The sequence below is a fragment of the Nerophis lumbriciformis genome, linkage group LG27, assembly GCF_033978685.3.
Source record: "Nerophis lumbriciformis linkage group LG27, RoL_Nlum_v2.1, whole genome shotgun sequence".
NCBI lineage: Eukaryota > Metazoa > Chordata > Actinopteri > Syngnathiformes > Syngnathidae > Nerophis > Nerophis lumbriciformis.
The window spans coordinates 34,205,409-34,349,587 of NC_084574.2; the positions used below are offsets into that span (position 1 = coordinate 34,205,409).

At 40.5% G+C, this 144,179-nt stretch overlaps 3 protein-coding genes across 6 annotated transcripts in view; 2 read left to right on the forward strand and 1 right to left on the reverse strand.

Annotated features, from left to right (window-relative positions):
• Nucleotides 1-10,665: 10,665 nt before the first annotated feature.
• Nucleotides 10,666-51,669, forward strand: LOC133624476 (coiled-coil domain-containing protein 40-like). The gene is made up of 19 exons (XM_061988053.2): nucleotides 10,666-11,007; nucleotides 13,252-13,331; nucleotides 17,665-17,746; nucleotides 17,896-17,987; nucleotides 18,084-18,167; nucleotides 23,810-24,029; nucleotides 29,677-29,834; nucleotides 29,916-30,038; nucleotides 30,343-30,464; nucleotides 36,336-36,579; nucleotides 36,645-36,827; nucleotides 37,617-37,862; nucleotides 37,941-38,154; nucleotides 38,249-38,418; nucleotides 38,522-38,613; nucleotides 38,724-38,838; nucleotides 47,058-47,246; nucleotides 47,321-47,479; nucleotides 51,312-51,669. The coding sequence occupies exons 1-19, from the start codon at nucleotides 10,803-10,805 to the stop codon at nucleotides 51,570-51,572; spliced, it is 3,039 nt and encodes a 1,012-aa protein (XP_061844037.2). The 5' UTR covers nucleotides 10,666-10,802; the 3' UTR covers nucleotides 51,573-51,669.
• A 9,638-nt stretch (nucleotides 51,670-61,307) lies between these two features.
• LOC133624295 (RIB43A-like with coiled-coils protein 2) lies at nucleotides 61,308-78,793 on the reverse strand. 2 transcript variants are annotated; one of them, XM_061987769.2, is made up of 3 exons: nucleotides 78,545-78,793; nucleotides 72,514-72,584; nucleotides 61,308-62,832 (listed from the first exon to the last, which is right to left on the reverse strand). In XM_061987769.2, exon 3 carries the CDS (start codon nucleotides 62,824-62,826, stop codon nucleotides 61,816-61,818), a length of 1,011 nt encoding a protein of 336 aa, XP_061843753.2. In that variant the 5' UTR covers nucleotides 62,827-62,832; nucleotides 72,514-72,584; nucleotides 78,545-78,793; the 3' UTR covers nucleotides 61,308-61,815. The 2 variants fall into 2 exon arrangements, with proteins under 2 accessions (XP_061843753.2, XP_061843752.2); XM_061987768.2 differs by lacking the exon at nucleotides 72,514-72,584.
• Nucleotides 78,794-96,098: 17,305 nt separating this feature from the next.
• tmc6b (transmembrane channel-like 6b) overlaps nucleotides 96,099-144,179 on the forward strand; it is a 60,473-nt gene continuing 12,392 nt past the window's right edge. For all 3 annotated transcript variants that reach the window (XR_009818010.2, XM_061988056.2, XM_061988057.2), the window contains exons 1-16: nucleotides 96,099-96,220; nucleotides 101,202-101,357; nucleotides 111,662-111,795; nucleotides 115,373-115,534; nucleotides 115,720-115,875; nucleotides 116,827-116,935; nucleotides 117,014-117,098; nucleotides 119,189-119,446; nucleotides 124,817-125,037; nucleotides 127,292-127,436; nucleotides 127,511-127,666; nucleotides 135,588-135,757; nucleotides 135,836-135,926; nucleotides 135,994-136,091; nucleotides 137,622-137,717; nucleotides 137,814-137,889. Coding sequence is in view for 2 of the 3 variants with exons in the window: in XM_061988056.2 (XP_061844040.2) it covers nucleotides 101,302-101,357; nucleotides 111,662-111,795; nucleotides 115,373-115,534; nucleotides 115,720-115,875; nucleotides 116,827-116,935; nucleotides 117,014-117,098; nucleotides 119,189-119,446; nucleotides 124,817-125,037; nucleotides 127,292-127,436; nucleotides 127,511-127,666; nucleotides 135,588-135,757; nucleotides 135,836-135,926; nucleotides 135,994-136,091; nucleotides 137,622-137,717; nucleotides 137,814-137,889 (2,013 nt within the window). In the remaining variant the exon portion in view is untranslated. The remainder of the gene's footprint in view (nucleotides 96,221-101,201; nucleotides 101,358-111,661; nucleotides 111,796-115,372; nucleotides 115,535-115,719; nucleotides 115,876-116,826; nucleotides 116,936-117,013; nucleotides 117,099-119,188; nucleotides 119,447-124,816; nucleotides 125,038-127,291; nucleotides 127,437-127,510; nucleotides 127,667-135,587; nucleotides 135,758-135,835; nucleotides 135,927-135,993; nucleotides 136,092-137,621; nucleotides 137,718-137,813; nucleotides 137,890-144,179) is intronic.

Here is a 144,179-nt window from a genome sequence, read left to right on the forward strand (position 1 = left end):
GCAGCATTTACATGATGCTAATCTCTCATTACCAACAAAGGTTGCTGATATAAATGGCACTCAACAGGTCACAAAGACTCTTAACCTCAATGTGTTGGAACATTCTTTCATTTTTAAGATGAACAAACACTTTTGAGGCATAAAACATACACGGAGAATGTCTGGAACCTGTGGACAGCAGTGCAGACAGCGGCCAATAAGGAAGCCTTTGGTGGCGTTTCTGTCTGTATTTATAAATAATTATTACTATCAATAAATATAAATAATTAAAACAGTAATTTGACAACGAGCTCTGAGTATGTGCTTTTACTACCACATAGTGTCTACTTATAAGCTTGTGTAGTGTAAAACATCAATACAGTACCGTATTTAGTTTTCACATTTTTATTGAAATCCTTAAGTTTACAAGGAACACTTGAAACATTGATGACAAATTCATTCAATTGCAGGGTGATTCAATATTTCTGAAATTGAATAAGCCTGCATCACAACTTTTGTTTCTGAAAAAGCTGCTGAAAATGTAGCTATTTTAGACCGCAATAATCACAAAAGAAGCCAGACAAATCCTGGAGGGACTGACATTACAGTGCAGGCCAAAAGTTTGGACACACCTTCTCATTCAATGCGTGTTCTTTATTTTCATGACTATTTACATTGTAGATTGTCACTGAAGGCATCAAAACTATGAATGAACACGTGGAGTTATGTACTTTACAGAAAAATGTGAAATAACTATTTCTTCAAAATAGCCACCCTTTGCTCTGATTAATTTTTCGCACACTCTTGGCATTCTCTCGATGAGCTTCAAGAGGTAGTCACCTGAAATGGTTTTCTCGTCACAGGTGTCATAGTTTTGATGCCTTCAGTGACAATCTACAAGGTAAATAGTCTTGAAAATAGAGAAAACGCATTAAAATAAAAAGGCGTGTCCAAACTTTTGACCTGTTCTGTACGTAAACACACTAAGTGCAATGATAGAAGTGCTGCAATGACTAATGAATGAAATGTATAAAGCAATCATAAACAACTGTTGAGAACTGATGAATGGGATGTATGTTTGGATGGTTCAGGTTATTGAATGTATCGTATGAACAATTTCTGCCTATTTCCAGTTTAATATGGGTATGCAAATTGCTGCACAAAGTGATGAATGAGATTTTTCCTTTTAATATTCTTGCGGTAAACACATAAACAACATGCAACTGTAATTCTTCCCCCAAACATGCTTGCAATGAACAGTAATGGCCTTTACTTGATTTGAACAAAGATCGAACGCCAATACGATGATGAACCTTTAGATGTTGCTAATGTATACTTTTCCATATTTGTATGATGCCAAGGTACGTAAGGCAAAGCCTCGCTTACAAAGGATTATATTTTGGAACGGTCATACTTCTAATGGTAACAAGCCAAAGACTTCGAACTTGTCTGGGTATAAACAAACCAAAGTCCTGAATGGGCGATCCCAAGGGGCCACTCTTGTCTCCACGGTACACGTTCATGATAATGTGATGTGCTAATTACAATCTACTGCTACAATGTTCCATTGTTTACAGGAATAATACAACCTTTTGGGAAGGATTCTAATGTGCTGGAACACAATAGATCTTTTGATTTGATTGTGTTTCCCAATAAGCCTTAGCATATTGTTAAGTGTTTTTTACAGCTTGTATTTTTGTCTACTTTGGAATAGATCGAGGACTTTTTCGGGCAAATGAAGATCGCGTCATGATTCATATAAATTGTCTTATGTCAATTATTACTTGCGTCAAAAATGTGCAATTTTAAGGCCAAAGTAAGTGATTGTGTATCTGCCTTATTTGTGGTCAAAATAAAGCTAAAATCAATGAATGTGTTTCCTTGAAGCAAGTCTTCATTTACACAACTTGTTGTCCTCTTTTCAGAAATAAGATACAAGATTTTAAGAAAAAGGGGTACTTAGATCAGGCCTGGGCAATTATTTTGACTCGAGGGGGCAAATTTAGAGAAAAAAATGTGTCTGGGGGCCGGTATATCTATCTACCGGTATGTATATGCATTTGCATATGTATATGTATATGTACATGAAAAAGACGTTGCTCCAAAACCGGTATGTTCCTTTCAGCATTAATGGTGTTAGCTCAAGGGTTGCCATACAGGTGGTAATCTTCTTCCTTGAGCCATATTTGGATGGGGTGAGTATATTTAGTTTATTTATTTATTTAGAAAACATTGATGTAAATGTGCTAAAAAATTAAAATCAGTGTACTTTTTTTATTTTCATCAGTTGGACTTTTGATGTAGCATTTGTAGAGATTATTTTTCTTATTCATTGCCTTCATTATGCCCTTAGTGCGCCACGCATTTTGCACTTTTGTATCGTTTTTTATATTCTTTTCTCGTATCATTGTATTAACGCTAATAGTTATTTTATTGATAAAAGCATCATAGGCCTCTTCCAAAGTTATTCCACCTTTTGTGCCTGAGGTTTTCCGATAATTGATTTAAGTATCTTTATGATGATACTCTTACTTTCGTTTTGGAAGTAAGTTTACTATGTTGATCCGCAGACTTTATTTCAAGATCGATGAAGAGAATCATAGGAAAGTGATCAGAAATGTCTGACAGTATTACACCTGAATCATAGCCAGCATTTAGTACATTATTGTCAATGATGGATTTGGAGGTTTCTGTCTCTCTGGTACTGTTGGATTTAATATGTGTATTTGTTATGTGTATATGTATTTATGGCGGACTTACCTGGGACTTTAAGATGGGCGGGGCTACCACTGACAGGTGACCATGTCGGTAGCTTTAAAAATGGCGTCATTGTTTCGTTTGTAAAAACAGCGTGCTTCGTCACCAGCATACCCCACTGGTAAGATCATTTTGTTATGTCCGCTTTGCTTTGTTAGATCAGCTGAATTATTGTTTAAATTCCATGCTTGCCTGCTTCCTTGCTTTTCTGTTTGTTGTATGCCCGCTGCGTCCGCAGCGCTTGTTGTGCGGCGGACTTGCTGCGTCACAACCAGGGCAAACACTCACTGTTTAGTAGTGATGGGTTGATGAGGCGTCATGAAGCGTTTCAACACATTGCAAAACTGTATTGATACTGTGTCGATACTGTGTCACTAAATACTGACATCTGCTGGACATTAAAAATCCCTACAGGCAACCTATGGACCGACTCAACTGACACTGATTTTATGACCTAGTACAGTGGTTCTCAAATGGGGGTACGTGTACCCCTGGGGGTACTTGAAGGTATGCCAAGAGGTACGTGAGATTTTTTTTAAATATTCTAGAAATAGCAACAATTCAAAAATCCTTTTATAAATATATTTATTGAATAATACTTCAACAAAATATGAATGTAAGTTCATAAACTCAGTGAAGCACAAGCTCAGGTTTGTCACTAAAATGTCTGTCAAAAAGAACTGTGAAAAGAAATGCAACAATGCAATATTCAGTGTTGACAGCTAGATTGTTTGTGGACATGTTCCATAAATATTGATGTTAAAGATTTTTTTTTTTTGTGAAGAAATGTTTTAGAATTAAGTTCATGAATCCAGATGGAGCTCTAATACAATCCCCAAAGAGGGCACTTTAAGTTGATGATTACTTCTATGTGTAGAAATCTTTATTTATAATTGAATCACTTGTTTATTTTTCAACAAGTTTTTAGTTATTTTTATATCTTTTTTTCCAAATAGTTCAAGAAAGACCACTACAAATGAGCAATATTTTGCACTGTTATACAATTTAATAAATCAGAAACTGATGACATAGTGCTGTATTTTACTTCTTTATCTTTTTTTTTTTTCAACCAAAAATGCTTTGCTCTGATTAGGGGGTACTTGAATTAAAAAACTTCCTGGTTTGGCTGATGGGATTTGTAGTTCTTTTATGTAGTTCTGCTCATATGTGTAATGTGTGCCTCAAACAGAGCGCCGGTGTTTTATGTCTTTTTAATATGATTGTCCATGAACCATAGAGACATTTTAAATAATTCTAATCACATTTAAAACATTAAATGACATAAATTAATGGTGATAATACAATGTAATGCTAAAATTAATACATTAGGATAAAATCACAGTGATTGATAATATGTCATATCATGGTTGACAACATTATGGTTCAGTTGATGAATTCATGTCTATTATTTACATTATGATGATTCAAGATAGATACATTGTTTTATGTTCATGTTTACTTGTAGGTTATTACCTGCTGCTGCTGCATGCTGCTTCAACTAAATAAAACAAGCAAAGAGTGCTGTGCGAGTAATTCCTTTCATGCTGAGTGACGACCCCTATTCAGAGGGCCAATACGGAAAAAACTGAACAGGTACTGTCTATGTTATTATTGTAAGGGAAAACGACGAAGAATAACAACGATTCGGGAAAAAAGAAGTAATTTTTCATGTCATTATTTTTAGCTAAATTAATGTTTAAATCACCAAGAATAAAACAATTATGATTGAATATATCAACCAATTTGGCCAAAAAACAATTTGGGTCAGAATCTAGAGGTCGATATATTATAACTATGATTATATTTTTCTTATTTTCGACATATATTTCTATAAATAAAGCATCTGATAAACCATCAATATATAGGTCATCACAGATGATCACAGAGTATTTTGAGTCTACATACAGTACAGGCCAAAAGTTTGGACACACCTTCTCATTCAATGTGTTTTCTTTATTTTCATGACTTTTTACATTGTAGATTGTCACTGAAGGCATCAAAACTATGAATGAACACATGTGGAGTTATGTACTTAACAAAAAAAAGGTGAAATAACTGAAAACGGGTTATATTCTAGTTTCTTCAAAATAGCCACCCTTTGCTCTGATTACTGCTTTGCACACTCTTAGCTTGAAGCTCATGGAGAGAATGCCAAGAGTGTGCAAAGCAGTCATCAGAGTCCAAGTCCTGGACGTCGCTGCTGTTTGTGCAAGGGACGTCCATGAACTGGCCACTGCGGGAGCCGCGTGCGGGCGCCTGATGGCTGCCCGTGCATCAGGCCAGCTGGAAGACGCGGAGGCGACGATGATGGAGACAGACGCTGGCAATGCCGTGGGACGGCCCGCCAGAGGCGAGGAAACTGGCGACGCTGTGGGAAAGCCTGCCGGAGACGAAGAAGCTAGCGACGCCGTCTGTCGGCTTTAGAGGAGCCAGATCAGCAGGCGGCTGGGCCGTCGGCGTGGGAGGAGCCAGAGGAGCAGGCGGCTGGGCCGTCGGTGTGAGAGGAGCCACAGGAGCAGGCGGCTGGGCTGTTGGTGTGGGAGGAGCCACAGGAGCAGGCGGCTGGGCTGTCGGCGTGGGAGGGGCCACAGGAGCAGGCGGCTGGGCTGTCGGCGTGGGAGGAGTCAGAGGAGCAGGCGGCTGGGCTGTTGGCGTGGAAGGAGCCACAGGAGCAGGCGGCTGGGCTGTCTGTGTGGGAGGAGCCAGAGCACGTGTCTGCAGCCCCACCGGGGTTCCTGGTGGCGTCTGCAGGCCGACTACCAAACAGGATTGTTCCTCAATCTCCAGCTCCCTCAGCACCCTCTGGTACCAGTCATCCATCCAGGCTGCGCTGTACTTCTCTGGAGGGTCCGCTGTGCGTTGCGGCGCTAGAGCAGGAAGTGGAACCGAAACCAACAGCGCCCCTGTTGGTGGAGAGGCAGGCAGCAACCTTGGTGGAAGGAGCTCTGCTTTCCCCACTGCCACACCACCAGCAACAAGCAAACAGTGTACAGGGTTACAGAACAGGAACGCTGATGGGTCGCCACAAGGCGCCCTGTAAAAGATGGGAAAAAGGTATGCGCTGGGGGAGGATGAGTAATAAAAAAATACAATCTAGACTGGGCTCCTAAGGGGGCCCAGTCTGGAGTGGGGAAAAAACCTCCATAGCAAAGCACATATACATATTACAACATCTCGAGACTTGCAACAGAGGGGAGGGAGTGGGGGCTACGGTGGCAGGCTGCAGCTCTTCAGGCGCTGCCCAGCCATCCATCACCACTAAGGGATTCGCATCAAGGGCGTTGGATGGGGGTGGGGTATGTGTTTTTGGTATATTTTGGTGGATGCGTGTGTGTGTGTGTGTGTGTGTGTGTGTGTTAACCTGCCGCGTGTCTCTATTCCGCGTATGACAGAATTTCGGGAAAACCGGGAATTTTTCCAGTTCAAAAAACAACTTAATTTTTTGTCCTGATTAAGAGGAATGTTATGACGGTGGAACGGTTAAAGTGGGTTGGAAAATGTAGAAGGAGTCGGCAGCAAAAAGGATGGAAATAAGGCTTAGGAAAACCAGGAATTCTGGAAAATCCTGGAATTTTTTTGAAGTTGGAAAAAAGGTATTTTAAACTGTCAGAATGGTGGAATGTGTTGAAGGGGGACTGGTATGAATCGGTAGAAAAATGTGGAAATGGTGGAAGTTTGAAAAATGGCCAATTCATTTTGAATGGGAAAAATGTCCCGGAAAACCTGGAAATCTGGGAATTTTTGGAAATTGTCAAGGCAAAGCCCGCGATTCCTGAATAGGCTGAACAGTTAGAAGCTGGAACGGTTTGAATCGCGCCAAAATCTGGAAAAGAAGAAGAAAAAGAATAAATAGATGAATTTTAGTGTAGAAAACCATATGTGTGACTGCTTTGGAGCATTCACACTATTACAGGATGTTATTAATGTAATTTGCAGAAAATACCAGGCTGACAACCGCTCTGTATACAATAGAGCAGTGTTTTTCAACCACTGTGCCGCGGCACATTAGTGTACCGTGAGATATTGTTTGGTGTGTCGTGGTAAATTATGCAATTTCACCTAATTGGTTGGAATTTTTTATTTTTATTTTTTAATTATAATCCGCAAACAATGTGCCGTTGTAGAGTGTCTGTGCTGTCTGGAGATCAGCAGAGTAACCATGTAATACTCTTCCCTGCCAGTAGTTGGCAGCAGGTTTGTAATTTTCTTGTCTCAAAGTAGGTGCTTTGTAAGCTCCGGAGCCCCTAAATGGACATGGGGGGGAAAAAATTTATAACTTTTTATTTTATTTTATTTTATTTTTTAGACGTATCTTGTGTGCACGAGAAACTTTTTATAAAGTTATAAAAAAATGTTTTAAAAATGTATAATTTAAAAAAAAAATTTTTTAGACATGTATCTCATGCGCAAGAGAGTTTATTTTGCGCACAAGATACATGTCTAAAAAAATATATATTTTTTTTTAAGACGTATCTTGTGCGCACGAGAAACTTTTTATAAAGTTATAAAAAAAAAAATTTAAATGTATAATTTTTTATTTTTTTTTAGACATGTATCTCGTGCGCAAGAGAGTTTCTTTTGTGCACGAGATACATGTCTAAAAAAAATATACTGTATATAATTTTTTTTTTTTTTTCTTTTTAAGACATGTATCTCGAGAAAGTTTCTCGTGCGCACGAGATACATGTCTAAGAAAATTAATAAATAAAACAATTATAAACATTTAAAAAAAAAAAAAATTGTATAACTTTATAAAAGTTTCTCGTGCAGTTGAGAACGTTTCTCGTGTGCACGAGATACATGTCTAAAAAAGTGTAACCTATTTTTATGGGCTTTCCTCTTGGTGATGTTAAGTTCCTGTTATATACTGTATGACAGCGTATAACAGGAACTTAACATCACCAAGAGGAAAGCCCATATATAAACCCTCGGTTACAAAAGTAAAAATTTAAAAAAAAAATAGAAAAAATATTATTTCCCCTATGTCCCTTTAGGGGCTCCGTAGTAAGCCTACTTTGAGACAAGATAATTAATGATGGTTATGGTTTGCTGTCATATCGAACAATTGCGTCCGGTATTTGATGAGAACGACTTTTTATTGTCGCTATAGGCTTTTTTTCAACATTTTCTGCTGGTGGTGTCTGTCATGTATTGGTCACTCGGGTCACAGGATAATACCGGAACCATTGTAAGGGGAACTTAAGGGCGGGGGACACAGAATGTGATGACATGTGTTGTGTGTTGGACACCTGGAAGTGGACAAATTAAGCGCGGGAATAAAAGACAGAAAAAGACAATAGACTTTCTTTTGGTGTATATTAAGCTTAGATTGCTAATAAGTGAACTGATAATGGACAAGCTTGGCACACAACAATGGCGACGAGGATGGGACAGTGTCTCCCTGGATTTTTTCAATGAAAAAAATGTGCCTTGGCTCAAAAAAGGTTGAAAAACACTGCAATAGAGAAGCGTGTGAATACAAGTACAACACGTCATGTACGGATGCTCAAAAACATTTACTCGGGTAGGAATGTCGCATGTTGCACCAACAACATTTTTGACAATCAAAGCATGATCGTAATAATCCACATTTTTTTATCATTGACATCGCTAATAAAAAAAAAAGAAATACAATTTGAAAATGAATTTTACCTTTGCAACCTCATTATACTAATGGTTAAGGTTTATATTCATAAATGTAAGTTTCTCAATACCCGGCCTGTTTTTTGTGCTTTAAAAAAAGAATAAAGTTGATTTGATTTGATTTGATTTAGAACTCTACTTTAAAACACCCTCTACCTCTAACAACCAAAAAGCTGTGAAAACTATGATGCTGTGCTCTAAATTTGGATTATTTACGGAAATTGCGGCTTTACATTTTGTTACGTATGCACAGGACTGTCTCAGAAAATTAGAATATTGTGATAAAGTTCTTAATTTTCTGTAATGCAATTTAAAAAAAAGTCATACATTCTGGATTAATTACACATCAACTGAAATATTGCAAGCCTTTTATTATTTTAATATTGCTGATTATGGCATACAGCTTAAGAAAACTCAAAAATCCTATCTCAAAAAATTTGAATATTTGCTCAGACCAAGTAAAAAAAAAAAAGATGTATAACAGCAAAACAAAATCAAACATTTGAAAATGTCAATTAATGCACTCAGTACTTGGTTGGGCATCCTTTTGCACGGATGACTGCATCAATGCGGCGTGGCATGGAGGCAATCAGCCTGTGGCATTGCTGAGGTGTTATGGATGCCCAGGATGCTTCAATAGCGGCCTTTAGCTCATTTGCATTATTGGGTCTGGTGTCTTTCAGCTTCTTCTTCACAATACCCCACAAATTCTCTATGGGGTTCAGGTCAGGGGAGTTGGCAGGCCAATCGAGGACAGTTATGCCACGGTCAGAGGTTTTAGAACACTACATGCTTCCATCTGTTGAAAAGCTCTATGGAGATGATGATTTAATTTTCCAGCATGATCTGGCACCTGCCCACAGTGCCAAAACCACCAGTAACTGGTGTACTGACCGTGGCATTACTGCCCTCGATTGGCCTGCCAACTCCCCTGACCTGAACCCCATAGAGAATTTGTGGGGTATTGTGAAGAAGAAGCTGAAAGACACCAGACCCAATAATGCAAATGAGCTAAAGATCGCTATTGAAGCATCCTGGGCATCCATAACACGCCGCATTGATGCAGTAATCCGTGCAAAAGGATTCCCAACAAGTACTGAGTGCATTAGTTGACATTTTCAAATGTTTGATTTTGTTTTGCTGTTATAAATCTTTTTTTTTTTTTTTTACTTGGTCTGAGGAAATATTCAAATTTTTTGAGTTTTCTCAAGCTGTATGGCATAATCATCCATCCATCCATCCATCTTCTTCCGCTTCTCCGAGGTCGGGTCGCGGGGGCAGCAGCTTAAGCAGGGAAGCCCAGACTTCCCTCTCCCCAGCCACTTCGTCCAGCTCCTCCCGGGGGATCCCGAGGCATTCCCAGGCCAGCCGGGAGAGATAGTCTTCCCAGCGTGTCCTGGGTCTTCCCCGTGGCCTCCTACCGGTCGGACGTGCCCGAAACACCTTCCTAGGGAGGCGTTCGGGTGGCATCCTGACCAGATGCCCGAACCACCTCATCTGGCTCCTCTCGATGTGGAGGAGCAGCGGCTTTACTTTGAGCCCCCCCCCGAATGACAGAGCTTCTCACCCTATCTCTAAGGGAGAGCCCCGCCACTCGGCGGAGGAAACTCATTTCGGCCGCTTGTACCCGTGATCTTGTCCTTTCGGTCATGACCCAAAGCTCATGACCATAGGTGAGGATGGGAACGTAGATCGACCGGTAAATCGAGAGCTTTGCCTTCCGGCTCAGCTCCTTCTTCACCACAACGGATCGATACAGCGTCCGCATTACTGAAGACGCCGCACCGATCCGCCTGTCGATCTCACGATCCACTCTTCCCCCACTCGTGAACAAGACTCCGAGGTACTTGAACTCCTCCACTTGGGGCAAGATCTCCTCCCCAACCCGGAGATGGCACTCCACCCTTTTCCGGGAGAGAACCATGGACTCGGACTTGGAGGTGCTGATTCCCATATGCTGTATGGCATAATCAGCAATATTAAAATAATAAAAGGCTTGCAATATTTCAGTTGATGTGTAATGAATCCAGAATGTATGACTTTTTCTCTTTTTTTTTTAATTGCATTACAGAAAATAAAGAACTTTATCACAATATTCTAATTTTCTGAGACAGTCCTGTATATTTTGCATTCTATTTTATTTACTTTGAGTCTACAACCCACTGGCGCGGTTTTGTACTGTTTCTGTACATGTTTTGATTATTATTATTTCTTGATTGTATGTAAATATTGCATACTATAAATAAAGGTTTATAAAAAAACTAAAAAAACATCGCTAATGGGGCAGGGCCGACATCCGGGCAACTGAGCTACATACGGGTTCTTCGAGCCATAGCAACCTGACTGGCGTTGAAAACAAACCGTCGCCATTACTCTTTAACCTGTCGACCTGCGCTGATTAAACCCGTCATTCTGCCTCCAAAATGCCAAAAAACTGTGTTGTTTTTGGTTGTGCAAACCACAACTGGAAACAGGGAAAACAAAGGTCGTATTTTGTTCTGCCAAAGCGTGCTAAAAGCCCACAGAGACGAGACAAATGGCTCGCAGCTTTACACCGGGAAAACGAGGACGGTTCTCACTGGAGACCCCCAAAATCCCCGGTCGTGTGTTCGGATCACTTCGTTTCTGGTAAATATAAGGAACAAAAATCCACCTTCTTAACCACAACTTGGTCCATGCTAATGTTGAACCCATTGAATTTTTACTGAATAACGTTCGACAGCTGAAGTTGTTGTTGTTGCACAACAATAACATCCGGTATAAAGGCTATTTCCAGTAATTCAGCAAATAATAAATCATAATACTGAACTGAATTTGAATGAGCTCTCTACAGATATAATAAATATACAGATACTGGTAGCCACCTTGTCATCCTTATTATCATTTATCAACATAGCTTGGGTGATTTAACCATTTTTATGTGATTTATTCGTTATATAACAACCGAAGCTAACAACCGACCTGGTGCGCTTGTGAGGTAGACATAAAGATTTCCAAATTCCATGTCCGGTAGAGATGCGCGGATAAGCAAATATTTCATCCGCAACCGCATCAGAAAGTCGTCAACCATCCGCCATCCACCCGATGTAACGTTTGAATAGAACTGCATCCGCCCGCCATCCGCCCGCACCCGCCCGTTATATCTAATGTAGACGATGCAAGGCATTAGTGAGGCACCTGCCAACTACTCCGGTTTTCCCGTAATTCGTACGGTTTTCATCAACCTATTCCGGGTTACGGGTGCAGTGATAAAAAATACGGTTTTTCATTAATTAAAAAAAAAAAGGGTGAAAACTACGCGAATTGCACCTTGTGCAGACAAGATTTTTCGATCGGACACGGAGGAATTAGCGATGTAAAAGACCTCTTTGGGACAAAAAAACACAAGTCTAATGCCGTTGCTAGCGATACAAGTGGAAAACTTTCAACGTTTTTCGTCGCCCAAACAGATTCTTTGGATGTGATAAATGCCGAAGTTTTATTTACGGAGGCAATAATTGAGCATGGACTTCCAATCGCACTGGCTGATCACATGGGACAGTTAAATGTTTGTAATGCAACCTTTAAAAATCTTTACGCGGTGATCGCGGTCCCAAAAATAAACTTTTCTTGCATGATAATGTCCAGAAAAATTCGCTTTATATTACTATAGAGTCCTTTTAACGAATGAGTTTGATGGTTTATCACAAACCTTAAATGAAAGAAGTCCTTTGTTCGCACCATATGCACCATGTTCGATGTCCCGGTTTTATGACAGTCGTAGACGTACACAGCGTCGCGAGTCCACGCTGAACTTTTCTGGCCTTTTTTTCCCCTGGTCTTTAGTATTCCCTTTTTTAGTTTGTCGCGTACCACGTTTGCTGCCGGTGTTGCCATTTTTTTTTTTCTTCTTCTGATGTGGCTGCTGCAGGTGCCTGCTGATAAATAATTGCCTGTTTTTCGTATGTGGGTAACAACATTTAACTATGTATATATATTTCCGAATTGGTTTATCTGCCACCCGCAAAAAAAAAAAAAAAAAAAAAAAAATATCTCATTAATCCGCCCGACCCGACCCGCGGCGCGGATAAAATCTTATTTATTTAAATTTCATCCGCCCGATCCGCGGATAATCCGCCGAATCCGCGGTTGTGTCCGCAAACCGCGCATCTCTAATGTCCGGCCATTGTGTAGGATTATCAGTCCACGCATCTGCTGGAAGGCGGTAAGGGCAGTCGTTTAATCCAACTACAGAACATTTTAACTCGTATCTTAACCTAGCCTCACTGGAAAGACTATTTACATAATCATACGCCATTTAGAACAGTTTAAAATGCCGTGAAACCTCGTTAAATGCCTTTTCTGTCAATGCTGTGTTCGCTGTGAGCTGGTTTGTTTTCAACGAATTCAATATGGCGACTGCGTTGCTAGGGGATTGGAGGGCGGAAGTGACGTAGGTCCGCCCTCGCCCATAACACGGAAGTGCTGCGGCTGTCTGAACAAGGCACAGAGCTCCGCCCCCCATGCGCGCTCTCGCGTTAGGGGATACAAATTATTTCAGGGATACATAATCTCGCACGACGCCTGTACCTCCGACATATCTACTAGTAGTGTATTTAGTTACCAAAATGATTAACATTACATCGCGGAAATAAGGAAACCAGCACATAAGCGGAAGTTACGTCCGTCGGCGGTTTCTATTGTGGTTCCCTAGCAACCCTTGTGTTTCACGCCGTCATGACGCTGTGATGCAAATAAAGCCACACTCTCTCGGAAGTAATATGTCGCTTTGTTAAATGTTGACTGCTCGGTCTTAGCCGACGGCACTTACTAATTCCACACAACGGCCAATTCTCCATAGATGTGAACAATACTAACCTGTGTTGTTAACAGGTCGGCTCAGAATGGAGCAGCAGGACGGACACGAGCACGAAGCTTCGAAACACTGTGAAGAAAATGTTTCCCTTCCACAGGTAAATGTGTCAATTAACCGTTATTTTTACAAAACCCCAAACCAGTGAAGTTGGTAAATAAAAACAGAATATAATGATTTGCAAATCCCTTTTTCAATTTATATTCAATTGAATAGACTGCAAAGACAAGATTTTAATGTTCGAACTAAGAATTTTTTTTTCTTTTTTTTAAAATAATCATTAACTTAGAATTTAATGGCAGCAACCCAGGCCCGGCCCTAACCAATCTGGCGCCCTAGGCAAGATTTTAGGTGGCGTCCCCCCACATCGGCAGTGAAGTGTATATACTAGTGATGGGTTGATGAGGCGTCATGAAGCGCTTCGACACATTGCAAAACTGTATTGATACTGTGTCGATACTGTGTCACTAAATACTGACATCTGCTGGACATTAAAAATCCCTACAGGCAACCTGTGGACCGACTCGACTGACACTGATTTGATGCCCTAGTACAGGGGTCACCAACCTATTTGAAACCAAAAACTACTTCTTGGGTACTGATTAATGCGAAGGGCTACCAGTTTGATACACACTTAAATAAATAAATATATTGTCATTTGTAAGTTACACGTAAGTGTGATTTAAACAAGAATAGCTAGATAAATAAATTTATATATATAAAAAAAAAAATGGGTATTTCTGTCTGTCATTCCGTCGTACATTTTTTTTTTCCTTTTACGGAAGGTTTTTTGTAAAGAATAAATGATGAAAAAAAAACACTTAATTGAACGGTTTAAAAGAGGAGAAAACACGAAAAAAATTAAAATAAAATTTTGAAACATAGTTTATCTTCAATTTCGACTCTTTGAAATTCAAAATTTAACCGACAAAAAGAAGAGAAAAACTAGCTAATTTGAATCTTTTTGAAAAAATTAAAAAAATAATTTATGGAACATCCTTAGTAATTTTTTCCTGATTAAGATACATTTTAGAATTTTGATGACATGTTTTAAATTGGTTAAAATCCAATCTGCACTTTGTTAGAATATTTAACAAATTGGACCAAGCTATATTTCTAACAAAGACAAATCAGTATTTCTTCTAGATTTTCCAGAACAAAAATTTTAAAAGAAATTCAAAATACTTTGAAATAAGATTTTAATTTGATTCTACAGATTTTCTGGATTTGCCAGAATAATTTTTTTAAATTTTAATCATAGTAAGTTTGAAGAAATATTTCACAAATATTCTTCGTCGAAAAACCAGAAGCTAAAATATTTATTATTCTTTACAATAAAAAAATAAATAAATTTACTTGAACATTGATTTAAATTGTCAGGAAAGAAGAGGAAGACATTTAAAAGGTAAAAAGGTATATTTGTTTACAAATCCTAAAATCATTTTTAAGGTTGTATTTTTTCTCTAAAATTGTATTTCTAAAAGTAATAAGAAGCAAAGTAAAAAAAATAAATGAATTTATTTAAACAAGTGAAGACCCATCCATCCATCCATTTTCTACCGCTTTTTCCACGTGAAGACCAAGTCTTTAAAATATTTTCCTGGATTTTCAAATTCTATTTTTGTCTCTTTTAGAATTAAAAATGTCGAGCAAAGCGAGACCAGCTTGCTAGTAAATAAATAAAATTAAAAAAATAGAGGCAGCTCACTGGTAAGTGCTGCTCTTTGAGCTATTTTTAGAACAGGCCAGCGGGCGACTGATCTGGTCCTTATGGGCTACCTGGTGACCGCGGGCACCGCGTTGGTGACCCCTGCCCTAGTATATACAATAATATAAACCAAGTCATTGTATTTCATTTAGTATTATTTCATATCTTCATTTAAATAAAAATATATTTTTATCTTTTTTAGATACAGTCAATAAATAATGTGAACATGTATCATAACATGGAAATCTAAGAGAACGTGTTGTGGATGATTGTGGACTGGGAATTTATTTTATTTTATTTTTTTACACATTTTTATTAAAAAAAAAAAATTAAAAAAAAAGTTTGTCCAACGTATTACATTTTAGACGATTTCTCTTAGTTATTATTTCTCCGGCTGTACAAAAGAGCCGCTCACAGGGCACAGAGGAGGCGTCAGTGCGACACAGTTCGCGTATCGGTCACGTGACCAACACAGCTCATGATCGGTCACGTGACTTTCTAAAAGCGGTACGCGCACCGACACAGGGTTTCGCTCTATGAGCTCGACGCATGCGCCGATGCATCGGTGTTGCCGGACCCATCACTAGTATATACTCACAAGAACCCGAATAGCTTTGTCTTTGACCTTTTTTTTTTTTACTTACAACTAAACCTAATATATAAAGGGGTGGAAAAGTGACTATTACCTGCAGGGCAAACATTAGCTAACCAGAAGGCAATAACAATGTAAACAAAAAACACCTGCTTAAAAGATCTAATACAAATGTCCCTGAGGAATGTAAGGTGGGAGTACTGTAATTACCTAACGTTACATTATTATTTTCCATAACAATTTAGCCCCCTCCACAATATTAACCCGACGTTAAAACGGAACTATAGCAATTGCCGAATCATGTAACATTAGCTTAATGCTAAAACATTCTGTAACAGACAAATAATTTCATGTAGGCTAACATTACCTACCTGCTACCTCTGTCTTTTCTCATTTCTCCTCTTCTTTTCTCTTTTTTCTTCCCTGGGCACCTGACAGTTTTGGCCGTTTTGACATCTTGTGTTGATTTTTTGATGTGGTGACGTCCAAAAAGAGTCATGATACGGGAAGGGAGGGGGCGCACAGTACGGGGGGGGGGAGAGAATGTTGTAACAATTATTATCTATTAAATAGGCTTTACTTTGCATTTTAATTAACGTGGGATTATTTTTTGTATTTAGAAATAATAGTACCAACTTTTTTTGTCTTTTTTTTTTTTCTCCAACATTTGTGGCACTGGCGTGGCGCCCCCTGATGGACGGCGCCCTTAGCATTTGCCTATACGGCCTATGCCACGGGCCGGCCCTGCAGCAACACATTGCAAAAAAGTTGGCACAGGGGTATTTTTACCACTGTGTTACATGGCCTTTCCTTTTAACAACACTCTGTAAATGTTTGGGAACTGAGGAGACCAATTTCTGAAGCTTTTCAGGTGGAATTCTTTCCCATTCTTGCTTGATGTACAGCTTAAGTTGTTCAACAGTCCGGAGTCTCCGTTGTGGTATTTTAGGCTTCATAATGCGCCACACATTTTCAATGGAAGACAGGTCTGGACTACAGGCAGGCCAGTCTAGTACCCACACTCTTTTACTATGAAGCCACGCTGTTGTAACACGTGGCTTGGCATTGTCTTGCTGAAGTAAGTAGGGGCGTCCATGATAACGTTGCTTGAATGACAACATATGTTGCTCCAAAACCTGTATGTACCTTTCAGCATTAATGGTGCCTTCACAGATGTGTAAGTTATCCATGCCTTGGGCACTAATACACCCCCATACCATCACAGATGCTGGCTTTTCAACTTTGCAACTATAACAATCCGAATGGTGCTTTTCCTCTTTGTTTCGGAGGACACAACGTCCACAGTTTCGAAAAACTATTTGAAATTTTGACTCGTCAGACCACAAAACACTTTTCCACTTTGCATCAGTCCAATTTCGATGAGCTCAGGCCCAGCGAAGCCGGCGGCGTTTCTGGGTGTTGATAAATGGCTTCGCTTTGCACAGCAGAGTTTTAACTTGCACTTACAGATGTAGCGACAAACTGTAGTTACTGATAGTGGTTTTCTGAAGTGTTCCTGAGCCCATATGGTGAAATACTTTAAACACTGATGTCGCTTTTTCATGCAGTTACCGCCTGAGGGATCGAAGGTCCGTAATATAATTTTTGATGATATTACAGACCGTAGATGGTGAAATCCCTAAATTCCTTGCAATAGCTGGTTGAGAAATGTTGTACTTAAACTGTTGGACAATTTGCTCACGCATTTGTTGACAAAGTGGTGACCCTCGCCCCATCCTTTTTTGTGAATGACTGAGCATTTCATGGAAGCTGATTTTATACCCAATCATTGCACCCACATGTTCCCAATTAGCCTGTTCACCAGTGGGATGTTCAAATAAGTGTTTGATGAGCATTCCTCAACATTCTCAGTCTTTTTTGCCACTTGTGCCAGCTTTTTTGAAACATGTTGCAGGCATCAAATTCCAAATGAGCTAATATTTGCAAAAAAATAACAAAGCTTTCCAGTTTGAACGTTAAATATATTTTCTTTGCAGTCTATTCAATTGAATATAAGTTGTAAAGCATTTGCTAATCATTGGATTCTGTTTTTATTTACTGGTTTTGGGGTTTGTGTATATAATGGCATCAAACTAATAATCAGTACTCATCTGATCATTATTTTTAACACAGGATGTTACAACATCAGAACCTTGCCTCAGATCTCAGGCTGATGAAAACAGTGAGGAAGAGTCTGCATTAATGAGACATTCTGGTATGTTTACCATTGTTGGTACTCATTACAAAGCAAAACGATGTACTCTAAAACAGTACGTTAACATATACTGTCAGTGACAAAGGTTTTGTATTTAGAAATTTTTGGAGTTTTAGAGCAGCAAAATATTTCCCATGTTCTGCTACCAGCCCACTTTTTAGACCCGTCAGAAGACATGGATGAAGACAATCAACTGATGGAGGAGGATGAGATGGAACTCCTTATTCTTGATGCTGAACATGTGTGTTGTGGCTCCTTCACAATTAATAATATTTTTAATATTTGGTTTTCTTTCACACCAGCATTGTTCTGAATTCATGTGTTCATCTGTTGACAGCCTCTCGTCACAGAGAAGCAAGCTGCACTAAAGAATCAACTCATGAAGGAACTGGAGAGGCTCATACTGGATATAAAGGAAGAGGTTAGATTGGGGCTGCATGTTTATGGTCAATAATAATCAGAATAAGAAACACTTGATTAATCCCTGAGAGGAAATAAAAATGTTCAGCACCAATTTATCAATATTGAATGTGACATCATCATAAATTGATATTGAAATAGTCTCATTAAAAGTATTTTAAACAATACATTTAAAGTAGGGCTGTCTGATTTAAAGAGTTAACACATGTGATTAACCACCAACAAATACTGCTATAATAATTTATTTATGGAGCTTAATCGTGCAATTTACTTTGACCGCACATGCTCCTTTACCGGATAGTTACCGTATTTTCCGGACCATAGGGCGCACCGATTTATAAGGCGCATTACTGATGAATGGTCTATTTTTTATCTTTTGTCATAAATAAGGCGCACCGGATTATAGGGCGCATTAAATGTGTCATATTATTATTATTATTATTATTATTTTCTGAATGGAAAACACTTCCTTGTGGTCTACATAACATGTGATGGTGGTTCTTTGGTCAAAATGTTGCATAGATGATGTTTTACAGATCATCTTCAAGCCGCTTTCTGACAGTCGATTCATTATGCGCCGTTTTGTGGGTGGTCTTATTTACGTGGCTTACCTTCAGCAGCGTCTTCTCCCCGTCATCTTTGTTGTAGCGGTGTAGCGTGCAAGGACGGGAGTGGAAGAAGTGTCAAAAATATGGAGCTAACTGTTCTGCCTTTCAGACTTTACTTAAATCAATAACGGAGCAGCATCTCCTCATCCGGAAACAACAACACCAGAAATGTGTCCCGTGAAAAACCGTCCGACCGGAACTCTCAAAAACTAAAGTTCCTTGGGTGAATTATACAAACTCACTACACCGGTATGTTTTAGCGCTTGGCGAGTTTACTGACATATATAAGTAAGAACTTTACACTACTTTAAATTAGAAATGGCAACAGCGGAGGATGAATGTCCCAAAACAAGTTGATAGAGAAAAAGAAGAAGCTTATCGACTACGGTGTAGCCATGGACTACAAAGGCGGACGCGCTGAATTTTTCAGGATTTATGCAGATCCCAAATACAGATCAGCAGGTACCAGATGGTATGAAGACTTGCTTTTGCATAATATTGCAAAACATAACCCCAGAGAATATGTCTTACCTTATACACACACCATAATAATACTCCTATGTTGATGCACATCAAGCAATGCGGCTTCATAGCTTGCCAAAGTCGTACTAAAACATTTTGATAGATTTTTGAGCGCCGTGTTTAATGTTCTATATTTTCAATACAACATATAAAATGTTGGTGTTGTTTACTTGAGTCATATTGCCATCATAGTGCAGCCTACACTTATCTCTTACGTTTGACTGCCATCTACTGGTCACACTTATCATTTCACCATGTACCAAATAAAATAGCTTAGAAGTGGGTAAGGTCAACCAAACGTATTCCTTACATTAGGCGTATCGGGTTATAAGGTGCACTGTCGAGTTTTGAGGAGAAAAAAAAGGATTTTAAGTGCGCCTTATAGTCCGGAAAATACGGTACTTGAAAGGCGTTGCAGGTTGTTATACGGTCAGTAATCAAGTCATTTTGATGGATGGATTTTTAAAAAAAGGTAAACATGTTTACATATAATTAAAGACAGATCTGTTGCTAGTGTTGTTAAGTATTAGTGTTGAGGGTAATCTTTCTTAGGGCCATTTTTAATGACGCTATTTAGGATGCCCCAATGTTGCTCTTGTGTTGTTTTTGTTCCTGCCTAATTGACTGTAATATTCTTTCCTACATGTTCATTAGATGCTGGTTAGCCTGTTCTTGTATGTTTTGTGCTCATGTTCTGTCTCTAGAACATTGTTATAAATGTTCTATAAAATTATATATTTTTTTATAACAAGCATTGTTCAGTCCCTTTTCTAATCTGTGGTCTTCTTTTGCTTCTTAGTGAATTGTTTCCATGGACATTGTTTGTCATGAAGCAGTATTAAAAAAAAATAGCATATGCATCATCTACATAATTTTCACTGGAGACATTTTCCCAGCGTTGTTCTCTCAGATCATTCTTTAAAGCAATCATACTTTTCTCTGTGCATAGTCCTCAAAGTGTGTTTTTGTCATCCACATTCCTCTTCTTGTAGATGATCACTGATGTTGGTTGTTAGCAGACCAATTATGGTATTATTTTCAAAGTTTTTAGTAAAAATATTATCGAAAAGTGTAGCACAGTGTTCTGTGATTCTGCTTGGACTTGTGATTTTAGGATGTAAACTCATGCTAAGCATTGTATCTATGAAGTCATCAATTCTCTTTTGCTGATGAGGGTTCAAGAGGTCAATGTTAAAGTAACTAGATAAGAAAATTACTCGTTCAATAATTTCAGTGAAGGTTGCCTTAATCCAAGTTCCCTGAATTTTCCCTTGCTTCCTCTCTGGCACTCATCGAGGGTGGACGCTCCTCTTCCCTCTCCCTTATCTCTCCTGCTTGCTTCTTTGTCTTGTCTTGTCTTAACTTTCTTGTTGCCTCTTTTTGCACTGCTCTCCATATCTAAACAATGGAACTAATTAACTGGACTCTCAACAACATTGACAAGATCTTGGGTTTGGGGGAATCTGCCTGTCTTGACGGAGCGGTTGTTGCTGGACACACGACAGACTCTTGGGAGAAGAAGGAGTTCCCAATATCATCACGAAACTCCTTTCTCTCTCTGTTATTCTGTGCTTGTAGAATTTCTATAATTGATTGTAACCCTCTGATATCTAATTGTTGACCTTTTATATGTGATTGTTAGACCTTACTTGAAGATTTCTATTGCTTGCACCAACGTTCATATATTCGGGTTATCTGTTTCTTGAAATTCAATATGTGAGTCCAGGCGTTTCGTTCGGGCTTGGAGTTTTGTTCCGTAGCATGCATTTCATAGTTGCTAAGCAGCCAACTGAAAGCCGTTGTCGTTGTAAGCTTTGATGGCTAGCAACAAATTCTAACTTGTTTATTTCAACAAACATCGTCAGAGCTGTGTCAGCCTGCCTACTAATTTGAAGAAACTATCACAGCCTGATCGCCAGAGGTGGGACCAAGTCATTGTTTTGCAAGTCACAAGTAAGTCTCAAGTCTTTGCCCTCAAGTCCGAGTCAAGTCCCGAGTCAAGACAGGCAAGCCCCGAGTCAAGTCCAAAGTCAAGACTGGAAAGTCTCAAGTCAAGTCCTAAGTCCTGCATTTTGAGTTTCGAGTCCTTTCGAGTCCTTTTAACCACAGACTAATATATTAACACAGATTGTGTATGCTTTTCAAATGCTGTATTTATTTATTAAAACAAGTGCATTTTAAATTGCAGGAAAGAAAATTGTGCTGACATTGCACTTTATAATAGCACTATTAACCAGTCATTTTAAACATTAACTCATTCCTTTACAGAACAAACACATTGAAAAATAAAGTGCAAATGTATTATTTGTACAAAAGTGTTAACATTGAAAAAACATGACATATACGTGAACATAACAAAAAAGTTGTACTTTTTATATGTCAGGGCCCTATGCTGCATTGCATTTGCAAAAGACCAAATTAGCCAAGAGTCTGTCAGTCATTTGTGCACGATGGGGGCGTAGTATGATGCCACCATGGCTGAAAACTCGCTCCACTGGAGCACTGGAGGCAGGCACTGCCAAGACTCTCATGGCCACTCGGAACAGTGAAGGAAGAGTCTTCATGTTCAATGCCCAGAACAAAAGGGGGGAGAGAGTTGTTTTGGGTTGGTGCACTACTTGTAAGTGTATCTTGTGTTTTTTATGTTGATTTAATTAAAAAAAGAAAAAATTATTTTGCGGCCCGATACCAATCGATCCACGGACCAGTACCGGGCCGTGGCCCGGTGGTTGGGGACCACTGAGGTAAACAACCAACAGTATGTCAGAAAGCTAGCTAAAACGGTACACATATTCATAATATAGTATACATTTTAACTGACCTTTATTTTACTATTTTTGTCTTTTTTTAGGTGGCTAAAATACGCGGTGCTGCTGACCGCCGTCTAACGTTACGTGTCATATATTGACTAACGTAACCCTGCTTAAAAAAAATCACTGAACAAAAAGTATGAATAAGGTAGTGAACTGCAACAGATTCCCGTGTTTGCAATAACGTTATAACGTTAGCAGTGAGTTTACAGCCTCACTGATTTAACTACACAGCAAATAAAAGTCACGTTACTTAGCCAATAAACGTTATCTTTCATTCAAAACTTACCGTTCTTTGTGCAACTTCAAATGCCGGACGAAGTTGGAAGTTGTTTCCTCTCCATCAGTAGTTTTCGAACCGCATGTGTTGCATACTGCAAACCGTTTTGTGTTGACCACCTCGTAATTTTTATACCCAAACAAAATTTTAGGTATCATTTTTTGTTCACTGGCGTGTGGTTTGGACATGTCTTCTTCCTTGGTTGTCCTGCAATTTGATTGGATGAATGCTGTGTGATGAAAACAAAGTAGATCTAATTTGACTGGCTGTTGTACTGAGACCACACCAGCTGACACACGCAACGCTGATAGACAAGTACACAATGAAAAATACGGAGCGCTCCCGAATAACTTTTTCATCTTTGGGTTTTGGGGAAAGTAGCAAGTCATGTCAAGTCATGTCAATTCAAAAGGCTCAAGTCCAAGTGAAGTCACAAGTCATTGATGTTAAAGTCTAAGTCGAGTTGCAAGTCTTTTTACATTTTGTCAAGTCGAGTCTAAAGTCATCAAATTCATGACTCGAGTCTGACTCGAGTCCAAGTCATGTGACTCGAGTCCACACCTCTGCTGATCGCTGTATAGCTTCGGGTTGCCAGGCAACCACTTTGAGCTAGCGTTTTAGCTAGTTAGCCCCTGGCTTGCAGCTCCTTCACTTTACTTATTATTGCGAATCCTTGCCTCCCGCCGGGCAGAGTTCAAATTGAATATGTTTGCTAGCTGTCCTGTAGCTGTGATCACAGTCAGTGATCAGGAAAGCTCCAATTTTACTCAAAACTATGGTAGCGGGAGCAGAGCTTTTTTGTTTTGCATCCTGTCCCAGTAACAGGAAAAGACTAATAACAGCGGTGCATTTTTCAATTCACGCCAGGCTATAGCATCTCGAGAAAAGTTTAACAGAGTCTCTGACTGCATCGACGTTCTGTGGTGTCCTTGATGATTTCGGTCGTCCAGAGTGTGATTGTATGTTGGTATCTTTACGATTGAGGTTATTAACAGTCCCATGGGTTCGGAACTTGTTGACCCATCTGTAGATCATTGTGTGGGCAGGAAATTCACAACATCCAAACCGTTCTTTGAAATGCAATTGAGCCGCGTGGATAGAATTCAGACGAAAATAGGCCTCAACTATAAATGTCTTTTGTTCAGTAGTCCATGGCATCTCGAAGTTGAAATTTTCTAAACTTTTAGAACATTAATTCTTCTTGGTAAATCTGAAAAATAAAAATAATTGATTCATTATTTTAAAAGTTATTCAAGTTTAGGTGATGAACGCTTTTTTTGTGTCACCCTATACTTGCGATCGTCATTGTAAATAAAATTGTGCACGTTTTGTTTGCACTAAACCACATGGTGAGGCTCGGATACAATTCCAAATCTCATTCTGAAATTCTTATGTGTGTGTGCCCTTTCTACTACCTCTACAGGTGGCAATTGAGATGGCAGAATCGAACCAAATAGAGGAAATATACCTTGAGTTGTTCAGGGAACAGGAGACACTAAAACAACTCCATACAAGGCTAGAGGGCCAACAACAAACCAAGATCTTGGCGGAGAGCAAACATCAACAGGTTCAGGATCAACTGGAGGCAATGAGGGCTTGTCATACCAGCAATACAAACCAGTGTAACAAGACCAGGGCCAATGGTGAGACTCTCTTGTTGCTCTTGGGATTTGTTTTCAGGTTTTATTATTCATGGTGTATGGCAGGGGTGTCCAAACTATGGCCTGTTTAGCCCACTAAAGTCTTCAATTTGTACTGCGGGACGTCTGTAAATATTTTTTAAATTACGGTACCCTAAAGTTATGCTACTACATACAAATGTACACATTTTTGCAAACATAAGTAAAGGTAATCAACGACTATGGACCTGATCCACTGATGGTTTGTGGATATTAAAACATGTGCAAACTTGAACATCCTGACCAGATGCCCGAACCACCTCATCTGGCTCCTCTCGATGTGGAGGAAAAGCGGCTTTACTTTGAGCTCCTACCGGATGACAGAGCTTCTCACCCTATCTCTAAGAGAGAGCCCCGCCACCCGGCGGAGGAAACTCTTTTCGGCCGCTTGTACCCGTGATCTTGTCCTTTCGGTCATAACCCAAAGCTCATAACCATAGGTGAGGATGGGAATGTAGATCGACCGGTAAATTGAGAGCTTTGCCTTCCGGCTCAGCTCCTTCTTCACCACAACGGATCGATATAGTGTCCGCATTACTGAAGACGCCGCACCGATCCGCCTATTGATCTCACAATCCCCTCTTCCCTCACTCGTGAACAAGACTCTGAGGTACTTGAACTCCTCCACATGGGGAAAGATCTCTTCCCCAACCCGGAGATGGCACTCCACCCTTTTCTGGGCGAGAACCGAGGACTCGGACTTGGAGGTGCTAATTCTCATCCCAGTCGCTTCACACTCTGCTGCGAACCGATCCAGTGAGAGCTGAAGATCCTGGCCAGATGAAGCCATCAGGACCACATCAGCTGCAAAAAGCAGAGACCTAATCCTGCACCCACCAATCCGGATTCCCTCATTATTATAGTTTGATGATATCCACTTTAGTTCCTATTATACAAAACTCAAAACCAGTGAAGTTGGCACGTTGTGTAAATAGTAAATATCAATCAATCAATCAATCAATGTTTATTTATATAGCCCTAAATCACAAGTGTCTCAAAGGGCTGCACAAGCCACAACGACATCCTCGGTACAGAGCCCACATAAGGGCAAGGAAAAACTCACCCCAGTGGGACGTCGATGTGAATGACTATGAGAAACCTTGGAGAGGACCCCATATGTGGGTAACCCCCCCCCCCTCTAGGGGAGACCGAAAGCAATGGATGTCGAGTGTGTCTAACATAATATTGTGAGAGTACAGTCCATAGTGGATCCAGCATAACAGTAAGAGTCCAGTCCACAGTGGGGTCAGCAGGAAACCATCCCGAGTGGAGACGGGTCAGCAGCGCAGAGATGTTCCCAACCGATACACAGGCGAGTGGTCCACCCCGGGTCCCGACCCCGGACAGCCAACACCCCATCCACCGGACCTTAGTGTCTCCCCCTCCACAAGGGATAGGGGGGAGCAGAGGAGAAAAGAAAAGAAACGGCAGATCAACTGGTCTAAAAAAAAAATAAAATAAAAAAAAATAATAAAATAAAAACAGAATACAATGATTTGCAAATCCTTTTCAACCTATATTCAATTGAGTACACTGCAAAGACAAGATACTTAACGTTCTAACTGGAAAACTTTATTTTTTGCAAATATGAGCTCATTTGGAATGTGATGCCTGCAACAGGTTTCAAAAAAGCTGGCACAAGTGGCAAAAAAGATTGGGAAAGTTGAGGAATGCTCATCAAACACTTATTTGGAACATCCCACAGGTGAACAGGTGGGTGCCATGATTAAGTATCAAAGCAGCTTCCATGAAATGCTCAGTCATTCACAAACAAGGATGGGGTGAAGGTCACCACTTTGTGAACAATTGCCTGAGCAAATTGTCGAACAGTTTAAGAACAGCATTTCTCGACGAGCTATAGGGCTGGGCGATATGGCCTTATTTTAATATCTCGATATTAATATCACGATACACGATATATATTTCGATATTTTGCCTTAGCCTTGAATGAACACTTGATGCATATAATCACAGCAGTATGATGATTCTATGTGTCTACATTAAAACATTCTTCTTCATACTGCATTAATATATACTCATTTTAAACTTTCATGCAGAGAGGGAAATCACAACTAAGTCAATTTAGCAAAAGTGTATTTATTGAACAGTTATTAAGCAGTGCCACAAACATTCATGTCATTTCTAAACAGAAAGTGCAAGATTGTCAGAGACATTTTAAAACAAGCTATTAGTGCACTTTTGTGCATGATGTCACCAAGATGACATATCAAAACAACACTAAAGTGCACTTTTTGTACAGAACGCCACTACAATAGTTTAAAACAAATAAAGTGCACTTTTGTGCTTGATGTCACACAAGATATTTCAATAAGTGTCAAATAAAAATTAGCTGCATAATAGGAAATCAAATTGTGTATGTCCTTCACTATGTGGTAGGTTCCTGCGGACGTTATCTCCTTCTGTTGTTGACTATTTTTTTCATATGGTGTTGATCTGGAAATGTTTGCCTCTGCATTTTGATGGTTTAGGCGTGTGGCACCGAACAGAGATGTTGACATGCGGAGTAAGCACTCTTCAGATGCTACATATTAGCAGTAATGCTACTTTTTGTAGCAATGCTTTTTCCCCACACTTGACGTATACGGTTGTCTGTTCGACATATTCCCACTTGAAGCCAAACCACCGCCAGACGATGGACCCCCTGCTGTTTTTCTTGGGAATTAATTTTTCCTTCATTTGTTACCAGATTGGCACCTTCTTTCTCTCGTATTACCGCTCGCACCACTCCGCTAGCATCACAGCTAACGTTACCCATGCTGCTACCTCTCTGCTCCGCAAGGGCGTATACGTATGTGACGTATGTAAGAAGGTGCGCTTGCTGTCTGTGAGAAGGACAGACAAGAAAGAGTTAGAAGAGCCTGTAGTGTAATGCCCGCAGCTAAAAGCAACTGTGTGAGAACGTATACTCGAATATCACGATATAGTAATTTTCTATATCGCACAGAGACAAACCCGCGATATATCGAGTATATCGATATATCGCCCAGCCCTAACGAGCTACTGCAAGGAATTTGGGGATTTCACCATCTACGGTCTGTATATCATCAAAAGGTTCAGAGAATCTGGAGAAATCCCTGCACATAAGCGGCCATGCCCGTGACCTTCGATCCCTCAGGTGGTACTGCATCAAAAAACAACATCATTGTGTAAAGGATATCACCACGTGGGCTCAGGAACACTTCAGAAAACCACTGTCAGTAACTACAGTTGGCCGCTACATCCGTATGTGCAAGTTAAAACTCTACTATGCAAAGCAAAAGCCATTTATCAACAACACCCAGACTCGCCGCCGGCTTCGCTGGGCCCGAGCTCATCTAAGATGGACTAATGCAAACTGGAGTCCACATTTCAAATTGTTTTTGGAAACTGTGGACGTGGTGTCCTCCGGTAGGTTGTGAGTTAAAACCCCAGCCGAGTCATACCAAAGACTATAAAAATGGGACCCATTACCTCCCTGCTTGACACTCAGCATCAAAGGTTGGAATTGGGGGTTAAATCACCAAAAATGATTCCCGGGCGCGGCCACCGCTGCTGCTCATTGCTCCCCTCACCTCCCAGAGGGTGATCAAGGGTGATGGGTCAAATGCAGAGAATAATTTTGCCACATCTTGTGTGTGTGTGACAATCATTGGTACTTTAACTGTAACTTAAATGTATTAGTGCTCAAGGCATGGGTAACTTACACATCTGTGAAGGCACCATTAATGCTGAAAGGCACATACAGGTTTTGGAGCAACATATGTTGCCATCCAATCAATGTCTTTTTCATGGACGCCCCTGCTTATTTCAGCAAGACTATGCCAAGCCACATTCTGCACATGTTATAACAGCGTGGCTTCGTAGTAAAAGAGTGTGGGTACTAGACTGGCCTGCTTGTAGTCCAGACCTGTCTCTTTATTTACGATTTACACAACGTGCCAACTTCACTGGTTTTGGGTATTGTACAGGTAAAAGCCAGTAAATTAGAATATTTTGAAAAACTTGATTTATTTCAGTAATTGCATTCAAAAGGTGTAACTTGTACATTATATTTATTCATTGCACACAGACTGATGCATTCAAATGTTTATTTCATTTAATTTTGATGATTTGAAGTGGCAACAAATGAAAATCCAAAATTCCGTGTGTCACAAAATTAGAATATTACTTAAGGCTAATACAAAAAAGGGATTTTTAGAAATGTTGGCCAACTGAAAAGTATGAAAATGAAAAATATGAGCATGTACAATACTCAATACTTGGTTGGAGCTCCTTTTGCCTCAATTACTGCGTTAATGCGGCGTGGCATGGAGTCGATGAGTTTCTGGCACTGCTCAGGTGTTATGAGAGCCCAGGTTGCTCTGATAGTGGCCTTCAACTCTTCTGCGTTTTTGGGTCTGGCATTGTGCATCTTCCTTTTCACAATACCCCACAGATTTTCTATGGGGCTAAGGTCAGGGGAGTTGGCGGGCCAATTTAGAACAGAAATACCATGGTCCGTAAACCAGGCACGGCTAGATTTTGCGCTGTGTGCAGGCGCCAAGTCCTGTTGGAACTTGAAATCTCCATCTCCATAGAGCAGGTCAGCAGCAGGAAGCATGAAGTGCTCTAAAACTTGCTGGTAGACGGCTGCGTTGACCCTGGATCTCAGGAAACAGAGTGGACCGACACCAGCAGATGACATGGCACCCCAAACCATCACTGATGGTGGAAACTTTACACTAGACTTCAGGCAACGTGGATCCTGTGCCTCTCCTGTCTTCCTCCAGACTCTGGGACCTCGATTTCCAAAGGAAATGCAAAATGTGCATGGTTGGGTGATGGTTTGGGGTGCCATGTCATCTGCTGGTGTCGGTCCACTCTGTTTCCTGAGATCCAGGGTCAACGCAGCCGTCTACCAGCAAGTTTTAGAGCACTTCATGCTTCCTGCTGCTGACCTGCTCTATGGAGATGGAGATTTCAAGTTCCAACAGGACTTGGCGCCTGCACACAGCGCAAAATCTACCCGTGCCTGGTTTACGGACCATGGTATTTCTGTTCTAAATTGGCCCGCCAACTCCCCTGACCTTAGCCCCATAGAAAATCTGTGGGGTATTGTGAAAAGGAAGATGCAGAATGCCAGACCCAAAAACGCAGAAGAGTTGAAGGCCACTATCAGAGCAACCTGGGCTCTCATAACACCTGAGCAGTGCCAGAAACTCATCGACTCCATGCCACGCCGCATTAACGCAGTAATTGAGGCAAAAGGAGCTCCAACCAAGTATTGAGTATTGTACATGCTCATATTTTTCATTTTCATACTTTTCAGTTGGCCAACATTTCTAAAAATCCCTTTTTTGTATTAGCCTTACACAATATTCTAATTTTGTGACACACGGAATTTTGGATTTTCATTTGTTGCCACTTCAAATCATCAAAATTAAATGAAATAAACGTTTGAATGCATCAGTCTGTGTGCAATGAATAAATATAATGTACAAGTTACACCTTTTGAATGCAATTACTGAAATAAATCAAGTTTTTCAAAATATTCTAATTTACTGGCTTTTACCTGTATATTGACAAACATACAAATGTATGTTCCCAATAATTTTGTGTTTCTTATTCCTAGTATCCAACCTACAGAAAGAGCTGGAAAAACTGATGCCACACCTCAACTTCACACAAGAAGTCAGTGAAGATCTGCATTGCAATGTAAAAGCCATGAAGAATGTCACAAGCAAGGCAAGAGCTAAGAGATCTCAAGTGGAAGAGGAGAAATTTACACAGGTGAAAAACTTTAACAAACACAATATGCAATGTATCTGCTGCCCTAAACATGAATGTTGATTAACTGTCGTAAAAAACTAGGATATGTATGTGGAGCACCTCACCAAGGACTTGGAGCGACAAACACAACAGAGGGACATGTATGAAGTTCAGAGAAAAGCCCAGGCAGAGACAACACGTGCAACCAAAGAGGCTCTTTCTGAGGTATCATGTAGGACCTGTGAATTCTGTAAATTATATCAATCCAAGAGCAACATCCACAATGTGTAATCAAAATGTTTCTCTGTAAATGACTATTTATGTTATTATTGACTGCTGACTGTAAGAATTTTCCAAGTCTGTTCTCTATCAACCTCTGAGGAAAAATATTTGCCTGTGCTGTGGCATATACTTTAGTCAATTTTCTTACTTTGCTTTAAAATCATGAATATGGGAAATATCTCAGGCTAGTGTTTAAAGTTGTGAAAATATGTGGTAAAAATGTGTTTGTGTCCATGAACGTGTTTAGGCAGAAATTCAAATCGAGTCCCTGGCGATGTCACAGAGACAGCTACTGCAGCAGTGGAACAGGAGCCTGGTGGATTTGAAGAGGCGGGATGAAGACTTCCAAGCCATGCAGGAGGCTGTTAGGTGACAATTAGTTAAAAAAAAAAGAAGGGTGAATGTAATAATAACTATGACTATGCCTATAATACGTGAAATGAAAGGGTGAATGTATGGATGTACAGTGGTACCTCGGCTTACCTTATATCAAACATATTTTAAATCAATGTTCCCAATTGTAATAAATTGAAATGCCATTATTCCGTGGTGAACCCTCAAAAACACAATTTGAATAAAAAACATCCTTTTTAATAAGAAAAACAATCTTCTTAATAAATAACATTTTTACAATAATTTACAATATAATATTACAATACAATATACTTCAAACATCGTCGTAGTTTTATGATGTAATGTAATAAGAGTGTATAGCATTTACTTCGGAGAGTGAACTTTGACACTATGAGCTGCTTCTCTGTCAAACACACCATGAACTCTTTATTCTCATGAATAAATGTCTCCTGTTTAAAAAAATGTATTTACGCTTTTGGCGGACAACTCATTCTGCTTCGGAATGGTGCAGCTTGTAAGTGCCATCTTGTAGCCTTGTAGCCTTGTACTGCTTCACCAAGTAAATGCACACCTTGGTCATGGTTTTCCGTGATTTACTTATTTAATATACCGTATTTTTCGGACAATAAGGCGCACTCAAAATCCTATAATTTTCTCAAAAATCGACAGTTCGCCTTTTAACCCGGTGCGCCTAAAGTACGGGATAATTTTGGTTGTGCCTACTGACCTCGAAGCAATTTTATTTGGTACATGGTGTAATGATAAGTGTGACCAGTAGATGGTAGTCACACATAAGAGATATGTGTAGACTGCAATATGATGGCAGTAAACAACCCCAAAACTTTAAATGTTCCATTGAAAATAAAGAACATTGCACACAGCACTCAAACATCTGTCAAAATATTTTAGTATGACTTTGAAGCTGCACTGCTTGATAGATTGTCGGCCCATTACGGCTACCGTAGTCAAAGATACAAGTATTATTATGGTGTGTGTATAAGGACCGCAAAATGGCACCCATTAGCAGACATATATCTGGCGTTTTGGTTCACAATATTATGCAAAACCAACTTTTCTTACCTTCTGGTACCTGCTGATGTGTATTTGAGATCTGCATAAGTCCTGAAAATTTGCGCAAGTCCGCCACTGTAGTCCGTGCCGATTACGTAGTCGATAAGCTTCTTCTTTTTCACTACCTTCTTGTTATGAGACATTCACCCCCCGCGGTTGCCATTTTTAATATAAAGTAGCGTAAAATTCTAACTTGTATCTCGCTATGGAAGCGCTAAAAACTGCCAGTGTAGTGGGTTTACAAAATTCCCCCACGGAACTTTAGTTCCGGTCGGACGTTTTTTCCCGGGACAAATTTCCGGCGTTGTTGTACTATAGTGAGCCACGGATGAGGAGATGCTGCTCCGTTATTGATTGAAGTAAAGTCTGAATGTCATTAAAACGGTTAGCGCCATCTTTTGACACTTCTTCCACTCCCGTCCTTGCACGCTACACCGCTACAACAAAGATGACTGTCAGAAAGCGACTTGAAGATGATCTGTAAAACATCATCTATGCAACATTTTGACCAAAGAACCACCATCACATGTTATGTTGACCACAGGGAAATTTTTTAAATTTAGAAAAAAAATCATAATATGACCCCTTTTAATGCGCCTTATAATCCGGTGCACCTTTTGTATGAAAAAAGACCTGAATAGACCCCCTCATCGGCAGTGCGCCTTATAATCCGGTGCTCCCTATAGTCCAGAAAAATAATAAATAAATAAATATAATTTCCTTATTCTCCTCCACAGTGACAATCACTTTTTTTGTTCCCTTGGTTACAAAATCAAAGTCATGTTGATCTCTCGCTATAAGCTAGCGAGTAAGACACCAGATGTTTGGGTTGGATATTTTAGGGTTTACTGTGACGTTTGTTATGTATTCCAAATAAACAAATAGAAAAAAGTCTATTAAAATAATAATTCCTATAAAAACATCCTTTGAGTATTTAAAAGGGTCATATTAGTATTTTTGCCCCCTACATTTAAAACACTTCCTTGAGGTCTACATAACATGTAACAATGGTAATTTGGTCAAAATTTTGCACAGCTTTTGTTTTACAAATCATCGTCAAGATGCTTTCTGGCCGTCTCTTCAGAATGTATCATTTTGTAGACACCCTTATTTTAATGCTGAAGCTCTCCTCAAGGCCAAGACTGCAATTCTACTTTGTCAGCCATGTTGTGGTTTTTAGCACTTCCATACAAAATGTACTAACTCATATAAGTTAGAATATACAATATCTTTTTTAGAAATGGCAACAGCACAGGATGCATGTGCATGTGCGAGCCAGTCTGCCCCATAACAAGAGGACAGAGAAAAATAAGGAACTTAATGATTATAACTTCACTAAACCTTTACCATGTTTGGAGCTATCTGCTGATTTAACTATCCATCCATCCATCCATTTGCTACCACTTATTCCCTTCGGGGTCGGGGGGGGGCGCTGGAGCCTATCTCAGCTACAATCGGGCGGAAGGTGGGGTACACCCTGGACAAGTCGCCATCTCATCGCAGGGCCAACACAGATAGACAGACAACATTCACACTCACATTCACACACTAGGGACCATTTAGTGTTGCCAATCAACCTATCCCCAGGTGCATGTCTTTGGAGGTGGGAGGAAGCCGGAGTACCCGGAGGGAACCCACGCAGTCACGGGGAGAACATGCAAGCTCCACACAGAAAGATCCCGAGCCCGGGATTGAACTCACGACTACTCAGGACCTTCGTATTGTGAGGCAGACGCACTAACCCCTCTTCCACCGTGCTGCCTGATTTAACTAATCGCACTCAAATTCCAAACGACTCCTTTGGAGCAATTTTGGAAGAAGGCAAGACTTAATATTGCCGCCGTGCCTCCATGGTTTGATTTCAAATTTTTAGGACTTATGAGGATCCCAAACACAAAAAACACGTACGATTAATTTAAAAAAGTAGGTTTTGCATATTAGGACGCCTTTAAGCAAAATTTACTGATCGATGCTCTGTATTCCACATGTCATGTATGTATACAGTACAGGCCAAAAGTTTGGACACACCTCCTCATTCAATGTGTTTTCTTTATTTTCATGACTTTGTACATTGTAGATTGTCACTGAAGGCATCAAAACTAGGAATGAACGTGTCAGAATAATTGCATATAAGTTATCACACAACTTGTTTGCTTGCAGTTCAGGTTGTTATGCGTGAACACCGGTGGCCCTGGTTCATACTTGCCAACCCTCCCGGATTTTCCGGGAGACTCCCGAAATTCAGCGCCTCTACCGAAAACCTCCCGGGACAAATTTTCTCCCGAAAATCTCCCGAAATTCAGGCGGAGCTGGAGGCCACGCCCCCTCCAGCTCCATGCGGACCTGAGTGACGTGTCAGCCTATTTTCACGTCCGCTTTCCCACAATATAAACAGCGTGCCTGCCCAATCACGTTATAACTGTAGAATGATCGAGGGCGAGTTCTTGGTTTCTTATGTGGAATTATTGTTAGGCAGTTTCATTAACGTCCTCCCAGCGCGGTAACAACACACAACAGCAGTCACGTTTTCGTCTACCGTAAAGCAGTTCGTCTGCCGTAAACAGCAATGTTGTGACACTCTTAAACAGGACAATACTGCCATCTACTGTACATGCATATGTGACAATAACATCTACGGCTTTTAGAGAGTGCAGTGCACAACTGCGCACACAACAAGGAGACGAAGAAGCATAATGCATCAACAGAGAGGGTAGGGTGTTCAGCATGGTTAGAAAAATAGTGACAGACTTTAGAACAAGGATGGACAATTCAACCCTTAACTCAACAATGAGTAGATGCGTGTTATGTGTGTGTATATGTGTAAATAAATGGACACTGAAATTCAAGTATTTCTCTTATTTATTTATTTATATATATATATATATATATATATATATATATATATATATATATATATATACATATATATATATCAGTGACGTGCAGTCACTAGAGGCAGGTGAGGCAGGGCCTCACCTGCCATCATGGAAAGAAAAAAAATGTAAAAAGAAAAAATAATAATTAAATTTTTATATGTATCCAGTGATTATACTATGGAGTTATTTTCCATTTAACTTCACCGGTTTTAGATCATTTTTATTGAAAATCGCTGAATTTTCACATTTGCCGTTCAAATACTGAGAAGAGACGGTGCGGTGAACAGCAGCCAGTTGAGGCACGTCACTCAGTGCCTCACCATGGATTCCGGACTCGGCTAACTGTTGGCCTGCTGTGCAGTGAGACTGTATTGCTATATGAACTATATTATACATTTCCATAGTTTAGTTAGCTGAGGTATATAATGTACAGTGTATTTTGTCAACAACGGTATGTGTGTAACGTATTTCTTGTGCTGAGCGATCATAAAACGGCTGCAAAAGACGCACTGGCTGAGACTCCAGTTACCCCGCCTCCTGCACCCCCGCCGTAGAATTGTTGTATCAACTAAGGCCCACACTTAAACTTTACACGTGCAAGATTGAATCTATTTAAAAAAGTTATTTCATAAGAAGCCAAAAAGTGCAAAAACAATAATGTTCGTGTTGGAGGAGTTGTGAATGACTGCAGGGCCACAACATTGGGTACACCTGCAGATTGCAGGTGTATCTAATTCACAACTCCTCCAACACAAACATTATTGTTTTTGCACTTTTTGGCTTCTTATTAAATAACTTTTGTAACCTATTTTCATGTGCTTTCCTCTTTGTGATGTTAAGTTCCTGTTATGCGCTGTTATACAGTATATGCCTTGAGCTCTTATTTTGAAGGCGCTAAGAGCGGAAGTGATGTGACACGGAGTGGAGCGGAGGTTTTTGAAAGAAGATAAATAAAGTGGTCCTCGTGTAAACTGGAGCCTCCGTGTTTGTTATTTTGTAGTTTCATACAGTATAGGCGACATTTATAAACCCTCGGTTACACTTTTTTAAATAGATTCAATCTTGCACGTGGAAAGTTTAAGTGAGGGCTTTAGTTGTGGACTTCATTTATAAGTAAAGGTAAGACCATAATAAATTTTTTTTTTATTAAATGTGCTTTTTTGTGTGCTACAGTTTGTATGTGTAAAGTTAAAGTTAAGTTAAAGTAGCAATGATTGTCACACACACACTAGGTGTAATGAAATTTGTCGTCTGCATTTGACCCATCCCCTTGTTCACCCCCTGGGAAGTGAGGTGAGGGGAGCAGTGGGCAGCAGCGGCGCCGCGCCCGGGAATCATTTTTGGTGATTTAACCCCCAATTCCAACCCTTGATGCTGAGTGCCAAGCAGGGAAGAATGCTGGTATGAGCTTTTAAACATAACCCGTTAACTGCTGCCAATCAAATGGTGAATAAGATACTCTTTAGGGTTCATATGTTTGTAAATCTGACTGATGAAGTCAGTGCCTCACCAGCCATCAATCTCACCGCACGTCACTGATATATATATATATATATATATGTATATATATATATATATATATATATATATACATATATATATGAAATACTTGACTTGGTGAATTCTAGCTGTAAATATACTCCTACCCTCTTAACCACGCCCCCAACCACGCCCCTATTTTGAAGAAACTAGAATATAAAACATGTTTTCAGTTATTTCACCTTTTTTTGTTAAATACATAACTCCACATGTGTTTATCTATAGTTTTGATGCCTTCAGTGACAATCTACAATGTAAATAATCATGAAAATTAAGAAAACGCATTGAATGAGAAGGTGTTTCCAAACTTTTGGTCTGTACTATAAGTAAACCATCAAATACACACTAGATCTCACAAAACACAAAAGGTGAAGCTATACATCATTCCCTTTTCCCACAGCATGGCGGAGCACCAAGTAATCATGCTGGACAAAGCGATTGAAGGCAGCAAGAAATCCATTTCTGAGCTGCAGGAGAAGAGCGAGACTCTCACTATGCTGCTAAACTGTGCCCAGATGGACTGTGAGGTCTCCAAAAAGATGATGAGTCAGAATCAAAACCAATACGAAGCTGTGCAGGCCCAATATGGCATCTGCAGCCGTGCCCTGGGGGAGACAGAGCGCACCCTGGCAGAGTTCACTAAGGTAGACTGTAGACTTCTCAGAGGCCAGCAATGATTTTACTAACATTCTGCTCTCAATTCATTAAGGAGGACAATGGTCTTCAAGCTGAAGTGACTGACCAAAGGAGAAAGCTTGAGAAAAACAAAGAGAAGCACCTGAAGTTAGAGGACAAGATTATGACCCAAATGCTGCAGAAGCTCATGGATAGCAAGGCTGCTCAGTTCTATCAACGGCTTACCAACAAGACAGCATCTCTCAAGAAAGAGAAGGTAACGTTAGTTAGAAGCAACAATGAAATTGGGGGCAGATTTATTAGATCGCAAATAGGGCAGGACAATTTTTTTTTCAATTCAGTTACTTTAACTGTAGTTAATTTGTCAATGAAGACCATTTTATTTTAGTTGAGAAGCTACATCACATGATGACACCTGCAGGTTTTCCTGGGTCTGTACTCCCAGTGGCAATACCCATCCTTTAAGAAATTTGACCTCTTAAAGCTCATCGAGAGAATGCTAAGAGTGTGCAAAGCCGTAATCAGAGCAAAGGGTGGCTATTTTGAAGAAACTAGAATATAAAACGTTTTTAGTTATATCACCTTTTTTTGTTAAGAACATAACTCCACGTGTGTTAATTCATAGTTTTGATGCCTTCAGTGACAATCTACAATGTAAATAGTCATGAAAATAAAGAAGACGCATTGAATGAGAAGGTGTGTCCAAACTTTTGGCCTGTATTGTATATAATTCAATTCACTTCACAGTACATTATACTGTAACAATGTCTATTTCTCTCTATGGAAAAAAAAACAACGCCGCCAACACTGATTGTCGTTTATAGGCAAAATCTATCAAATGACATTTGAGTATGAAAATCCTAAGACATTCCTTGTTTATGGTATCTTGAATATATATTTATATGTATAATTCAATGTAATATACATGTATATATTATCATTAGTTTTGCTACTGATTTATTGCTCCTTAACAAAGTCATCACTCTCTGTGTCCTTTACATGAAAAATACAAAGATGACCTCTCATCATTTCCTGTCTTTATTAGGCTTATCAGCTGTGGCATTTGGAGAGTGAAGTAATGGCAACAACATTGGAGAGCAATGTGATCAATGAGAAACTGGAAAACTTATCCCGAAGTCTAAAGGAGCTTGATGAAGAGATCACAAAGTACAACAAGGTGGTTACATCTACCAAGGCTGACAGTTTTTCGATGGATTTACTCATCTCACAGAAACAGACCGCCATTGTAAACTACAACAATAAAATCTATCTCATTGGAACTAACACTGGGGTAAGAAATCTTGACTGTTTATCTGGAAAGTCATTAATCAATATGTATTGTAATACACACATGTGCATGTGTTCCCAGCATGGAGACCTCAGTCCTTTGCAAATAAATGTAGAGGGAATAAAGTCTCAGATTGAGAAATTATCTGAGAAAATCAAGAATGACCAGCAGCTCTGGCTGAAGCATCAAGGAACACTCGTGGGACTGATCCTTGACATACAGGCACATAGAAAGGAGTACAACAAATCGCAGGCAAAGTTCACTGTGATCCGTCAAAAGAAGATTTATCTGGAGCGTATGTCATATTTAAATGAAGCAACAATTCACTCAGATAAAGTATGTACTGCACTGCTAGCAAAATGTAATTGCTGATACATACTTACTTAAAGGTCAGTTTGAGACGATGCACCATGAGGAGAGTGACTTGGAGAAGAGCAGTGAGATGCTTCAAAGAGACCTGCTGAAGCTCAACACTCTTCTCAGCAAGAACACTCAGTTGTGTCACGCTTTGGAGCAGGAGAACTCTGCCATGCAGTCTGACTTTCTTCACAAACTCAAGGCAGGACCTTGCTGCTCACACTCATTTCAATTTTTTTAACTAGTTATTGCCAAATGTATTTACAAAATGTATATAAATAATCTTACATATACCACCTGTTTAGGATGCTGACCGGGAGTCCATAGAGATGGCACTAAAACTGGAAAAGACTCAGGAGGAAAAAGAGAAACTCTTCACCGGTCTGTTGGAGACCCAGTCAGTTTCTTGCTCAATTCATTTTTTTTCAATTAGCTTAAATTACATTACCTTGATAGATTTTTAGGTTTCAGCAACGGCTATGTTTGTGTTTTTGTTTTCCATAATAGGCATCATATCATGCTATGGGAAAAGAAGACCCATCTTATGAAAGAAACACGTTTAGTTGTGGAGGAGAGTCAGGAAGATATCCAGATAATTAAGAATGACATTCACTGCATGGAGGTAAGTACACTCCTCCTCCAGTCGAGATATGTCATGGACTATAATTTACTATATTGCCAAAAGTATTTGGCCACCCATCCAAATGATCAGAATCAGGTGTCCTAAACACTTGGCCCGGCCACAGGTGTATAAAATCAAGCACTTAGGCATGGAGACTGTTTCTACAAACATTTGTCAAAGAATGGGCCGCTCTCAGGAGCTCAGTGATTTCCAGCGTGGAACTGTCATAGGATGCCACCTGTGCAACAAATCCAGTCGTGAAAGTTCCTCGCTCCTAAATATTCCAAGTCAACTGTCTGCTTTATTATAAGATAACGGAAGAGTTTGGGAACAACAGCAACTCAGCCACCAAGTGGTAGGCCACGTAAACTGACCGAGAGGGGTCAGCGGATGCTGAAGCGCATAGTGCAAAAAGGTCGCTGACTTTCTGCACAGTCAATTGCTTCAGAGCTCCAAACTTCATGTGACCTTCTAATTAGCCCACGTACAGTACGCAGAGAGCTTCATGGAATGGGTTTCCATGGCCGGGCAGCTGCATCTAAGCCATACATCACTAAGTTCAATGCAAAGCGTCAGATGCAGTGGTGTAAAGCATGTCGCCACTGGAGTGATTAATCACAATTTTCCAACTGGCAATCTGATGGACGAGTCTGGGTTTGGATTTTGCCAGGAGAACGGAACATTTCGGACTGCATTGTGCCAAATGTGAAATTTGGTGGAGGAGGAATTATGTTGTGGGGTTGTTTTTCAGGAGTTGGGCTTGGCCCCTTAGTTCCAGTGAAAGGAACTTTGAATGCTCCAGGATACCAAAACATTTTGGACAATTTCATGCTCCCAACCTTGTGGGAACAGTTTGGAGCGGGCCCCTTCCTCTTCCACCATGACTGTGCACCAGTGCACAAAGCAAGGTCCATAAAGACATGGATGACGAAGTCTGGTGTGGATGAATGTGACTGGCCTGCACAGAGTCCTGACCTGAACCCGATAGAACAACTTTGGGATGAATTAGAACGGAGACTGAGAGCCAGGCCTTCTCGACCAACATCAGTGTGTGACCTCACCAATGTGCTTTTGGAACAATGGTCGTAAATTCCTATAAACACACTCGGCAACCTTGTGGACAGCCTTCCCAGAAGAGTTGAAGCTGTAATAGCTGCAAAAGGTGGACTGATATCATATTGAACCCTATGGGTTAGGAATGGGGTGGCACTTCAGTTCATATGTGAGTCAAGGCAGGTGGCCCAATACATTTGGCAATATAGTGTATGTCATTGACTATCATTTCTTTGGAATGTGTGCTGTGATATTGTCATTGTCAGGACCTGTTATGTCAGGCCTGATCCTATTTTGTATTGTTGTCCTGGATTTACTGTTATTTCCTGTTTTGCGCTCTTATTTTTCTTTCAATTACAGCTTTAATTGCTTTGCTAAGCTTGCACAGCTTTCCCTGTACTTCCTGTGCACTTACCTGCTGCACTCTCCTTGTGTTTTGAGAATTATACGTTGCCTAGCGCAGTGCTTGGATTTCCTGTTCCTGCCTACAGCACTAAGCCTTCTGGGTAATGTAGAATACAAACATTTAGAAACACATTTTTAGCAACCTCTCTACCTAGTTTCCATCCATCCATCCATCCATCCATCCATCCATCCATCCATCGATTTTGTACCGCTTGTCCTTTTCGAGGTTGCAGGGGGTGCTGGAGCCTACCCCCACTCATTTACAGGTAAAAGCCAGTAAATTAGAATATTTTGAAAAACTTGATTTATTTCAGTAATTGCATTCAAAAGGTGTAACTTGTACATTATATTTATTCATTGCACACAGACTGATGCATTCAAATGTTTATTTCATTTAATTTTGATGATTTGAAGTGGCAACAAATGAAAATCCAAAATTCCGTGTGTCACAAAATTAGAATATTACTTAAGGCTAATACAAAAAAGGGATTTTTAGAAATGTTGGCCAACTGAAAAGTATGAAAATGAAAAATATGAGCATGTACAATACTCAATACTTGGTTGGAGCTCCTTTTGCCTCAATTACTGCGTTAATGCGGCGTGGCATGGAGTGGATGAGTTTCTGGCACTGCTCAGGTGTTATGAGAGCCCAGGTTGCTCTGATAGTGGCCTTCAACTCTTCTGCGTTTTTGGGTCTGGCATTCTGCATCTTCCTTTTCACAATACCCCACAGATTTTCTATGGGGCTAAGGTCAGGGGAGTTGGCGGGCCAATTTAGAACAGAAATACCATGGTCCGTAAACCAGGCACGGGTAGATTTTGCGCTGTGTGCAGGCGCCAAGTCCTGTTGGAACTTGAAATCTCCATCTCCATAGAGCAGGTCAGCAGCAGGAAGCATGAAGTGCTCTAAAACTTGCTGGTAGACGGCTGCGTTGACCCTGGATCTCAGGAAACAGAGTGGACCGACACCAGCAGATGACATGGCACCCCAAACCATCACCCAACCATGCAAATTTTGCATTTCCTTTGGAAATCGAGGTCCCAGAGTCTGGAGGAAGACAGGAGAGGCACAGGATCCACGTTGCCTGAAGTCTAGTGTAAAGTTTCCACCATCAGTGATGGTTTGGGGTGCCATGTCATCTGCTGGTGTCGGTCCACTCTGTTTCCTGAGATCCAGGGTCAACGCAGCCGTCTACCAGCAAGTTTTAGAGCACTTCATGCTTCCTGCTGCTGACCTGCTCTATGGAGATGGAGATTTCAAGTTCCAACAGGACTTGGCGCCTGCACACAGCGCAAAATCTACCCGTGCCTGGTTTACGGACCATGGTATTTCTGTTCTAAATTGGCCCGCCAACTCCCCTGACCTTAGCCCCATAGAAAATCTGTGGGGTATTGTGAAAAGGAAGATGCAGAATGCCAGACCCAAAAACGCAGAAGAGTTGAAGGCCACTATCAGAGCAACCTGGGCTCTCATAACACCTGAGCAGTGCCAGAAACTCATCCACTCCATGCCACGCCGCATTAACGCAGTAATTGAGGCAAAAGGAGCTTCAACCAAGTATTGAGTATTGTACATGCTCATATTTTTCATTTTCATACTTTTCAGTTGGCCAACATTTCTAAAAATCCCTTTTTTGTATTAGCCTTAAGTAATATTCTAATTTTGTGACACACGGAATTTTGGATTTTCATTTGTTGCCACTTCAAATCATCAAAATTAAATGAAATAAACATTTGAATGCATCAGTCTGTGTGCAATGAATAAATATAATGTACAAGTTACACCTTTTGAATGCAATTACTGAAATAAATCAAGTTTTTCAAAATATTCTAATTTACTGGCTTTTACCTGTATATATTTATTTAACATTTATTTATTCAGGGTAAGACAATTAAGAGACAGCCGTGAGTGACAGCTATGAACGCCAGCCTTTTTATTCAGACGGACAAGCAATTTTTATTCCATATAGTTAGTACTGTATTTGTAAAAAATACATACATTTAAAAATATATATATATTTTAAACCACCAATAGTAACATAGGCTATCTAATAGTGTTCTTGTTATATTTATTTGTTTAAAAAAAAATGTTTTACTTTGAGCAAGTAGCAAACATTCTTTTTCAATTAGGGTTGCAGAAGTTAAATTGTGCAGCAATCAGGCTCTTTTCTTGTTAAAATTTTGCGCCCAAGAAACCAGGATGTTTATTTTTTTCTTTTAAGATAAACATTTACAAATTGGGCCAACTCAGGTTTGTCTTTAACCATGCTTTGATAACGCTTCTCTTCTCCATCCCATTACAATCTATTGTATCCATGCATTGTCATCTTTTGATGAAAAGCACTGATGTTTTTAATTCTTTATGAATGCTTTCACTTCAGCAGAACTGCAATCATAATGTATACTCAGTTGTTACTATTCTTTTCTATTGTAGTGAGTTGAAAAATGGGAAGAAATGACGAATAGAATGGATCGTAAACAAAGTGTAGCTGCAGTGTTTATGGACCTAACGAAAGCATTTGACACGATTACCCTTTTTCGTTGGTGTGGGGGAAAAAATCCCCTCACTACGCAATATGGGTGTTAAGATAGTGTTTATTATTTATCTATACATAGTGCAATCGTTTAGCACGCAATATGAATAGCAATAAGAAATATTTATTAATTTTTTCACATTTGTGAAGGCACCATTAATGCTGAAAGGTACATACAAGTTTTGGAGCAACATATGTTGCCATCCAAGCAACGTTATCATGGACGCCCCTGCTTATTTCAGCAAGACAATGCCAAGCCACGTGTTAGAACAACGTGGCTTCGAAGTAAAAGAGTACGGGTACTAGACTGGCCTGCCTGTAGTCCAGACCATGTCTCCCATTGAAAATATGTGGCGCAATATGAAGCCTAAAATACCACAACGAAGACCCCGGACTGTTGAACAACTTAAGCTGTACATCAAGCAAGAATGGGAAAGAATTCCACCTGATGAGCTACAAAAATTGGTCTCCTCAGTTCCCAAACGTTTACTGAGTTTTGTTAAAAGGAAAGGCCATGTAACACAGTGGTAAAAATGCCCCGGTGCCAACTTTTTTGCAATGTGTTGCTGCCAGTAATATTAATGATTACTTGCAAAAAAAATTACGTTTCTCAGTTTGAACGTTAAGTATCTTGTCTTTGCAGTCCATTCAATTGAATATAAGTTGAAAAGGATTTGCAAATCATTGTATTCTGTATTTATTTACAAATTACACAACATGCCAACTTCACTGCTTTTGGGTTTTGTAAATGTGCCCGTTACTACATTACATAAATATTTACAGCATGTATATAAAACTAATGGAAGTGTTTGAATGTTTTTTTAAGAGCTTTTATATGCAGAATAGAGCAACTCCCATAAGCTCCAATGTAAGCAGACTTTTGATCACAATAATTTACTATTTAGAATGTTGTGGTTGGCGGTAAGTCAGACCCCAAAGCAGAGAGAGTAGACGGGATGGACCATGAACAACTAATTTAATAAATAACAAAAAGCGCACTACAGGGAGTGGTAAAAAGTACAACTGAAAGTTGCCGGTGACAAAAGGCCACCGGGAAGCTAACAAAGTAGCAAAGGAAACAAAGTGCAAATAAAAGGCCAGGCTTACTGGTTAAAGCTCAACAAGAAGTCTTTGGGAGAACACATGCTATTAAGAAGGCAGCAGAGATGAGGAGACACACACGACGCAGGGGAAGACAAGGTGAATCATCTGGCGTGGAACATGTCTCAGTCCGCAGCTGGCCTAACTGCAATTGGCCCCAGGTGTGTTGCAGTGGCTCTGCCCAGGAACTCCAAAAGAGGGCAACTGCAAACAAAAGAGAGTAAGAGCAATACAGGGGCCACGTGACATAGAATGCTTTAAAAAAAAAAACAAGAAAAAACATGTGTTCCTCTCTTACATAAGGATTGTGAATGATAGGCAAAACTCCCCCAAAAAAGTGCAACTCCTCTTTCACTCATTCATGAGAATGTTATTGTTCAATGTGTTTGTGATACAAATTGAGTACAAGAAGTAAACAAACGTGTTCAAAATTGGTATGAAATTGAAAAGGGGTAGAAATAAATAAGATATTCTTTTTCCTACCCCTTTTTGGACAGGTTGTAATAAGAAACTGGAAATATCTGATGTGATATATTGTAACTAGAGATGTCTGATAATGGCTTTTTTGCCGATATCCGATATTCCGATATTGTCCAATTCTTAATTACCGATTCCGATATCAACCGATACCAATATATACAGTCGTGGAAATAACACATTATTACCGTATTTTTCGGACTATAAGTCACAGTTTTTTTTTCATAGTTTGGCCGGGGGTGCGACTTATACTCAGGAGCGTCTTATGTGTGAAATTATTAACACATTACTGTAAAATATCAAATAACATTATTTAGCTCATTCACGTAAGAGACCAGACGTATAGGATTTCATGGGATTTAGCGATTAGGAGTGACAGATTGTTTGGTAAACGTATAGCATATTCTATATGTTATAGTTATTTGAATGACTCTTACCATAATATGTTACGTTAACATACCAGGCACGTTCTCAGTTGGTTATTTATGCGTCAAATAACATACACTTATTCAGCCTGTTGTTCACTATTCTTTATTTATTTTAAATTGCCTTTCAAATGTCTATTCTTGGTGTTGGGTTTTATCAAATAAATTTCCCCAAAAAATGCGACTTATACTCCAGTGCGACTTATATGTGTTTTTTTCTTTCTTTATTATGCATTTTCGGCAGGTGTGACTTATACTCCGAAAAATACGGTATGTCTAATTTTGTTGTGATGCCCTGCTGGATGCATTAAACAATGTAACAAGGTTTCCCAAAATACATCAACTCAAGTTTTGGAAAAAAATGCCAACATGGCACTGCCATATTTATTATTGAAGTAACAAAGTGCATTTTTTTTTTTAAACATGCCTCAAAACAGCAGCTTGGAATTTGGGACATACTCTCCCTAAGAGAGCATGAGGAGGTTGAGGTGGGCGGGGTTGGGGGGTTCTGGGTGTTTGTTCTGTTGTGTTACGGTGCGGATGTTCTACCGAAATGTGTTTGTCATTCTTGTTTGGTGTGGGTTCACCGTGTGGCGCATATTTGTAACAGCGTTAAAAGTTGTTTATACGGCCACCCTCAGTGTGACCTGTATGCAGGCCCGGCCCTAACCAATCTGGCGCCCTAGGCAAGATTTTAGGTGGCGCCCCCCCACATCGGCAGTGAAGTGTATATACTCACAAGAAACCGAATAGCTTTGTCTTTGACCTTTTTTTTTTTACTTACAACCAGAGGTGGGTAGTAACGCGCTACATTTACTTCGTTACATCTACTTGAGTAACTTTTGGGATAAATTGTACTTCTAAGAGTAGTTTTAATGCAACATACTTTTACTTTTACTTAAGTATATTTATAGAGAAGGAACGCTACTTTTACTCCGCTACTTTTATCTACATTCAGCTCGCTACTCGCTACTAATTTTTATCGATCTGTTAATGCACGCTTTGTTTGTTTTGGTCTGTCAGACAGACCTTCAAAGTGCCTGCCTTACTGGTGACGTTTCACTTCGTTCCACCAATCAGATGCAGTCACTGGTGACGTTGGACCAATCAAACAGAGCCAGGTGGTCACATGACCTGACTTAAACAAGTTGAAAAACTTATTGGGGTGTTACCATTTAGTGGTCAATTGTACGGAATGTGTACTGTACTGTGCAATCTAATCATAAAAGTTCCAATCAATCAATCAAAAGTGTGAAGGAAAAAATATACTTTTTTTATTTCAACCGTACATCCCGTCAAAAGCCTCAAGACTGACCGCACATGAGGACATTCTTGTCTTCACAATAAAAGTGCCGCTCCATCGCGCTAGCTATTTATTGATTAGCAATTGCCGAATCATGTAACATTAGCTTAATGCTAAAAAGCCAGGTTACTATCACATTCTGTAACAGACAAATAATTTCATGTAGGCTAACGTTACCTACCTGCTACCTCTGTCTTTTCTTGTTTCTCCTCCTCTTCTTTTCTCTTTTTTCTTCCCTGGGCACCTGACAGTTTTGGCCGTTTTGACATCTTGTGTTGATTTTTTGATGTGGTGACGTCCAAAAAGAGTCATGATACGGGAAGGGGGGTGGCGTAATGTTGTAACAAATAATATTTCTATTAAATAGGCTTTAATTTGCATTTTAATTAACGTGGGATTATTTTTTGTATTTAGAAATAATAGTACCAACTTTTTTTTTTTTTTTTTTCTTCAACATTTGTGGCACTGGCGTGGCGCCCCCTGATGGACGGCGCCATTAGCATTTGCCTATACGGCCTATGCCACGGGCCGGCCCTGCCTGTATGGCTGTTGACCAAGTATGCTTGCATTGACTTATGTGTGTGAAAAGCCGTAGACATTTTGTGACTGGAAAGGAAATGCCTTTAAGGTTTATTGGCACTCTGCACTTCTCCCTTCATCCGTGTACACAGCGGCGTTTTAAGAAGTCATACATTTTACTTTTTGAAACCGATACCGATAATTTCGGATATTACATTTTAAAGCATTTATCGGCCGATAATATCGGACATCCCTAATTGTAACGATATATTTTATTATACCATGGCGGCATATTTTTTATACAACTATGGTGACCGACAGGGAGACCGAAACAATGAGTTTGTATTGTTTTTTTCTGTGTGCTAACAAGAGGGTGGCTTTATGTGTTTATTATCTTTACAGCGGCAACTCCACCAGCTAATGAAGCAGCGCCAGCAGCTGCAAAGGGAGAGTGTATCCGTGGTGGAAAAAAGGGGGAACATCATTGAGCGCAACAAGGCCCTGGCCCGCAATGCTAAAAAGCAAATTGCCATGGCAAAGCCACATCAAATGAATGAAGGCCTGCGGCGCAAAGTCAAGGAAACACATAAGGTGATAATTGTAGGTTTTTTTTTAATATATGCATGATTTATTGTACAATTGCCTTACATGATGTATGTTTTTAGCAAGTGAAAGAGTGTGAGCATGAGATAACGGGACTGCAGGAGAGCAAGGTGATCCTGAGCAACACACTTGTGCAGCATAAACAGCAACTGACTGACCTGTCTGGCACCTGTGATGTCCTAGAGGCGGATTTAACAAATAGCAGGGACACCAAACACATGGTATGGAACTACTGTGGTGGGTTGCTACAAACCATTTATGCCACTGAATGGCCATTTTTGTTTGAACTGTTGTCAATAATGCAAAAGATTGTATAACTGACCATTGACTTTGCACCATTAACATTTTTGAAATTCAGTGTTTCCCCAGCCTTGCAGGACGCAGGGTTTGACTTTAATCGACTCAAAAGTTGCACACACATGCGCGTCCACACCTCATCATCGACAATCGTCGTTTTCCACACTTTGAGCCTCATTGAGCTGATAGAACATATAAGAGGTCACCTGTAATAGATTTTAAATAACATGCAATGTTGAAGTCATTTTAGCTCGGGGGTCGGCAACCTGCGGCTCTTTAGCCCCGCCCTCGTGGCATTTCATACATGTTCAATAATGTATGAAAATAGAAAAAGATGGGGGGGAAAAAAAAAAAATAGGCAGCACGGTGGTACAGGGGTTAGTGCATGTGCCTCACAATACGAAGGTCCGGAGTAGTCCTGAGTTCAATCCCGGGCTCTGGATCTTTCTGTGTGGAGTTTGCATGTTCTCCCCGTGACTGCGTGGGTTCCCTCCGGGTACTCCGGCTTCCTCCCACCTCCAAAGACATGCACCTGGGGATAGGTTGATTGGCAACACTAAATTGGCCCTAGTGTGTGAATGTGAGTGTGAATGTTGTCTGTCTGTGTTGGCCCTGCGATGAGGTGGCGACTTGTCCAGGGTGTACCCCGCCTTCCGCCCGATTGTAGCTGAGATAGGCTCCAGCGACCCCAAAGGGAATAAGCGGTAGAAAATGGATGGATGGGGGGGAAAATATATTTTTGTTTTGATATGGTTTCTGTAAGAGGACAACATTACCTCCCTAATTGTTAGAAATCCCACTGTTTATGTTAAACATAATTCTCTGATGAGAGTATTTGGCGAGCGCCGTTTTGTCCTACTAATTTTGGCGGTCCTTGAACTCACCGTATTTTGTTTACATGTACTACTTTCTCCGACACTGCCACAGAAAGACATGTTTTATCCTCTCCTCCTTTTTCTCATTTTGTCCACCAAACGTTGTATGCTGTGTGTGAATGCACAAAGGTGAGCTTTGTTGATGTTATTGACTTGTGTGGAATGCTAATCAGATATTTGTTTACTGCATGACTGCAAGCTAATTGATGCTAGCATGCTATTTAGGCTAGCTGTATGTACATATTGCATCATTATGCCTCACTTGTAGGTACAAACCCCGTTTCCATATGAGTTGGGAAATTGTGTTGGATGTAAATATAAATGGAATACATCCCATCCATCCATCCATTTTCTACCGCTTATTCCCTTCGGGATCGCTGGGGGCGCTGGAGCCTATCTCAGCTACAATCGGGCGGAAGGTGGGGTACACCCTGGACAAGTCGCCACCTCATCGCAGGGCCAACACAGATAGACAGACATTTGCAAATCCTTTTCAACCCATATTCAATTGAATGCACTACAAAGACAAGATATTTGATGTTCAAACTCATGAACTTTATTTTTTTTTTGCAAATAATAATAACTTAGAATTTCATGGCTGCAACACGTGCCAAAGTAGTTGGGAAAGGGCATGTTCACCACTGTGTTACATGGTCTTTCCTTTTAACAACACTCAGTAAACGTTTGGGAACTGAGGAGACACATTTTTTAAGCTTCTCAGGTGGAATTATTTCCCATTCTTGCTTGATGTACAGCTTAAGTTGTTCAACAGTCCGGGGTCTCCGTTGTGGTATTTTAGGCTTCATAATGCGCCACACATTTTCAATGGGAGACAGGTCTGGACTACAGGCAGGCCAGTCTAGTACCCGCACTCTTTTACTATGAAGCCACGTTGATGTAACACGTGGCTTGGCATTGTCTTGCTGAAATAAGCTGTGGCGTCCATGGTAACGTTGCTTGGATGGCAACGTATGTTGCTCCAAAACCTGTATGTACCTTTCAGCATTAATGGCACCTTCACAAATGTGTAAGTTACCCATGTCTTGGGCACTAATACACCCCCATACCATCACAGATGCTGGCTTTTCAACTTTGCGCCTATAACAATCCGGATGGTTCTTTTCCTCTTTGGTCCGGAGGACACAACGTCCACAGTTCCCAAAAACAATTTGAAATGTGGACTCGTCAGACCACAGAACACTTTTCCACTTTGTATCAGTCCATCTTAGATGAGCTCAAGCCCAGCAAAGCCGAAGGCGTTTCTGGGTGTTGTTGATAAACGGTTTTCGCCTTGCATAGGAGAGTTTTAACTTGCACTTACAGATGTAGCGACCAACTGTAGTTACTGACAGTGGGTTTCTGAAGTGTTCCTGAGCCCATGTGGTGATATCCTTTACACACTGATGTCGCTTGTTGAGGCAGTACAGCCTGAGGGATCGAAGGTCACGGGCTTAGCTGCTTACGTGCAGTGACTTCTCCAGATTCTCTGAACCCTTTGATGATATTACGGACCGTAGATGATGAAATCCCTCAATTCCTTGCAATAGCTGGTTGAGAAAGGTTTTTCTTAAACTGTTCAACAATTTGCTCACGCATTTGTTGACAAAGTGGTGACCCTCGTCCCATCCTTGTTTGTGAATGACTGAGCATTTCATGGAATCTACTTTTATACCCAATCATGGCACCCACCTGTCCCCAAATTGCCTGTTCACCTGTGGGATGTTCCAAATAAGTGTTTGATGAGCATTCCTCAACTTTATCAGTATTTATTGCCACCTTTCCCAACTTCTTTGCCACGTGTTGCTGGCATCAAATTCTAAAGTTAATGATTATTTGCAAAAAAAAAAGTTTATCAGTTTGAACATCAAATATGTTGTCTTTGTAGCATATTCAACTGAATATGGGTTGAAAATGATTTGCAAATCATTGTATTCTGTTTATATTTACATCTAACACAATTTCCCAACTCATATGGAAACGGGGTTTGTATATTTGAACTCATTTACAGTAATTGTATGTCCTCTGTGTATTTAATGTATATTTGCATATCTCATGACACATTATCTCTATGTAATATTGGCTGCCTCTCTGGTAGTTGTTTGTGTTCCATGTTGTTCCAGACCACAGCAAACGTAACCCAGCTTGCATAGATTGTTATAAATCCATTAGAAGAAGACAGCCTGCCATTTCCTTTAACTTGGACACACACATCTATGCTTTTGGCCATTCAAAGACAGTCATTTCCAGGAGTTATCTCATCCTCTGAGAAGCCTTCATTTTACTAATGATTTCCAATGTTGTAAAAATGTGTAGAATAAATATTACATTTCAACATTTTTGTCAACAAAGACTTGTGTCAGCCTGCGACACATAATCATTTTGATAGTAGGCTATTATAGCTAATACAGACACTTACATCATGTGTTGCCTTCATTGTATCACTTATAAAAGGCTTTTAATTGTTTGCGGCTCCACACAGATTTTGTTTGTATTTTTGGTCCAATATAAATCTTTCAACATTTTGGGTTGCCGACCCCTGGCTTAGCCTATTGAGAGATGCAAAAGTGAAACTTAGATATAACGTTCTCCTATGCTGCCACAGATACAAGTATATTTATTTTTTAACCTTTCTTCTATCACTTTGTCCTTGTTCCAAAATGCTGGCACTTTATGTGAATTCTTAAAGGTGAGCTTTGGTGACGATATGACGTCTGTGTTCCATGCTAGGTTTGCCAGGTGCAACGAACCATTTTATATTTTTGACAGACATTCTTAATTTTATTCAATCAACCATACTGTGGAACTTTAGGGGCCCCAGTACAACATCCTCTACTTTGACGCCTCTGATCTTAACGACAACGATTTTCCACTTCCTATGTAGGCTCATGCCCACCTGATGGACTTTCAAAGAAAGGCCAAGAAGCTGCAAGAGGTGACTGATGGCGAGTACCAACCATTATCCTCCAGCCAATCGGTGGAAGCAACAATGCAGAGCCAGATGGATCGTGTGCGTGACATGAGCAATATTATTGCTAGTGTGTGTGAGGAATATGCCCACCATCAAGCAGCTCTCCGAGCTCTGTCTCTGTCATTGGCAGCAAGCACTCACACCCTTCTGAAGCAGGAAGTCATCTGCGGGTGAGAATAAACGGTAGACCAAGAGTATGGAATTACTGCAGTATATATATGTATATATACATATATACACATATAGATATATTTATGTATATGTGTGTGTGTACATACTGTGTGTAATATATATATATATATATATATATATATATATATATATATATATATATATATATGTTTATATATACATACGCATTTATGTATGTGTATATATATATATATATATTTGTGTGTATATATGTATAAACCCCGTTTCCATATGAGTTGGGAAATTGTGTTAGATGTAAATATAAACGGAATACAATGATTTGCAAATCATTTTCAACCCATATTCAGTTGAATATGCTACAAAGACAGCATATTTGATGTTCAAACTGATAAACTTTTTTTTTTTTGCAAATAATCATTAACTTTAGAATTTGATGCTAGCAACACGTGACAAAGAAGTTGTAAGTGCAAGTTAAAGCTCTACTATGCAAAGCGAAAGCCATTTATCAACAACATCCAGAAACGCCGCCGGCTTCTCTGGGCCCGAGATCATCTAAGATGGACTCATGCAAAATGGAAAAGTGTTCTGTGATCTGACGAGTCCACATTTCAAATTGTTTTTGGAAATATTCGACATTGTGTCATCCGGACCAAAGGGGAAACGACGCAAAGTTGAAAAGCCAGCATCTGTGATGGTATGGGGGTGTATTAGTGCCCAAAGCATGGGTAACTTACACATCTGTGAAGGCACCATTAATGCTGAAAGGTACATACAGGTTTTGGAACAACATGTGCTGCCATCTAAGTGCCGTCTTTTTCATGGACGCCCCTGCTTATTTCAGCAAGACAATACCAAGCCACATTCAGCACGTGTTACAACAGCGTGGCTTTGTAAAAAAAGAGTGCGGGTACTTTCCTGGCTTGCCTGCAGTCCAGACCTGTCTCCCACCGAAAATGTGTGGCGCATTATGAAGCGTAAAATACGACAGCGGAGACCCCGGACTGTTGAACGACTGAAACTCTACATAAAACAAGAATGGGAAAGAATTCCACTTTCAAAGCTTCAACAATTAGTTTCCTCAGTTCCCAGTCATTTATTGAGTGTTGTTAAAAGAAAAGGTGATGTAACACAGTGGTGAACATGCCCTTTCCCAACTACTTTGGCACGTGTTGCAGCCATGGAAGTCTAAGTTAATTATTATTTGCAAAAAAAAAAAAAGTTATGTTGAACATCAAATATCTTGTCTTTGTAGTGCATTCAATTGAATATGGGTTGAAAATGATTTGCAAATCATTGTATTCCGTTTATATTTACATCTAACACAATTTCCCAACTCATATGGAAACGGGGTTTGTATATATACACACACATATATATATACAGTATATATATATATATATATATATATATATATATATATATATATACACACATATATTTATATATATATATATATATATATATATATATATATTTTTATATATATATATATATGTTTATATATACACATTTATGTATGTGTATATATATATATATATATTTGTCTGTATATATGTATATGTATACACACATATATACACATAAATATACGTATACACATACATATATATACACATATATATGTATGTATATATGTGTGTATATATACATGTAAATGTGTAAATATATGTGTATATGTATGTATATATGTGTATGTAAATATATATGTGTATGTATGTATATATGTGTGTGTATATTTATATATATATATATATATATATATATAATATATATGTATATATGTGTATATATATATATATATATATATGTATGTATATAGTGTGTGTGTGTGTAAATATATATATATATCAGTGACGTGCGGTGAGGTTGATGGCTGGTGAGGCACTGACTTCATCACAGTCAGATTTACAAACATATGAACCCTAAAGAGTATCTTATTCACCATTTGATTGGCAGCAGTTAACGGGTTATGTTTAAAAGCTCATACCAGCATTCTTCCCTGCTTGGCACTCAGCATCAAGGGTTGGAATTGGGGGTTAAATCACCAAAAATGATTACCGGGCGCGGCGCCGCTTCTGCCCACTGCTCCCCTCACCTCCCAGGGGGTGAACAAGGGGATGGGTCAAATGCAGACGACAAATTTCATTACACCTAGTTGTGTGTGTGTGACAATCATTGGTACTTTAACTTTACACATACAAACTGTAGCACACAAAAAAGCACATTTAATTAAAAAAACCGTTATTATGGTCTTACCTTTACTTATAAATTAAGTCCATGCGCCGCAACTAAAGCCCACACTTAAACTTTCCACGTGCAAGATTGAATCTATTTAAAAAAGTGTAACCGAGGGTTTATAAATGTCGCCTATACTGTATGAAACTACAAAATAACAAACACGGAGGCTCCAGTTTACACGAGGACCACTTTATGTACCTTCGTTCAAAAACCTCCGCAACGTGTCATCACTTCCGCTCTTAGCGCCTTCAAAATAAGAGCTCAAGGCATATACTGTATAACAGCGCATAACAAGAACTTAACATTACAAAGAGGAAAGCCCATGAAAATAGGTTACAAAAGTTATTTAATAAGAAGCCAAAAAGTGCAAAAACAATAATGTTCGTGTTGGAGGAGTTGTGAATTAGATACACCTGCAGTCTGCAGGTGTACCTAATGTCGTGGCCCTGCAGTCATTCACAACTCCTCCAACACGAACATTATTGTTTTTGCACTTTTTGGCTTCTTATGAAATAACTTTTTTAAATAGATTCAATCTTGCACGTGGAAAGTTTAAGTGTGGGCTTTAGTTGATATAACAATTCTACGGCGGGGGTGCAGGAGGCGGGATTACTGGAGCCTCAGCAGTGCGTCTTTTGCAGCCGTTTTATGATCGCTCAGCACAAGAAATACATTACACACATACAGTTGTTGACAAAATACACTGTACATTATATACCTCAGCTAACTAAACTATGGAAATGTATAATATAATTCATATAGCAATACAGTCTCACTGCACAGCAGGCCAGCAGTTAGCCGAGTCCGGAATCCATGTTGAGGCACTGAGTGACGTGCCTCAACTGGCTGCTGTTCACCGCACCGTCTCTTCTCAGTAATTGAATGGCAAATGTGAAAATTCAGCGATTTTGAATAAAAATAATCTAAAACTGGTGAAGTTAAATGGAAAATAACTTTATAGTATAATCACTGGATACATATAACAATTTAATTTTTTTTTTTCTTTTTACATTTTTTTTCTTTCCATGATGGCAGGTGAGGCCCCGCCTCACCTGCCTCTAGTGACTGCACGTCACTGATATATATATATATATATATATATATATATATATATATACATATATATATATTTACACACACACACTATATATACATACATATATATATATATATATATATCAGTGACGTGCAGTCACTAGAGGCGGGGCCTCACCTGCCATCATGGAAAGAAAAAAAATGTAAAAAGAAAAAAAATTTTTTTATTGTTGTATGTATCCAGTGATTATACTATAAAGTTATTTTCCATTTAACTTCACCAGTTTTAGATTATTTTTATTCAAAATCGCTGAATTTTCACATTTGCCGTTCAAATACTGAGAAGAGACGGTGCGGTGAACAGCAGCCAGTTGAGGCACGTCACTCAGTGCCGCAACATGGATTGCGCAATGACTCGGCTAACTGCTGGCCTGCTGTGCAGTGAGACCGTATTGCTATATGAACTATATTATACATTTCCATAGTTTAGTTAGCTGAGGTATATAATGTACAGTGTATTTTGTCAACAACTGTATGTGTGTAAAGTATTTCTTGTGCTGAGCGATCATAAAACGGCTGCAAAAGACGCACTAGCTGAGACTCCAGTTACCCCGCCTCCTGCACCCCCGCCGTAGAATTGTTATATCAACTAAAGCCCACACTTAAACTTTCCACGTGCAAGATTGAATCTATTTAAAAAAGTTATTTCATAAGAAGCCAAAAAGTGCAAAAACAATAATGTTCGTGTTGGAGGAGTTGTGAATGACTGCAGGGCCACAACATTAGATACACCTGCAGACTGCAGGTGTACCTAATTCACAACTCCTCCAACACGAACATTATTGTTTTTGCACTTTTTGGCTTCTTATTAAATAACTTTTGTAACCTATTTTCATGGGCTTTCCTCTTTGTGATGTTAAGTTCCTGTTATGCGCTGTTATACAGTATATGCCTTGAGCTCTTATTTTGAAGGCGCTAAGAGCGGAAGTGATGTCACGTTGCGGAGGTTTTTGAAAGAAGGTAAATAAAGTGGTCCTCGTGTAAACTGGAGCCTCCGTGTTTGTTATTTTGTAGTTTCATACAGTATAGGCGACATTTATAAACCCTCGGTTACACTTTTTTAATTAGATTCAATCTTGCACGTGGAAAGTTTAAGTGAGGGCTTTATTTGCTGCGCATGGACTTAATTTCTAAGTAAAGGTAAGACCATAATAACGTTTTTTTTTATTAAATGTGCTTTTTTGTGTGCTACAGTTTGTATGTGTAAAGTTAAAGTTAAGTTAAAGTACCAATGATTGTCACACACACACTAGGTGTAATGAAATGTGTCCTCTGCATTTGACCCATCCCCTGGTTCACCCCCTGGGAGGTGAGGGGAGCAGTGGGCAGCCTGGGAATCATTTTTGGTGATTTAACTCCCAATTCCAACCCTTGATGCTGAGTGCCAAGCAGGGAAGAAAGCTGGTATGAGCTTTTAAACATAACCCGTTAACTGCTGCCAATCAAATGGTGAATAAGATACTCTTTAGGGTTCATATGTTTGTAAATCTGACTGTGATGAAGTCAGTGCCTCACCAGCCATCAACCTCACCGCACGTCACTGGTTGTATCCATACCTACCATTTTCTGACTAATTTCGTTTGATCAAACATTTTCTAACATGACACGCTACAAAATTTTAAAACTATGTACCGGTAGTATGATTTCTGCTGATATGGTATTTGATTAGGATAGGATATGTGCTTTATTGTCATTGTATTTACAACACAACAAAACTTTGTTGAGCAATTCCATACAGCAGCATCTTGGTTGAAGGCAAGTTAGCAGTTATATGGCAATGTGTACAAACCCCGTTTCCATATGAGTTGGGAAATTGTGTTAGATGTAAATATAAACGGAATACAATGATTTGCAAATCCTTTTCAACACATATTCAGTTGAATGCACTACAAAGACAAGATATTTGATCAAACTCATAAACTTAATTTTTTTTTTGCAAATAATAATTAACTTAGAATTTCATGGCTGCAACACGTGCCAAAGTAGTTGGGAAAGGGCATGTTCACCACTGTGTTACATGGCCTTTCCTTTTATCAACACTCAGTAAATGTTTGGGAACTGAGGAGACACATTTTTTAAGCTTCTCAGGTGGAATTCTTTCCCATTCTTGCTTGATGTACAGCTTGAGTTGTTCAACAGTCCGGGGGTCTCCATTGTGGTATTTTAGGCTTCATAATGCACCACACATTTTCAATGGGAGACAGGTCTGGACTACAGGCAGGCCAGTCTAGTACCCGCACTCTTTTACTATGAAGTCACGTTGATGTAACACGTGACTTGGCATTGTCTTGCTGAAATAAGCAGGGGCGTCCATGGTAACGTTGCTTGGATGGCAACATATGTTGCTCCAAAACCTGTATGTATCTTTCAGCATTAATGGCGCCTTCACAGATGTGTAAGTTACCCATGCCTTGGGCACTAATACACCCCCATACCATCACAGATGCTGACTTTTCAACTTTGCGCCGATAACAATCTGGATGGTTCTTTTCCTCTTTGGTTCGGAGGACACGACGTCCACAGTTTCCAAAAACAATTTGAAATGTGGACTCGTCAGACCACAGAACACTTTTCCACTTTGTATCAGTCCATCTTAGATGAGCTCAGGCCCAGCGAAGCCGACGGCGTTTCTGGGTGTTGTTGATAAACGGTCTTCGCCTTGCATAGGAGAGTTTTAACTTGCACTTACAGATGTAGCGACCAACTGTAGTTACTGACAGTGGGTTTCTGAAGTGTTCCTGAGCCCATGTGGTGATATCCTTTATACACTGATGTCGCTTGTTGATGCAGTACAGCCTGAGGGATCGAAGGTCACGGGCTTAGCTGCTTACGTGCAGTGATTTCTCCAGATTCTCTGAACCCTTTGATGATATTACGGAGCGTAGATGGTGAAATCCCTAAATTCCTTGCAATAGCTGGTTGAGAAAGGTTTTTCTTAAACTGTTCAACAATTTGCTCACGCATTTGTTGACAAAGTGGTGACCCTCGCCCCATCCTTGTTTATGAATGACTGAGCATTTCATGGAATCTACTTTTATACCCAATCATGGCGCCCACCTGTTCCCAATTAGTCTGCTCACCTGTGGGATGTTCCAAATAAGTGTTTGATGAGCATTCCTCAACTTTATCAGTATTTATTGCCACCTTTCCCAACTTCTTTGTCACGTGTTGCTGGCATCAAATTCTAAAGTTAATGATTATTTGCACACAAAAAAATGTTTATCAGTTTGAACATCAAATATGTTGTCTTTGTAGCATATTCAACTGAATATGGGTTGAAAAGGATTTGCAAATCATTGTATTCCGTTTATATTTACATCTAACACAATTTCCCAACTCATATGGAAACGGGGTTTGTAGATAATAGTTATTTGGCAATGAATAGATAAGTTGGATGATAAGTTTGAGGAGGAATAAACAGTGGAATGGCGATGCATAATCAAAGGGCAAAACATGGCAGAGAATAGAAAGAGGGTGCAGTGAATAAATATTTAAATTACAGTGGCTAGTTCTAATAACACATAGCATATTTTAACTCCTGTTTTATCTGTTAAACATTATTTTTCCTCTCCTACAGCGTCCATTATACTTTAATAAGTGGAGTTGAATCAACAACACGTTCGGTTTTTTCAGTGACCACTTTTTCAATGTTTGTGTGAACTTTAAATAAACTAAAAAAAACTATCCTTGATTTATTAAATTTTCCAATTCTCCACACACTTACATGTGAACACTTTTCTTTAGGAAACTTCCACATTTGATGCACTGTTGTATAGCATCTTTGGTGCAATGTTGGTCCATTAAGAAAAAATCTCTAAATAGTATATTAGTAAAACTTTCAGGCTGCGTTTTAGGGATGCAACGATTCATTCATTACCTTATTTTCTGGACCACAGGGCGCACTGCCGATGAGCGGGTCTATTCAGGTCTTTTTTCATACAAAAGGCCCATTAAAGGAGTCATATTATTATGATTTTTTTTCTAAATGTAAAACACTTCCTTGTGGTCTACATAACATGTGATGGTGGTTCTTTGGTCAAAATGTTGCATAGATTATGTTTTACAGATCATCTTCAAGTCGCTTCAGGATGCGCCGTTTTGTGGGCGATCTTATTTACGTGGCTCACCTTCGACAGCGTCTTCTCCCCGTCATCTTTGTTGTAGCGGTGTAGCGTGCAAGGACGGGAATGGAAGAAGTGTCAAAAGATGGAGCTAACTGTTTTAATGACATTCAAACTTTACTTCAATCAATAACGGAGCAGCTTATCCTCATCCGTGGCTCACGAGTGCAACAACAACGCCGGAAATGTGTCCCGTGAAAAACCGTCCCACCGGATCTCTCTAATAACTAAAGTTCCTTAGGTGAATATTGTAACTCACTACACCGGTAGTTTTTAGCGTTTCCATAGCAAGACATAAGTTAGAACTTTACACTACTTTATATTAGAAATGGCAACAGCAGAAGATGAATGTCTCATAACAAGAAGATAGAGAAAAAGAAGACGTAATCGGCACGGACTACAATGGCGGACGTGCGCAAATGTTCAGGACTTATGCAGATCTCAAACACACATCAGCAGGTACCAGAAGGTAAGAAAAGTTGGTTTTGCATAATATTGTGAACCAAAACGCCAGATAATGTCTGCTAAAAGGTGCCATTTTGCGGTCCTTATACACACACCATAGTAATACTTGTATCTTTGACTACCCGGCCCAATCCAAGCGGTGCGGCTTCAAGGTCATACTAAAAACATTTTGACAGATTTTTGAGCGCCGTGTGTAATGTTCTATATTCTCAATGGAACATTTAAAGTTTTGGTGTTTACTGCCGTTATAGTGCAGTCTTCACGTATCTCTTATGTTTGACTGCCATCTACTGGTCACACTTATCATTTCACCATGTCCATCCATCCATCCATCTTCTTCCGCTTATCCGAGGTCGGGTCGCGGGGGCAGCAGCCTAAGCAGGGAAGCCCAGACTTCCCTCTCCCCAGCCACTTCGTCCAGCTCCTCCCGGGGGATCCCGAGGCGTTCCCAGGCCAGCCGGGAGACATAGTCTTCCCAACGTGTCCTGGGTCTTCCTCGTGGCCTCCTACCGGTCGGACATGCCCTAAACACCTCCTTAGGGAGGCGCTCGGGTGGCATCCTGACCAGATGCCCGAACCACCTCATCTGGCTCCTCTCGATGCGGAGGAGCAGCGGCTTTACTTTGAGCTCCCCCCGGATGACAGAGCTTCTCACCCTATCTCTAAGGGAGAGCCCCGCCACCCGGCGGAGGAAACTCATTTCGGCCGCTTGTACCCGTGATCTTGTCCTTTCGGTCATAACCCAAAGCTCATGACCATAGGTGAGGATGGGAACGTAGATCGACCGGTAAATTGAGAGCTTTGCCTTCCGGCTCAGCTCCTTCTTCACCACAACGGATCGATACAGCGTCCGCATTACTGAAGACGCCGCACCGATCCGCCTGTCGATCTCACGATCCACTCTTCCCTCACTCGTGAACAAGACTCCGAGGTACTTGAACTCCTCCACTTGGGGCAAGATCTCCTCCCCAACCCGGAGATGGCACTCCACCCTTTTCCGGGCGAGAACCATGGACTCGGACTTGGAGGTGCTGATTCTCATCCCAGTCGCTTCACACTCAGCTGCGAACCGATCCAGTGAGAGCTGAAGATCCTGGCCAGATGAAGCCATCAGGACCAAATCATCTGCAAAAAGCAGAGACCTAATCCTGCAGCCACCAAACCGGATCCCCTCAACGCCTTGACTGCGCCTAGAAATTCTGTCCATAAAAGTTATGAACAGAATCGGTGACAAAGGGCAGCCTTGGCGGAGTCCAACCCTCACCGGAAACGTGTCCGACTTACTGCCGGCAATGCGAACCAAGCTCTGACACTGATCATACAGGGAGCGGACCGCCACAATCAGACAGTCCGAAACCCCATACTCTCTGAGCATTTCACCATGTACCAATTAAAATTGCTTTGAGGTCGGTAAGCACAACCAGATCTATTCCGTACATTAGGCGCACCGGGTTATAAGGCGCACTGTCGATTTTTGAGAAAATGAAAGGATTTTAAGTGCGCCTTATGGTCCGAAAAATACGGTAATAGTTACAAATAAGAGTTTCCTTCATGTCATCCTTTTTTTTTCAGTATGGGTGTGAAATGGTCGTAAATTTGATTAATCGTGATCTTTAAAAAGTTGAAGGTTTTAATTTGGCTTAGAGACAACAGAATAATAAAAGCACATGGTACTCTGTAAGAGGACATAAGTTACTAAAAAAGCCAGGTTTAAAATAATTTATCATTCTTTTCTCAACAAAGACACAATGTCTCAGGTTCAGAGACGGGCTGTAATAAAACATAATAAGAAAAGCCATTCGTTGTTTTTTGTTTTTTTATTGAGATTCAACAATATTTTCCCCTCCACTTTTAAAGGCAGTTTTTGTCCCTTCCACTTTTTATTCTCAAAAAATATAGTTATTGACAAAGGAAGACAAGTCAAACACCTGTACCAGGCGGAAACAATTCGTTGTTTTTTGTTTTTTTATTGAGATTCAACAATATTTTCCCCTGCACTTTTTTAAAAGGCAGTTTTTTGTCCCCTCCACTTTTTATTCTCCAAAAATATTGTTATTGACAGAAGACAAGTCAAACACCTGTGCCAGGCGGAAACAACCTCAGACTTGAACCTGAGTGGATGATGAATGTTTGGAGGAATATATTTTTCATGGATTTGATGTACGTTTTTCTCGGCGAGCAGGTGATTTTTCAAACTGAATGGAGATCCAATACATTTTTTAGCCTGCTTTATCCTGACAACTTGATGCCTGAGATCCATTCCACAGTTTAGCAGCCACTTAAAGCACATCCACAGCTCTGGAAGCTGATACCAATGCTGGCCCCAACTCTACTGGAGTCGTGTTTTACCGACTGCAGGTGTTGAAATATGAGAAAAAAGTCTCATCGATGCGTCCTCTTTCAATGTCGGGTCTGTTGCGTCTCTCAAATTCGGCGGCGGTGCTGTTGCTGTGGTCCAGCTGTTGTCGGAGCTGCTTCCTCTGACGCTCCTGCTGCCTCTCAAGGATCAGAGCTGCACGGGTCACGTTGGAGCAGAAGTCGTCGTGTTGCCGCGTCTCGTTAACTTCTTCTAAATCTGACATCATTTTCTCTTCAACTTGAAGGTTCCAGAACTTCTTCATCTGCTGCCAGCTCTCAGGGTTTGGCCTCCTGTCGCGTACGTGGAAAAGCCCGGGCACGCCCACCTTGGTTGGTTGCAGACCTTGCAGAGGGTTGTCCTTGACTTCCCTCTCCTTGCGCTGCCTCTCTTCAGCCATGCTCTGGTTGAACTTGGTCATCTCAATGGCTTTGTTCTTCCTCCTCTCCGTCTCGGCGTTTTCCAGCTGCACGGCCACGCTGTCCACGTGTACTCTGAACTTGTCATCGTCCAACTTTTCCATCTTTTGTCGTTCTTGTTCCAAGGCTTGCTCCTTCTGTTGCTGGAGCAGCCACTCCCTGAGCTGCTCTCTCTGCCGACACACTCTGCTGTCATAATCCGGGTCCTCGCCCGCCAGACCCGGAGGCATCATCTGTTCCACTTCTCCTTGGGAGTTATCCCGACTCAACTCCCACTCCCGTATTGCCTGCTCATACTGATCCTGAAAGTTGGTCTTCTCCTTGTCGTGTTTCTCCTTCTCTTCCTTCATCTGGAGAAGGTACGCTTGTTTACTATTATGCAGCATTTGGGCGTCGTAGGTCGCTTGTTCCAGTTTTTCCGCATCTTTCAAACTCTTTTTCTCATCCAGCTGCTTGTCGAGGCCTTCCTTGTCGATCCCGATAGTTCTTACTTTTTCGTTAAAAATACGGACTTTTCTTTCCTTTTCGTTCTTGCGGCGCCTCTCTATACTCGCCGTCTGAAAGCTGGCGGAATTCCACATTTTCACCTACAAATGTTGGGATGAAAAAACTGTTTCAGAACATTTCACGGGTAAAATATTGCAGTGAACAAAACCGCTGTTCAAAAACAGTACAGTGGAATTTGCTAGAAAGGGTCTTGTTTAGGGATGTCCGATAATGGCGATATTCCGATATTGTCCAACTCTTTAATCACCGATACCGATATCAACCAATACCGATATATGCAGTCGTGGAATTAACACATTATTATGCCTAATTTGGACAACCAGGTATGGTGAAGATAGAGTACTTTAAATTAATCCATCCATCCATCTTCTTCCGCTTATCCGAGGTCGGGTCGCGGGGGCAGCAGCCTAAGCAGGGAAGCCCAGACTTCCCTCTCCCCAGCCACTTCGTCCAGCTCCTCCCGGGGGATCCCGAGGCGTTCCCAGGCCAGCCGGGAGACATAGTCTTCCCAGCGTGTCCTGGGTCTTCCCCGTGGCCTCCTACCGGTCGGACGTGCCCTAAACACCTCCCGAGGGAGGCGATCGGGTGGCATCCTGACCAGATGCCCGAACCACCTCATCTGGCTCCTCTCGATGTGGAGGAGCAGCGGCTTTACTTTGAGCTCCCCCCGGATGACAGAGCTTCTCACCCTATCTCTAAGGGAGAGCCCTGCCACCCGGCGGAGGAAACTCATTTCGGCCGCTTGTACCCGTGATCTTGTCCTTTCGGTCATAACCCAAAGCTCATGACCATAGGTGAGGATGGGAACGTAGAATGACCGGTAAATTGAGAGCTTTGCCTTCCGGCTCAGCTCCTTCTTCACCACAACGGATCGATACAGCGTCCGCATTACTGAAGATGCCGCACCGATCCGCCTGTCGATCTCACGATCCACTCTTCCCTCACTCGTGAACAAGACTCCGAGGTACTTGAACTCCTCCACTTGGGGCAGGGTCTCCTCCCCAACCCGAAGATGGTATTCCACCCTTTTCCGGGCGAGAACCATGGACTCGGACTTGGAGGTGCTGATTCTCATCCCAGTCACTTCACACTCGGCTGCGAACCGATCCAGCGAGAGCTGAAGATCCTGGCCAGATGAAGCCACCAGGACCACATCATCTGCAAAAAGCAGAGACCTAATCCTGCAGCCACCAAACCAGATCCCCTCAACGCCTTGACTGCGCCTAGAAATTCTGTCCATAAAAGTTATGAACAGAATCGGTGACAAAGGGCAGCCTTGGCGGAGTCCAACCCTCACTGGAAACGTGTCCGACTTACTGCCGGCAATGCGGACCAAGCTCTGGCACTGAGCATACAGGGAGCGGACTGCCACAATCAGACAGTCCGATACCCCATACTCTCTGAGCACTCCCCACAGGACTTCCCGAGGGACACGGTCGAATGCCTTCTCCAAGTCCACAAAACACATGTAGACTGGTTGGGCAAACTCCCATGCACCCTCAAGGACCCTGCCGAGAGTATAGAGCTGGTCCACAGTTCCACGACCAGGACGAAAACCACACTGTTCCTCCTGAATCCGAGGTTCGACTATCCGGCGTAGCCTCCTCTCCAGTACACCTGAATAGACCTTACCGGGAAGGCTGAGGAGTTAAATTAATCAAATTAGATAAATAAATTAAAAACATTTTCTTGAATAAAAAAGAAAGTAAAACATTATAACAACAGTTACATAGAAACTAGTAATTAATGAAAATGAGTAAAATTAACTGTTAAAGGTTAGTACTATTAGTGGACCAGCAGCACACGGACTGCATCCCTTGCCGACTGTTTTGATATATATTGATATATATAATGTAGGAACCAGAATATTAATAACACAAAGAAACAACCCTTTTGTGTGAATGAGTGTAAATGGGGGAGGGAGGTTTTTTGGGTTGGTGCACTAATTGTAAGTGTATCTTGAGTTTTTTATGTTGATTTAATTAAAAAAAAAAAAAAAAATTAATAAGAAAAACAAAAAACGATACTGATAATTTCCGATATTACATTTTAACGCGTTTATCGGCCGATAATATCGGCAGGTCGATGTTATCGGGCATCTCTAGTCTTGTTGTTGATTTATTTCTACAAAACCCAAAACCAGTGAAGTTGGCACGTTGTGTAAATTGTAAATAAAAACAGAATACAATTATTTGCAAATCCTTTACAACTTATATTCAGTTGAATACACTGCAAAGACAAGATATTTAATGTTTGAACTGAGAAACTAAATTTTGTTTTTGCAAATAATCATTAACTTCTGGAGGAAAGTTCTGACCAAACAAAAATTGAGCAGTTTGGCCACAATACCCAGCAACATGTTAGGAGGAGAAAAAGTGAGGCCTTTAATCCCAGGAACACCATTCCTACCATCAAGCATGGTGGTGGTAGTATTATGCTCTGGGCCTGTTTTGCTGCCAATGGAACTGGTGCTTTACAGAGAGTAAATGGGACAATGAAAAAGGAGGATTACCTCCAAATTCTTTAGGACAACCTAAAATCATCAGCCCGGAGGTTGGGTCTTGGGCGCAGTTGGGTGTTCCAACAGGACAATGACCCCAAACACACGTCAAAAGTGGTAAAGGAATGGCTAAATCAGGCTAGAATTAAGGTTTTAGAATGGCCTTCCCAAAGTCCTGACTTAAACGTGTGGACAATGCTAAAGAAACAAGTCCATGTCAGAAAGCCAACAAATGTAGCCGAACTGCACCAATTTTGTCAAGAGGAGTGGTCAAAAATTCAAGCAGAAGGTTGTGGATGGCGACCAAAAGCGCCTTATTGCAGTGAAACTTGCCAAGGGACATGTAAGCAAATATTAACATTGCTGTATGTATACTTTTGACCCAGCACATTTGCTCACATTTTCAGTAAACCCATAATAAATTCATAAAAGAACCAAACTTCACGAATGTTTTTTGTGACCAACAAGTATGTGCTCCAATCACTATCACAAAAAAAATAAGAGTTGTAGTAATGATTGGAAACTCAAGACAGCCATGACATTATGTTCTTTACAAGTGTATGTAAACGTTTGACCACGACTGTATGTCTTACTTGTATTTTATTCTTTATCTCTACTCATGGTTCTTACTATTTTACAAGTTTTATTATTTTTATTTTATTTATTATTTTTATTTTACAATGTTTTTGTTTATTACATTTTGTATTGCTTTTTTCGCATTACCTCAGGATTCTAAGAACATTACTCTCATATTGAGTGTAAAAACTTTTTTTTGTGTGTTTGCAAACCTTACTAAAGCACATGTTTCTAGCAAAACTCACAAATATACATGAATACAGGCATTATTAGACGTATTGCATGTTTGGTTTAGGAGTTATGCTTGAATACATTTTTTATGGCTTTTTTCGCATTATCTCAGGATTCTAAGCACATTAGACTTAGACTTAGACAAACTTTATTGATCCACAAGGGAAGCTGTCCTTTGTAACTGAGCTACTGTGTGGAACGATTTCCCTTGCGGATCAATAAAGTTTGTCTAAATCTAAGTCTAAGTTTCCCAGATGAGCCATCTGCCTCAGGGGTTATCTGATGACCACCTGGTGCAGATGGCTCCTGTGATAGTGTTTACTCACATGTCCCCTCTGTCCTCAGCCATGCAGTCATCTGTCCATATACAGGTAAAAGCCAGTAAATTAGAATATTTTGAAGAACTTGATTTATTTCAGTAATTGCATTCAAAAGGTGTAACTTGTACATTATATTTATTCATTGCACACAGACTGATGCATTCAAATGTTTATTTCATTTAATTTTGATGATTTGAAGTGGCAACAAATGAAAATCCAAAATTCCGTGTGTCACAAAATTAGAATATTACTTAAGGCTAATACAAAAAAGGGATTTTTAGAAATGTTGGCCAACTGAAAAGTATGAAAATGAAAAATATGAGCATGTACAATACTCAATACTTGGTTGGAGCTCCTTTTGCCTCAATTACTGCGTTAATGCGGCGTGGCATGGAGTCGATGAGTTTTTGGCACTGCTCAGGTGTTATGAGAGCCCAGGTTGCTCTGATAGTGGCCTTCAACTCTTCTGCGTTTTTGGGTCTGGCATTCTGCATCTTCCTTTTCACAATACCCCACAGATTTTCTATGGGGCTAAGGTCAGGGGAGTTGGCGGGCCAATTTAGAACAGAAATACCATGGTCCGTAAACCAGGCACGGGTAGATTTTGCGCTGTGTGCAGGCGCCAAGTCCTGTTGGAACTTGAAATCTCCATCTCCATAGAGCAGGTCAGCAGCAGGAAGCATGAAGTGCTCTAAAACTTGCTGGTAGACGGCTGCGTTGACCCTGGATCTCAGGAAACAGAGTGGACCGACACCAGCAGATGACATGGCACCCCAAACCATCACCCAACCATGCAAATTTTGCATTTCCTTTGGAAATCGAGGTCCCAGAGTCTGGAGGAAGACAGGAGAGGCACAGGATCCACGTTGCCTGAAGTCTAGTGTAAAGTTTCCACCATCAGTGATGGTTTGGGGTGCCATGTCATCTGCTGGTGTCGGTCCACTCTGTTTCCTGAGATCCAGGGTCAACGCAGCCGTCTACCAGCAAGTTTTAGAGCACTTCATGCTTCCTGCTGCTGACCTGCTCTATGGAGATGGAGATTTCAAGTTCCAACAGGACTTGGCGCCTGCACACAGCGCAAAATCTACCCGTGCCTGGTTTACGGACCATGGTATTTCTGTTCTAAATTGGCCCGCCAACTCCCCTGACCTTAGCCCCATAGAAAATCTGTGGGGTATTGTGAAAAGGAAGATGCAGAATGCCAGACCCAAAAACGCAGAAGAGTTGAAGGCCACTATCAGAGCAACCTGGGCTCTCATAACACCTGAGCAGTGCCAAAAACTCATCGACTCCATGCCACGCCGCATTAACGCAGTAATTGAGGCAAAAGGAGCTCCAACCAAGTATTGAGTATTGTACATGCTCATATTTTTCATTTTCATACTTTTCGGTTGGCCAACATTTCTAAAAATCCCTTTTTTGTATTAGCCTTAAGTAATATTCTAATTTTGTGACACACGGAATTTTGGATTTTCATTTGTTGCCACTTCAAATCATCAAAATTAAATGAAATAAACATTTGAATGCATCAGTCTGTGTGCAATGAATAAATATAATGTACAAGTTACACCTTTTGAATGCAATTACTGAAATAAATCAAGTTTTTCAAAATATTCTAATTTACTGGCTTTTACCTGTAGTTGCATATGTCTGTGTGTGTGTGTGTGTGTTTGTGTTTGGTATCTGTGTCCATGCGTACGTATGTGATAATGGGGGATGTGGGTCATCAGGGTATTGTTTTTAGCTTTGTAAAGGACTTTGCGTTGCATTTCTTTTATGTATGAAAAGCGCTTTATAAATAAAGTTTGATTGATTGAGCAGTGAGAGATTAGTGTTCGCGCTGCAAAGACACTCGATAGAAAGATATTTCTCCGTCCCACGTGTGCGTCAACCCCTTTTCTGGGTGCTCAGAACCAAAATAAGTCCTTTTTAAATTGGTCCAGCTTATATTGGGGCGCCTTGGGTACACAGATGGTCGAGCAGTTGGCCAGAAACTTGTGGGTTCCTACTTCGAATCTGGCTTCCGCCATCCTAGTCACTGCCGTTGTGTCCATGGGCAAGACACACCTTGTTCCCAGTGCCACCAACACTGCTTTAAATGTAGCTTGAATATTTAGATAATGGATTTCACATTGTAAAGTGCTTTGAGTCTCTATAGAAAAAGCGCTATTATAATAGAATTCACTTCACTTCCCACTTGGGTACATAACTGGCCTCTCTCCCACGGAAAGTCCCAACTGTGAGGTTGACTGTTGAATCAGACTCCTCATTCAAACTGTCAATTAGTCGACTATCTAGAGCAGAGGTGTCAAACTCGTTTCCATTGAGGGCCACATCGCAGTTATGGTTGCCCTCAGAGGGCCGCTTTTAACAATGAGTATATGAATATACATGTATATATATATATATATATATATATATATATATATATATATATATATATAATACCATCCATCAATCCATTTTTTACCGCTTATTCCCTTCGGGTCGCGACAATAACTATATTTTTTTTACATAAGCTGCAAAAAAAAAATACATTTTACTTTAAAACTGGCAGCTCAGTCACCAGAATTTTACAGTAAAAGCAGTGGGTTTTTTTACAGCATATTAAAAAAATGAATAAATGGAATGGAATGGAGAAACAATATTAATGTTTTTAGCGGTAAAATTCAAGCAACAGCTTTTTATTTTTTACCGTAAAATCTTGTTGTTTCAATGTTTTTTTTTGTAAATTTTTTAATGTTTTAGTGTCTTACTGTATATGGGAAAAACAGTACCAAAGTTGATTTTACGGTAAAAAACTGTAACCATAAAATCTATTGTAAATTTACAATTTGATTGATAATTTGTTTTAAAAATTATAAGTCAAGCAGATATTTAAGTACTTGTATTTTAACAAAAAATATATTTGGAATATATGATAATATAATATTTTGATATTGATAATATTGAATTTGAAAAGATATGCATGATTTTTATTGTCAAAAGGGAAATAAATATATTTAGTAAGAAAAGATTAAGCATTTTATTAACGCATATTATTTCCAGGCTTTCGCGGGCCACATAATATAATGTGGCGGGCCAGATTTGGCCCCCGGGCCTTGAGTTTGACACCTGTTGTCATGATCTGTGGTCTGGATTATGTTTTTGTTTTTTTTTTTAGTTTTTGACTCTTTTAGTTCCTGTTTGCGCTCCCTTGTTTGTTTAGTTGCCATGGCGACTTATTAGTTTCACCTGCCTCATGTGTTCGGGACACGCACTTGCTCTAATCAAGAGACTGTTATTGAAGCCTGTCTTTGCCAGTTAGTCATCCTGGCGTCATTGCTCGTTTCATGCCACAGTTTCATGCTTTAGTTCATGCTGCTCGTTCCATGTCCTATTCCAAGTTTTATGCTAGTTATTTGTTTCATGCCACGGTAAGTTTTGTTTGTTCTATAGTCCATAGTTCAGGTGTTAGCGTATGTTTCCTGCGTTAAGTTTTATGTTCCTTAGCCTCTCGTGCAATCGCCACGCTTTCCTTTTGTTTTAGTTCCTGTCTTTTGTCATATGTGGGAATAATTCATTAATAAATATGTTCCTACCTTCACGACTTGTCCGGAATAGTCCGATTGCTTCCCGGGAGAACAAACCTTGCAGTAAGCCGCGACCGCCCCCATCATGACACCTGTGCTCTAAGATATTGCTTTTGTCGGCGTAACATTTCAGATGTGTTTCATTTTCGATGAAGTTTTTTCTTGATTATGAGGGGAGCAGTGGGCAGCAGTGGTGGCAGCGCCCGGGAATACTTTTTGGTGATTTAACCCCCAATTCCTACCCTTGATGCTGAGTGCCAAGCAGGGAGGTAATGGGTCCCATTTGTATAGTCTTTGGTATGACTCGGCCGGGGTTTGAACTCACAACCTACCGATTTCAGGGCGGACACGCTAACCACAAGGCCACTGAGTAGGTTAAGCAACAATCGCAACATGAGTAGTAAAAACCTGCACACGGTGACTTCCTGTTCAATGCAAACCAGTCTTCAAAATACGAGCATGGCTATAGGAACCTGATTTCTTTCTCAGCAACCAACAAAATGCATCTTTTTTTTTTTTTACCACTACAAAAAATTTTGCACATATACAAAACCCAAAACCAGTGAAGTTGGTGTGCAGAGGTGGGTCTGATGACTGTTGTTTTGTGTGTTAACATCGACAATAACATTGAGAAAAAGCCTCAGACTCGGTGTGTCGCTGCACTAATGTTTTGGTACACAAATAGCTACTTCCCCCATGTGGCTACTGCTGTTCTATGTAAATACTTCAAAACCCAAAACCAGTGAAGTTGGCACGTTGTGTAAATGGTAAATAAAAACAGAATGCAATGATTTGCAAATCCTTTTCAACTTATATTCAATTGAATAGACTGCAAGGACAATATACTTATTATTCAAACAGAGAAACACTTTTTTTTGTTGCAAATAATCATTAACTTAGAATTTAATGGCAGCAACACGTGCCAAAGTAGTTGGGAAAGGGCATTTTTACCACTGTGTTACATGGCCTTCCTTTTAACAACACTCAGTAAACGTTTGGGAACTGAGGAGACACATTTTTGAAGCTTTTCAGGTGGAATTATTTCCCATTCTTGTTTGATGTACAACTTAAGTTGTTCAACAGTCCGGGGGTCTCCGTTGTGGTATGTTAGGCTTCATATTACACCACACATTTTCAATGGGAGACAGGTCTGGACTACAGGCAGGCCAGTCTAGTACCCGCACTCTTTTACTATGAAGCCACGCTGTTGTAACACGTGGCTTGGTATTGTGTTGCTGAAATAAGCAGGGGCGTCCATAATAACGTTGCTTGGATGGCAACATATGTTGCTGCAAAACCTGGATGTACCTTTCAGCATTAATGGTGCCTTCACAGATGTGTAAGTTACCCATGCCTTGGGCACTAATACACCCCCATACCATCACAGATGCTGGCTTTTCAACTTTGCGCCTATAACAATCCGGATGGTTCTTTAACTCCTTGATCCGGAGGACACGACGTCCACAGTTTCCGAAAACAATTTGAAATGTGGACTCCTCAGACCACAGAACACTTTTCCACTTTGCATGAGTCCATCTTAGATGAGCTCGGGCCCAGCAAAGCCAGCGGTGTATCTGGGTGTTGTTGATAAATGTCTTTCGCTTTGCATAGTAGAGATTTAACTTGCACTTACAGATGTAGCGACCAACTGTAGTTACTGACAGTGGTTTTCTGAAGTGTTCCTGAGCCCATGTGGGGATATCCTTTACACACTGATGTCGATTTTTGATGCAGTACCACCTGAGGGATCGAAGGTCCGTAATATCATCGCTTATGTGCAGTGATTTCTCCAGATTCTCTGAACCCTTTGATGATATTACAGACCGTAGATGGTGAAATCCCTAAATTCCTTGCAATAGCTGGTTGAGAAATGTTGTTCTTAAAACTGTTTGACAATTTGCTCAGGCATTTGTTCACAAAGTGGTGACCCTCGCCCCATCCTTGTTTGTGAATGACTGAGCATTTCATGAAAGCTGCTTTTATACCCAATCATGGCACCCACCTGTTCCCAATTAGCCTGTTCACCTGTGGGATGTTCAAATAAGTGTTTGATGAGCATTCCTCAACTTTCTCAGTCTTTCTTGCCACTTGTGCCAGCTTTTTTGAAACATGTTGCAGGCATCAAATTCTAAATGAGCTCATATTTGCAAACAATAACAAAGTTTACCAGATCGAACATTAAGTATCTTGTCTTTGCAGTCCATTCAATTGACTATAAGTTGAAAAGGATTTGCAAATCATTGTATTCTGTTTTTATTTACCATTTACACAACGTGCCAACTTCACTGGTTTTGGGTTTTGTATCAAGGCGTTATCGTCATTGTAGTCACACAGTTAGAAAATAGTTTTAACTATTTTATGGAAGCGATTAGAATATGCAGGTTCAAATATCCCTTCTCATCATAGACATATGGGTTGGTAAATGTGCAAGGAACGGATACTTTAAAATTCAAGTTGACGTTAGCCAAAAATGTGTTCCACTGTACCGTTTTATTTAGGGTCTCTCAGTTACTACTGGTCAAGAAAAACAAAACATCAGTGTATATTTAAAAAAATACGTACCGATTTATGCTGTTATGATGCCGTCTCACTGCTGTTGCTAATGCTTTCCTTTCAGTTCGACACTGACAAATCTGGACAGAATTTGTGATCAAATGATTAGGTCATCACATCTAAATCAGAGGTCACAATTTACGTTATGGAGAAGCTGCTGATGGTGTGTTTGACAGAGATACAGCTTCCACTCTCCAAGGTAAATACTGTACATGACAACATTACTTTGTAAAACTACTGTAGTTGTTTGTAGTAAACTCTGTTGTATTGTCTTTAATACGAGATTTGTTATCAGTCAGTTATTGATTCTTCCTAAAAGCAGATTACATGTTGAAACTGTGCTTGTTTTGGATGACTCAAAAAGGATTATTTTTGTAACGACGTGGTCGCATAGTGATGCGGGTGTGGTTCTCCCAAGGATGCAGACGGCTTCGGACACAGCTTGCAGGTAGGAAAATGATTTATTTAAAATATAAATCATTCGATGAACAAACAAAAAACGTGCAAATAGCAAAAGGCAAAAACAAAAGGACTAGCGTGGGAGCTAGCAGGCAAAATGGCATAGCGTGAAAAGCTAGCGGAAATCAAAGTTGTCGTCATCAGTTGTGTAAGAACAAACTAGGAAGCCAGACCGAGTGAGGCCAGGGCAAAGACTAAATAGCCCTCTGATTAGTGCCCGGGCAACAGGTGCGCGTCCCGAACACTAACCAGAGGCAGGTGAATGTAATCAGTTGACATGGCAACTGAACACAAACAAAATCAAGGTGCTGAAAACATGTGACTCAAACATAAACAAACTATGATCCGGGCAGCGGATCGTAACAATTTTAATTTATTTCATTTCAAATGGAGAACATCGATTTGAGTTTTCTATGTCTCGTAAACCAATTAAAGTCGTATGTGAAGGCACAACGATATATCCTTGAGCGGCATGCATTTCAATGTGTCTTTATCAGTGTTGGGAGTAACGCGTTACAAAGTAACGCGTTACTGTAACACTGTTACTTTCGGCGGTAAATAGTAATCTAACGTGTTATTTTTTATATTCAGTAACTCAGTTACCGTTACTACATGATGCGTTACTGCGTTATTTTACGTTTTTTTTTTAATGACGGCGTGGCGCAGTGGAAGAATGGCCGTGCGCGACCCGAGGGTCCCTGGTTCAATCCCCACCTAGTACCAACCTCGTCATGTCCGTTGTGTCCTTGAGCAAGACACTTCACCCTTGCTCCTGATGGGTGCTGGTTAGCGCCTTGCATGGCAGCTCCCTCCATCAGTGTGTGAATGTGTGTGTGAATGGGTAAATGTGGAAGTAGTGTCAAAGCGCTTTGAGTACCTTGAAGGTAGAAAAGCGCTATACAAGTACAACCCATTTATCATTTATTTATGTAGTATTGGCTAGAAACTGAGAAGATCTGACTGTGTTTTATTGGAGCGCTGCGGAAGAGGCGACAAGGAAGAGGTGCATTGTGTGTGTGTGTGTGTGTGTGTGTGTGTGAAAGCGACGATTTCCCCATTCATTTGAGCGAGGATGAAAGATTTGTGGATGAGGAAAGTGAGAGTGAAGGACTAGAGGGCAGTGGGAGCGATTCAGATAGGGAAGATGCTGTGAGAGGCGGGTGGGACCTGATATTCAGCTGGGAATGACTAAAACAGTAAATAAACACAAGACATATATATACTCTATTAGCCACAACACAACCAGGCTTATATTTAATATGCCACAAATTAATCCCGCATAACAAACACCTCCCCCCTCCCGTCCATATAACCCGCCAACACAACTCAAACACCTGCACAACACACTCAATCCCACAGCCCAAAGTACCGTTCACCTCCCCAAAGTTCATACAGCACATATATTTCCCCAAAGTCCCCAAAGTTACGTACGTGACATGCACATAGCGGCACGCACGTACGGGCAAGCGATCAAATGTTTGGAAGCCGCAGCTGCATGTGTACTCACGGTACCGCGTCTGCGCATCCAACTCAAAGTCCTCCTGGTAAGAGTTTTTGTTGTCCCAGTTCTCCACAGGCCAATGGTAAAGCTTGACTGTCATCTTTCGGGAATGTAAACAATGAAACACCGGCTGTGTTTGTGTTGTTGCAGCCGCCAGCAATACACCGCTTCCCACCTACAGCTTTCGTCTTTGCTGTCTCCATTGTTCATTAAACAAATTGCAAAAGATTCACCAACACAGATGTCCAGAATACTGTGGAATTTTGCGATGAAAACAGACGACTTAATAGCTGGCCACCATGCTGTCCCAAAATGTCCTCTACAATCCATGACGTCACGTGCCGGAGTCATCATACCGAGACCTTTTCGTACGAAATTTAAAATTGCACTTTAGTAAGCTAACCCGGCCGTATTGGCATGTGTTGCAATGTTAAGATTTCATCATTGATATATAAACTATCAGACTGCGTGGTCGGTAGTAGTGGGTTTTCGTAGGCCTCTAAGTCTAAATGTGAGCGCTAAAATGTTAAATCTAAACCTACAGTATATGTTAAATCTAAACTTAAATCTGAAATATAAATTTTACATCTTAACCTAAATCCTAAATCTAAACCTATATGGTAAATCTAAACCTAAATGTTAAATATAAATGTTACATGTCAACCTAAATCTAAACCTAAATGTTAAATCTAAACCTAAATGTTAAATCTAAATATAAGTCTAAATGTGAGCGCTAAAATGTTAAATCTAAACCTATATGTTAAATCTAAACCTAAATCTGAAATATAGATGTTACATCTAAACCTAAATCCTAAATCTATACCTATATGGTAAATCTAAACCTATATGGTAAATCTAAACCTAAATGTTAAATCTAAACCTAAATCTTGAATATAAATGTTACATCTAAACCTAAATCCTAAATCTAAACGTACATGTTAAATCAAAACTTAAATGTTAAATCTAAACCTAAATCTTAAATATAAATGTAAAAACTAAATCTCTCGCCAAGTGTAAAGATGGATATTTAAAGGATTTCAATATTCTACCAATCCGACGCTTCTCAGCCGCAAAGCCGCGCCCACATCTTTGCCTTTCAGTGCAGACACTCCTACACCTTTCTTACTGCGGAAGAAGGAAACATGACAGATGCTTAATGACAAATAATGCCAATAAAGTTGCATAATTTTCAGAAAAATGTTCGCTCTAAACATGTGAGTGTGCACGGTGTGTTGAGACATCTAGACACTGTGGCTGGTATCATTGTCTGATATCACCATTGGTGTCAACAACACCCATTTATGGATCGCTGCGCCCTCCTCTTAGGTGTCGTGTACTGACAGTGACAATGCTGACACACCAACAGTTGTTATATTATCCTCTCTCTAACTCTAATTAATCTACAAAACCCAAAACCTGTGAAGTTGGCACGTTGTGTAAATAGTAAATAAAAACAGAATACAATGATTTGCAAATCCTTTTCAACTTATATTCAATTGAATAGACTGCAAAGACAAGATATTTAATGTTCCAACTGAGAAACTAAATTTTTTTTGCAAATAATCATTAACTTGGCAGCAACACATTGCAAAAAAGTTGGCACAGGGTAATTTTACCACTATGTTACCTGGCCTTTCCTTTTAACAACACTCAGTAAATGTTTGAGAACTGAGGAGACCAATTTTTGAAGATTTTCAGGTGGAATTCTTTCCCATTCTTGCTTGATGTACAGCTTGAGTTGTTCAACAGTCCGGGGGTCTCCATTGTGGTATTTTACGCTTCATAATGTGCCACACATTTTCAATGGGAGACAGGTCTGGACTACAGGCAGGCCAGTCTAGTACCCGCACTCTTTTCTCACAGATGCTGGCATTTGAACTTTGCGCCTATAACAATCCGGATGGTTCTTTTCCGCTTTGTTCCGGAGTTTCCAAAAACAATTTGAAATGTGGACTTGTCAGACCACAGAACACTTTTCCACTTTGCATCAGTCCATCTTAGATGAAGTCAAGCTGGGTGTTGTTGATAAATAGCTTTCGCTTTTTTTATAAAAGGTTGATATACAGGTAAAAGCCAGTAAATTAGAATATTTTGAAAAACTTGATTTATTTCAGTAATAGCATTCAAAAGGTGTAACTTGTACATTATATTTATTCATTGCACACAGACTGATGCATTCAAATGTTTATTTCATTTAATTTTGATGATTTGAAGTGGCAACAAATGAAAATCCAAAATTCCGTGTGTCACAAAATTAGAATATTACTTAAGGCTAATACAAAAAAGGGATTTTTAGAAATGTTGGCCAACTGAAAAGTATGAAAATGAAAAATATGAGCATGTACAATACTCAATACTTGGTTGGAGCTCCTTTTGCCTCAATTACTGCGTTAATGCGGCGTGGCATGGAGTCGATGAGTTTCTGGCACTGCTCAGGTGTTATGAGAGCCCAGGTTGCTCTGATAGTGGCCTTCAACTCTTCTGCGTTTTTGGGTCTGGCATTCTGCATCTTCCTTTTCACAATACCCCACAGATTTTCTATGGGGCTAAGGTCAGGGGAGTTGGCGGGCCAATTTAGAACAGAAATACCATGGTCTGTAAACCAGGCACGGGTAGATTTTGCGCTGTGTGCAGGCGCCAAGTCCTGTTGGAACTTGAAATCTCCATCTCCATAGAGCAGGTCAGCAGCAGGAAGCATGAAGTGCTCTAAAACTTGCTGGTAGACGGCTGCGTTGACCCTGGATCTCAGGAAACAGAGTGGACCGACACCAGCAGATGACATGGCACCCCAAACCATCACTGATGGTGGAAACTTTACACTAGACTTCAGGCAACGTGGATCCTGTGCCTCTCCTGTCTTCCTCCAGACTCTGGGACCTCGATTTCCAAAGGAAATGCAAAATTTGCATTTACTGCATGCAATTTTCTATTTACTGTTTTAATTGGTTTTACCCTTTAAAATAGTTTTTAATCATATTTATTTTATATTGTTTTTAATTGTTTTTAATATTGTTGTGCAGCACTTTGGAAACATTTTGTTGTTTAAATGTGCTATATAAGTAAAGTGGATTGGATTGAAATTCCTTGCAATAGCTCATTGAGAAATATGTTGTTCTTAAACTGTTGGACAATTTGCTCACGCATTTGTTCACAAAGTGGTGACCCTCGCCCCATCTTTGTTTGTGAACGACTGAGCATTTCATGGAAGCTGCTTTTATACCCAATCATGGCACCCACCTGTTCCCAATTAGCCTGTTCACCTGTGGGATGTTCCAAATAAGCGTTGGATGAGCATTCCTCAAATTTCTCAGTCTTTGTTGCCACTTGTGCCAGCTTTTTTTAAACATGTTGCAGGCATCAAATTCCAAATGAGCTAATATTTGCAAAAAATAACAAAAGTTTTCCAGTTCCAACATTAAATATCTTGTCTTTGCAGTCTATTCAATTGAATATAAGTTGAAGAGGATTTACAAATCATTGTATTCTGTTTTTATTTACCATTTACACAACGTGCCAACTTCACTGGTTTTGGGTTTTGTACTTGTTAATTTTTTGTTCATAGCTGCTGTACGTGGTTCCATCTACACTTATTAAACTTTGCTGAGCACTTATTGATTCAGTTTTTTCTAGATGGTTTAGCGGCTTGTTCATCTATCCCGCTCCCTCTTGGTGTCCAACAACGTCCAAGATATTAAGAAATGCAGTTTATTTGCTGTATTTAATAATAATAACAATGGATTAGATTTTATATCGCGCTTTTCTATTATTAGATACTCAAAGCGCTCACAGAGAAGTGGGAACCCATCATTCATTCACACCTGGCGGTGGTAAGCTACATTTGTAGCCACAGCTTCTCTGGGGTAGACTGACGATTGCGATAACAGTATTGGTACCAACAATTCACACGGCGATTTGGAAAGATGAATACATTTGATCAGATTCTCAATATCTAAAATCCGAGGGGGTGTCACTCCCCAGGAGAGGCATGACAGAAAATAGACAACCACTGCATGACGCTAAGATTTACATCCACACCAACGGTTAAACTGGAAAAAAACAAACTGTAAATGCACCACTTACCACCGCTTTGTGTTCATCCAAAGTGATTACCCTTAGCTGTCCTTGGTCCTCAGTCAAGCCACTTTCATCATTTTTGCCTCACTCTAGGCAACAACCCCTAGTCATAGCACCCTCACCACATTACTTTGTAATGTGTAATGCATGTACTCCTGTTTTTTTCTGGAATAACCTGTTCAATACCTTCTAATTAATTAGCTACAGCCAATATTTGCCCGTTTTCTCATCCCCTCCCAAAGGAAATTCACTACAAAGCCCTGCACTGTTTTGCTCAACCTGTTTGAACTGATACCTCATTTGTTATTACTAGCATTGTTGTCATAAAGATGTAAAGGTATTATGTCATGAAGAGTCAAATAATCAAGAATGACATCACAAAATGTCACAATACCAACACATATTTTTTTTAATATGCACACAATATATAAAAACTGTGTTCTGGCCCAAAGCCTGTTGCGTGTTTAACTTATCCAGGATCTCCTCTTTGTATTCCGGCTAAAAATTGGTGGTAGTCTAGTTTATTTTGATGTGTATTTTTGGTCTTGTCATCCTCTCAGAAGGGCGACACAGCAGTGCGACTGGATCAAAAAAAAAATGTCAGAGACGCTTTGCTAAACAAAACGTTGCTTTATTAGAAGCGAGTGTCATTATGCAGGTCTGCAGTACCTGGAGGAGGTCAAGTCAAAACAATGAGGCACTCCTACACTGCAAAAACTGTAATCTAAGTAAGATAAAATATCTCAAATAAGGGTAATAATTGCTTATTTTCTGTCTGATAAGATAATTATTCTCACTAAGCAGATTTTATGTTAGTGTTTTACTTGTTTTAAGGGTTTTGGTCCTAAATGATCTCAGTAAGATATTACAGCTTGTTGCTGAGATGTTGTGACCTATATTGAGTAAAACATGCTTGAAACTAGAATATCAACTGTTGCAAAGCTGTGTCATCAACACTCACAAGTATAAAACGACTTTTTTAAAGTAATCATTTCTTATTTCAAGCATGAAAAAAAAAACATTTAACATGTGACATTTTAAACAATTTTGAACAGAAATAGTTCATGCACATTCAGATAAATTCTTCAAAAGTACAATTTAAAAAAAATGTGCCTTGTTGCCTTTCCATTAAGAACAATAAATTAGTTTTTAGTATAAGTTTGCTGGTTTTAAGAAATGTAAGGCCGAGCGCATATCAATTATGTCAAGATAATGGCACTGGCATTTACTTAATTTAAGAATATTTTTCAACTTATTGAGCAAAAAGGTCTCTTTTTTTTTTTCTACCAATCAAAGTGCACTTGTTATTTGTGAGAATATACTTATTTTAAGGTATTTGTGGGTTCATTGAGGTTAGCTAATTTTACTGGTTTTGGAAAGTCTCGACAAGCCAAATTTTCTTGTTCTATTGGCAGATAATTTTGCTTAGTTCAAGTAAAATACCACTCATTTTTGTATGTTTTTTTCTTGTTTTTGAACCCTGACTGTTTGCAGTGTAACTTGGAGGAGCTGAACCACAGTCTTATATTCCTCCTTCCTGTCTGTGTGTGTGTATGCTAAGTCAGGAGAGCACATCCTGACCATAAAAGGAGATGTTTGTGTGTAAGTGTCTGGGAAAACAACTACTTTAAATGTTGGCGTTGAGCTAGATGGGCAATCTCTTCTCCAGGATAGGGCTATCACTTTTGCATTCCGAAGTCTGAATGTATTGCCTCTTCTCGTGAGAGAGTTAACCCAGTCCACATTCGAATGTCCAACTAAGGCTACTTAATTTATTATGGGCTCCACCATTATTTACTTAAACCTGGTGGTTCGCTTTCTCCAAGTTGAATATAAACATTCACCATATGTAGAACAAAATATGAGTGAATTAATTCACTTCAATGTCGAACATACATGCAGTTACAATATGGTGCAGCATCACAGATTTCCAGTTTCTCTTTACATGTCCCAAAAGGAGTAGGAAGAAGCAAAGCTTTTTGAATCCTGCCCCTTTTCAATTTCAAAGTCATTTCAAACACTTGTTCACTTCCTGTGCTCAATTTGTAACACAAACATATTAAATAAATAATAAAGTTCTCATGAATAAATAGTTAAACTAAAACTTATTACTACTCAAATCTCATCCGCCTCAATAAAAACTATCCTAAATATTTGTTTGATACAGTAGCATCGTTAACCAAACAATGGACTCCTCCCAGTAGCTCCTTCCACTTGGCTGATGACTTTATGCAATTCTTTACTAAGAAAATCGAAGTCGTTAGAAAAAAGATTAAAAATAATGCGTCTCAGCTACGTCCATGAAAAAGACGGCGCTTAGATGGCAGCATATGTTGTTCCAAAACCCGTATGTACCTTTCAGCATTAAAGGTGCCTTCACAGATGTGTAAGTTACCCATGCCTTGGGCACTAATGCCCCCCCATACCATCACAGATGCTGGCTTTTCAACTTTGCGTCAATAACAGTCTGGATGGTTCGCTTCCCCTTTGGTCCGGATGACACAATGTCGAATATTTCCAAAAACAATTTGAAGTGTGGACTCGTCAGACCACAGAACACTTTTCCACTTTGCATCAGTCCATCTTAGATGAGCTCGGGCCCAGAGAAGCCGGCGGCGTTTCTGGATGTTGTTGATAAATGGCTTTCGCTTTGCATAGTAGAGTTTTAACTTGCACTTACAGATGTAGCGACAAACTGTATTTAGTGACAGTGGTTATCTGAACTGTTCCTGAGCCCATGTGGTGATATCCTTTAGAGATTGATGTCGGTTTTTGATACAGTGCCGTCTGAGGGATCGAAGGTCACGGTCATTCAATGTTGGTTTCCGGCCATGCCGCTTACGTGAAGTGATTTCTCCAAAATCTCTGAACCTTTTGATGATATTATTGACCCTCGATGTTGAAATCCCTAAATTTCTTGCAATTGCACTTTGAGAAACGTTGTTCTTAAACTGTTTGACTATTTGCTCACGCAGTTGTGGACAAAGAGGTGTACCTCGCCCCATCCAAGACTGAGCATTTTTTGGGAAACTGTTTTTATACTCAATCATGGCACCCACCTGTTCCCAATTAGCCTGCACACCTGTGGGATGTTCCAAATAAGTGTTTGATGAGCATTCCTCAACTTTATCAGTATTTATTGCCACCTTTCCCAACTTCTTTGTCACGTGTTGCTGGCATCAAATTCTAAAGTTAATGATTATTTGCAAAAAAAAAAAATGTTTATCAGTTTGAACATCAAATATGTTGTCTTTGTAGCATATTCAGTTGAATGTGGGTTGAAAATTATTTGCAAATCATTGTATTCCGTTTATATTTACATCTAACACAATTTCCCAACTCATATGAAAACGGGGTTTGTACAACTGGTGTTGTGTAACAGAGAAGGGAAGGAGGCGACAACCAGGGCAGGACTGCGGTTAAAAGGTTTATTTTAAACCTTTGATGAATACGTGGCGTGTGTATGCTACTCAAAGTGAATGAGTGTTGACTATGTGTAATATTAATAATGTAAATGTTACCAAGGGTTGTTGTCAGCAAATGTTGGTTGTATCTTTCGTCGTTATCCAAGGGGGAAGGCGAAGAGGCAGTTCGTGGACAGGCAAAAGGTCGTGGGCAAGAGCAGGGCAGCGTGGTCTGGGTCCAAGCAGGGAGGTCGTGGATCGGGGAGAGCAGTCAGGAATCCGGATGGGTGTCGAGTGACAATGCACAATCACAGAGGACAGGAGAGTCACTGTGGAAAATACAAAAGGGCATGAACCAAGGGAAAACACGGAGAGAGAGAGATCATAACACGGGCGAGGAAATCACGGGGAAAACAAGGGATGCCAGACGTGATGCTTACTGGAAGGTTAGCGACGTTCTTCCAAAGGTTCCTCGGGTCCGCTGGTCTTTATGCTGCTCCCCCTCGTCAAGTCCAGGTGCACTGATAATTAATTGTTTGCAGGCTTGTTGCTGTGTGGGCGTGTTGTGCTCAGCGCGAGCAGAGGCTTGTCTGAGTGTGCTGCTAGCAGAGGGGTTAAGAGAGGTGCCTGCAGCTCCAGTTGCAGAGGAAACGTGGGTTCGACTCCGCGTCATGACAGTACCCCCCCCCCCCCCCCTTTTGCGAGGCCCCCGACGAGCGCCGGGGAGCATCAGGATTGGCACGGTAGAAATCCTCCAGAAGAGAGGGATCGGCAAGATAGGAGGCAGGGACCCAAGATCTGTCCTCTGGCCCATATCCCTCCCAGTCGACCAGATAAACGAGCCCCCTATCTTGTCGACGGACCCTGAGGATTTCCTTGACCGTCCAAACCTGATCTCCGTTCGCCAAGAACCTCGAGGGTTGGGGGGAAGGGGCAGGAGGTGACAGAGCGCTCTCCGCTACCGGTTTAATCTGAGACACATGGACCACTGGGTGCCGCTTGACTGAGGGTGGAAGAGCCAATTTGACAGATACAGGGTTTATGATAGAAATGATGGAGAACGGACCAACATAACGTGGAGCCAATTTTCTTGATGGTACCTGGAGACTGAGGTCCTTAGTGAGAAGCATAACTTGTTGTCCTGGTTTATAAGACGGGGCTGGAATGCGATGACGGTTAGCGTTGCGACACATTTTCTCGGATGCTCTTTCCAACGCAGCACGGGCGGCTCTCCACACCCTCTGACACCGTCTAATGTGAGCTCTAGTTGAAGGAACAGCGATCTCCAGTTCCTGTTGGGGAAATAAAGGGGGTTGATAACCTAATGAGCACTCAAAAGGGGACATACCGGTAGCGGAGCTCTTCAAGGAGTTATAAGAAAACTCCACCCATGGCAGAAACTTGCTCCAGGACGTAGGTTGATGACTGGCGACACATCGGAGCATGGTCTCCAAGCTTTGATTTGCTCTTTCAGCCTGCCCGTTGCTCTGGGGATGGTATCCTGATGTGAGGCTGACCGAGGCCCCGATACCCTTGCAGAAGGCTCTCCATATTTGCAATGTAAACTGAGGACCTCGGTCAGAAACGATATCCACCGGGATTCCATGTTGTTTAACGACGTGAAGAGTGAGGAGGTCAGAAGTCTCTGAGGCAGAAGGTAACTTTCGCAGTGGAATAAAGTGGGCTGCCTTAGAGAAACGGTCAACAATAGTAAAGATTGTGGTGTTACCTCTTGAGGCTGGAAATCCGGTGACAAAATCCAGGGCGATGTGCGACCAAGGACGGGCAGGAATGGTGAGAGGGTGAAGAAGACCAGCAGGAGGCCTATGTGACATCTTACTACGGGCACAAGTTGAACAAGCAGCAATGAACTCACGAGTGTCCTTGGCCATGGATGGCCACCAAAAACGTCTTCGTAGTAGTGATAGTGTTCGTTGAAAACCAGGATGGCATGAAAACAAACTGGAGTGTCCCCAATCCAGGACCCTGGGTCGTAGCTCCCGATGGACAAACAGTTTGTTGGGAGGTCCACCTCCCGGTCCTGGATTGGAACGCAGTGCGGACTTAACCAGGTCCTCCACTTTCCAAGTAACCATCCCAACGATGCGAGTAGAAGGAAGGATGGGTTCCGCCACTGCCGGACTGGTGGACTCCTTCAGGAATAACCGGGACAGTGCGTCAGCCTTAGTGTTCTTGGATCCTGGTCTGAAAGAGAGCACGTAATCAAAGCGAGAGAAAAACTGCTGCCACCTTGCCTGGCGATTGTTGATTCTCTTGGCAGCACAAATGTGTAGAAGGTTGCTGTGGTCAGTAAGAATCTGAAATTGGTGTTTAGCTCCTTCCAACCAGTGTCTCCATTCCCCCAGGGCCTCATGGATCGCCAATAACTCTCTGTTCCCAGCATCATAGTTCTGTTCGGCTTGTGTCAGGCGCCTGGAGAAAAAGGCAACAGGGTGAACCAAATTGTCATTCTTGGATCGTTGAGATAGAATAGCCCCAATCCCTGAGTCTGAGGCGTCAACTTCCACCAAAAAGGCAGTGTCTAGGTCGGGGTGAACTAGTATGGGTGCAGAAACAAAACGCTCCTTTAACTCCTCAAAGGCCTTCCTTGCCACAAGAGTCCAAGCAAAAGGTACATTAGTGGATGTAAGCGAATGGAGTGGAGCAGCAACTCTACTAAAGTCTTGAATGAACCGACGGTAGAAGCCGGCGAAACCAAGGAACCTCCGAAGTTCAGTCCGGCTAGACCGCAGTAGAGGCAGAGGCGCTGTCTGTATCTTCTCTCCCTTTCTTCGATGGGTAACCGTGTCCTACCCAACTGCATGGGCTCCGGGGCTGCCATAGAAGTAGTTGTGGACCGGTACGGGTCCCCTTCTGTCTTGAAGATAGGCAGTGTCTGGTTCCTAGAGGCACCTCTCTGGCCTCGCTCAGCTGCTCGTTCACAAAGTAAAATGTCAAATTGGAGGGCCAGTTCAATGAGGTCTTTACAGGACGTGGGTCTGTCCCTCAGTAGACCATCCTTGATTTCATCAGAAAGACCGCGATGGAATGCACTTTGGAGCGCCCGGTCATCCCAACCGCTGTCTGCCGCCAAAGTCCGGAACTCCAAGGTGTAGGCTGCCACGGAGCGTGATCCCTGCGAAATGGAGTGCAGACGTCCGGCCGCGTCCCCCCCATCCTTGGGGTGATCAAAAACAGCCCGAAATTCAGCACGGAAGGCAGAATAGTCAGAGTTGAGCCCAATGGTCCTGTCGACTGCAGCTGTAGCCCACTTGAGAGCCGGGCCGGAAAGTAGGGAAAATATAAATGCTATCTTAGCGCCGTCGGATGAATAACGGGAGGGCTGGTGACGAAAAATGAGGTCACATTGTACCAAAAACCCTCTACAAAGTTCAAAGTCCCCTTCAAAGGGTTTAGGGCTGGCAATCCTGGGCTCTCGTTCCAAATTGCTGTGTTCGGGTTCACGGACTGGAGAAACACGCGGAGGTACCACCGGTCCAGGACTGGCCCCGGGGCACAAGTTGTCCAGCCTGGAATATAGTCTGGTGAAGTCTCTCTCAAGATGAGCCTCAAGGGCAGTAAACCGAACCTGATGTTCGCTAACGACGGAGCTACGGATAGCTAGGTCGGAAGATATGGCTATCTGGGCCTGGGACTTGCCGCTGTCGCCTGGTTCCGACATGTTGTTGGCCAAAACGTACTGTTGTGTAACAGAGAAGGGAAGGAGGCGACAACCAGGGCAGGACTGCGGTTAAAAGGTTTATTTTAAACCTTTGATGAATACGTGGCGTGTGTATGCTACTCAAAGTGAATGAGTGTTGACTATGTGTAATATTAATAATGTAAATGTTACCAAGGGTTGTTGTCAGCAAATGTTGGTTGTATCTTTCGTCGTTATCCAAGGGGGAAGGCGAAGAGGCAGTTCGTGGACAGGCAAAAGGTCGTGGGCAAGAGCAGGGCAGCGTGGTCTGGGTCCGAGCAGGGAGGTCGTGGATCGGGGAGAGCAGTCAGGAATCCGGATGGGTGTCGAGTGACAATACACAATCACAGAGGACAGGAGAGTCACTGTGGAAAATACAAAAGGGCATGAACCAAGGGAAAACACGGAGAGAGAGAGATCATAACACGGGCGAGGAAATCACGGGGAAAACAAGGGATGACAGACGTGATGCTTACTGGAAGGTTAGCGACTTTCTGCCAAAGGTTCCTCGGGTCAGCAGCAATGTAATATGTAAGGACATATATATATATATATATATATATATATATATACAGGTATATATATATATGTCCTTACGTAACATCACCAGAATGATTGACAAATAGGAGGACCAATAGTCAACATGATCCACAACATCCTCTATATATATATATATATATATATATATATATATATATATATATATATATATATATATATATATATATATATATATATATATCAAATAAAACAAATGGCTTTTCGATAAGCCATTTTTTTATTTTTTATTTATTACAACGCCAAAATAGGCCTAACAACGCCAATGGTTGTAATTCTGTAGCACTTTGAGATTTGGAATCAAATGTAAAGTAGATTACAAATACAATCTATTATATAAATAAATTATATATATATATATGTCCTTACGCAACATCACCAGAATGATTGACAATTAGGAGGACCAATAGCCCCCCTAAAATAGGCCTAGCAACGCCAATGCCTGAACACCAGCCCGACATCTTTGTTTTCTACCTGTCAACTGTCAGTTTAGGCTGCTCGCCAGCTCCTCATCACCACTTCAAGATAGCGGCCAAATTGCTCGCGTCACATCAACCAATGCTGCGTCTACTTACAAGATGTCTATGGTTATAACGTCATTGCAAACACTGCAATATGTTGCGTCCACTGCAGTTTGCTACCTTATTCATACTTTTTGTCAAGTGATTTTTTTCAAGCAGGGTTGCATGAGGTACCGACACGTAACGTTACGTTAGTGAATGTATCACGCACAGTAACGTAACGTTAGTCAATGTATCACACACAGTAATGTAACGTTAGTCAATGTATCACCCACAGTAACATTACGTTAGTCAATGTATCACACACAGTAACGTAACGTTAGACGGCGGTCAGCAGCACCGCGTATTTTAGCCACCAACAAAAAGACAAATATAGTCAAATAAAGGTCAATTAAAATGTACACTATATTAAGAATATGTGTACATATTGCATATGGCCCTGACATCTAAAAAGTACAACTCTGTTCATTGTTATGTTCATGTATTTGTTATGTTTTTCATGTGTACTCGTACATAAACACACATACAGTATGAGATGAGATCAATGAGATAAGGTAAGAACAGGATAGAAACTGCTGTGGAACAAGTTACAATGCAATATGCTATGGAAATAAAATGTTAACACTTTTGTGCAAATAAGTACAGTTGCACTTGTTTTTTTCAAATGTGTTTATTCTGTAAAGGAATGAGTTAAATGTTTAAAATGACTGGTTAATAGTGCTATTATGAAGTGCAATGTTAGCACTATTTTTTTTCCTGCAATTTCAAATGCCCTTGTTTTAATAAATAAATACAGCGTTTTAAAAGCATACACAATCTGTGTAAATATATTAGTCTGTGGTTAAAAGGACTTGAAAGGACTCGAAACTCAAAATGCAGGACTTGGGACTTGACTTGAGACTTTCCAGTCTTGACTTTGGACTTGACTCGGGACTTGCCTGTCTTGACTCGGGACTTGACTCGAGACTTGAGGGCAAAGACTTGAGACTTACTTGTGACTTGCAAACCAATGACTTGGTCCCACCTCTGGTAAACGTATAGCATGTTCTATATGTTATAGTTATTTCAATGACTCTTACCATAATATGTTACGTTAACATACCAGGCACATTCTCAGTTGGTTATTTATGCCTCATATAACGTACACTTATTCAGCCTGTTGTTCACTATTCTTTATTTATTTTAAATTGCCTTTCAAATGTCAATTCTTGGTGTGAAGTTTTATCAAATAAATTTCCCCCAAAAATGCGACTTATACTCCAGTGCGACTTATATATGTTTTTTCCCTTCTTTATTATGCATTTTCGGCCGGTGCGACTTATACTCCAAAAAATACGGTAGTTGATGTAGATGCCCATATCGGCTGTTTAGATTTACTTTACAATAGAGAAGTGTAGGATACTTCTCTTGTTGCCTTATTTGTATTTGACTTTATTAAATGTGTTTATATTATCATTTGGTGCAGGAGGGGATAGAAAGAGAGAAAAAAGGAAGACAGAGGGGGTAAGACAGAGAGACAACTACAACAACAGCAAACACAACAATAACAACAACAACAACAACAACAATAACAATAGAACAACATCAGTAAGTAGGATTTGTACATATTCTATTTGCTGATGTTGTGCTGGTCAATATGATAGTGTAAGTGATAGCAAAGAAGCAGTTAGCGAAATAAATAATAATACAGAAATGAAAATGAGCATTATTACACTACAAATGGAGCAATACAAATACCAATAGAAATAACACTATTGATAATGAACAATACCAATAATTTACCTCAATTATCGACAATACAAGTATGGCGCACCCCTCATTGCCTCCTCGGCCGGCGTGGGTTGCGGGGACTGCGGTCTGGTGGCCTGCCACTCCTGGGCAGAGACCTCACTGAGGGTGCGAGGCTTTTATTCATTTATTATTTTTAATTTGTATTTTCATTTATTTATTATTATTATTATATATATACATATATTTTTTATTATTTTTTAAATTTATTGATTTATTTTTGTGTGGCGTCACGCGGGTTTCGCTTCCTGTTGGGTGGGGTCCGTGCCCGTGTGGCCCGACCTTGCGCTGTGGGGTCTCTGTTGGTGACTTGATGCGGTGAAAGTGCGGCCCCCATGTCTGGTCTAGATGCTGTGTCTTGGTTGTTTGGGCGGTGGTTGGTTTGTGCGGGTTTGGGTTGGTGGAGGGCGAAGTCTTTTGGTGGGGGAGGTGTTAATGTCTCTTGTTTGGATGTTGCCATTTGGGCTGACTGGCGGGCTGGCGCTGGCTGGTCTCCATGATCCTGTTGGCGTGTGGTTGCCGGTCGCGTTTTTTTTCGATCGCTTTGATTTGATTGGGTGGTGCTGGCTGTCTGGGGGTATTGCAGCTGCTGTTACTGCTGTCGTTTGTTTGTGGTGTGGGCGCCCGTGGCTGCTGGGTCCGGTGCGGGGGGTGGCCGATGTTGTGACCTGTGGCAGCGTGTGCACGTGGTGGTTGTCGGGGCTGGCGAACTTGCCGGCTTCATATTCATATTCATATTCATATGTGTGGGCCCAGAGTTTTGTACCTTAAATTGCATTGTTACATTGTTGCTAACCGACCACTTGAAAAGGTGGTTGATGCTGGTTAGCGTTTTAGCAGCTAGAGGCACTCATAATTTGTGTATTTCACCAAATCTTTACTTTACGCAGGACAAGCGGTAGAAAATGGGTGGATGGATGGATGTATATTGTTGTGTTTGACCAGTCTACCTCTCAGGGAATTAAAGTCACTGGTCAATCCCAAATTCTTTCAGATGACATATATGCAGAGTAAGAAGGACCATCAAGACAGAATAGGAATATTATCATGTTTTACTGAAGCTTCAGGAGACCAGCCCACATCAATGCAGTCATACCGTCATCTCGGGATGGTCTAACATTCAAACAGGAAGAGACAACTTCTTCAATACGCAAACAGCCCCCACCCTCTCCAGAAAGGAATACGGGCTCATTGTTCTACTACAGATAAGATATAAGGGAGTACTCCAACTCCTACATTGCAAGCCTTCAAGGTAATACACACAGTTTACTTGCGGACATATTCCTAAAAAAAATAGAAAGAGTACAAATGGAAAAACACTAGCTGATTTCAACATGACTATGAATAAAGAAAGAACTCTTAAACATATAAAGTTAAAGTTAAAGTTAAAGTACCAATGATTGTCACACACACACTAGGTGTGGCGAAATTATTCTCTGCATTTAACCCATCACCCTTGATCACCCCCTGGGAGGTGAGGGGAGCAGTGGGCAGCAGCGGTGGCCGCGCCCGGGAATCATTTTTGGTGATTCAACCCCCAATTCCAACCCTTGATACTGAGTGCCAAGCAGGGAGGTAATGGGTCCCATTTTTATAGTCTTTGGTATGACTCGGCCGGGGTTTGAACCCACAACCTACCGATCTCAGGGCGGACACTCTAACCACTAGGCATTCTCCACAATATCCTGAACTATTGCAAGGAATTTAGGGATTTCACCATCTACGGTCCGTACTATCATGAAAAGGTTCAGAGAATCCGGCGAAATCACTGTGTGTAAGCGGCAAGGCTGAAAACTAACATTGAATGCCTGTGACCTTCAATCCCTCAGGCGGTACTGCATCAAAAACCAACATCAGTGTGTAAAGGATATCACCACATGGGCTCACAAACACTTCAGAAAACCACTGTCAGTAACTACAGTTGGTTGCTACATCTGTAAGTGCAAGTTAAAACGCTACTATGCAAAGCGAACGCCATTTATCAACAACACCCAGAAACGCAGCTGGCTTAGCTGGGCCCGAGCTCATCTTAGATGGATTGATGCAAAGTGGAAAAGTGTTCTGTGGTCTGACAAGTCCACATTTCAAATTGTTTTTGGAAACTGTGGACGTTGTGTCCTCCGGACCAAAGACGAAAAGAACCATCCGGATTGTTATAGGCACAAAGTTGAAAAGCCAGAATCTGTGATGGTATGGGGGTGCATTAGTGCCCAAGACATGGGTAATTTACACATCTGTGAAGGCACCATTAATGCTGAAAGGTACATACAGGTTTTGGAGCAACATATGTTGCCATCCAAGCAACGTTATCATGGACGCCCCTGTTTATTTCAACAAGACAATGCCAAGCCACGTGTTACAACAGCGTGGCTTCATAGTAAAAGAGTGCGGGTACTAGACTGGCCTGCCTGTAGTCCAGACCTGTCTCCCATTGAAAATGTGTGGTGCACTATGAAGCCTAAAATACCACAATGGAGACCCCGGACTGTTGAACAACTGAAGCTGTACATCAAGCAAGAATGGGAAAGAATTACACCTCCCAAACGTTTACTGAGTGTTGTTAAAAGGAAAGGCCATGTAACACAGTGGTAAAATTACCCTGTGCCAACTTTTTTGCAATGTGTTGCTGCCATTAAATTCTAAGTTAATGATTTTTTGCAACAAAATAAAACTATGTTTCTCAGTTCAAACATTAAAAATCTTGTCTTTGCAGTCTATTCTATTGAATAAAAGTTGAAAAGAATTTGAAAATCATTGTATTCTGTTTTTATTTACCATTTACACAATGTACCAACTTCACTGGTTTTGGGTTTTGTAATTCCTGAGCATTGGCCATCATTCGATGATAACCAACAGTACAAAGTAAGCATCTGTAATCCGACCATTAAAATAACAATTATTCAAATGATCTTCATTTCCTTCCTCATTTCACTCTAAATAACCCACTTAGCATGCAGCTGAGCTGATGTCACTCCTGACCTCAAACTTTTTGACAGCTCACAGGAAACCACATGACTGCTTTTGAAACAAAGTGGAACATAAACAAGACATCGATGGAGAAACCCGCGGCAAACAAGGCACACAAATCTTCTAGTTTCAGTCAACTTTCCATCAAGCAAATTTGTTGTCTTTCTTTCCTTTTTTGACTGGATTTCCTTTATTCATCATTGCTGACTTGCTCTACTTATATTTGGATAACAATGATTAGCTTAGACCAGGGGTCCATGTCCAAAGTGTGGCCAGGGGGTCATTTACTACATCTGTTTTGTTAATAATACTATGAATAATATAATATAATATAAAATATTATAAATGTAATGATCTTTCTTACTGCAAAATACATCTGCTGATGCTTCGCGTCACATCTTTTATCTATTTTTTATTTAGAGATTAACAACCTCTTTTTCAAGAGGCACCAAAGTCACACATAAAATGACATTTACATTACACATTAAAATGACAGGATTGACATCAGGTAAAACAGTTACAGATAACTGAGGCTCCTTCAAATGCTCTCAGTTTAGATTTGAAAGCATTTAAGGATAAAAATTCAGTCAGCTTCCAGTCTCTTTCCAAGCACAAGGAGCTGAATAGACAAAAGGGACAGAGAGCAACAGTTGCATAAGAGTTCATATTTTTTCTGTGAAATCAATGTAGAAATGTAAGCGGGCAATAGTCAAACCCTGTTTCCATATGAGTTGGGAAATAGGGTTAGATGTAAATATAAATGGAATACAATGATTTACAAATCCTTTTCAACCCATATTCAGTTGAATGCACTACAAAGACAACATATTTGATGTTCAAACTCATAAACTTTTTTTTTTTTTTTGCAAATAATAATTAACTTAGAATTTCATGGCTGCAACAACGTGCCAAAGTTGTTGGGAAAGGGCATGTTCACCACTGTCTTAAATCACCTTTTCTTTTAACAACACTCAATCAACGATTGGTAACTGAGGAAACTAATTGTTGAAGCTTTGAAAGTGGAATTCTTTCCCATTCTTGTTTTATGTAGAGCTTCAGTTGTTCAACAGTCCGGGGTCTCCGCTGTCGTATTTTACGGTTCATAATGCGCCACACATTTTCGATGGGAGACAGGTCTGGACTGCAGGCGGGCCAGAAAAGTACCCGCACTCTTTTTTTACAAAGTTGTAACACGTGCTGAATGTGGCTTGGCATTGTCTTGCTGAACTAAGCAGGGGCGTCCATGAAAAAGACGGCGCTTAGATGGCAGCATATGTTGTTCCAAAACCATTAATGGTGCCTTCACAGATGTGTAAGTTACCCATGCCTTGGGCACTAATGCACCCCATACCATCACAGATGCTGGCTTTTGAAATTTGCGTCGATAACATCCTGGATGGTTCGCTTCCCCTTTGGTCCGGATGACACGATGTCGAATATTTCCAAAAACTATTTGAAATGTGGACTCGTCAGACCACAGAACACTTTTCCACTTTGCATGAGTCCATCTTAGACGATCTCGGGCTCAGAGAAGCCGGCGGCGTTTCTGGATGTTGTTGAAAAATGGCTTTCACTTTGCATAGTAGAGCTTTAACTTGCACTTACAGATGTAGCGACAAACTGTATTTAGTGACAGTGGTTTTCTGAAGTGTTCCTGAGCCCATGTGGTGATATCCTTTAGAGATTGATGTCGGTTTTTGATACAGTGCCGTCTGAAGGATCGAAGGTCACGGTCATTCAATGTTGGTTTCCGGCCATGCCGCTTACGTGGAGTGATTTCTCCAGATTCTCTGAACCTTTTGATGATATTATGGACCGTAGATGTTGAAATCCCTAAATTTCTTGCAATTGCACTTTGAGAAACGTTGTTCTTAAACTGTTTGACTATTTGCGGACAAAGGGGTGTACCTCGCCCCATCCTTTCCTGTGAAAGCCTGAGCATTTTTTGGGAAGCTGTTTTTATACCCAATCATGGCACCCACCTGTTCCCAATTAGCCTGCACACCTGTGGGATGTTCCAAATAAGTGTTTGATGAGCATTCCTCAACTTTATCAGTATTTATTGCCACCTTTCCCAACTTCTTTGTCACGTGTTGCTGCCATCAAATTCTAAAGTTAATGATTATTTGCAAAAAATAAATGTTTATCAGTTTGAACATCAAATATGTTGTCTTTGTAGCATATTCAACTGAATATGAGTTGAAAATGATTTGCAAATCATTGTATTCCGTTTATATTTACATCTAACACAATTTCCCAACTCATGTGGAAACGGGGTTTGTAAATAAAAGTTTACCAATGACACTGTCTCCTAGTGCTGTGTCTTTCAACCTTTTCTGAGCCAAGGCAAATTTTTTTCATTGCAAAAATCCAGAGACCCACCACCAGCAGAAAACATAAAAAAATGAAACACCGTACACGATGTTGACAGTAAAATCGTTCTCGCAATTGTTGGATATGAATTCAAACCATAACCAACCATGCATCGCTGTAGCTCTTGTCACGACCTGTCACATCACGCCGTGACTTATTTAGAGTTTTTTGCTGTTTTCCTGTGTGTAGTGTTTTAGTTCTTGTCTTGCGCTCCTATTTTGGTGGCTTTTCCTCTTTTGTTGGTATTTTCCTGTAGCAGTTCCATGTCTTCCTTGAGCGCTATTCCCCGCACCTGCTCTGTTTTCGCAATCAAGACTATTTAAGTTGTGCGGACGCTATCCGTCTCCGTGGGGACATTGTTGATTGTCATGTACGGATGTACTTTGTAGACGCAGTCTGCTCTACACGCTGTAAGTCTTTGCTGTCGTCCAGCATTCTTTTTTTGTTTACTTTGCAGCCAGTTTAGTTTTAGCTTCGTTTTGCATAGCTATCCCTAAGCTTCAATGCCTTTTATTAGCGGCACTCGCCTTTTATTATTTTTGGTTTAAGTGTTAAAAACCTTTTTAACGACACGCTGCCTCCAGCATATTGTGATCACAACAAACCATGTTCCCGACATCTACAAAGCAATTAGCTACCGGTTGCCACCTACTGATATGGAGGAGTATTACATGGTTACTCTGCCGAGCTCTAGACACAGGCCCGGCCCTAACCAATCTGGCGCCCTAGGCACATCGGCAGTGAAGTGTATATACTCACAAGAACCCGAATAGCTTTGTCTTTGACCTTTTTTTTTTTACTTACAACTATACCTAATATATAAAGGGGTGGAAAAGTGACTATTACCTGCAGGGCAAACATTAGCTAACCAGAAGGCAATAATGTAAACAAAAAACACCTGCTTAAAAGATCTAATACAAATGTCCCTGAGGAATGTAAGGTGGGAGTACTGTAATTACCTAACGTTACATTATTATTTTCCATAACAATTTAGTCCCCTCTACAATATTAACCCGATGTTAAAACAGAACTAGCTATTTATTGATTAGCAATTGCCGAGTCATGTAACATTAGCTTAATGCTAAAAAGCCAGGTTACTATCACATTCTGTAACAGACAAATAATGTCATGTAGGCTAACATTACCTACCTGCTACCTCTGTCTTTTCTCGTTTCTCCTCTTCTTTTCTCTTTTTTCTTCCCTGGGCACCTGACAGTTTTGGCCGTTTTGACATCTTGTGTTGATTTTTTGATGTGGTGACGTCCAAAAAGAGTCATGATACGGGAAGGGAGGGGGCGCACCGTGCGGGGGGAGGAGGGGGGGCGTAATGTTGTAACAAATAATATTTCTATTAAATAGGCTTTACTTTGCATTTTAATTAACGTGAGATTATTTTTTGTATTTAGAAATAATAGTAACAACTTTTTTTTTTTTTTTTTTTTTTTCTCCAACATTTGTGGCACTGGCGTGGCGCCCCCTGATGGACGGCGCCCTTAGCATTTGCCTATACGGCCTATGCCACGGGCCGGCCCTGTCTAGACAGCACAGACACTCAACAACGGCACATTTGCAGATTATAACTATATATACACTGGTTTGCAAAAAATATTTTTAAACCAATTAGGTGAAATTAGATAATCTCCCACGGCACATCAGACTGTATCTCACGGCACACTAGTGGTGGTTGAAAAACACTGTCCTAGAGGACAGAGAAGGCCATCCCACCCGAGAGCACAAGTCACTGTGGTCATGGCTCCACAGTTTGTGATGAACCTCAAAGAAGCATGGTAAACACAGTCCAGTTATGTGGGCTTTGTACCGAGGATGCAGCCCTTTGAGACACTAGTGATTTAGGGCTATATAAATAAAATTTGATTGATTGGTTGATTGACACATTATTGATAGGGTTTCGCGGGCCACATAAAATGATGTAGCGGGCCATATTGGGCCCGCGGGCCTTGGGTTTGACACCTGTGATTTAAGGTATACTAAAACATGTTAAGTAAACTCTTAAAAGTTAAGGACATTTAAACTAAGTCATAAAACGATGTCAATGATGATCGTTACACTGATGGCGAGACTTAGTTTTTGTTGAGAACACAACAAGCATTTTGGGCGCCACCATTTTTAGTATGGGAACATCTTTAGGTAACTTGGTTAGGAGTAAGTGTCTATCGTTGATAACTCCAGTGAATGTCGTCTTGATATGGACTGTAACACTAAATGGTTCGTTGTTTGTTGCAAGTTGGGGGAGAGAAAAAAACAGGAACAATACACCCCTCGGAGGACAATGGTTTCGCCCATGCTGCGGGACTGTTTTGACTGCCACAACATGGCGCAGACTGTCGCCGAATAGAAGAGGTTCGAACTGGTGAGTTGATTGATAAACATATTTTTATACAGTACAACAATATATACATATTACTTACCCTTTGGCCATATTGTTTCTTTATCTTTTATCTTCACAAACCGAAAGTTCTAAACTTTTGACTACCTTATTCTGTCTCATTGGACGAAATAGCTAAATACACGAGTAATGTACACAAATATTTACACAATAAAATATATAATAATTACAACCGGATGCACTTTTTCACTATAAGTAACTTTGCTACCGACAGCTGGCAGTGAAGATGACTACAATACTCCATTGATGCGTGTTTGCTTTTGTTCTCGACTTGGAAAAAGCTGTTGTTGTGCAATGAAATGGTGATTTTGTTGTTCGGCGGCGAATTTGTTTTTTCCTTAAAAGTTGAAAGATGGCTGAATATTGCTCGGATTTGCAGTGTGAGAAACTGACGTGCGGAATCAGCAGTTGTCCATTCATCCGTTTTTCTACCGCTTGTCCCTCTCGGGGAAGGGGGCTGCATTGTGAGTGAGCCAAATTTTACAAAAAAGCATACTTTTGTGCTTCATCATCACTTAACTGTAAATAATTTTTATTACACGTGTTTGCCGTGGGTAAAACGGTGTTGTTTTGTTTGATTATTGTTGCTTTGCAGTTGATGCAAATTGGAAAGATTACTTTACATGACAAACTTGTATTTTCACCCTTTTTCTTTAATATTCTTTACCGTTGACTGAATTTGAATGTCTTTTCTATAACTGATGTAGCACATATCTTTTTTAAATGAGTTTAATTTATCTGGGTGTTGTTGATAAATGGCTTTCACTTTGCATAGTAGAGTTTTAACTTGCACTTACGGATGTAGCGACAAACTGTTAGTTACTGACAGTGGTTTTCCGAAGTGTTCCTGAGCTCATGTGGTGATATCCTTTACACACTGATGTCGGTTTTTGATGCAGTACCGCCTGAGGGATCGAAGGTCACGGGCATTCAGAGTTGGTTTTCAGCCTTTCTCCAGATTCTCTGAACCTTTTGATGATATTACAGACCGTAGATGGTGAAATCCTTAAATTCCTTGCAATAGCTCGTTGAGAAATGTTGTTCTTAAACTGTTCGACAATTTGCTCAGGCATTTGTTGACAAAGTGGTGACCTTCGCCCCATCCTTGTTTGTGAATGACTGAGCATTTCATGGAAGCTGCTTTTATACCCAATCATGGCACCCACCTGTTCCCAATTAGCCTGTTCACCTGTGGGATGTTCCAAATAAGCGTCTAATGAGCATTCCTCAACTTTCTCAGTCTTTTTTGCCACTTGTGCCAGCTTTTTTGAAACATGTTGCAGGCATCAAATTCCAAATGAGCTAATATTTGCAAAAAATAAAGTCAGTTCCAACATTCACAAACAAGGCTGGGGCGAGGGTCACCAATTTGTCAACAAATGCGTGAACAAATTGTTTAAGAACAACATTTCTCAACCAAAATTGAGCTTTTTGCTGGCCACAATACCCAGCAATATGTTTGGACGAGAAAATGTGAGGCATTTAATCCCAGGAACACCAGCCCTACCGTCAAGCATGGTGGTGGTAGTATACTGATCTGGGCCTGTTTTGCTGCCAATGGAACTGGTGCTTTACAGAGAGTAAATGGGACAATGAAAAAGGAGGATTACCTCCAAATTCTTCAGGATAACCTAAAATCATCAGCCCAGAGGTTGGCTCTTGGGCGCAGTTGGATGTTCTAACAGAACAATGACCCCAACACACATGTCAAAAGTGGTAAAGGAATGGCTAAATCAGGCTAGAATTAAGGTTTTAGAATGGCCTTCCCAAAGTCCTGACTTAAACGTGTGGACAATGCTGAAGAAACAAGTCCATGTCAGAAAATCAACAAATTTAGCTGAACTGCACCACTTTTGTCAAGAGGAGTGGTCAAAAATTCAACCAGAAGCTTGCCAGAAGCTTGTGGATGGCTACCAAAAGCGCCTTATTGCAGTGAAACTTGCCAAGGGACATGTAAGCAAATATTAACATTGCTGTATGTATACTTTTGTCCCAGCAGATTTGGTCACATTTTCAGTAGACCCATAATAAATTCATAAGAGAACCACAGTGTTTCCCACAGGACAGGCATCTATTTGTGGTGGTGTGGTCGGCGGGGGGGGGGGGGGGGGGGGGGGGCAGCGGCGATGACCAAGAGGAACGCGGAGTTGGAATATAATTACAACATTTTATGTACATATTTATATACAGATTTGAACAATTAGTGATTCACTGAAATATATTTATTAATTGTGGTTCTTACAAAAAATATATCTTATAAAATATAAAAGCTAAAATGTCTCTTAAAGCTCTGCCCCTTTAATTAGTGAATACTAAATAATTTAACTTTAGCCTACTACTACAACCATATTATTTACCAGCAACATGAAGTGAAACAGAGGCAGAGGTGTCCTGCCACAGTCAGTCAACCTCCTCCTCCTCCTCCTGCTGAACAGGTCGCACCTATGGTCCGGACTGTAGGCCTACCTCCTCTCCAAGTCCAGCCCTTTTCGGCCGTTGAAAATATTTTTCTATACTCATCTGTGTGAAGGAGTGAACATCCAACATTAGAATTTATTACTAACGAGCAGAAGCGCTCTATGTACAGTGCCGTCTAACCAGCAGCTCAACACATGCAGGGTTCAACGTTAAGGTTTTTTTCTACTTGCCCGACTTTTCAAATCTACTTGCCCCAATATTTTTACTTGTCCTGCCTAGGTTTTTTTCTGGCTGTGTAGTGCTCATGGCTTATATCTTACTAGAATCCTTCCCGTTGACTATTTACAACACTACACAGTATTTATTATTATTATTATTATCTATAATTACATTTAAATGGCATTGCATACATGTAAAATTAAATGCTATTTGACATTATTTGACCAGTAGCAGTTACACCCATCTGAACAGGTCATCCACCTGTTTAAAGCCCAATCACAGTTGAAATCTTGAAATGAAGGGCCTTTAATAAAACATTAACCTGGACAACATTTTAACAGCTGGTTGGCTCAGATTGTATTCTTTTCATTGCATTCACATGCTGCAGTGGACAAATAAATGAATGTGTGGGAAACACTGAACCAAACTTTATGAATGTTTTTTTCTGACAAACAAGTATGTGCTCCAATCACTCTATCACAAAAAAATAAGAGTTGTAGAAATTACTGGAAACCTAGGACAGCCATGACATTATGTTCTTTACAAGTGTATATAAACTTTTGACCACGACTCTATGTACCACAGATAAATTAAGCAACACTTTTGTAGCATCTCTGATTAATCTAGACTAATCCCATTTCATTAGTGTGATTAATCTGATTTAAACAATTAAACTAATTAGTCATTTTAACATGATACTTAAGTCAATGACAGTAAATTACATTTCGTCACGGAGAAATCTGCTTTTGTATTTTTGTGTATCTTGTTTATTTTCGACACCGTCAGAAATAAGCCAAACCAACCATTACTAACTGCATCTTGATGAGGGAGGGGCACTGTGAGGATCATGTTTTTTGATTTCTCCAGTGCCTTTAACACCATTCAGCCAATTCTGATGAGTGACAAGTTGCTCAGGATGGGTGTCAGTTCATCCATTGTCTCCTGGATCACTGATTACTTGTCTGACAGGCCCCAGTTTGTGTGACTGGGGAGCTCCCTGTCGGATACTGTGGTCAGTGGTGTAGGTGCTCCACAGGGGACCGTCCTGTTTCCTTTCCTGTTCACCCTGTACACCTCAGACTTCTAGTATAGTTCCAGGTCCTGCCACCTGCAGAAATACTCTGATGACTCTGCTGTGGTCGGGTGTATCAGAGAGGGACGGGAATTGGAGTACAGGACACTGATCGCTGACTTTGTGGAGTAGTCTCAGGCGAACCATCTGGTCCTTAATGTGGACAAGACCAAGGAGCTGGTCATCGACTTCAGGAAGAGAGTGACCCCGGTGGAGGCCATCAAGATCCAGGGCCGGAAGGTGGCAGTTGTGGAGCAGTACAAGTACCTGGGAGTCCACTTGAACAGCAGACTGGACTGGAAGGTCAACAGCAAAGCTGTTTACAAGAAGGGCATGAGCAGACTCTTTTTCCTGAGGAAGCTTAGGTCCTTTAATGTGTGCAGCAAGCTGTTGGAGATATTTTATCAGTCTGTTGTGGCCAGTGCACTGTACTTTGCAGTGGTTTGTTGGGGGAGCAGCACCAGCAAAATGGACTCAAACCGGATTGATAAACTGATCCGGACAGCCGGCCAAACTATTGGCACGCAGTTGGAGGCGTTTGTGTTAGTGAGGGACAGGAAGACACTGGACAATCTGCTCGCCATCATGGACAATTCTGCCCACCCACTCCACCTGACAATTAAGGGACAGCGGAGCTCATACTCCAACAGGCTCCTTCAACTTCTTTCCCGCACTGTGCGATTCAAGAACTCCTTCATTCCACACTCCATCCAGCTGTATAATCACTCGCCATACAGCAATAGATGACATCTGCCTATTACCTGACACCTGACATGTTAGCTACTTCTCTTTGTTTATAATGTTTATAATGTCTATTTTCTATTTCCTGCTGGATCTACTCTCTATTTTATTCTGCTGCTGTCACTTATACTGTATATACTGTAATATTGTACATGTGTTGTATATATTATATATTGTATATATGTTATAGACATAATATATCTGTATATATATTATTCTGTACACATATTATGTATATATTCGTATATATGTTAGATTTTTTATCGCTATATTAGTCTATTTATACCTGCATTGTCCTTTCCATCCTTACTCTTTCCATCATTGTAACTGAGCTACTGTGTTGACCAATTTCCCTTGTGGATCATTAAAGCTTGTCTAAGTCTAAGTCTATGAGTCTCAACTTGTTCGTCCAGATTCCAAAGTACTGTGCTGTTTTTTTCCTTCCTTCACCTGCCTTCATGGTTCCGCCTCTTTTGTGACTACTATCCCTCTCAGGTAGAGAATCAGCGCCATGGTGGGAGTGGACAGTATCTATGATCTGCCGTGTGTGTGAGCACCACAGCAAGGAGCCGACCTGTAAACATACAGGACAAGAATGGCTCGGAATGTCAACTTTGACCTTGGACACCCTCTCATGGAAGCTGGACTGGAGTAAGTGTGGGAATTCTTTTGATTTAGATGTTCTCAAAAGGCCCTTTTTTTCTGCTTGAAGCTTACCTGTCGTTGCTGAACATGTAGTCAGTGGGCGGGCAGTAAGGAACAAAAGGTGATTGGACTGTTTTGCTCTTTGACGTTGTTTGTCTGTAAGGTCTTAGATTGTTTGCTTGTTTAAACTCACTGCTTGCACACAGAGCCTCAGGTTTGTTTACACTCTTTTGACCAACCTGGGAATGCAATGTTGACCTCCTCCATAAGCATCATATCATTATCACATTTTTATCTGGGACTTTGTAATCATAAACAGTACAGGCCAAAAGTTTGGACACACCTTCTCATTTAATGTGTTTTCTTTATTTTCATGACATTGTAGATTGTCACTGAAGGCATCAAAACTATGAATGAACACATGTGGAGTTATGTACTTTACAACAAAAAGTGAAATAACTGAAAACATGTTTTATAATCTAGTTTCTTCAAAATAGCCACCTTTTGCTCTGATTACTGCTACTCTTGGCATTCTCTCGATGAGCTTCAAGAGGTAGTCACCTGAAATGGTTTTCACTTCACAGGTGTGCAAGAGGTTTCCTTGACTCTTTGTTAGTGTGTATAATATATCATCATGTTATAATTCCACGAGTGTTGGGTTTCAGCAGCACAGGCCAGTATGCGCGCTTTCGGCACGAAAAGAAAAAAAAAATCCTGATGTTCCCCAGGCCCTATGTCAGTTCAGGCTGGTTTTTAAAGATAATAGCCTTCTGATCCTGAGCCAGGGCGAGATGGATGGATATACATATACAATATCTGGGTATTTTTTCTAATAATGTCTATATTGTAAACCTTTAGTTGTTAAAGTTCAAGTGCACCTCTCTCCTCAAGTGTGCATGTGAGTGTGTATGAGTGGATGTGTGCCTGTATGAAGGGTTTGCGTGAGCAAAGTATGACTGTTAAATGTGATTTTAACTGTAAAATTCAATAAAATATATTTGCAAAAAAAAAAAAGATAATGTACACGTCGTTTTACATCTGGTATATGAAAATAAACATTATAATCACAGAGATGTAATGCTATAAAGTCAGTTTCTGCTGCTTTTCCAGACTTTTGATTGAACAAAATGGGCATGACAGCTGGTGTTTGCGTGTAGACAGACAGTTTTGAAACTACACTTGTGTGGATGGAGATCGTTTAAACCCCATGTTTTGTGCCGACATGGCCTTAATGCTTAAAATATATAAAACCCAAAATTAGTAAAGTTGGCACGTTGTGTAAGTTGTAAATAAAAACAGAATACAATGATTTGCAAATCCTTTTCAACTTATATTCAATTGAATAGACTGCAAAGACAAGATATTTAATGTTCGAACTGAGAAACATAATTTTTTTTTGCAAATAATCATTAACTTAGAATTTATGGCAGCAGTACATTGCAAAAAAGTTGGCACAGGGGCATTTTTACCACTGTGTTACATGGCCTTTTCTTTTAACAACACTCAGTAAATGTTTGGGAACTGAGGAGACCAATTTTTGAAGCTTTTCAGGTGGAATTATTTCCCATTCTTGCTTGATGTACAGCTTAAGTTGTTCAACAGTCTGGGGTCTCCGTTGTGGTATTTTAGGCTTCATATTGCGCCATACATTTTCAATGGGAGACAGGTCTGGACTACAGGCAGGCCAGTCTAGTATCCGCACTCTTTAACTATGAAGCCACGCTATTGTAAACACGTAGTTTGGCATTGTCTTGCTGAAATAAGCAGGGGCGTCCATGATAACGTTGCTTGGATGGCAACATATGTTGCTCCAAAACCTGTATGTACCTTTGATTTGATTTGATTTGATTTGATTTGATTTCAGCATTAATGGTGCCTTCACAGATGTGTAAGTTACCCATGCCTTGGGCACTAATACACCCCCATACCATCACAGATGCTGGCCTTTCAACTTTGCGCCTATAACAGTCCGGATGGTTCTTTTCCTCTTTGGTCCGGAAGACACGACGTCCACAGTTTCCAAAAACAATTTGATATGTGGACTCGTCACACCACAGAACACTTTTCCACTTTGCATCAGTCCATCTTAGATGAGCTCGGGCCCAGCGAAGCTGGCGGTGTTTCTGGGTGTTGTTGATAAATGGCTTTGGCTTTGCATAGTAGAGTCTTAACCTGCACTTACAGATGTAGCGACCAACTGTAATTACTGACAGTGGTTTTCTGAAGTGTTCCTGAGCCCATGTGGTGATGTCCTTTACACACTGATGTCGCTTTTTGATGCAGTACCGCCTGAGGGATTGAAAGTCACAGGTTTACGTGCAGTGATTTCTTCAGATTCTCTGAACCTTTTGATGAAATTACGGACCGTAGATGGGGAAATCCCTAAATTCCTTGCAATTGCTGGTTAGGAATTGTTGTTCTTAAACAATTTGCTCAGGCATTTGTTGGCAAAGTGGTGACCCTCGCCCCATCCTTGTTTGTGAACGACTGAGCATTTCATGGAAGCTGCTTTTATACCCAATCATGGCACCCACCTGTTCCCAATTAGCCTGTTCACCTGTGGGACGTTCCAAAAAAGTGTTTGATGAGCATTCCTCAACTTTCTCAGTCTTTTTTGCCACTTGTGCCAGCTTTTTTGAAACATGTTGCAGGCATCAAATTACAAATGAGCTAATATTTGCTAAAAATAACGTTTTCCAGTTCGAACGTTAAGTATCTTGTCTTTGCAGTCTATTCAATTGAATATAAGTCGAAAAGGATTTGTAAATCATTGTATTCTGTTTTTATTTACCATTTACACAACGTGCCAACTTCACTGGTTTTGTGTTTTGAAGTATTTACATAGAACAGCAGTAACCACATGGGGTAAGTAGCGATCTGTGCCTCATTTGAGTACCAAAACATTAGTGCAGCGACACACCAAGTCTGAGGCTTTTTCTCAATGTTATTGTCGATGTTAACATACAAAACAACAGTCATCAGACCCACCTCTGCACACACATTTCACCACAGGGTTCATCACAACAACAACACAAAACTTCCTCATTATGCACCAACGACTGTTAAAGCGAATAAGTTGCATTCACAAACCTGAAAATTGTGAACTTCAGCAGGGCAACATAAGTGTGAGTGAGGCTCTTGTAAGATGACTGTGAAGTTGTACAGCTTTAAAGTGAAGTAGGGATAGGCAATATCTAAAATATATATTGCAATATACTATATTGCAGCTTCTTGCAATAATGATATACTGTATATGACATAGGGGTGTAACGGTTACCATTAATTCCGGACTATAAGCCGCTACTTTTTTTGTACGCTTTGAACCTTGTTGCTTATAAAGTGGTCCGGCCATAATGCTTGGTGTTCAACAAATAGTTTTCATTAAACACAAGCAGAGACGTTGAAAAGGTGTTATCTTTTGAACGAGTTTGCTCACTGCAGGTGTTGCACAGTGATGGTCTACTATATTTTCTTGTGTTTAGTGCTTTGAACCAGAAGTGTCATACCGTCTTGTAGTCCTTTATAGCGTTTTTACTCGTATGGATTCTTTATTCATCACTCCAAGCAGCGTTTGTATGTTTTACAATATAACTAAAACTATACATACTTACTAAACCGTGTCATGTGTGATGTCTGTAGGAATGTTCTCATGAATATTTGTTCGTGATATTGCAATGCAATGAAGCTGGCGTTGTTATCATTACTTAATATGCTTAACACGCTTACAATGCATGTGTTAGTATGGCAATATGTTTGTATTGTTTCAGTTAAACAAATTCCTCAGTAAATTCACCAAAACGTCATCATGGAGTTTTTGAGTCCATTTAGCTGATTGGAGAGCTAGCTTCCGCAGATAGTGGGTTCATGACAATGACTTCTGTTTTGTTTGATCAGTCATTTTACTGCCGTGTTACAGGCACCATTTGAAAACAATGAAGGTACTATATGTAAATAAAAATGTATTTCTATGTTAATAACTCATTTCACAAATATACCTTCTAAAATTTAGTGGGTGCGGCTTATATACTGGTACACCCTAAAGTCTGGGAAATACATTAATCGGTTTATTGATTTATATTCCTTAGATTCAACTACATTGATCTGTGCTCGGCAAGTTTGCCTTTAGTTCGGAAGATAGGTATCAATCCAACATGATTGGGTATAAAAGCAGCTTCCATGAAATGCTCAGTCATTCACAAACAAGGATTGGGCGAGGGTCACCACTTTGTGAACAAATGCGTGAGCAAATTGTCGAACAGTTTAAGAACAACATTTCTCAACTAGCTATTGTAAGGAATTTAGAGATTTCACCATCAAAAGGTTTAAATATTCTGGAGAAATCACTGCAATGATATTACGGACCTTCGAACCCTTAGGCGGTACTGCATCAAGAAGCGACATCAGTGTGTAAAGGATATCACCACATGGGCTCAGGAACACTTCAGAAAACCACTGTCCGTAACTACAGTTCGTCGCTACATCTGTAAGTGCAAGTTAAAACTCTACGATGCAAAGCGAAAGCCATTTATCAACAACACCCAGAAACGCCACCGGCTTCGCTGGGCCCGAGCTCATCTAAGATGGACTAATGCGAAATGGAAAAGTGCTCTGTGGTCTGACAAGTCCACACATCAAATTGTTTTTGGAAACTGTGGACGTCGTGTCCTCCGGACCAAAGAGGAAAAGAACCATCCGGATTGGCGCAAATTTCAAAAGCCAGCATCTGTGATGGTATGAGGGTGTATTAGTGCCCAAGGCATTGGTAACTTACACATCTGCGAAGGCTCCATTAATAATGAAAGGCACAGACAGGTTTTGGAGCAACATACGTTGCCATCCAAGCAACGTTATCATGGACGCCCCTGCTTATTTCAGCAAGACAATGCCAAGCCAAGTGTTACAATAGCGTGGCTTCATAGTAAAAGAGTTCGGGTACCATACTACACTGGTCTGCCTGTAGTCCAGACCTGTCTCCCATTGAAAATGTGTGGCGCGTTATGAAGCCTAAAATACCACAGCAGAGACCGCGGACTGTTGAACAACTTAAGATGTACCGGTACATCAAGCAAGAATGGGAAAGAATTCCACCTGAAAAGCTTCAAAAATGTGTCTCTTCAGTTCCCAAATGTTTACGGAGTGTTGTTAAAAGGAATGGCCATGTAACACAGTGGTAAAAATGCCCCTGTGCCAACTTTTTTGTAATGTGTTGCTGCCATTAAATTCTAAGTTAATGATTATTTGCAAAAAAAAAATTGTGTTTGTCAGTTGGAACATAAAATATTTTGTCTTTGCAGTCTATTCAATTGAATATAAGTTGAAAAGGATTTGCAAATCGTTGTATTCTGTTTTTATTAACGAATTACACAACATGCCAACTTCACTGGTTTAACAAATTTCACAACATATATATCTTCTAAAATTTAGTGGGTGCAGCTTATATACCGGTACATTCTAAAGCAGTGGTTCTTAACCTTGTTGGAGGTACCGAACCCCACCAGTTTCATATGCGCATTCACCGAACCCTTCGGTGAAAAAAATAATTTTCAAATTCAAGGCAAAGTTATATGTTTTTTTACTGGTGCACAAAATGAACCGTGCATGAACATCACCTTGTTCAAAGAACAAAACCAACACAGTGTATGAACACACAACAAATTACATACCTGCAACTCAGTGTGACTTCTGCTGTTACCTTTGAGAGACCAGTTCAAATATGCGTGGCTTCACCTTGGCAAACGCCACTCTCATGTCATTTTAAATGATACATGATAAAATAAAATAATGTATTTATTTTCACAGTAAAATCTGTTCCTTTTCTTCGTTTTCCACCCAGACACAGCTCATGAAAAACAATATTGTTTGTTATTGTCATTGTAAGTGGGCCAAAACACTTATATTAGAAAATAATCTCATGGAAATGACAGCTGTCATTTGATTATAATAATAAAACATTTAATTTGTTATTTAGTCAGGTTCGGGACAGGTGTGCTCACATGTGCTCCACTGAATGCTCAAGGAGTTTTTGCGTTTGCTCACGCATATGGAAAATTAGAGGGAACATTGTTTGAGGGTATCCATAATACGCCGATAGGGAGAAGTTTTTATTTACACAATGAGTTGGGTGTGTCTTGACCTCCGCGAGGCTCCGCCGAACCCCTGAAGCCGACTCACCGAACTCCTAGGGTTTGATCGAACCCAGGTTAAGAACCACTGCTCTAAAGTCTGGAAAATACTGTAATCGGTTTATGGATTTATATTCATTAGATTCAACTACATTGATCTGTGCTTGGCAAGTTTAATTTATTTTGTATTTGTATTATTTCTATGTCAAAAAACAATAGTTGAGCGAGGATGAAAGATTTGTGGATGAGGAAAGTGAGAGTGAAGGACTAGAGGGCAGTGGGAGCGATTCAGATAGGGAAGATGCTGTGAGAGGCGGGTGGGACCTGATATTCAGCTGGGAATTACTAAAACAGTAAATAAACACAAGACATATATATACTATATTAGCCACAACACAACCAGGCTTATATTTAATATGCCACAAATTAATCCCGCATAACAAACACCTCCCCCCTCCCGTCCATATAACCCGCCAGTACAACTCAAACACCTGCACAACACACTCAATCCCACAGCCCAAAGTACCGTTCACCTCCCCAAAGTTCATACAGCATATATATTTCCCCAAAGTCCCCAAAGTTACGTACGTGACATGCACATAGCGGCACGCACGTATGGGCAAGCGATAAAATGTTTGGAAGCCGCAGCTTCATGCGTACTCACGGTACCGTGTCTGCGTATCCAACTCAAAGTCCTCCTGGTAAGAGTCTCTGTTGTCCCAGTTCTCCACAGGCCAATGGTAAAGCTTGACTGTCATCTTCCGGGAATGTAAACAATGAAACACCGGCTGTGTTATCCGGCACACCAGTCAAGGGGTGCATTCTACGGCGGGGGTGCGTTATCCAGCACAACACCTGCTGCAATACACCGCTTCCCACCTACAGCTTTCTTCTTTGCTCTCTCCATTGTTCATTGAACAAATTGCAAAAGATTCACCAACACAGATGTCCAGAATACTGTGGAATTTTGCGATGAAAACAGACGATTTAATAGCTGGCCACCATGCTGTCCCAAAATGTCCTCCACAATCCGTGACGTCACGCGCTGACGTCATCATACCGAGACGTTTTCAGCAGGATATTTCGCGCGAAATTTAAAATTGCACTTTAGTAAGCTAACCCGGCCGTATTGGGATGTGTTGCAATGTTAAGATTTCATCAATGATGTATAAACTATCAGACTGCGTGGTCGGTAGTAATGGGTTTCAGTAGGCCTTTTAAGTCTGCAGATTGCAAGACAATCGTGTCTACTCTCTACCAATTTAAAAGTTTCGCCGAGTTTGTTACAGACTGGCCAACCCAACTTTAGAGGTCAGTCCATCCCTATATCAAAATTGTCTCATATTTCTATCAAGGAAAAGTTATTTCACGATAACATTGGCATTGTTTTATCGTCCAGCCCTCGTTTGGGTGTTTGCTCAGACACCTGAAAAAATTGAGGGTAAACTCTGGTCTTGACTGCAATGGCAATGAGTACATTTGTTTATTTGCTTTGATAGAATTAAGGTACTGTAAGTACTGAATACAACCATGTTTTATTTTGAAGCGTGCACTGAAACGAAAGTCACTGTGTGGACTTTTTAATGCTGTGTATATAGTATGGCGTCACATTAGTGCCAAAAATCCGAGCGCATAAAAACTGTTATCGCGTGCTGATTCTCCACGTCGTGCGCGCGCGTGACACCCTTTTCCGCGCGCGTGGTGCCTTTTTGCGCGCGTGCGGTGCATTTCTGCGCGCGCGCGGTGCCTTTTGCGCGTGCGCCGTCTCGGTCTGTGCGCTGCAGTGACGTGCGGTGAGGTTCATGGCTGGTGAGGCACTGACTTCATCACAGTCAGATTTACAAACATATGAACCCTAAAGAGTATCTTATTCACCATTTGATTGGCAGCAGTTAACGGGTTATGTTTAAAAGCTCATACCAGCATTCTTCCCTGCTTGGCACTCAGCATCAAGGCTTGGAATTGGGGGTTACATCACCAAAAATGATTCCCAGGCGCGGCGCCGCTGCTGCCCACTGCTCCCCTCACCTCCCAGGGGGTGAACAAGGGGATAGGTCAAATGCAGACGACAAATTTCATTACACCTAGTGTGTGTGTGACAATCATTGGTACTTTAACTTAACTTTAACTTTACACATACAAACTGTAGCACACAAAAAAGCACATTTAATAAAAAAAAACGTTATTATGGTCTTACCTTTACTTAGAAATTAAGTCCATGCGCCGCAACTAAAGCCCTCATTTAAACTTTCCACGTGCAAGATTGAATCTATTTAAAAAAGTGTAACCGAGCTTTTATAAATGTCGCCTATACTGTATGAAACTACAAAATAACAAACACGGAGGCTCCAGTTTACACGAGGACCACTTTATTTACCTTCTTTCAAAAACCTCCGCAACGTGACATCACTTCCGTTCTTAGCGCCTGCAAAATAAGAGCTCAAGGCATATACTGTATAACAGCGCATAACAGGAACTTAACATCACAAAGAGGAAAGCCCATGAAAATAGGTTACAAAAGTTATTTAATAAGAAGCCAAAAAGTGCAAAAACAATAATGTTCATGTTGGAGGAGTTGTGAATTAGATACACCTGCAGTCTACAGGTGTACCTAATGTTGTGGCCCTGCAGTCATTCACAACTCCTCCAACACGAACATTATTGTTTTTGCACTTTTTGGCTTCTTATGAAATAACTTTTTTAAATAGATTCAATCTTGCACGTGGAAAGTTTAAGTGTGGGCTTTAGTTGATATAACAATTCTACGGCGGGGGTGCAGGAGGCGGGGTTACTGGAGCTTCAGCCAGTGCGTCTTTTGCAGCCGTTTTATGATCGCTCAGCACAAGAAATACGTTACACACATACAGTTGTTGACAAAATACACTGTACATTATATACCTCAGCTAACTAAACTATGGAAATGTATAATGTAGTTCATATAGCAATACGGTCTCACTGCACAGCAGGCCAGCAGTTAGCCGAGTCCGGAATCCATGTTGAGGCACTGAGTGACGTGCCTCAACTGGCTGCTGTGCTCTTCTCAGTATTTGAACGGCAAATGTGAAAATTCAGCGATTTTGAATAAAAATAATCTAAAACTGGTGAAGTTAAATGGAAAATAACTTTATAGTATAATCACTGGATACATATAACAATTTAATACAATTTTTTTCTTTTTACATTTTTTTTCTTTCCATGATGGCAGGTGAGGCCCCGCCTCACCTGCCTCTAGTGACTGCACGTCACTGGTGCGCTGTCATGTTTCGTTTTGGCACTTTGGGAGCGGGTATGCTTAGACGGCCCCTTCTTTCTGATTGGTCAGGCGAAAAAATGCTCAGAGCCAATCAGAAGTATAGCAGGGCGGGTCATCGTCAATATGTATCAAAATTTACGGAGGAAGAAGTGGATAAAAAAATGTTGCGCGCTGATGAAGGTTATTTCATACCACATAAACACAATACAGGGTAATACAAAATGTGACCCAAATAAATAATAAGACAACACACACCATAATCACATATTTCAGCCAGAACTGGTCCACCAGCAATAACATCCAACCATTACATTATTTTATATTTTCACTTCTTCTTGAACATTTGTTTTCTAATTTATGGAATTTCTTTTGATTCAGCCATAAAATTAATGAAATAATCTTTGAATTTTGTTTTTAAAATGTTAAAAATAGCCTTTTAATAATGTATTCTAAAACGGTTTAAAATAATCAGAGAACTGACTAACACTATGTTGCACAATTAAGTCAATTTAAAGCGAAAGAGGTAATTTCAACAGGTACAGCATCTCATGTCATATCTACATGTAATAAGATTTGTAACAAGGCAAACCGTTTGTTAATTGGTCGAAAATCGAGCAAGTTATGGTAATTTAATTAGTACATGTACCATTGACATCAATGTAATGATTGAGGCTAGCTGTCCGAGGTAAGATGGCTACAACGTTGCTACGCTGGAGGGTGTCGCGCGCGCACGAAGTGGAGAATCAGCGCGCGATAACTGTTTTTATGCGCTTGGATTTTTGGCACTAATGTGACGCCATAATATGGTCGATATGTTGTTTCAGGCTGCTTAGCAATATTGATGAAGTTTACATGATTATCATCTTTTGTCATGGTGTTTTTTAGGTTGCATGTTTCTATTCTCAAGCCTGTGTTTGTGTGTGTCCTGATGTCAGGAGTCCAGTCGATGAGGAAGGCGTTCATGACTCATTCAATCAGCTGATAGCAGAGCAGACCTACAACAGAGGGCTGGGAGAAGAAGCCTTTGAGCTCCAGCAGCTTCAGAAAGAACTGGATGAGGAGAGTCAAGGTACAGAAGGACTTGCCAGTGATTACACTGATAGCTTGACAAAGACGACATACCACCATCTGAAGATTAGGGTTTTTGTTTTAGTTTTTTTACAAATAGGGCAACTTATTCATATATTGTTAATTTTTGACATTACATGTTAAGTAATGGTAATTTAGTATTTTTTAAATATTTTCAGGTATGATATTTATTAGGGGTGTAAAAATTAATCGGTACAAATCGAAAACCAATTTTAACTTAAGAGATATGGATACATGGTTTGGCGAGCCTCTGGATCGATCTGTAACTAGTATGGATTGGTCAATGTCCGGTTGGAAAGTCTTGAATCGGTTGATTGGAGATCTGCTACAAAATAATCTTGCGAGACTTTAGCGATGACATAATACGAGAGTAACGTCCTCGCTTGCGACTGACAAAAACAGCAACTTGGTAGACAACACTGAAAGAGTTTAAAAAACAATGCACCCCCGAATCTTAAATTTAAAGTGTGGTAAGCATTCGGATATTTGAAAAGAATGGTCAGTTGAATAAAAGTATGGCTATTTGTAACGTTTGGGAAGCAGCAATAAAGTAGCGGCTGCACGACTAATCTGAGCACCCAACGGTTGTGACGGCATAAAGAGACTCAAGCGGACGATAGGGATGCTAATGCTAGCAAAGTTACCAACTGGCAAGACAAATACATTGATTTGAAAGACTTCCAGCCTCAACTTAGCCACAATTGTGTGAGGTAACAACAGCATCTATCACACTGTTCATTGTGCTAAAGATAAAGACTGAGCTGCACAGCAATAGGCAGAAGGGCACTTTGAAAAGAATGTGCAATTCTACACTAAAGCTGCTGTTTAGTTTGCAGTGTGGCACTTAATTGTATCTTGCACTGGTGTTATTGTAGGGTTGTAACACCTCTGCTTGATGCACAGCTTGCTTTTCTCTATATTTTATTGTTGCTACTTGAGAAACCAACAGTAAAAAGCTGGTAGCTTTTCTAGACTAAAGAAAGTAAAATAATAATTGCTTTCTACACTTCAACAGAAGGCTAATAGGAACACCGTTACAGCAGAAAGTAACCAGTTAAGAAGAGGAAATTAGCAATTACAAAACCCAAAACCAGTGAAGTTGGCACGTTGTGTAAATGGTAAATAAAAACAGAATACAATGATTTGCAAATCCTTTTCAACCTATATTCAATTGAATAGACTGCAGAGACAAGATACTTAACGTTCGAACTGGAACACTTTATTTTTTGCAAACATTAGCACATTTGGAATTTGATGCTTGCAACATGTCTAAAAAAAGCTGGCACAAGTGGGAAGAAAGACTATAGGGCGAGGGTCACCACTTTGTGAACAAATGCATGAGCATTTAAGAACAACATTTCTCAACCAGCTATTGTAAGGAATTTAGGGATTTCACCATCTACGGTCCGTAATACCATCAAAAGGTTCAGAGAATCTGGAGAAATCACTGCACATAAGCAGCAAGGCTGAAAACCAACATTGAATGCCCATGACCTTCGATCCATCAGGCGGTACTGCATCAAAAAGCGACATCAGTGTGTAAAGGATATCACCACATGTGCTCAGGAACACTTCAGAAAACCACTGTCAGTGCAAGTTAAAACTCTACTATGCAAAGCGAAAGCCATTTATCAACAACACCCAGAAACACCACCGGCTTTGCTGAGCTCATCTAAGATGGACTGATGGAAAGTGGACAAGTGTTCTGTGGTCTGACGAGTCCACATATCAAATTGTTTTTGGAAACTGTGGACATCGTTATAGGTGCAAAGTTCAAAAGCCAGCATCTGTGATGGTATGGGGGTGTATTTAGTGCCCAAGGCATGGGTAACTTACACATCTGTGAAGGCACCATTAATGCTGAAAGGTACATACAGGTTTTGGAGCAACATATGTTGCCATCCATGCAACGTCTTTTTCATGGACACCCCTGCTTATTTCAGCAAGACAATGCCAAGCCACATTCTGCACGTGTTACAACAGCGTGGCTTCATAGTAAAAGAGTGTGGGTACTAGACTGGCCTGCCTGACTATTGAAAATGTGTGGCGCATTATGAAGCCTAAAATACCACAACGGAGACCCCAGACTGTTGAACAACTTAAGCTGTACATCAAGCAAGAATGGGAAAGAATTCCACCTGAAAAGCTTAAAAAAAATGGTCTCCTCAGCAACGTTCCCTCCACTGCTCACGCGTCCTCTGCGCACAGCAAATCTATGCCGCGCAAAAAATCAAATCCCACTCTAAACAAAATAAACAAATTGTTTGTTTTGTATGATTTTGCAATGCAACTGTGAGTAACAGGTGACGAAAGGCGGCCACAACAGATAAAACAATGTTTGTCAACACTTAAATTATTGTAACGTCTGTGGAGACACTTACAGGAGGACAGGAATTCCATCGGTCCCTTTATTTAGCGAAATTGTTTGTCGGCCATAACCACACCAAAACAATGTGTAAAATACTTTTATCTAGCAAAACTGGTCGTTGTCTACCGTACAAACCAAGCCAAAAGCAACTCTTTGTCATCTGTTATATCAACAGCAGCCGTTTGCTCTCTCTCTCACCTGCACCAACACATACACTACAGCAATTACAAACTGGTGCGTTTATGGCAACACAAAATGTTGGACAACTCCAACACTACACGTAAAGTGTAAATTTCAGGTTGTTTTACTATGACTCCTCAATCAGTGTGCTTATTCTACTGTCATTTGTTAAGAATGTTATTTTTTGGATATTAATCATGAAATGATGTTACAGGACTACATAATTGTTAATAAAACATGTATTTTACGGACAGAAAGTTCATCTCATGCAACATGTGAATGTTTTAAGGGGAACTAAATGTGATCTCTGAAAGGGGTACACAATCTTTCCAAAGCAGGACCCCCACCCAGGCATAAAATACTATAGTGTGTAGCTGATTTAAAAAAAAAAAAACAATATCTAAGTGGGCCAAATCACATATATTAGAAAATTATCTCTTGAAATTGACTAGTCACTTGATTATAATAATAAGACATTTAAATTGTTATGTCAGGTTTGAGACAAATGTGCTGCAGGTATGGCCACAGTGTGCACGTCTGTATTCCACTGAATGCTCAGGGTGTTTGTGCGTTTGCTCACACACATGAAAAATTAGAGGGAACATTGCTCCTCAGTTCCCAAACATTTACTGGGTGTTGTTAAAAAGAAAGGCCATGTAGCACAGTGGTAAATATGCCCCTGTGCCAACTTTTTTGCAATGTGTTGCTGCCATTAAATTCTAAGTTAATGATTATTTGCAAAAAAATTACGTTTCTCAGTTTGAACATTAAATATCTTGTCTTTGCAGTCTATTCAATTTAATATAAGTTGAAAGGGATTTGCAAATCATTGTATTCTGTTTTTATTTACCATTTACACAACTTGCCAACTTCACTGGTTTTGGGTTTTGTAGAATGGGTGGACAGAAGAACACATACACTCTTTTCCCCTACTTTTGCAGGTATTGGTTCCACATAACTGCATAACAGTGAAATATACTATGTTCTGTGTGTTCTTTGGACTCTTCAGATAATGTGGCACACCTGTCTAGACCTGGGTTCAGGCAGAGGAGGAAGCAAGGAGGGGCGCTGGGATGGGATGATGGTGAAAGAGTGATGGACCCATCCACTAGTGAACAATGGTCTTCAGCCACCTTAAAGATCCTGTCTTCCATGCCGAGTCGCACCATCGGTTGGTTCCACAAAAACAAGACACGTCACACATAGTCAACACAGAGCTATTCCTGTAAGCCATGTGTAACAACTAAAAAACCTGTGAAAGCCCACAGTAGTAGCATATTTTTTGGTCTCAGTGTTGAAAAATACGGTGCACATTTGTCTATTGCCGTCTTAGCAACGTACGTTAATGCTTTTAAGGTCGCAGCAGAGGAGCCATCATCTCTCAGTACTACAACAGGACCATGCAACTTCGGAGGCGCAGGCAGAGCAGACCTTCCATCAAAGACTTCTCACGCTCGGCCAGACCGTGTATACAAGCTTATAGCCTGGAAACGGACAGTACGGACGTAGAGGGTGAGAAGGACTCATGTACGGTACAGTAAAACCAGACTCTTCATTAGGTACACCTGCACTGTTGCAGGACATCAAAGACAAAAGCTGTATTGAAACGGATGTCATATGACTTGTTCATTATAGTAGTAGTTTATTGCAGTGGTTCTCAAATGGGGGTACGCGTACCCCTGGGGGTACTTGAAGGTATGCCAAGGGGTACGTGAGATTTTTTTTAAATATTCTAAAAATAGCAACAATTCAAAAATCCTTTAGAAATATATTTATTGAATAATACTTCAACAAAATATGAATGTAAGTTCATAAACTGAACATCAAATCAAGTAGGCTATTCCATTCATTAAAATGCAACAATGCAATATTCAGTGTTGACAGCTAGATTTTTTGTGGACATGTGCCATAAATATTGATCTTAAAGATGTATTTTTTTGTGAAGAAATGTTTAGAATTAAGTTCATGACTCCAGATGGATCTCTATTATAATCCCCAAAGAGGGCACTTTAAGTTGATGATTACTTCTATGTGTAGAAATCTTTATTTATAATTGAATCACTTGTTTATTTTTCAACAAGTTTTTTAGTTATTTTTATATCTTTTTTTCCAAATAGTTCAAGAAAGACCACTACAAATGAGCAATATTTTGCACTGTTATACAATTTAATAAATCAGAAACTGATGACATAGTGCTGTATTTTACTTCTTTATCTCTTTTTTTCAACCAAAAATGCTTTGCTCTGATTAGGGGGTACTTGAATTTAAAAAATGGTCACAGGGGGTACATCACTGAAAAAAGGTTGAGAACCACTGGTTTATTGGATGCTCAATAAATAAAACGGCTTTACAAATGCCTCGTAAAATGATTATACAATTGGCAATTGTGTAGCTTAGGTGTGCACCTAAATATATATTTTACTAATGCCTAACATAGACAAATTGTCCATCTTTGTGTTCTAGTAAATAAACGGGATCGTCTGGTGAATAATTTGCAAATCCTGTCAGTCAGCGACAGAGTCAGCATGCTGCGAGCGATGCCTCTCAGTGTGTCAGAAAAGAGTGAACTCAGGTAAACGCTTGTTTGCTTGTATTTCAACTTGAATAGCTTCAACCATACGATGTTTTTTTCTTATGTGTTTGTGCGCAGGATGTTAGCTTTGCAAAAAGGGCGACGCACATTGTCGGGAATTCAGATTCCGTGCTACAGTCGACTCAAATATTTCTTTATCATAGTGAGTTACTCCCCCCACTCCCTTATCTATCAGTGTTATCAATCATTGTGCTCAGTTGTATTAATTAGGGGTGTAACGGTACACAAAAATTTCGGTTCGGTACGTACCTCAGTTTAGAGGTCACGGTTTGGTTAATTTTTGGTACAGTAAGAAAACAACAAAATATATATTTTTTGGTTATTTATTTACCAAATTTGCAAAATATTTTTCTTAGTGGAATATTTGATGTGAAGTAATCGGAACCTTGGATAGGTCAATTATTCATAACAACATTGATTTTGATTCAATATTATGTTTTGAGCAATGACTGTTTGAAAGAAAAATAAAAGAGCTTTGTTTTATTAGTCAACATTGCAACTTTTTCTAAATTACATTTAACCTTTAAGCTTTTTTATTTCACTTTTGTTATGTTTTTGTTTATTTTAATAGTATTTTTAGAATGTGCCGTGGGCCTTTAAAACATTAGCTGTGGGCCGCAAATGGCCTCCGGGGCGCACTTTTGACACCCCTGCTATAGATAATAAAAAATAAAATCTGATAAATCTATGGATAAAAAGCAGAGCCTGGCGACACATGCGCGTTTATCATAACTCTCTCTCTCTCTCTGTCTCTGCCCCTCCCTCACGAATGCTGCTGCACGCACAATTTGTTTTGTTTTTAACCCCTTCTTAACCCTGAACGTACATTGTTAATACACGCAACCCTAACTCAAAATGCCAGACATTTGAGGTATTGAAGAAACTCCTCCCGGACAGCCCAGAAAAAAGAGGACATGTCCGGTGAAAAGATGACGTATGCTAGCAGCAATCGGTTTCACCGGACATGTCCTATTTTGCTAGCATGCTAGCAGCGACCGGGCTAAGATAGACTGACCATACGTCCTCTTTTCACCGGACATGTCGTCTTTTGCGGGGCTGTCCGGGCGGAGTTTCTTAAATGCCTCAAATGTCCGGCATTTTGAGTATTGTTTACACAACGTGCAGTACGCTACTTAATATGTCCGTGTGGAAACTCGTTCGGTACACCTCCGCACCGAACCGAAACTATCCATCCATCCATCTTCTTCCGCTTATCCGAGGTCGGGTCACGGGGGCAGCAGCCTAAGCAGGAAAGCCCAGACTTTCCTCTCCCCAGCCACTTCGTCTAGCTCCTCCTGGGGGATCCCGAGGCGTTCCTAGGCCAGCCGGGAGACATAGTCTTCCCAACATGTCCTGGGTCTTCCCCGTGACCTCCTACCGGTTGGACGTGCCCTAAACACCTCCCTAGGGAGGTGTTCGGGTGGCATCCTGACCAGATGCCCGAACCACTTCATCTGGCTCCTCTCAATGTGGAGGAGCAGCGGCTTTACTTTGAGCTCCTCCCGGATGGCAGAGCTTCTCACCCTATCTCTAAGGGAGAGCCCCGCCACCCGGCGGAGGAAACTCATTTCGGCCGCTTGTACCCGTGATCTTGTCCTTTCGGTCATACCCCAAAGCTCATGACCATAGGTGAGGATGAGAACGTAGATCGACCAGTAAATTGAGAGCTTTGCCTTCCGGCTCAGCTCCTTCTTCACCACAACGGATCGATACAGCGTCCGCATTACTGAAGACGCCGCACCAATCCGCCTGTCGATATCACGATCCACTCTTCCCTCACTCGTGAACAAGACTCCTAGGTACTTGAACTCATCCACTTGGGGCAGGGTCTCCTCCCCAACCCGGAGATGGCATTCCATCCGGACTTGGAGGTGCTGATTCTCATCCCAGTCGCTTAACACTCGGCTGCGAACCGATCCAGTGAGAGCTGAAGATCCTGGCCAGATGAAGCCATCAGGACCACATCATCTGCAAAAAGCAGAGACCTAATCCTGCAGCCACCAAACCGGATCCCCTCAACGCCTTGACTGCGCCTAGAAATTCTGTCCATAAAAGTTATGAACCGAAACCCCCGTACCGAAACGGTTCAATACAAATACACGTACCGTTACACCCCTAGTATTAATTCACCATTGTGATCAATGTGTTAAGAGGTGTAGTGGTATGAGTGTTGTTGCCTGACCTAATGTTCTGAATGATTGACATGTATGTTATTAATGTTGGTCTTGCTAGGCCTGCAGACAGAGTTGGTACAGCTGGCTCTCCTTCATGCACTCCCTCCAGCTGTGGCAAGTGGCACTCAAGCGAGTCAGCGGCCGTTTCGGCAGTGGAGTCCTCTCGTACTTCCTGTTCCTCAAGACTCTGCTCTTCTTCAACCTCTTCCTCTTTATGCTGACCGGCGCGTTCATAGTGCTTCCCCAGGCAGTGCACCCTCCACCTGTGTCTGACGACAGATCCACCTTCACTGGCCTGGAGGTCCTCACAGGAGCAGTAAGCTGGGTTTCTCTTGTCAAAATACCGTATTTACTATAGGGCGCTTCGAATTAAAAGGCGCACTGCCGATGAGCGGGTCTAGTCAGGTCTATTTTCATACAAAAGGCGCACAGGATTATAAGGCGCGTGAAAAAACACTTGATTGGAACTCTCTAATAACTAAAGTGCCTTGAGTGAATAATGTAAACTCACTACACCGGTATGTTTTAGTGCTTTCATGGCCAGTTTACTGACAGATATAAGTAAGAAGTTTACACTACTTTATATTAAAAAGAAGAACAAGAAGAAGCTTATCGACTACGGTGTCGTCACGTATTACAAAGGCGGACGCCCGCAAATGTTCAGGACTTATGCAGATCCCAAATACAGATCAGCAGGTACCATAAGGTAAGAAAAGTTGCCTTTGAATAATATTGCGAAACTTACGTTATACACACACCATAATAATACTCATATGTTGAAGCACAGTACAATCCATCATCCTTCATAGCTTACCAAAGTCGTACTAAAACATTTTGATAGATTTTTGAGCGCCGTGTGTAATGTTCTATATTTTCACTGGAACATATACAATTTTGGTGATGTTTACTTGAGTCATTTTGCAGTCTACACGTATCTCTTATGTGTGACTGCCATCATAATGCAGTCTACATGTATCTCTAATGTGTGACTGCCATCTACTGGTCACACTTATTATTTCGCCATGTACCAAATAAAATAGCTTTGAGGTCGGTAAGCACAACCAATTTTTGTCGATCTTTGAGAAAATGAAAGGAATATAAGTGCACCTTATAGTCCGAAAAATATGGTACTCTTGATGATAGAAAGGCTCTATCTCATCTCTCTCTCTATCTTTACACATTTTAAAATTATGGCTGCCAATCAACATTTTCAAGAGATTTTCAGAGTTAAAGGTGCAGTTTGCTGGAGGGCTCCATCAAAAGCTGTCGTAGGCTAACAAAAAAATTGTAGTTCAGCTCGAATAATGAGCTGATAATGGCAAAAGAGATCTTAAAGACCGAAGGGCTTTATAAATAGATGCTATAGGTCCCTAAACTTGGTTCCTTAATGAACACCAGGCCTAATCAAATGGTGGCCCACCAAAGCTTTTCATTTGGCCCGCTGAACATCACCTAAATGGAAGTGGGGGTTAACTCACCATAAATGATTCCCGGGCGCAGCCACCACTGCGGCTCACTGCTCCACTCGCCTACCAGGGGGTAATCAAGGGTGATGGGTCAAATGCAGAGAATAATCGTGCCACACCGAGTGTGTGTGTGACAATCATTGGTACTTTAACTTTAAATAGGCTTGATGAAACCATTCAAACTGGGGTTGCTCTTGTATGCAGTACTCCCACCACAACAGCGGCACATGTCTCGCAATGAAGCAGCAGTGGGGTGCGCAGAAGAAGAATACTCATTCAACCCTGAAAAAAATCTAAATACATTGTGAAAATCAGACTTTTAACAACAACTGGACAACAAAGTATAAACGTTTTGGCCCGAGCAAGTGCTCGAGTCTTTGTTCCCTTTCGGAACTTTTAAGCGACAGACAGAGTTTTCTAGACAAGCAGCAGAACAGTAGAAATCCACACGTGTAAGCTTCATCGCAAAACTTGATCATATCTTTGGAAGTAGATATTGTGCATAAATATATTTAGTTTGTTTTGTATTTAAATTGCTGACTTCGTATATGTATTTTGTATTCGTGGTCGTGTCTCTGAGTAACTTTACCTAAAATCCATCCATCGATTTTTCTACCGCTTGTCCCTTTTGGGGTTGCGAGGGGCTGAAGCTGATCAAAGCTAGTGCAATGCATGTAGTGCTAAATTTGACCAGTAGAGGGCAATAACACTACACTTTAGCTTTAATTGTGATGTGTCACAGACATGGTGTGCAATGTTTGATGTAGATGTTGTTTAATTTCCATATGCGTAAACATTTGTATTTTTTATGTGAATGTATTAACCCTAAGCTTCCTATTTTTTTTTTAATGTAAAATCAACTAGCTTAGCAATTAGCATGCCTGCTCCTGATTGTCTGTATTTTTCACAGTTACAAAGTTTATGTAATGCAACATTTTTATCGGCTCAATGATTTGCAAATCCTTTTTAACCTATATTCAATTGAATAGACTGCAAAGAAAAAATACTTAACGTTCAAACTGGAAAACTTTATTTTTTGCAAATATTAGCTCATTTGGAATTTGATGCCTGCAACATGTTTCAAAAAAGCTGGCACACGTGGCAAAAAAGACTGAGAAAGTTGAGGAATACTCATCAAACACTTATTTGGAACATCCCACAGGTGAACAGGCTAATTGGGAACAGGTGGGTGCCATGATTGGGTATAAAAGCAGCTTCCATGAGAAATGCTCAGTCATTCACAAACAAGGATGGGGCGAGGGTCACCACTTTATGAACAAATGCGTGAGTAAATTGTCCAACAGTTTAAGAACAACATTTCTCAACGAGCTATTGCAAGGAATTTAGGGATTTCACCATCTAAGGTCTGTAATATCATCAAAAGGTTCAGAGAATTTGGAGAAATCACTGCACGTAAGCGGTGATATTATGGACCTTCGATCCCTCAGGCGGTACTGCATCAAAAAGCGACATCAGTCTGTATAGGATATCACCACATGAGCTCAGGAACACTTCAGAAAACCACTGTCAGTAACTACAGTTGGTCGCTACATCTGTAAGTGCAAGTTAAAACTCTACTATGCAAAGCCGAAGCCATTTATCAACAACACCTAGAAACGCCGCCGGCTTCGCTGGGCCCAAGCTCATCTAAGATGGACTGATGCAAAGTGGAAAAGTGTTCTGTGGTCTGACAAGTCCACATTTCAAATACTTTTTGGAAACTTTGGACGTCGTGTCTTCCAGATCAAAGAGGATAAGAACCATCCGGATTGTTATAGGCGCAAAGTTAAAAAGCCAGCATCTGTGATGGTATGGGGGTGTATTACTGCCCAAGGCATGGGTAGCTTACACATATGTGAAGGCACCATTGATGCTGAAAGATATACAGGTTTTGGAACAACATATATTGCCATCCAAGCAACGTTATAATCAGTGACGTGCGGTGAGGTTCATGGCTGGTGAGGGACTGACTTCATCACAGTCAGATTTACAAACATATGAACCCTAAAGAGTGTCTTATTCACCATTTGATTGGCAGCAGTTAACGGGTTATGTTTAAAAGCTCATACCAGCATTCTTCAGCATCAAGGGTTGGAATTGGGGGTTAAATCACCAAAAATTATTCCCGGGCGCGGCGCCGCTGCTGCCCATTGCTCCCCTCACCTGCCAGGGGGTGATCAAGGGGATGGGTCAAATGCAGAGGACAAATTTCATTACACCTAGTGTGTGTGTGACAATCATTGGTACTTTAACTTAACTTTAACTTTACACATACAAACTGTAGCACACAAAAAAGCACATTTAATAAAAAAAACTGTATTATGGTCTTACCTTTACTTATAAATGAAGTCCATGCGCCGCTGTTGTGCCGGATTAATGCACCCCCTGACGGGAGTGTTATATCAACTAAAGCCCTCACTTCAACTTTCCACGTGCAAGATTGAATCTATTTAAAAAAGTGTAACCGAGGGTTTATAAATGTCGCCTATACTGTATGAAACTACAAAATAACAAACACGGAGGCTCCAGTTTACACGAGGACCACTTTATTTACCTTCTTTCAAAAACCTCCGCTCCACTCCAACGTTTCATCACTTCCGCTCTTAGCGCCTTCAAAATAAGAGCTCAAGGCATATACTGTATAACAGCGCATAACAGGAACTTAACATCACAAAGAGGAAAGCCCATAAAAATAGGTTACAAAAGTTATTTAATAAGAAGCCAAAAAGTGCAAAAACAATAATGTTCGTGTTGGAGGAGTTGTGAATTAGGTACACCTGCAGTCTACAGGTGTACCTAATGTTGTGGCCCTGCAGTCATTCACAACTCCTCCAACATGAACATTATTGTTTTTGCACTTTTTGGCTTCTTATGAAATAACTTTTTTAAATAGATTCAATCTTGCACGTGTAAAGTTTAAGTGTGGGCTTTAGTTGATATAACACTCACGTGTTATATCAACGGCAGGGGTGCAGGAGGCGGGATTACTGCGAGCGTCAGCCAGTGCGTCTTTTGCAGCCGTTTTATGATCGCTCAGCACAAGAAATACGTCACACACATACAGTTGTTGACAAAATACACTGTACATTATATACCTCAACTAACTAAACTATGGAAATGTATAATATAGTTCATATAGCAATACAGTCTCACTGCACAGCAGGCCAGCAGTTAGCCGAGTCCGCAATCCATGTTGAGGAACAACGCAGTGACGTGCCTCAACTGGCTGGTGTTCACCGCACCGTCTCTTCTCAGTATTTGAACGGCAAATGGGAAAATTCAGCGATTTTAAATAAAAAATAATCGAAAACTGGTGAAGTTAAAAGGAAAATAACTTTATAGTATAATCACTGGATACATATAACAATTTAATACAATTTTTTTCTTTTTACATTTTTTTTCTTTCCATGATGGCAGGTGAGGCCCCGCCTCACCTGCCTCTAGTGACTGCACGTCACTGGTTATCATGGACGCCCCTGCTTATTTCAACAAGACAATGCCAAGCCATGTGTTACAACAGCGTGGCTTCATAGTAAAAGAGTATGGGTACTAGACTGGCCTGCCTGTAGTCCAGATCTGTCTCCCATTGAAAATGTGTGGCGCATTATGAATCGTCAAACACCACAACGGAGACCCCGGTTTGTTGAACAACTTAAGCTGTACATCAAGCAAGAATGGGAAAGAATTCCACCTGAAAAGCTTCAAAAATTGGTCTGCTCAGTTCCCAAACGTTTACTGAGTGTTGTTAAAAGGAAAGGCCGTGTAACACAGTGGTAAAAATGCCCCTGTGCCAACGTTTTTGCAATGTGTTGCTGCCATTAAATTCAAAGTTAATGATTATTTGCAAAAAAAAATGTGTTTGTCAGTTCGAACATTAAATATCTTGTCTTTGCAGTCTATTCAATTGAATATAAGTTGAAAAGGATTTGCAAATCATTGTATTCTGTTTTTATTTACAATTTACACGTGCCAACTTCACTGGTTTTGGGTTTTGTATATTTATGAGACATGTAGTATAATCACTTCTCATTCAAGTTATAAATGGTAGAAATAAACAAAATTACTCTAAATGACACTAATGCACAAAGCATATTAGTTGTTGGTTGATAGTTTGTTGACTTTTGTGTTGGACTGGCAGCATACTGTGAGAGCTAGCTTGTGGCTTATGTGTGTCTCTGTGCTACTGTCCAACACCTGTGTGCATGTTCATCATGTTTCAGGGCTATTTCTCAGACACGGTGATGTACTATGGATACTACTGTAACTACACGCTGCAAAAGAGCTGCAGGAACCAAAGTGAGAACGGACAGCAGTACATCTCTCCAGCCAATGGAAGCAGCCTAGACTGCGCGTCGAAGCATCCGCCTTACAAGATGCCCCTTGCCTATTTCTTCACTATAGGCATGGCTTTCTTTATCACCGGCATCATCCTTGTGTACAGGTACGCACTCTCTTTTTTAAAGGTAATGCACTTGTAAACATAGACCATGTATGACAACATACCGACCATACCTTGGGAGACAAACATTTCCTAAAAACACTAGAGTACTCCTGTTGTGTAGAGGAACTTGGACCACTGTAAACACATTGGCAGATTATTGCAGTGACATTACTGCAAGATTTCAATAACTGAGGCGTTCCTCAAGGCAATCCTTTAAGTATTCTTCTTTTTAGCAGTTTTTTTTTTTTCGTAAAGTGATTTATATAGCTAAAGTGTTGCTGTAGATTGTTTATTTCAAATGCATTCATTCGTAATTTTTTCAACTTCAACCCAAAACCAGTGAAGTTGGCATGTTGTGTAAATTGTAAATAAAAACAGAATACAATGATTTGCAAATCCTTTTCAACTTGTATTCAATTGAATAGACTGCAAAAACAAGATATTTAATGTTGGAACTGAGAAACATTTTTTTTTTTTTTGCAAATACTCATTAACTTAGAATTTAATGGCAGCAACACATTGCAAAAACGTTAGCACAGGGGCATTTTTACCACTGTGTTACATGGCCTCTCCTTTTAACAACACTCAGTAAACGTTTGGGAACTGAGGAGACCAATTTTTGAAGCTTTTCAGGTGGAATTCTTTCCCATTCTTGCTTGATGTACAGCTTAAGTTGTTCAACAGTCCGAGGTTTCCGTTGTGGTATTTTAGGCTTTATAATGTGCCACACATTTTCAATGGGAGACAGGTCTGGACTACAGGCAGGCCAGTCTAGTACCCACACTCTTTTATAACGAAGCCATTCATTATAAAATTCCAAGCTACACGTGGCTTGGAATTGTCTTGCTGAAATAAGTAGGGGGTCCATGATAACGTTGCTTGGATGGCAACATATGTTGCTCCAAAACCTGTATGTACCTTTCAGCATTAATGGTGCCTTCACAGATGTGTAAGTTACCCATGCCTTGGGTGCTAATACACCCCCATACCATCACAGATGCTGGCTTTTGAACTTTGCGCCTATAACAATCCGGATGTTTCTTTTCCTCTTTGGTCCGGAGGACACAACGTCTAAAGTTTCCAAAAACAATTTGAAATGTGGACTCGTCAGAACTTTTTCACTTTGCATCAGTCCATCTTATATGAGCTCGGGCCCAGCGAAGCCAGAGGCGTTTCTGAGTGTTGTTGATAAATGGCTTTGGCTTTGCATAGTAGAGTTTTAACTTGCACTTACAGATGTAGCGACCAACTGTAGTTACTAACAGTGGTTTTCTGAAGTGTTCCTGAGCCCATGTGGTTATATCCTTTACACTCTGATGTCGGTTTTTAATGCAATACCGCCTGAGGGATCGAAGGTCCGTAATATCATTGCTTACGTGCAGTGATTTCTCCAGATTCTCTGAACCTTTTGATGATATTACAGACCGTATATGGTGAAATCCCTAAATTCCTTGCAATAGCTCATTAAGAAACGTTCTTAAACTGTTCGACAATTTGCTCACGTAGAGTTCACAAAGTGGTGACCCTCGCACCATCCTTGTTTGTGAATGACTGAGCATTTCATGGAAGCTGCTTTTATACCCAATCATGGCACGCACCTGTTCCCAAGTAGCCTGTTCACCTGTGGGATGATCCAAATAAGTGTTTGATGAGCATTCCTCAACTTTCTCAGTCTTTTTGCCACTTGTGCCAGCTTTTTTGAAACATGTTGCAGGCATCAAATTCCAATTGAGCTAATATTAAATTTCCAGTTCGAACGTCAAGTATCTTGTCTTTGCAGTCTATTCAATTGAATATAGGTTGAAAAGGATTTGCAAAACGTTGAATTCTGTTTTTATTTACGATTTACACAGCGTGCCAACTTCACTGTTTTTGGGTTTTGTAGTAGTGTTCCTCCAGGTTCCAATTAAGGTCCTCTTTTTCATCATTTAGGCTATTCAACTAGTTCAGTTAAAAAAACGTTTTTGCAGCAGATTATTAAAAACACTACAGTGCTGCCATAGAAATGATAACTATCTTTTTTGCAGATGCTCCTTAAAAACAGCAAAGCACTCCTGTAATTCTGACAAAATAAATAGACCAAAATCGAATGTCTACTATAGAAGGCTAATTGCAAAGGGAGAGGCCGTCCCTCCCCTCCCCACCCGGTCGTTAGCTTTCTGGAAATGTGGTCTCCAAAAAAATGTGGTTGAATATTCCTGACATACACTGTTCATTAAGAAAATGATGTGCACTGTTTATTATCTCCCACCAGTATGTCAAAGTCATTTGGTCGAAGCTTTCGAGTTAACAAGTCTCACAGCATCCTGGCTGTGAAAGTCTTCTGCTGCTGGGACTTCAAGGTTATCAAAAAGACTTCAGTCAAACTCATGTCTGAGAATATCTGCACCCAGCTGAAGGTACGAGAAAATAAGTCTCACTCCTGTCCAACAGGTTTCCCCTGTCCTCACCTCACACCACCTGTCTCTCCTAGGAGTTGCTGGCAGAAGTCAATCACAAACATTCCAAAAACACTGCGTGCCAGAAGCTGTGGAGGATGGCGGTCCACGGTCTGGCATGGACTATCTGTATAGCAAGCACTATTGCCTGTGTGCTGAGCATCTACTACTTCTCCGACTACATGCACCAGGTGACGTACTCTGCATTTATAGCTCCATGAGTCACACTGCTCACAGTGAAATACATATAGATGGTATAATAATGCTGGTACAGGATCATATTCAAAGACATAATAATAATAATAATAATAATAAGTGATTACCATATTTTCCGGACTATAAGGCGCACTTGAAATCCTTTTTTTCCCCTCAAAACTCGACAGTGCGCCTTATAACCCGGTGCGCCTGATGTAAGGAATAAGTTTGGTTGAAATTACCCACCTTGAAGCTATTTTATTTGGTACATGGTGTAATGATAAGTGTGACCAGGAGATGGCAGTCAAACATAAGAGATAAGTGTAGACTGCACTATGATGGCAATATGACTCAAGTAAACAACACCAACATTTTATATGTTCCATTGAAAGTATAGAACATTACACACGGCGCTCAAAAGTCTATCAAAATGTTTTAGTACGACTTTGGTAAGCTATGAAGCCGCACCGCTTGATGGATTGTACTGTGCTTCAACATACGAGTATTATTATGGTGTTTATATAAGGTAAGACATATTATCTGGTATTTTGTTTCGCAATAATATGCAAAAGCAACTTTTCTTACCTTCTGATACCTGCTGATCTGTATTTGGGATCTGCATAAATCCTGAAAAATTGCGTTCGTTCACCTTTGCAGTCCGTGCCGACACCGTAGTCAATAAGCTTCTTCTTTCTCTCTATCTTCTTCTTATGGGACATTCATCCTCCGCTGTTGCCATTTCTAATATAAAGTAGTGTAAAGTTCTTACTTATATCTGTCAGTAAACTCGCCATGAAAGCGCAAAAACATACCGGTTTAGTGAGTTTAAATTATTCACCCAAGGAACTTTACCGTATTTTTTGGACTATAAGTCGCTTTTTTTTTCATAGTTTGGCCGGGAGTGCGACTTATACTCAGGAGCGACTTATGTGTGAAATTATTAACACATTACCGTAATATATCAAATAATATTATTTAGCTCATTCACGTAAGAGACTAGACGTATAAGATTTCATGGGATTTAGCGATCAGGAGTGACAGATTGTTTGGTAAACGTATAGCATGTTCTATATGTTATAGTTATTTGAATGACTCTTACCATAATATGTTACGTTAACATACCAGTTGGTTATTTATGCGTCATATAACGTACACTTATTCAGCCTGTTGTTCACTATTCTTTATGTATTTTAAATTGCCTTTCAAATGTCTATTCTTGGTGTTGGCTTTTATCAAATAAATAATACGTGCCAACCCTCCCGGATTTTCCGGGAGACTCCCAAAATTCAGCGCCTCTCCCGAAAACCTCTAACTAATTTTCTCCCTAAAATCTCCCGAAATTCAGGCCGAGCTGGAGGCCACGCCCCCTCCAGCTCCATGCGGACCTGACCTGTTTTCACGTCCGCTTTCCCACAATATAAACAGCGTGCCTGCCCAATCACGTTATAACTGTAGAATGATCGAGGGCGAGTTCTTGGTTTCTTATGTGGGTTTATTGTTAGGCAGTTTCATTAACGTCCTCCCAGCGCGGTAACAACACACAACAACAGCAGTCACGTTTTCGTCTACCGTAAAGCAGTTCGTCTGCCGTAAACAGCAATGTTGTGACACTCTTAAACAGGGCAATATTGCCATCTATGTCAGGGCCCAGACGCACACCAGTGCGCAATCATCTGGGAGCTGCGCTGAGCGTACCTCCAAGCGCGCTCGCGCGCGCGTCACTCAGGCTGCTGCTTTCCATCTTCAATCAACACACCCTGATGAGAGGGACGACTACTTAAACAACCGCCACCAGAGATCCTTTGCCAGAACGTAGCAATCTGTACATGGTACCCTCCCTGTGTGCGTCCCCGAGTCACGCTGTGTGTCGTGTGCTTCTGGATCTTCCTCGTGCTTCCTGGTTCTCGACTCCTCGCTTGCCCCCGGACTACGACGACTCGCTCCTGCCTCCCGACCACGCTTCTGCCCCTGGACAAGCCCTGCCTGTCTTGCCCTTGTCTGACAGCACCGCTCCTCTCAACACGCACCTCCAACACTTACGGTGAAACCCTCAAGTTAAATTCTACACATAGTCTGACACCCATTTACTGTTTGGTTACATACAAATCTAATATATACATATATTTTTTTTCCTTTTGAATAAATATACGCCCCAGGCTAAACACTCTCCCAGCCTCAGTGCCGTCTCCTTCTACCCGGTATCATCACAATCTACTGTACATGCATATGTGACAATAACATCAACGGCTTTTAGAGAGTGCAGTGCACAACTGCGCACACAACAAGGAGACGAAGCAAAAGAACGAGGAAGATACAGCCGTGGCGACGCCGACGACGAGTAAGATGAAGAAATACGCTTATTAGTTCCAAGCCGCAGCTGCGATTGGACCTGGATAGCCTCCGGGAAGAAGTAGTGGACTACCAAGTGCTTGACAGTGAAGATCTTCCTCAGGAAGCAAAGATTGACCGGTTTTGGGCCATGCTAGGGAGAGATGGAAGATTCCAGACTCTAGCGCATTTGATGAAAGCACTTTTGTGCGTGCCACATAGCAATGCATCATCAGAGAGGGTGTTCAGCATGTTTAGAAAAATAGTGACAGAGAATAGAACAAGAATGGACAATTCAACCCTTAACTCTTCAATGAGTAGATGAGTGTTATGTGTGTGTATATGTGTAAATAAATGAACACTGAAATTCAAGTATTTCTTTTATTTATATATATATATATATATATATATATATATATATATATATATATATATATATATATGTATGTATATATATAGCTAGAATTCACTGAAAGTCAAGTATTCCTTATATATATATATACATATATATATATATATATGTAAGAAATACTTGACACTTGGTGAATTCTAGCTGTAAATATACTCCTCCCCTCTTAACCACGCCCCTGCCCCCAACCATAACCACGGTAGTTATTAGAGAGTTACGGTCGGACGGGTCTTCACGAGACACATTCTGGTGTTGTTGTTTCCGGATTAGGTGATGCTGCTCCGTAATTGATTGAAGTAAAGTCTGAATGTCATTAAAACAGTTAACTCCATCTTTTGACACTTCTTCCACTCCCGTCCTTGCACGCTACACCGCTACAACAAAGATGACGGGGAGAAGACGCTGTCGAAGGTGAGCCACGTAAATAAGAGCGCCCACAAAACGGCGCATCCTGAAGCGACTGTCAGAAAGCGGCTTGAAGTTGATCTGTAAAACGTAATTTATGCAACATGTTGACCAAAGAACCACCATTATATGTTATGTAGACCACAAGGAAGTGTTTTATATTTAGAAAAAAAATAAATAATGATATGACTCCTTTATTGCATCTTATAATTCGGTGCGCCTTTTGTATGAAAAAAGATCAAAAATAGACCATTCATCGACTAATAGACTCAAAAACTCTTTTGTCCCACACGCCATCAGACTGTACAACTCCTCTCTGAGGGGGAGGGGGATACTAGGATGACAGGGGATGCAAAACAATAATATATACCCCCATTATTTATTATTTACTTTTTACTTTTGAAATTATATCTCAACTCTGTACACTGCTGCTAGAATTTAAATTTTCCTGAAGGAACTCTCCTGAAGGAATCAATAAAGTACTATCTATCGATCTGCCCCCGCGACCCGACCTCGGATAAGCGGAAGAAGATGGATGGATGGATGGACTATCTATCTATCTATCTATCTATCTAATCCGGTGCACCCTATGGTCCGGAAAATACGGTATATTTAGCGTTTTTTTCTTGTGTCCCAAAGCGCGTTACACCAAAAACCCTTCATTCATTCTGTAAACATTCACACATTGACGGTGTTGAGATACATTGGTAGTCACAGTTGCCCTGAAGTAGACAGACGGAAAGGTGGCTGATAGTTTGTGCCTATGGCCTCTCCAACCACCAGACATTGCAGTTATACATTTACTCATTCTTACATTCACTCATTCCTACACCAGTGGGGTTGGCACTGGGAACAAAGAGGGTCAAGTGTCTTGCCCGAGGACACAACAACAGCGACTAGAATGGCAGAACCCTGAAGGTTCTTACTGCTCTACCAGCATGCCGCACCTTTGGTACATCAGACTAAGGTGGTAACAACAAGGGTATCCTAATCAGATATTAATATCTAATTTCAGTACGATATCAGCAAAAAATAACAAGTATCCGATGATATCGACCTGAATCTAAAATCTCAGATATAATCTCCTGTACAAGTAGTCCTGTATTGTGTTTACTTGTGCAAAGCTGAACAGCATTTAAATGTTCTCCAATAAGCACAAACATTTGGTCTGTGGTTGTATTTTAGTGAAGTCCTTTACAACAGTGGTCCCCAACCACCGGGCCGCGGTCCGGTACCGGTCCGTGGACCGATTGGTACCGGGCAGTGACGTGTGGTGAGGTTCATGGCTTGTGAGGCACTGACTTCATCACAGTCAGATTTACAAACATATGAACCCTAAAGAGTATCTTATTCACCATTTGATTGGCAGCAGTTAACGGGTTATGTTTAAAAGCTCATACCAGCATTCCTCCCTGCTTGGCACTCAGCATCAAGGGTTGGAATTGGGGGTTAAATCACCAAAAATGATTCCTGGGCGCGGCGCCGCTGCTGCCCACATCTCCCCTCACCTACCAGGGGGTGATCAAGGGGATGGGTCAAATGCAGAAGACAAATTTCACCACACCTAGTGTGTGTGTGACAATCATTGGTACTTTAACTTAACTTTAACCTTACACATACAAACTGTAGCACACAAAAAAGCACATTTAATAAAAAAACGTTATTATGGTCTTACCTTTACTTATAAATGAAGTCCATGCGCCGCTCCTTCTGAACAAAAGCATCGATAACTTGTTTATAGAAGTCTTCCTTATCTTTCTTCAGTTTTAAAAGTCTCTCTGTCTCGATGGAGATCTTCCTTTAAGTATTACCTCCTGCTTCGATTGAAAGTCCAGTTTAGAAAACTGTTTTATTTTAGATATGTAATCCTCCATGTTAAAAGTCCAGGCGAGAGGAAAAAATAAACGATCACTGCTAACTGTTGCTGCTTGTTGTCACTTATTCTGCAGCTGAGTAGTCGCAAGAATGATTGCTGGGATCACTAGCGCCCTCTACCACCATGAGGCGGGATTACTTCGAGTCTCAGCCAGTGCGTCTTCGCAGCCGTTTTATGTTTGCTCAGCACAAGAAATACGTTACACACGTACAGTTGTTGACAAAATACACTGTACATTATATACCTCAGCTAACTAAACTATGGAAATGTATAATATTAATTCAATAGTCATTGCGCAATCCACGCCTCACCTGCCTTCCCTGACTGCACGTCACTTGAACCGGGCCGCACTATGCATCAATACAGTCTGCAGGGATACAGTCCGTAAGCACACATGATTGTATTTCTTAATAACAAAAAAACATAACCCAATTTGTTCACAAAGTGGTGACCCTCGCCCCATCCTTGTTTGTGAATGAATGAGCATTTTATGGAAGCTGTTTTTATACCCAATCGTGGCACCCACCTGTTTTCAATTAGCCTGTTCACCTGTGGGATGTTCCAAATAAGTGTTTGATGAGCATTTCTCAACTTTCTCAGTCTTTTTTGCCACTTGTGCCAGCTTTTTTGAAACATGTTGCAGGCATCAATTTCCAAATGAGCTAATATTTGCAAAAAATTAAGTTTTCCAGTTCGAACGTTAAATATCTTGTCTTTGCAGTCCATTCAATTGAATATAGGTTGAAAAGCATTTGCAAATCATTGTATTCTGTTTTTATTTACCATTTGCACAACGTGCCAACTTCACTGGTTTTGAGTTTTGTAGTTCTAATAACAGCGCGACACGTCACATCCAGTCCAACTGCGCCAAAAAAAAAAAAAAGACTTACATTTGTTTAAACAACTGGTTAAACTAAGGAAAAGTAAATGTAAGTGCACTCTGCAAAGTTGTTTATGGGTGTCTTTATTCCATTATCTATTAATATATAATATATACTGTACATCTGTACCTAGTTTGCTTTGTTATTGCAGTAACTTTCAAAATATGCACTTACTGGTCATTCTTACTATACTTACTGTCACTAAGTGTTGAGCAAATCAATGACTTGCAGTTCAGTACAACGTTTAAAAAACGTTCCTGTATGACATTCTGACGACCAAACTGCATTTGTATCCAAATATTGGGGTATTTTCTTAAGTAAATGTTGTTTATGCAAGCAAATAATAACCTGTGATTAATCATGATTAATCACAGTGCGAGAGTGTGATGAATCTGATTTTTAAAAAAACGAGCACTTGACAGCCCTTATATACCGTATTGTCCGGACCATAGGGCGCACCGGATTATAATTCGCACAGCCGATGAATGGTCTATTTTTGATCTTTTTTCGTACATTAGGCGCACCAGATTATAAGGCGCATTAAAGGAGTCATAATATATATATTTTTTTCTAAATGGAAAACACTTCCTTGTGGTCTATATAACATGTAATGGTGGTTCTTTGGTCAAAATGTTGCATAGATTATGTTTTACAGATCATCTTCAAGTCGCTTTCTGACAGTCGCTTCAGGATGACTATGTGGGCGGTCTTATTTACGTGTCTCACCTTCGACAGCGTTTTTCTCCCCGTCATCTTTGTTGTAGCGGTGTAGCGTGCAAGGACGGGAGTGGAAGAAGTGTTAAAAGATAGAGCTAACTGTTTTAAAGACATTCAGACTTTACTTCAATCAATAGCGGAGCAGCATCTCCTCATCCGGAAACAACAACTTAGTGCAACAACAACACCGGAAATGTGTCCCGTGAAAAAATGTTCGACCGTAACTCTAATAACTAAAGTTCCTTGGGTGAATAATGTAAACTCACTACACCGGTATGTTTTAGCGCTTTCATTGCGACTTTACTGACAGATATAAGTAAGAACTTTATACTACTTTATATTAGAAATGGCAACAGCGGAGGATGAATGTCCCATAACAAGAAGATAAGGAAAAGAAGAAGCTTATCGACTACAGCGTCGGCGCTGACATGCGCAATTTTTCAGGATTTATGCAGATCCCAAATACAGATCAGCAGGTACCAGAAGGTAAGAAAAGTTGGTTTTGCGAATATTGCGAAACAAAACGCCAAATAATAGGTCTTACCTTATACACACACCAGAATAATACTCGTATGTTTAATGCGCCGACTATCCTTCATGCGGTGCGGCTTCATAGCTTACCAAAGTCCTACTAAAACATTTGGATAGATTTTGAGCACCGTGTGTAATGTTTTATATTTTCAATGGAATATATAACATGTTGGTGTTTTTTACTTCAGACATATATTGCCATCATAGTGCAGCCTACACTTATCTCTTATGTTTGACTGACATCTACTGGTCACACTTGTCATTACACCATGTACCAAATAAAATAGTTTCGAGATGGGTAAGCTCAACCAAACTTATTCCTTACATTAGGCGCACCGGGTTTTGAGGAAAAACAAGGACTTTAAGTGCGCCTTATAGTCTGGAAAATACGGTATATATATTTTTTTTAAAGTTATTTTGGTCCTTGGCCAGATTCTTTTAACCCAATGTGGCCCTTCAATCAAAAAGTTTGGGGACCCCTGCATTAACATAATAAAAAAGTAGTAGTTCTTCAAATGTGCATTTACTAAAACCATCAGTATTGCCTAGTTAAAAAACCAAGTAAATCCATCCATCCATTTACTACCGCTTGTCCCTTTCGGGGTCGCGGAGGGTGCAGGAGCCTATCTCAGCTGCATTCGGGCGGAAGGCGGGGTACACCCTGGACAAGTCGCCACCTCATCACAGGGCCAACACAGATAGACAGACAACATTCACACACACTCACATTCAAGTAAATGTCAATATAAATTTGTCTACTGAACCTTCAGCAAACCTCTCGCAGCATGACCAAGAAGCCTTTGTTGAATGAGGCAAGCCTGCTAGCTCTTCCTGTGATGGTGTCGCTTATTAACCAACTGCTGCCTGGTATGTTCAATCTTGCCGCCTGGATGGAAGACTACGAGTCACCTTCAGTGCGCACATATGTTGCCATTGGCAGGTAGGAGCAGGGCAGACATTGTGACTGTGCACAGGGTCACAGCGATAGATGGAATGACCACGTGTGATTTCCTTTTAGAAACTTGATGTTGAAAGTCAGTGTGCTCGGAGTACTCTGCTACCACTGGCTGGGTCGGGTCTCTGCTGACCCAAACAGCATTGGCCTCAAGGTAATGCAAATCATAAGTGACAATAAAAAATCGTTTTGCTCGTCTATATTGAAAATATCATCCTCAGTGCTGGGAGAGTTTTGTTGGCCAGGAACTGTATCGCTTCCTATTGATGGATTTCATCTTTACTCTCCTGGACACCTTGTTTGGAGAGCTTCTTTGGAGGTGCTTTTTATTTATTTTATTTTACAAAACCAGTGAAGTTGGCACGTTGTGTAAATCGTAAATAAAAACAGAATACAATGATTTGCAAATTCTTTTCAACTTATATTCAATTGAATAGACTGCAAAGACAAGATACTTCACGTTCGATCTGATTTCACCATCTACGGTCCGTAATATCATCAAAAGGTTCAGAGAATCTGGAGAAATCACTGCACGTAAGCGATGATATTACGGACCTTAGATCCCTCAGGCGGTACTGCACCAAAAAGCGACATCAGTGTGTAAAAGACATCATCACATGGGCTCAGGAACACTTCAGAAAACCACTGTCAGTAACTACAGTTTGTCGCTACATCTGTAAGTGCAAGTTAAAACTCTACTATGCAAAGCGAAAGCCATTTATCAACAACACCCAGAAACGCCGCCGACTTCGCTGGGCCTAAGCTCATCTAAGATGGACTGATGCAAAGTGGAAAAGTGTTCTGTGGTCTGACGGGTCCACATTTCAAATTGTTCTTGGAAACTGTGGATGTTGTGTCCTCCGAAACAAAGAGGAAAAGAACCATTCAGAGTCTTATAGGCGCCAAGTTCTAAAGCCAGCATCTGTAAGCCAGCATGGGTAACTTACACATCTGTGAAGGCCCCATTAATGCTGAAAGGTACATACAGGTTTTGGAGCAACATATGTTGCCATCTAAGCAACGTTATCATGGACGCCCCTGCTTATTTCAGCAAGACAATACCAAGCCACGTGTTACAACAGCATGGCTTCATAGTAAAAGAGTGCGGGTACTAGACTGACCTGCCTGTAGTCCAGACCTGTCTCGCATTGAAAATGTGTGGCGCAATATGAAGCCTAAAATACAACAACGGAGACCCCGGACTGTTGAACAACTTAAGCTGTACATCAAGCAAGAATGGGAAATAATTCCACCTAAAAGCTTAAAAAAATTGGTCTCTTCAGTTCCCAAACGTTTACTGAGTGTTGTTAAAAAGAAAGGCCATGTATCACAATGGTAAAAATGCCCCTGTGTCAACTTTTTTGCAATGTGTTGCTGCCATTAAATTCTAAGTTAATGATTATTTGCAAAAAAAAATTAAGTTTCTCAGTTCAAACATTAAAATATCTTGTCGTTGCAGTCTATTCAATTGAATATAAGAATTGAAATTGGAAAAGGATTTGCAAATAATTGTATTCTGTTTTTATTTACAAATTACACAACGTGCCAACTTCACTGGTTTTGTATTATACATTTTATTACACATATGTTATGATTATTATTAAGATGTCAGGGAGGTTTGCCAACACACTCTTGCACAGCGACAATAATAATCAAGGGTGACTAACAAATGATCTATAAAGCTGACAACACAGTACACGCATTTATTTTATATTTTCTACTGTTTTCTGACAGAATTAAATCAGAATTACACTAGTATCCTGCAATCTCACCAGACTGTCATGTAGCTGATTACGCTTGATGTAAGTTCTGATTGTATTTATCTTTTCTTACGTTCCGCTGTCCCTAGGTTGTTTTCTGAGAAGGTGCTGAAGAGGAGAAGAAAACCAGTTTTTGATATTGCCAGAAATGTCCTTGATCTCATCTACGGGCAAAACTTAGCCTGGTACCGCCTGTGTCTCCATACACACTCCTACTGTTAATGAAATATCTATCTGTTGTTGCCTTCATTCTTACTATTTTGCAATCTTGTGTTGTTCAGGCTGGGCGTTCTCTTTACTCCTCTGCTGCCTGCAGTGCAAATCCTAAAGCTTCTGCTGCTCTTTTACATCAAGAAGGTACATTGTCTTTGAATACTTAACTTCATGCATCCAGTCAATACAAATGTACTATATGGGTATGGGATGACCATGATGACGTGATCATGTTTTATGTGCAAAAGGATAACTTTCAGGTGATACTGTAATGCCAACAAACGTACAACATATCAATTGTACTTCCTCACTCTTATCCTTGGATTAATGCACAAGTGTCAAACTCGAGGCCCGGGGGCCATAACTGGCCCGCCACCTCATTTTAGGTGGCCTGCAAAGGCCTCATCTATTTGTTTCTAAATGTACACTGCAAAATGTCAGTGTTCAAAAACAAGAAACAAAAATAAAAAAATTAGGGGTATTTTATTTGAAGTAAGCAAAATTATCTGCCAATAGAACAAGAAAATTTGGATCGTCAAGACTTTCCAAAACAAGTAAAATCAGCTAACCTCAACGAACCCAAAAATACCTAAAATAAGTATTTTCTCACTAATAACAACTGTACTACTATATGAGTACCGTATTTTTAGTCGCAGTTTTTTTCATAGTTTGGCCGGGGGTGCGACTTATACTCAGGAGCGACTTATGTGTGAAATTATTAACACATTACCGTAAAATATTAAATAGTATTATTTAGCTCATTCACGTAAGAGACTAGACGTATAAGATTTCATGGGATTTAGCGATTAGGAGTGACAGATTGTTTGGTAAACGTATAGCATGTTCTATATGTTATAGTTATTTCAATGACTCTTACCATAATATGTTACGTTAACATACCAGGCACGTTCTCAGGGTTATTTATGCGTCATATAACGTACACTTATTCAGCCTGTTGTTCACTATTCTTTATTTATTTTTAATTGCCTTTCAAATGTCTATTCTTGGTGTTGGGTTTTATCAAATAAATTCCCCCAAAAAATGTGACTTATACTCCAGTGCGACTTTTATATGTTTTTTTCCTTCTTTATTATGCATTTTCGGCCGGTGCGACTTGTACTCCGAAAAATACGGTACGTATTTTCTATTGTTTCATTGAAAATAAAACCGCAAAGTCCATTTGGCTGTCATCTGTTTTAATTATTAGACACAATTGTGTCAAAGTCATGATTTTTTTTTTTACATGCTTGAAATAAGAAATGATTACTTTAAAAAAGTAATTTTATACTTGTGAGTGTTGATGACACAACTTTGCAACTGTTGATATTCTAGTTTCAAGCATGTTTTACTCAAGATTTGATGACCTATCATCAAATCTCAGCAACAAGCTGTAATTTCTTACTGAGATCATTTAGGACAAAAACCCTTAAAACAAGTAAAACACTAACATAAAATCTGCTTAGTGAGAAGAATTATCTTATCAGACAGAAAATAAGCAAATATCACCCGTATTTGAGATATTTAATCTTACTTAGATTTCAGTTTTTGCAGTGTAGTCAACTTTCTATTTTGACATACATGTACTGTATGCAATTTTGTATATTTTAAACTTAATCTAATATTGCACTGTGGAGGTTGCCCTCCCGTGGGTCCTCCAGACCACCAAGCATTGCCATGCGAGCCCGGATCAGGGTTCCAATAGAGTCTTTATTTTTTAATTGTGCCGCAGGTTGCTTTCCAGCAATTGTCCTTTGTCGCTCTCGCTCCAGCTCCAACAATCTCTCTCCTCCCGGCTGCTGTTTATACAGAGCGACAGGTGATTAGACAACAAGGCCCACCTGGGCCATCTACGCACCTGTCACTGACTTTGAGGCCGTACCTGGCACACCCCGTTCCGCTGCAGGCCCGCAGGCCACGCCCCCCTCCACATGCACATTCCAAGCATCAAAATAAGTACTTAAAGATCTGCTTGACTCATGATTTTGAAGCAACTTATCTATCAAATTGTACAATGTAAATTTTATTTTTCGTTAAAAAACCGGTAGCTCAGTTGCCAGAATTTTACCCTTAAAACACAAAACCAAAAAATGTGTAATTGTTTTTCCATTTACAGTAATACACCGTAGAAACAACGACCGTAGATTTTACAGTAAAACAGTGGTACTGTTTTCCCATTTACATTTACAATATACATTGTAAAAAAAAGAAAAAAATGTTATGGTAAAATTACGGCAGCTAAACTTTACTCTAAAATCTACATTTTTGTCTTACAGTGAATGTAAAAATATATTGCAAAAATAATTGTGTAATGAAGCAATTTAAAATGTATATATTATTCACTGTTACAAGTGGCCGTCAGAGGGCAGCCGTAACTGTGATGTGGTTCCCAGTGAAAACGAGTTTGACACCCCTGGATTAATTTCCATAAAGTGGCTCTGCGTCATTTGCAGTTGTTACATTCTGAGATAATGGACACACCCATAGACTTCTTATTTAGTTGCTCCAGTTCAGGGCTAATCAACTGGCGGTCCGGTGGTCAAATCCGGCCCGACACCATGACACCATTCCGGTCCCCCAGATCAGTTCAAAGTGTTTTTGCAGAGAATTCCTAAAACCACTTATGTGCTCCAGTTCTATTGCTTGTATTCCGACACGTGACTTTTTCCGGCAAGTGAAAACCAGTGGTGGCCAACCAAGCCAAGATGACTGTTGAACTGAAAACAGCGCGGGAACGATCTGAGTACCATATTTTCCGGACCATAGGTCACACCGGATTATAAGGCGCACTGCCGATGAATGGTCTATTTTTTATCTTTTTTCATATATTAGACGCAGCGGATTATAAGGCGCATTAAAGGAGTCATATTATTATTATTTTTTTCTAAATGGAAAACACTTCCTTGTGGTCTACATAACATGTGATGGTGGTTCTTTGGTCAAAATGTTGCATAGATGATGTTTTACAGATCATCTTCAAGTCGCTTTCTGACAGTCGCTTCAGGATGCGCTGTTTTGTGGGCGGTCTTATTTACGTGGCTCACCTTCGACAGCGTCTTCTCCCCATCATCTTTGTTGTAGCGGTGTAGCGTAGGGATGTCCCGATCCGATATTTGGATCGGATCGGCCGCCGATATTTGCCAAAAAATGCGTATCGGCAAGGCATGGGAAAATGCCGATCCAGATCCAGTTTAAAAAAAACACTGGTCCGTGTTTTCCAACGCAGCGATTTAAATAATACATTCCACTTTTCTGCTGCTCCGTAAGTTCCGTTCCGCATTTTCCAGCACACCTTCAACACATCCACAGGTCTGTGGAATCTCACGCAGTTGCTTTTAGCTGCTGGCATTACACGACAGGCTCTTCTCACTCTTTCCTGTGTCTCCCTCTCACAGACAGCGAGCGCACCTTCTTACACACGTCACATACTGTCACGTCATACGTCACATACGTCTACGTCCTCCCCGAGCAGAGAGGTAGCAGCATGGCTAACGTTAGCTGTGATGCTAGCGCAGCCGCTAAGGTGCGCGCCTGCTCAAACGTCCTCTGCGCACGGCAAATCTATGCCACGCACAAAATCAAATAAAAAAATAAGCGCATAACAATTTTCGACACACGGACACGACAGAGAAAACCGTTTTCGTCATCATTGTTCAAATATTGTAATGTCTGTCGAGAGGCTTATCTCCATTCGGTGCCACACGCCCACACCATCAAAATGCTGAGGCAAAAATTTCCAGATCAACACCGTCTGAAAAAATTAGTCATCTATTTAGTTGTGATTTCCTTCTCTGCATGAAAGTTTAAAAGTAGCATATATTAATGCAGTAAGAAGAAGAATGTTTTAATGTAGACATGCAAGCCTTGAAAGAAAATTTTGAAAATCAAGACTACATTTCCTGCAAATGGGTGCATTTCTAACTTATATTTTAACTTTAGATTTATTCTCATATCAAACTCTTTTGGCTGTCTTTTTGACACTTACATCCGGCGCCCCCCTCCACACCCTGGATTATAAATAATGTAAATAATTCAATGTGATTATCTTGTGTGATGACTGTATTATGATGATAGTATATATCTGATAGTATATATCTGTATCATGAATCAATTTAAGTGGACCCCGACTTAAACAAGTTGAAAAACTTATTCGGGTGTTACCATTTAGTGGTCAATTGTACGGAATATGTACTTCACTGTGCAACCTACTAATAAAAGTATCAATCAATCAATCAAAACACATAGAATCATCATACTGCTGTGATTATATGCATCAAGTGTTCATTCAAGGCTAAGGCAAAATATCGAGATATATATCGTGTATCGCAATATGGCCTTAAAATATCGCAATATTAAAAAAGGCCATATCGCCCAGCCCTAGTTTCAATGATGCCATTTCTGTTTTTCATGTATAATTTTGTCTATTTTGTGTTTATCCTTGAATAAACAGGTCAGTTTCTTGTTACCAACCATTGTGTATTATTCCAACTCCCCTAATTCAGCTGGCTAGTTGTTGTCAAGAGTACTAAAACCCTTTTCAACATGGTTCTGACAACTAAGTAGGCTAAATAACTTTAAACTTTAATACATGCTCGGATAGGCCAGTATCGGTCAGTATCGGTATCGGTCAGTATCGGTATCGGATCGGAAGTGCAAAAACAATATCGGTATCGGATCGGAAGTGCAAAAACCTGGATCGGGACATCCCTAGTGTAGCGTGCAAGGACGGTTGGGTGTTCCAACAGGACAATGACCCCAAACACACGTCAAAAGTGTAAAGCAATGGCTAAATCAGGCTAGAATTAAGGTTTAGAATGGCCTTCCTAGAGTCCTGACTTAAACGTGTGGACAATGCTAAAGAAACAAGTCCATGTCAGAAAACCAACAAATGTAGCTGAACTACACCAATTTTGTCAAGAGGAGTGGTCAAAAATTCAACCAGAAGCTTGTGGATGGCTACCAAAAGCGCCTTATTGCAGTGAAACTTGCCAAGGAACATTTAACCAAATATTAACATTGCTGCATGTATACTTTTGACCCAGCAGATTTGCTCACATTTTCAGTAGACCCATAATAAATTCATAAAAAAACCAAACTTCATGAATTTTTATTGTGACCAACAAGTATGTGCTCTAATCACTCAATCACAAAAAAATAAGAGTTGTAGAAATTAATGGAAACTCAAGACAGCAATGACATTATGTTCTTTGCAAGTGTAGGTAAACTTTTGATCACGACTGTATATGCAGCTCTTTCGTCAATTAATTTGTTACCTTCTCCAGGGGGATTCACTCGTCCATGTTTCATATTGTGCTTGTACAAACCCCGTTTCTATATGAGTTGGGAAATTATGTTAGATGTAAATATAAACGGAATACAATGATTTGCAAATCATTTTCAACCCATATTCAGTTGAATATGCTACAAAGACAACATATTTGATGTTCAAACTGATAAACTTTTTTTTTTTGCAAATAATCATTAACTTTAGAATTTGATGCCAGCAACACGTGACAAGGAAGTTGGGAAAGGTGGCAATAAATACTGATAAAGTTGAAGAATGCTCATCAAACACTTATTTGGAACATCCCACAGGTGAACAGGCAAATTGGGAACAGGTGGGTGCCATGATTGGGTATAAAAGTAGATTCCATGAAATGCTCAGTCATTCACAAACAAGGATGGGGCGAGGGTCACCACTTTGTCAACAAATGTGTGAGCAAATTGTTGAACAGTTTAAGAAAAACGTTTCTAAAGCAGCTATTGCAAGAAATTTAGAGATTTCACCATCTACGGTCCATAATATCATCAAAGGGCTCAGAGAATCTGGGGAAATCACTGCACGTAAGCAGCTAAGCCTCTGACCTTCGATCCCTCAGGCTGTACTGCATCAACAAGCAACATCAGTGTGTAAAGGATATCACCACATGGGCTCAGGAACACTTCAGAAACTCTCTGTCAGTAACGGCAGTTGTTTGCTACATTGGTAAGTGCAAGTTAAAACTCTCCTATGCAAGGCGAAAACCGTTTATCAACAACACCCAGAAACGCCGTCGGCTTCGCTGGGCCTGAGCTCATCTAAGATGGACTGATGAAAAATGTTCTGTGGCCTGACGAGTCCACATTTCAAATTGTTTGGAAACTGTGGACTTTGTGTCCTCCGGACCAAAGAGGAAAAGAACCATCCGGATTGTTATAGGCGCAAAGTTGAAAAGCCAGCATCTGTGATGGTATGGGGGTGTATTAGTGCCCAAGACATGGGTAACTTACACATCTGTGAAGGCGCCATTAATGCTGAAAGGTACATACAGGTTTTGGAGCAACATATGTTGCCATCCAAGCAACGTTACCATGGACGCCCCTGCTTATTTCAGCAAGACAATTCCAAGCCACGTGTTACATTAACGTGGCTTCATAGTAAAAGAGTGCGGGTACTA

Bases quoted from the DNA above. Each gene is read 5' to 3' on its own strand.
- LOC133624476 (XM_061988053.2), top strand. From the start codon at position 10,803: ATGCCAAAAAACTGTGTTGTTTTTGGTTGTGCAAACCACAACTGGAAA. The intron at 30,039-30,342 runs GTATCATGTAGG...GAACGTGTTTAG, and splicing joins CCAAAGAGGCTCTTTCTGAG to GCAGAAATTCAAATCGAGTC. The intron at 37,863-37,940 runs GTAAGAAATCTT...ATGTGTTCCCAG, and splicing joins TCATTGGAACTAACACTGGG to CATGGAGACCTCAGTCCTTT.
- LOC133624295 (XM_061987768.2), bottom strand. From the start codon at position 62,826: ATGTGGAATTCCGCCAGCTTTCAGACGGCGAGTATAGAGAGGCGCCGC.